The 143467-nt window shown below is 33.2% G+C and overlaps 3 protein-coding genes across 7 annotated transcripts; 1 reads left to right on the forward strand and 2 right to left on the reverse strand.

The window, feature by feature from the left end:
* Positions 1-45659: 45659 nt before the first annotated feature.
* Positions 45660-47475, reverse strand: LOC140434498 (transmembrane protein 256 homolog). Its single transcript, XM_072522807.1, has 4 exons — positions 47287-47475; positions 46707-46982; positions 45824-45958; positions 45660-45768 (listed from the first exon to the last, which is right to left on the reverse strand). Exons 1-4 carry the CDS (start codon positions 47359-47361, stop codon positions 45742-45744), a joined length of 513 nt encoding a protein of 170 aa, XP_072378908.1. The 5' UTR covers positions 47362-47475; the 3' UTR covers positions 45660-45741.
* Positions 47476-47586: 111 nt separating this feature from the next.
* On the forward strand, positions 47587-100853 carry LOC140434496 (uncharacterized). 5 transcript variants are annotated; one of them, XR_011950057.1, is made up of 9 exons: positions 47587-47955; positions 48139-48462; positions 51864-52023; positions 54320-54492; positions 61390-61848; positions 67043-67495; positions 78176-78655; positions 80744-81486; positions 100724-100853. XR_011950057.1 is itself a non-coding variant. In XM_072522805.1 (8 exons), exons 1-8 carry the CDS (start codon positions 47884-47886, stop codon positions 100745-100747), a joined length of 2145 nt encoding a protein of 714 aa, XP_072378906.1. In that variant the 5' UTR covers positions 47587-47883; the 3' UTR covers positions 100748-100771. The 5 variants fall into 5 exon arrangements, 4 of the variants coding, with proteins under 4 accessions (XP_072378906.1, XP_072378903.1, XP_072378905.1 ...); XM_072522805.1 differs by lacking the exon at positions 80744-81486 and having other exon boundaries at positions 100724-100771; XM_072522802.1 differs by lacking the exon at positions 100724-100853 and having other exon boundaries at positions 80744-87899.
* On the reverse strand, positions 90239-121243 carry phr6-4 ((6-4)-photolyase). Its single transcript, XM_072522806.1, has 8 exons — positions 121048-121243; positions 113594-113843; positions 112025-112235; positions 108797-109037; positions 105582-105964; positions 102515-102655; positions 101602-101753; positions 90239-97914 (listed from the first exon to the last, which is right to left on the reverse strand). The coding sequence occupies exons 2-8, from the start codon at positions 113782-113784 to the stop codon at positions 97644-97646; spliced, it is 1590 nt and encodes a 529-aa protein (XP_072378907.1). The 5' UTR covers positions 113785-113843; positions 121048-121243; the 3' UTR covers positions 90239-97643.
* Positions 121244-143467: the final 22224 nt, after the last annotated feature.

The raw sequence follows: 143467 nt of genomic DNA on the forward strand, positions 1-143467 counted from the left end.
ATACTTACAGAATAAGCCAATATAGCCACAACATAAAGATACAAAAAGCAAATATCAAACCACTTCGGATCGAGTGGAAATAAAAACCATAAATTTGTATTTATTAATTAATTACAATTTTTATTATAATCCAAATTCTAATATATACAAGTCAATAGAATCTTCAACAGTCCTAAAACAGATAAAATATTTAAGTCATTTATTCACAAAGTAAGAAGTTTCAATTTGTTAGTAAACATACAGTTAACATGGATAGAGCTCGGAAAATAAAACGTGTTAGGAGGTGAAATAGGATATATCTCATAAATAAGAGTTCAGAATGATATAATCTTTAATGGACAGGTAATCTGAAGACAATTCTCAGTGATTCAATATCAAAAATGCTTTCAGATAGCTTTAAAATTAAATAAAAGCAAAATAAAAGCAACTAATTCATGTTAAAATTGATGTATGTCAAATTTGTTAGTAAAAATTTTAATATTTAAATTATCATTTGTTGTAGAAATTATATGTCAAAAGAATGCTTAAATTCTCTAGTATTTGTTTCAATTCATTTCAAAAGTCAATATAGTTCTCAAGATTTAACAATTTATGAAAATTTAAAATATTTTTTATTTTAATCATAAATGTCAAAAATATACAAAAATCCTGTCAGATCTTAAAAAACATTGTCAAAATGCTTGGAGATCTGGTAAGCAATGAAAATAAAAGATAGAAAATCAATAGTTACGAAGGGGCAGAAAATTTTTGATTATTTTTCAGCAGTCACAATTTTTCAAAAGTATTTTAAAAAACCTTAAAAAAGTCCTGAATTATAACAAAGTATATTCAAATTACCTTGCCGATAAGAAACCATCGTTTCTGATTAAATTTTAGCAAAGCCTGCAGATTAACAGTATATTTTCCGATAAGGGAATTGTTAGCAGTCATCATAAAGAGGTCCACAGCTACCAGAAAGGTGAGTTTTTCCACTCATTTGAATTCTCGCTGAATAAAGAGACCGTTTGGTGTTTATTTTTGACTGAAGATCATTTAAAATTCATTTTGGGTACTTATAAATATTTCTCAACCATTGGAGAGATAATTCTGATAGTTTTGCGGCCCTAATCCATTAGAAGACGTCACTGAAAGATGCAATCTTTGTTATTGAAGATTCCCATAAAATTTTTAGAGAAGGGATTATCTGAAAGACGAAAGTGAACTTTAATAAAGTTAAACGCAAGTTTTGAAATTTCTTTAGAAATAATCTTACCTTTTTTTTTTTAAACAGCCTATATCATCCTAAATCATCTTTGTGTTAAAAAACAAAATAATTTGAAGTCAAGTTCACAAAAATTTTATTATCGCTTTTGTAATATTAACCAAATATAATTCACCGTTTCTTTTGCTTACTAAAATCATTAAACAAAACAGTTAAACTAAAAAATTTGAAGGATTATAAACCTTTGTTTTCGCTCTAAAAAGATAGTAAGTGAGGTTATAAATACTTTGACAAACAAACACGTATTAGATCTTAGATCAAGTATTTCTTGTTGCAACTTCACAAAACACTAATTTCATATACTTACTTCAATATTGTATTACGTCATAAATCTAAATCCATTCATATTAGTATTAAACGGTTAAGTATTGGCTTATTTATTGGAAGAATCTTAAATAATTTTTTTTATATATTATACAAGATATCGTTGTGTAATATTTAATTGATCACTTGTGAATAATTGCACAGTACATTAAAAATAAAACTTCTTGTGTGGTGATTTTTGCTTTATATAATTTTATATAGCTTTATCAAGCAGTACAGGTCACAGAACTCGCTTGAGTTAAGAGTCTGCATGTTCTAAGACAAATAAGTAAAAAAAAATTTTAAATTCAAAATACAGATTTAGAGAATACAAGGTGAGTAGAATAAATGTTTGTCAAATTTTTTTTTATTTTCAGGCGTTCAATAATTTTTATTAAAAGCATTTCTAAATTTAACAATATTACAAATTAATCAACTTAAAAAAAAATTTATTTTTATCTTCATAAAGCTAGCCGGTAAATAAGAGCAACTTGTAGTTTTCTTGCATCGAATTCACATATCATAACAATATATATATATATATATATATATATATATATATATATATATATATATATATATATATATATATATATATTGTTAAGATGTGTTTTTTGTTTGAATGATGAGCAATGAGTATTTTTAATAATATAGGGTTTTTATCGCGGTTCTCAAAGAATTAGTTTGTAAGTACTTTTTTAAATTATCTTTATTATAACTATTATGGAACACACATATATATCTAACCTAACCAATGTAAATTTAAAATAAACTATCTTTAAATTGATACTCTTATAAAACTAATTAAATTCTATAGACAATGTAAAATTTAAACAAACTATCTTCAAAATTGAAATTGTTATGACATTAACTAAATTATATTAACAAAATTTTGTACCTTTCTTTCACTGAATGCCTAAATGAACTGTTTTCCACTATATAGATTCTAATCACCACTGAATGTCTTCGTACTTCGGTTATCCTTGTTTTTGTGAAATTACTTTTTCCAATTATCAGCTTCTACCAATTTAATATATAGTTTTCTTCACCAGCATTTATACACCACCAGCAAACACCATTTATTTTTATTCTTCTTTTCAATATACCAATATCCAATTATTATAAGTTGATTTATACTAATCTCCAATCATAATATAATTTTAATTCCTTCCAATGTCCATCCAATATTCTTCTAATATACTTTTATAATCTTCAATAATTATTTGTGTATAATTATAAATGTGCATTAAATATATGCATAATTTTTAATCTTCATTTAACTCACAATATTAAACAATTGGACTATTTGTACTTGATTCACTGACTCCAACTAACTTTCATATTTCTTACTAAACTTTTCTGACTGACTTCTTGAAAATTCTGAACAATTTACTTCACTAACTAACTTTCATAATAAACTGGCCTGACTTCTGACTAAAAACTTCCTGACTGCTTGACTTCAGACTAAAAACTGCCTTCTTCAATCCAAATCACGGGTATTTATATCCTTTTGGATATTCCAGAACCATCTGGTAAGAGATCATGTTCCAATTTGTTCCATTACTTCCATATAGATGTTCTCGAAAAAAATATCTGTTCGATCCACCGCCATAATCATTATTTCGAGAATTTTCGACTGTAAACAATGGTCACACTCTACACTCTGGATAATTCGTTAATGTTCCATTGATAGTTTTGTTGACATTTAGGCTTTTCAGATCAGAATAAACATTCAAATTAGTAACTAACACTCTAATTTAATAAAATACACATTTCAAACAATATATTATTATAACCCCACTTTATATTCGTAAATATTCTTAAACGTCACTTCAGAGTATAAATATCTGTCTATCACTCACTGTATAGTTGGTTGCCTAGGCACATGGCTCACTTAAATCTATTTACAACATTAAAATTACTAAAATACAACTTTTTACAATTATTATATGCTAATTTATTAAAAATGCCCTCACATAAATATATTTTTATTAAATTCTCTAGTATATAACTTCTTAAAATAAACAAATACTTTTTTATATCTAATATTATGTAGTATATAACTTATAAATTATTTTCTATAAACCCCAATCGTCACAATACCCCAAAATAATATTTAAAATAAATAATTTACTTATTATTTTTTTAAATATTAATTTTCTCATACCTTATTAAATTTAATAAATCAAATTTTTTTTTTTTTTTTTATTTAAAATGTGTTAAATACATCCCTGTTCGCTGTCTATGTCAAAGCAGAGAACAACGGATCACAGTTCGGCTATTCTATGGTCAAACTGTCATGTCAAATGAAGCAATGGATGCTATATCAGAGAATAAAATATAACCTTAATTAAAAATATAATCTATATTGTGTTCTGTTTATTTATAGACAAAATCTAGGAATTATTTCCATTCAAAATAACTTTCATCAATATAAATTGGTAAGTTTTTTCACTTTATTATATTAGAAAGACATTTTTATAGCAATTATAGTATCAATTTTGTGTCTAACCCTAAATTATGATTTTTAGGGTACAAATTAATTTCCATATATACAAAATTCAACAAGTATGATGTCAAATTGATTCAAAATAATGAAATCTACCATCTACCATTTAACAAATCAAGTCTATTGAATAAAATGGATATATCAGTAAGTTATTAGTGTTATTATATTTGTGTTAAAGGTATAGAAATCATTATTCAATCTCTTCATGATATTGAAAAATGTCGTTGATATGAAATATGCCTCTTAGTCTGTTCTCTGCATCTATTAACACATAACTATTTAGTCCATTTGTTTTACAATTTTATTATTATTATCTTCTATTTTCTTTTCTAATTTTCTATAATTCTCTTCCAATTTCTGTTCCATTTTTTTCATGTGTTCTTTGACTTCTTTTGAATTCTCTTCCAATTTTTTATGTCTTCTTTGATTTCTTTTGAATTCTCTTCCATTTTCTGTTCCATTTTTTTCATGTCTTCTTTGATTTCTTTTGAATTCTCTTCCATTGTCTTGTTCATCTGCATCATTAATGACATCAAAGCTGCCATATTGACATTTTCCTCTCTTTCTGGATTCATTTCTGCAGTATCTTGTGGAACTTGAACTAAACTCTCCTCTTGTATAGGTTGTGTTTCTACTTCCACATCTTCTTCATTCTTTTTGCTTCTTGTACCTTTCTTTCCTTGAGACATTTTGAGACTTTACTTGTTCAAATATAATTAAAAATAAAATCTATAATTTTTCCTTTCTACTGATGATTAATTTAATTATATGAGAGCACTTATCTTCCCAAACTAATTCTTTTAAATAGAGAGCCACCGCGTTGGGTGCCAAATTGTTAAGATGTGTTTTTTGTTTGAATGATGAGCAATGAGTATTTTTAATAATATAGGGTTTTTATCGCGGTTCTCAAAGAATTAGTTTGTAAGTACTTTTTTAAATTATCTTTATTATAACTATTATGGAACACACATATATATCTAACCTAACCAATGTAAATTTAAAATAAACTATCTTTAAATTGATACTCTTATAAAACTAATTAAATTCTATAGACAATGTAAAATTTAAACAAACTATCTTCAAAATTGAAATTGTTATGACATTAACTAAATTATATTAACAAAATTTTGTACCTTTCTTTCACTGAATGCCTAAATGAACTGTTTTCCACTATATAGATTCTAATCACCACTGAATGTCTTCGTACTTCGGTTATCCTTGTTTTTGTGAAATTACTTTTTCCAATTATCAGCTTCTACCAATTTAATATATAGTTTTCTTCACCAGCATTTATACACCACCAGCAAACACCATTTATTTTTATTCTTCTTTTCAATATACCAATATCCAATTATTATAAGTTGATTTATACTAATCTCCAATCATAATATAATTTTAATTCCTTCCAATGTCCATCCAATATTCTTCTAATATACTTTTATAATCTTCAATAATTATTTGTGTATAATTATAAATGTGCATTAAATATATGCATAATTTTTAATCTTCATTTAACTCACAATATTAAACAATTGGACTATTTGTACTTGATTCACTGACTCCAACTAACTTTCATATTTCTTACTAAACTTTTCTGACTGACTTCTTGAAAATTCTGAACAATTTACTTCACTAACTAACTTTCATAATAAACTGGCCTGACTTCTGACTAAAAACTTCCTGACTGCTTGACTTCAGACTAAAAACTGCCTTCTTCAATCCAAATCACGGGTATTTATATCCTTTTGGATATTCCAGAACCATCTGATAAGAGATCATGTTCCAATTTGTTCCATTACTTCCATATAGATGTTCTCGAAAAAAATATCTGTTCGATCCACCGCCATAATCATTATTTCGAGAATTTTCGACTGTAAACAATGGTCACACTCTACACTCTGGATAATTCGTTAATGTTCCATTGATAGTTTTGTTGACATTTAGGCTTTTCAGATCAGAATAAACATTCAAATTAGTAACTAACACTCTAATTTAATAAAATACACATTTCAAACAATATATTATTATAACCCCACTTTATATTCGTAAATATTCTTAAACGTCACTTCAGAGTATAAATATCTGTCTATCACTCACTGTATAGTTGGTTGCCTAGGCACATGGCTCACTTAAATCTATTTACAACATTAAAATTACTAAAATACAACTTTTTACAATTATTATATGCTAATTTATTAAAAATGCCCTCACATAAATATATTTTTATTAAATTCTCTAGTATATAACTTCTTAAAATAAACAAATACTTTTTTATATCTAATATTATGTAGTATATAACTTATAAATTATTTTCTATAAACCCCAATCGTCACAATATATATATATATATATATATATATATATATATATATATATATATATATATATATATATATATAGATCTAGCGGTTAATGGGGGCTCCGTACTAAAACGGTATTATACTAACTCCAGGCGAATATACATCGTGTATATTATTATCTGGGTAGCGCTTTATGTGGACTCCGACCAACACGTCGGATTAAGTGGACTCCGTAATAGGTTAAAACACTTTTGGGATCCGTTTACATTTCTTTGCGTACACAACTAAACTCCTCCGATGTTGCCAATAATTTGATTAGTCGTAGATTTTTAAATTTTACAGCAGGTACGTTTTGGAACTTCAAATTTATTTAAATATCAATCAATTTAGTCATCGAGAAATTTCACAAATAGGTACTCGGTTAATGTAGTTAAATATTTTATGGTGGTTATTTATATTACTTGCTTTAATTATTTTCAAACTTAAAAAAGTATTTATTATAAGCTTGGAAATGGCTAGTTTTCGTTTTATTTATTATTATTTTTTGTTAAAATGAATATGCACTTAAACATTTAGTCTCTAAATGTACTAACATCGAGAAAAGTAGTCGTGTAACAGTTTAAGAAAGTAGAAGCCCTTCGGTAGGATTATAATAAACTACATAAAATTAAAAGAAACTCTGTAAACAGGAGATCTTTGTAATTTTTCAATTCCTGCAATTTATGACGTGCAATATTTGTTTCATAAAGTAGTTAAATTTAAACTATAATAATTTATGGAAAGCGTTTAAAGAAGTTATCGCTAACCTTAATTAGAATACGGCACAATAAGAAGATGAAACTTACTGTATTTTTACTTATTATATTCACAGAAAGAATATCCAAAGTAAAATTTAACACGTTTTAATGGAGTTGTAGTGAAATTTGACTTCTTATTACGATACCGGATCCTGTAAAATTGTAAATACATTAAATCTCCCATAAATTATTAAACTTATTCTTAGAATAAAATAATTAGTAATTAGGTACAATATACCGTTCACAATTATGTGATAATGTATAGGTGTCAAGATTGCACGGTCATGTGCCATAAGGTTTCATCTTTCATATAAACATCGATAGTTTTTAACTTTGGGTGTATTTGCTTCCACCGTGCTGTAACCGATCCAACTTGAAAAGTGTTATTTTACATAAAATTAGCACGTTGGCCCTAATAATGACCTATAAATATACATTGCTAAAAATTGTATACATTTATCAATTTAAAACATTCTTTGTCGTCTTCTGATCTTCATCTCCATTCGTTCCTAATTAAGCACATGTTATCCACAGGATACCTCTCTCATTTTTAAATCATTACTCTTTTTGCCTTTTGCCATGGATTTCTTTATTTTGTTTATTCATATCGTTTTTACTCATAACAAATATTGGGTAGATTATTGTACATTAAACTTTCTCCTTATATGTCCGTATCATATAAGTTGTCTAGTTATTTTAGCGTATATAATGTCGTATGTTAATTCCATTTTGTTTAACAATAAAACAACAAAACTTCTACAAAATTATTTCTATCTTATCACTACAGCTGTTTCGGAGAGTGCCTTTCTCAAGTCTCAAGTTTCTCGAATCCATCAATCATCCATTGTATTTCTTATACTTTCATTTTAATCCTCTCCAATCAAAGATTTTGAAGCAGATTTGCTCCATAGTTCATTTTTGTTGCTTTTTGTCACTGTTTCTCCTTTCTCTTTATCATTATCAATACGTAGCGCTACAACACTGGGTAGGTCTTCGCTGACTACAACTTATCTCCAAGTTGATTGATTTTCCACGAATCTGCAATCAAATGAAATGTTCATTTTTTGAGATATGATTGGATGTTTTCTCTCCATTGTATACTGACATGCCCAAGTGGCATTCTTCTGTGCTAACTTCCTTCCACACCAGTTCTACAAGTTTGACATCTTGGCGTCTATGCACGTGTCCGATATACCTTAAGAGATTTATTTTCCTGAACAATATCGTTATGCGAGCTTTTTTTATTCAGTATGCTTTCTTATTCTATACGGATTTGTAGCGATATGATAATGAGTTCTGAAGCTATTTTCTTGTGGCATTTTAAAGTAATTACTATTTAAATGGGAATAAGCCACAATTAAAGCTTAAAGTTAGTTTATTGACGTTTCAATTTCCACTTCGGAAATCGTTCTCAAAATACAAACATTAGTGAGAATGATTTCCGAAGTGGAAATTGAAACGTCAATAAACTAACTTTAACCTCTAATTGTGGCTTATTCCCATTTAAATAGTAGTTATGATAATGGGGTTAAATAAAAATTTCTGATTATTTTCCTTTCAAATATTCGGAGTGCTTCCTTATTTGTTTTAGTCATTCTTCATGACTTACATCCATGTATTAAAATAGGTCTGAAGTTTGAATTATGCTCTGTATTTCTTTAGTGGCATTATTACTAACAGTGATTAGTGATCTAAGATATTTAAAGTGTTACATACTTTCGAAATTGTAGTTGTTGACTTTAATGTTTTTTCTAAATTTATTGAATTGGTTGATTGGTTTTCTGTTGATTCGCTTGTATTTGGTTTTTATTTCGTTGATTTTAAGTCAAACATTTTTTGTGCTCTCTTCACTTTATTGAAGTTTGTGGACGAAAGAGTTTCTCATTAGGGTTATGAGTTCTATATCATTAGCATATGCTAGGAGTGCTTTGTCCCTTGGGCCGTTAATGGATTACATCTTAAATAGGCGTTATTTCTATTTTAGTAAGCTGTTCATTAATTTTTTGATTATTGGAATCGAGAATCTGTATTTTATTCGACTGTTTTATAACACAGAGTTTCTTGGAGCATATTTTTATCTTTGGTTTCCAGTATCATTATTACAAGGATTTTGCTGGATATGGACATAGTGAACCCGGTGGTATGTACATGATATTTTCATAACCAACGTTCAAAAATTTTTCTTACTGTAAATTTATGATTATTTTACTAGGAAATATAGTGTTGTTTAATAATAATAAAGTTCAAGCAACAATTCCTATATGCATTAACTCGGTAATGATAATTCTGCTCCCCGATACCAGGTAGCAGTACCGAAAACATTAAAACTGCTACACTCATGCTTCTCATTATCCAACAATTAGCCAGTCCAGAACTATACGCCTTATTATGGTATTGATATTGCTGCTGCTCCTCATAAGTGAATAGAATATGCAAGGAAGGTTTTGACAATTTAATAGGATTTTGTGTGTTAGAATATTATTTCTACGAGAAAGTGAAGAATATCTATTTGCTATCCGGATTTAATCCATAAATTAAATAATAGAATGCTCTAAAATAATGCTAGTAGCAGCAAAAAAAGCGGTCTAATGGTCATCATCATCATCATCAATCAGTCATGAGTTGTCCATTGTTGAACATAGGCCTCCTCTAGACTTTTCCATCTGCTTCTGTTTTGCACCTCTGGTATCCAATTGGTCACGATTCTTTTGAGGTCGTTGGTCCATCGCTTTGGGGGTCTTCCTCGGCTTCGCTTGTCAGCCCGTGGTCTCCACTCAAGCAATTTTTTGGTTCAACTGTTGTCTTTCATTCTTGCAACATGTCCTGCCCATCTCCATTTTTTTTGTAATATGTTCGATAATGTCTTCCACTCCGGTTCATCTACGAACTTCCTCGTTTCTTATTCTATTGCTTAAGTTTATTCCAAGCATTGATCTCTCCATCTTTCGTTGTGTCCTTCTCAATTTTTCGGCTGATATTTTTGTGAGAGTTAAGGTTTCTGCTCCGTATGTGAGAACTAGTAGAACGCACTGGTTAAAAGCTTTTCTTTTTAAATGGATCGGTATATTTGTTTTAAATACGTCTCTCATTTTTCCGAATGCAGCCCAACCCAGACTTATTCTTTTGAGTAGCTCGCATGTTTGGTTATCTCGCGTTAACCTTAGTTCGTGACCCAAATACACATATTTTTCTACAAGTTCTATGGGCGACTTTTTGATTTCTATTAGCTCATTGGGGACGAGATTGGTCATCATTTTTGTTTTTCCATAGTTTATTTTTAAACCGACTTTCTGGGTTACTTGCTGTAGTTGTTGTAGCATAACTCTGGCTTCTCCTAAGTTGTCTGTTATGAGAACAATATCATCGGCATATCTGAGATGATTGAATATCTTTCCATCGATTCTAATACCCTTTGATTCCCACTCTAGCCTTTTAAATGCGTACTCCATGACTGTTATAAATAGTTTTGGTGACAAGGTATCTCCCTGCCGCACCCCTCTGCCAATTTTTATCTTCTCAGTGCAATGGAGGTTAACGGTTGTTGTCGCATTTTCGTATATATTTCGAATAATATTTGCATACCTTTGATATATTCTGCATTCTGATAGTGCTTTTAAGATAGCAACTGTTTCGACTGTGTCAAATGCTTTGTGGAAGTCGACAAAGATAAGAGCAAGGGGTCTGTTATATTCGATAGACTTTTCAACTAGAGTTTTAAGGCATTGCAAATGGTCGTTTATTCCGTGTCCCGCTCGAAATCCTGCCTGTTCTTCTGATTGATAGAAATCGAGTTTTGCTTCTAATCTGTTTATCAGTATTCGAGTAAAGAGCTTGTATAGGTAGTTAAGCAAACTAATTGGCCTATAGTTTTCGAGATCTGCTTTATCCCCTTTTTTGTGGAGGATGATTGTAACCGAATTTTTCCATTTACTTGGAATGTTTTTACTATGCAGACATACATTAACAAGCGTTTGGATTCGGGACATCAAAAGTGGACCTCCTAGTTTAATTGTCTCAATGACTACACCATCTTCCCCCGGACCTTTATTATTTTTCATATTTTTGAGGGCATGTTGAATTTCCTCTCGTGATATATCTGGTATATCCTCCGATCCTACATTATGTACCTTTTGTATTGGTTGTTCGATGAGCTCTGGAATAAGTTGACTTTTATATAATGTTTCCATATTTGTCTTTAAGTTGGAAGATTTCTTTTTTGTCATTTTCTATTTTTCTCCTCAACGCTTTCATGCTTTTGTTGTCTTCTATAGTTTTTATAATTTTCTCGTTGTTGTATTTTCTAATATCCCGTCTGATGGCTTTAGAGATTTCTTTATTTATGTTGTTTATATCTTGTGAGTCAGCATTTCCTTGACTTCTCAGCATTCTACGATCTTCCATTTTTTGTTTCGTTTCTTTACTATTTTTTTGTTCTTTTCCATGTTTAGGGCCAAATTTTTCCTGATCTTGTGTTAATGTATCTACTATTTCTTCGTTTAGGTTATTTATGTCTTCTCTTGTTGTATTTCTGAGTAAGTTACTGGTGATATATTTTTCAAACTCAAGTTCATTCGTTGGACGCATCCAAGGTTTGAATTTTTTACTTTTTATCATGTTCAGTCTTTCGTGCTTAATATTGACTTCTACAGTTGCTCGGACCATTCTATGATCGCTTGCAACCGAAAATTGATTTAAGACTGTAACATCTTTGACTATATGTTTTTTGTCAGTGATGATGAAGTCGATCTCATTTTTTGTCTTACCATAGGGGCTCTTCCAAGTCCATCTTCTATGGATCTTCTTATAGAAGAAGCTATTCATTAAATATAGATTGTTTTCTAATAGGAAATTTAAGAGTATTTCCTCCCTTTCGTTTCTACATGGTGTGCCAAAATTTCCGAGTGCATTTTCAGCTGGGTCAGTGCTTATTCCTATTTTGTCATTAAAGTCGCCACATATTACCGTAAAATGTTCTTGGTCTTCTGAAACAGCTGTGTACAAGTCATCATAGAACTGTTCTATTTCTTCGTCAGCGTGACTCGATGTTGGTGCATAGCCTTGAATGATCTTTATGGAGTAACGGGTGTTTAGTTGTAATTTTGCAAGTATAACTCTTGTGGAAACTGCTTTTACTGATATGATATTCTCAGCTAGTTTTTTATTAATAAAGAGCCCAATGCCTCCATTCCCATAGTTTTCTCCGACATGATAGAAAATGTGACCGGATTTTAAAGTGGTTAGGCTTTCTTTAGTAGATGTTCTAGTAGATGTTCTTTAACATACATAAGAGAGGATCGAGGGTAGGGCATAACGGAACAATAAAGCCATATAATTTTGAAAGATTGCAGCGTCTTAGATGCCGTAGGTAATGTTGTTACATAAAAAATAAAAGGGAATATTTAGGTAGCTAACTGATGTTTATGTATATATAACCCTCTTTTTAATCCAGAAGTCTAATTCGAGTCTCTAAAATCAGGATATATAAAATAGTGATCAAACCAGTGCTAATGTGTGGATACGTGACGAGAACGTATTAATTAGACCAGGATTGCTAGAAAAGCCATCAGAGGTATTTTCCGACTTACAGAGGTCCGAGTACTAACCAATACCGAACAGAGCTAATTCCAAGATCAAACACATATATAAAGATAGCAACGTCGTACAAGAAACTAAATCTCAGTGCTAAAGTTGCGCTGGCTTTATCCAAAGACTATAATAACTGCATTGCCAAGTTAAATTGGGAGGATGCCCCAAGAGAAAAAATGCCTTTAAGACTTCCACAAATGAAGGAGGAGGTAACATAGGGTCAGATTTAGGAATAATGAGACTATCTACCGACCCATTATATTTATCAACACCTGCTATCCTACCTACAATCAATACTTATCTGTTGTGGAATATCAAATCAATTACATGTAATCAAACGAACTGGGCTTAAAAAAAATTATCCAAAAAAAGGCACTTCAGAAATATTGACATAAATTTTAAAAACGTCTTTTACCTGGCTGTATTTTCAATAGGAAAGGAAAGACAAAAAGAAGAAAAGGCAATAGAATCTTGTTCCGTTCTGACTATACGATGACGATGATCTTTATATAACATATAGGGAGAAAGAGAGAATAATGTTTATGTTTAATTTAGAATTCGCTGGTTTTCTCCCTTTTGAATTGGGTATGTATATGTATTACCATAGAAAATAAAAGCAAGAGAACTATAATTATAAAACGAAAATATTACGAAATGAAAAGATTATATAAATCCCTTATATTTACACAGACTGTTTTACAAAAGGTGACCGAATGAGCATAAACGGACAGCTGTTTTACAAACTTAATATTATTAGACGCATTTAGGATCAATTTCACTCAAAATATGATATGCTAAAAAATGATACGACACGAAAAAGGCAATGACTTTTACAGCTGATTGCCACATAAATATCAATGTAACCCAAGTATAATGATTTTTGCCACAGCAAATTTAAAATGTTCCATACTTTCAATTGTAGTTGTTGACTTTAATGTTTTTTCTAAATTTATTAAATTGGTCTCTTCTGTTGATTCGCTTGTATTTGGATTTCATTTCGTTGATTTTCAGTGAAACAGTTTTCGTGCACTTTGTTAAAGATGTTTGCGGACCGGAGAAAGTTTCTTATGAGATCCATATCATTAGCATATGCCAGGAGTGCTTTGTACCTTAGCCCGTTAATGGATTACATCTTAAATAGGCGTTATTTCTATTTTACTAAGCTGTTTATTGATTTTTTGACTATTTGAATCAAGAATCTGTAGTTTATTCGACTGTTGAATAAAACAGACTTTCTTGGTGCATATTGTTATCTCTGGATTTTTGTTTGCCGTCTCCTTATTACAACGATTTTGCTGGATATCGACATAGGGAACCTGGTGGTATGTACATGATGTTTCCATAACCAACGTTCGAAAATTTGTCTTACTGTAAAGTCATGATGATTTTACTAGAAAATATAGTGTTGTTTAATAATAATAAAGTTCAAGCAACAATTACTATATGCATTAACTTGGTACTGATATCTCTGCACTCCGCTAACAGATGGCAGTCCCGAAAACATTAAAACTCATGCTTCCCATTATCCAACGATTAGCCAGTCCAGTACTATACGCCTTATTATGGTACTGATATTGCTGCTGCCCCTCATAAGTGAATAGAATATGCAAGGAAGGTTTTGGCAATTTAATAGGATTTTGTGTGTTAGAATATTAATTTTCCGAGAAAGTGAAGAATATCAATTTGCTATCCGGATTTAATCCATAAATTATTAGAATACTATAAAATAATGATATTAACATATAAAAAGACCGTCTAATAGTCAGTAATAAAGTATATAAATGTTCTTTAACATACAAAAGAGATGACGTAGAGTAGGGCATAACGTAACAATAGACCCATATAATTTTAAAGGATTGCAACATTTTAGATATCGTAGATAACGTTGTAACATAAGAAATAAAAGGGAATATTCAGGTAGCTAACTGATGTATATATAACTCTTATAATACTTTTAAATTCAGAGGTCTAATACGACTTTCTTAAATCAGGATATATAAAACAGTGATTAAACCAGTGCTAATGTGTGGATATGTGGCCAGAACGCTAACAAAACAATGTACGTAAAACTCAGGTATTAATTAGATCAGGATTGCTAGAAAAGCCATCAGAAGTATTTTCCGACTTACAAAGGTCCGCGTACTAACCAATACCGAACGGAACTAATGCCAAGGCCAAACACATATATAAAGACAACAACGTCGTGTAAGAAGCTAAATCTCAATGTTAAAGTTGCGCTGGCTATATCCAAAGGCTCTATAATAACTACATTGCCAAGTTAAATTGGGAGGATGTCCCAAGAGAAAAAATGCCTTTAGGACTTCCACAAATGAAGGGGGAAGGTAACATGAGGTCAGATTTAGGAATAATGAGACTATCTACCGACCCATCATATTTATCAACACATGCCTGTTCAACTACCTGCTATCCTACCTATAGTCAATACTCAATACTCAATACTCTATAATAACTACATTGCCAAGTTAAATTGGGAGGATGCCCCAAGAGAAAAAATGCCTTTAGGGCTTCCACAAATGAAGGGGGAAGGTAACATGAGGTCAGATTTAGGAATAATGAGACTATCTACCGACCCATCATATTTATCAACACATGCCTGTTCAACTACCTGCTATCCTACCTATAGTCAATACCCATCTGTTGGGGACTATCAAATCAATTACATGTAATCAAACAAACCAGGCTTAAAAAAAGTTATCTCAGGAAAGGCCCTTTTAAAACGTTATTTACGGGACTTATTAAAATTTAAATTTTTAATGAAAAGTAAAAGATTAGCCATTTGTTATGGGGTTCAGAGAAGAACCTTCACGATGTTAATTTTTTGAGATATGATTGGATGTTTTCTCTTCATTGCATACTGAGACGCTCAAGTGGTATTCTTCTGTGCTAACTTCCTTCCATACCAGTTTTACAAGTTTGACATCTTGGCGTCTATGCATGTGTACGATCTACCTTAAGCAATTTATTTGCCTAAACAATATCGTTATATGAGCTTTCTTTATTAAGTATGTGTTCTTCTTCTATACAGATTTGTAGCGATATGATAATGAGGTTAAAACAATTTTCCTATTATTTTCCTTTTAAATATTCGTAGTTCTTCCTTATCCGTTTTAGTCATTGTCCATGATTAGCATCTATGTATTAAAGTAGGTAAAAAGTTTAAATTATGATCTGTATTTCTTTAGTGGCATTATTATTAACCGTGATTATTTATCTAAGATATTTAAAGTGTTCCATATTTACGAAATTGTAGTTGTTAACTTTAATATTTTATCAAGATCTATTAAATTGGTCTCTTCTGTTGATTCGCTTGTATTTCTTCTTAGCTTGACGAAGTCTTCTTTTTTCATTCTGTGAACTACTAGTGGGTTCTTTTTACGGAATTTTTTCGTCACGTTTAGGTAATCATCAACGGTATATAAACGTTGTTGAAATTTTAGGGCATTTTCAAAATCTCCAAAATCACTACCATTGGGTAAAAGCTATGACTAGGAAAGAAATAGCGTAATGTAATTTTTTCAATGGTAGGATGAGTTTCCAAAATCATTTTCAGAATCAAAACTATTTTAATGCTGCGGTTTTGGCCGCCACAAGAGTCTGACCACAAAATTACATGTTTTGAGAAGTAACATTTTCTTCAATGTGTTTCTTAAGACAAATGCCTACGTCCTGGGCTCCCCGACCAGCTTCACCTTCTATCCAAATATAACAATGACTTTTTTATCCTTGGCGCTATAGATACCAAGGTTGTAAATACATAATTGACGCTTATAATATACAATATTTATTAGAATTCTCGAAAGGGGAAGAGTTTTTCTTTAAATCAAAACAAAAGGTTTCCACTTCTGGTTGATCGTTGCTTATCTTCATGTCTAGCTTTCTTTCTTCTAAGTGCACATTTTTTCTTTTTTTAATGCTTAATTGTTCGTTATCTGCGCAATTTTTAATTTCTAATTCGAAACAATCACATCTACTATAAGTATCTTTTTTCAACTTTTTTCTTTGAAGATTAAATCGTGTTAAAAACATTTTTTTGTAAAACGAAAATTTAACAAGATCATTGTCTGCTTCTTCAATATACAATTCATACATTTTACTTAATGTTATGTCTGTTGTTAAGTATTCTCTTTCTGTGTTAGCTCTTCTGTAATGTGACTATTATAGAAAAATTTAAGCAATAACTGCCACTACTTCTTAACCTAAACGCCTCAACAAGTTGCCAACGTCACCATTGTTAACCACGTTTATGTACATATGTTGCCAAATATTCGATTTACAATCATTAAAACGCTCGCAAGAGGCGCTTGGTCCAAAACTAATACACAAAAATTAGTCGTTTGCTCTAGTTATGCAAAATTCAAAATCCAAAATAAAAAGAAAGGTACTTAATCTTTTTAAATATATCTGGTTATTCGTTACTAACAGGTTAATGGGATTTATTAATTAAAGATTTATGCATTTTTCTATCTTCTTCTTTAAGTTCCATCTTCTATCGAAGGTTGGAAATCATCATGGCTATACGGACTCTGTTGACTGCCGCTCTATAAAGTTCTGCACTACCGCATTCAAACCATTCCCTTAAGTTTTTAAGCCAGAATATTCTTCGTCTTCCCACATTTCGCTTTCCTCGGATTTTGCCTTGCATAATAAGTTGTAATAATGCGTATTTTTGCCCTCTCATCACATGTCCTAAGTACTCAAGTTTTCGTCTTTTGGTAGTTAATAATATTTCCGCCCCATTTCCTATCATTCTAGTTACTTCCACGTTTGACATTCTTTGAATCCATGATATTCGTAGGATTCTTCTGTAACACCAAAATTCAAATGCGGCCAACTTATTCAGATGGACTTGTTTTAGTGTTCACGCTTCCAAGCCATAAAGAAAAGTAGAGAACACGTAACATCGAAGCATTCTCAGGCTCTAACTTTATATCCCGAAAACAAACAAACTTTTAAAGTTTAAAAAATAATGCACGTGCTATTTCAATGCGTGTCCTAATTTCTTTTGTTTGGTCTACATCTGATGTTTTCCTGTTGTTCCTCTTTTCCACCAGAAAGCGCCATAATCCACAATTTAAGAAATTGGCGCTGGGTCTAGTGATGCATAACGCCGTTCATATAGCAATTTGTTGTCACATGTTTATAGTTTTTCAAAAAATGAACTTCGATTTAAAGATTAAAACTTAAAACAAAATATAAAAACCTATTGAACCTTATTCAGAAAATTTCAGAAAAGAATAACTTTTGTGAAAGATTGTGGGACACAGTCATATTTTAAGATAAAAACTTCAATTCAGAGAGTGGACATTCTTAATAAATGTATAATCTAATATGGAAGCATGTTTATGTTTTACAGACTGAGAAAGCACTGAGCACACAAGTATTTATTTTTTTATGTACTAGGTCGTAAAATAAGTATACTCAAAACAAATAAATATTATCTACCAAGTATTCTACTCCACTTTAATATCAATGCATCAGATATATTATAAAGATTTCGTCGTAGTTGTAAATTAATAGGAGATAAAGCCAAATGTAGAGCATATAGTGAAATCTGAATATCTTAGAATAACTATATCGAGCGGGAACATTATTGATGAGCAAAAGGGAGACCCATCGCTGAGAAAGTGACAAAGCAATTGGCAAAAGCAAAGGGTACTTTGTACTAAAGTACCCATACTCTAAAGCATAAGCAGGTCTTTTCGTACTCTTTTAGTAAGTGATAGATTCGACCGTTACTTGATGGAAATTCATTTTATCTAACAATTAAACAGGTATGCGTTTACACGTCATATTTTGTAACTGAATAAGTTGAGGAGGGGATAACTGTTTGTCTCAAGTTGGTCATTCAGAATTATGTCTGTATTTTTTAATTTGCTAATTTCCATAGATTCTAATATTCATGGAATCTACAGACAGCTTAAGGCCTTTATTATAAATACACTTTTTTAGTAATAAAAATATAAAAATAGAACCTAGAATACGCCTGTAAAAGTATGTAACCTTTGATCTCTGGGATAAACCCATCTCCTGAACAATGGTGCCGATATATGTAGGTAAAATTTTCTACACCTATTTTAACCTGTTTATTTCCTCATTATCAATATATATGAGTTGTAACCAATACCACAAACTCATTTACTTATAGAGACTATATATTGACTATAGTTATTACTATACAAATCTGACTCGAAATATCGTCTTAAAATAACAGTAACAGAAAAGTGAAAGATTAGTCATTTTTTATGAAGTTTAAAGTAGAAGCGTTCACGAAAATTGAAGTACTAATAAGACCACCGCAATCGGGCGTACCCTGGGTAATGAATAATTAAGTAATCGTTAATTCTTAAATCACCCGTTCAATATGTTTTTTGTCAAATTGGTCCTTTTTAGGACCAACTATTCTAATTATGTGTATAAATATTAAGAGTATATCTAGAGATAAAGACACTCCACTTTACATTTGCGCTTAACAAAATGCAGGAAGCACGTAGATGGCTAATCCTATGGTATTTGGTATTAAGCTAATCGCTGAAAATTACATATTAAATGCAGGCAAAGAAGCAAAGAAAAACTTATAATGAGAGAAAACAAAACCAGTCAGCTGAGAGAACCTTTCAACGATGTTGAGCTTGGATCCGCTATCCACGTATATAATGAACAATATTGCGGCTCCTGGCTGAGGATCTGAGCACAAAACTAACTATAAAATTGGAACTAAAAATACAACAATGGCTAATATTCAAAGTCTTTAGACAAGCAAAGCAAAGACAAAGTTGTTGCCTTGCTTAAACCTGGCAAAAACTCCAACGACCACAAAAGCTATCGGCCAATATATCTATTTATTTTGTCAGCTATACAGAATACTTCTGTACATGATCCTTAATATAAACCGATAATAGAAGAAAAACTCAAATTAAAAGACAAAAGTGGCTATTTATGACAGGTTAGATCATATATGTCACAAATACTAAATCTTGCCCAACACAGCGAAGAGAAGTACGAAAAATATCAGGTATGAGGAGTGGTATTTGTTAATCTAAATGCCGCTTATAAATAGTTATTTAAATAACTTATAAAATATTTAGTTATAAATTAGTCAGCCAGCCAAATTCAGGGAATATTAAGACTCACATCCATACATAAGCTCTACAATATCGTAGCTATCAATCCACCTAATATCCGAAGATAAGTAGCTAGAGAGCAAAAAAAATAAAGTCCAGATTCGTGACATCCACTCCACGAATACCAGCCCATTTTATGACTAGAATCAAGGAAAAACTGGCTATATCAACACATCTGCAAGATATACAAACAAAAATAAGCTGCTCCTCTCCATCTGATCCCTCGAACGGAACTTCCTTATGGTAGTTATCTTCCTTAAATCTGCCAGGAGGACTCTTGCCTGCAAACACCGGTTAACTTGTGTGCATGTGGGGTGGTACAAGACTTATCGCACTTTCTTAGTTAACTTTACCGTTCAAATCGCTCTTTTTGAAGGGACAAGGTTTATTTATGTGAACTGAACATGTAAAGTACAGTCAGTAAGCTATTACTTATAAAGATCATTGCAAATTTGACACTAACTCCACTTATATTGATTACATATTACTCCTAAATACGAGATAAAACATTCAGAAATATGTAATATTGGTGAAGTGGTATAATTCATTTTAGAAAAATTAAGCATTCTTCCCTTTTTTGTGCACTACTACCCATTTTAACAAAAAAATATCTATTTTAGCACTTAAATATTTATTTTGAGATAACCTTCTATCCAGAATTAAAAAATAGAATAATAAGAAATGGAATCCAGAAAAAAATAAAATAATAAAATAGAAGAATTAAAATAATAAAAAAGCTGTATATAAGATATCATGAAACAATGGATGAAATAAAAGAAGTTCTTATTAACCGGATTCTTAAATAAAACGTATAAAGACATACTCACGTTAACAAAATACATTAGGAAATTTTCGCATATGAAAAAACACATCCAACTTGGTAATGAAATCCTTTTGTATCTATAAATCTATTTTTAGAAAAGCACGTACCTACCAAAAACAGGTATTTGGTAGTACACATATCTGTTACATACTGTAATGCGTATGAATGATAACAACAGTAAGGAGTCTATATGAACCGTTTAGAATATACGCTGGAAATAAACGGCTTAATCCCATAGTTGCCAAACTATCAGAGCTTACTTAAACCGATATACGTATGGTTCCAATATACACGGAACAAGATCTGAACGACCCCTATAATATATACACGTGAACTAAGCGATATACATTCATGATACAGGGGTACTTAGGGGCTCCACAAAATTTTTAAAAATTGTGAAACTATACATGTTGACGAATCGACAGAGCCAATATTATGGAATGGTCAAGTGAGCTCCGTATATCGGTGGCCACTTGACCACGGAGCTCACTTGAACCTGAATTTTAACATGGGCGGAGTCCACTTTATGCCGTAGATATATATATATATATATATATATATATATATATATATATATATATATACATATATATACATATATAAATATATATATATATATACCTATATATACATATATATATATATAGAAAGAGAGAGAGAGAGAGAGAGAGAGAGAGAGAGTATATACCCTATACACCCTGTATATATACTACAAGAACTCACATGAATCTAAAATATTTATAAAAGTCGATGAATAAAATAACATAAGTTTACCGAACGACTGATTTTCTTTACTAAGAGGGTAATATAAATTCCTTTCTTTGGTGGCGTTATATAGGTCATAGTTAAAGCTGATGGCGTTATCGACCATTCTTGTGGTATGATTTCTGAATTATGAATGTTATTGAACAAATCTATAATACATGAACCTGCTCTTTTTAAATCAGTTTAATGATTTCGAGTTTACACCGTGCCGGTGTAGTTTCCAAGAAGGAGGGGTTCTGAATTGAGTAGGGGCTCTTCAGTACTTCTTGGAAAACACACTCGGATAAGGAACGACCTACAGATATGTGGAACAAGTGTGAATAAGGCTTTGCCAAATAAACCCCTGCGGATCAACTGAGAGCATGGCATAGGGCAGCAGCTATGTCATTACAGGATCGGAGCAGTAGAGAAAAATCTCTTTACCAATCTGATACTGAATAATCACAGGCGGTAATTATGATTTAACCCGTTGTGATACTGCGAAGTAACCAAACGATTGCCGGTAAAAGTAATCCCCCATTTGTTGGTCAACAGCTACGGGTGGAGGAACTGACATGTGGTAGGGTAGGTTCATTGCCCTGGAGCTGAGAAATTGACTCCAAAGGCGGAAGAGCTAAATAAGCCAACGGCATTGAGATGTGGAAAGCCACGTGATAACTAAAATATTAAAGATCCGGAAGGACACCACAATGGCTGAAAATCCAAAACAAACGGCCCTCAGCCGTTCCCACTTAAAGTAACCCTTAAGTGGGAAGAGGGTGCTAAGAATTCCCCGGTCAGCCAATAATGTGCCAAAAGTTAAAAGGATTGGTACGTGGAACATTTGAAGCATGTACTAAGCAGGCAAAGCAACAAATACCATTCAAGAAATGACATAGATATTTTAGGATGCAGTGAAGTTCGATGGCCAAATTCTGGAATAAGAATCATAGATGAACACCATATCTATTATTCTGGAGACGACACAACAAGAAACAGAAATAGCGTAGCGATAATAATAAAAAGGGAAATCGCTAAAGCAGTAATAGGATTTAAGCCAATATCAGACAGTGTTGTGCTATTGATAATTAACTCAATTCCCCCTACGGGCAAGTGCGATGAGAAAATAAAATATCAAGATGAGACTGGTGAATGTCCTTGTATTCTCAATATTTCTATACGGGACCATAAAGACTTGGACTCTTCACAGACGAGAGCACCAAAAAATTGATGCATTTAAATGCTGCGCATACCTTTGACAGCTCATATGACAAACGTTTTCATTCTAAACCAACTCAAAATTAAAAAAAGGCTGTTCACAATATATCTGTAACGTATTCTGCAATTTTTTAGTCACGTGGTTCGCAGAAGTGACGATAGTTTGGATAGATTAATTCGTTCTGGAAACGTTCCGGGGAGAAAATCAAGGGGACGATCGCTAACTAGATGGTCCGACCAAATTAAGAATTCAGCTGCAAACTCATTTTGCGAAGCTCTCAGGGCAGCTGAAGATAGAGACCAATGGAGGAAAATTGTTAGAAATATTGTAAGAAATCACGATGCGCAGTAATGGAAAAACGACAAGAGAGAGAGAGAGAGGGAGAGAGACAGAGAGAAAGTTGCTTCCGGATGTAATGACATTTTCTAGTGTTATAATTCCCATACTTGAGCCTCGTTGGTTTCTAGCAGGGTGTACTGGATAGTTCTAACTATTACTCCAGCAGGTGAGGTTGACATTTAGGTTGTTCTGCTTAACCATGTACACCTCCCTTTTATAAACGTTGATTGTTAATCTCCACTTTTTCCAAATAACTTTTATGTCATATAGGTATTGTATGATATGCAAAAATATCATGATCGTAGGTATAATGACAGGATCTTGGATATACTACACCTTTGACATATTTACCTTACCTAACTATAATTGTGTCTTACTATAATTGTGTGTAACTAGAGTTGCTTTCGTGTCAGGTGTTTTGTTCACACATTGTATTAGGGATGTATAGTTCTTAGTCTGCAAAGTAAACAGCAGCAAAAAACACCGCTACACGTCTTGTAGGCCCCTGGCTTCTAAACACTTGATTATTTCCTTCCATTTTTTTCGGTCCCTTGCTTTCTCTCTCCAATTTCTTACGCCTATTTCTGACAAGTTTTGCTTTACTATTTCCAACCACTTCTTCTTTATCCTCAATATTTCTTTATTCGTTCGTCTTCTCCAAATATTCTCAGCCGTCTTTATTCCTCCGAAGATTTTTCTGAGCACCTTTCTTTCCCAGATTTCTTCTTTCTTTAGCTGTTCTTGACACATTTTTTGCTTTCAGTAATGAATTTGGTGACCCCATCACACTGCTTCCCTTCATTAATCTTTTGTTTATCTCTTTTTCTTTTTTTCTCGTGTTCGTTATGGTTACTCCTAAGTATTCAAATTCTGACACTTTTTCAAAACTATAGACAGTCTCTGCTGCTTTAATTTTGATATATTTGTTATTATTTGTTATGTCTCCTCTCATTTCCATATATTGTGTTTTTGTTTGGTTTATTATTAATCCGTACCTTTTCGCTTCTTCTTCAAATTTCTGTAAAACTTTTTCTAAATGTTTTTTTGTTCTCGTTAGTATCACCACATCATCTGCGTACGCTATGCACTCTTCCTTGCTAGTGAAAATAGTCCTGTTTGTGTTTATATTTGATCTTTTTACGATTTGTTCTAAAACTAGGTTAAAAAAAATTCGTTGATAGAGGATCCCCTTGTTTTAAACCTCTTTTCACTGTTAACTGTTTTGAAAACCTTCTTTCCATTGTTACCCTATTCATCGTGTTCGTAAGCGTCATTCTCATTAGCCTTATAAGCTTTTCTGTTATTTCTAATGTTCTCATAGCGTCATATAGCATCGTTCGATTTAGGGAATCATATGCTTGTTTAAAATCGATAAATAGCATATGTAATCCTAAGTTTTGTTCGTAGCTACTATTTTGTATTAATTTTAACATACTTATTTGATCAGTAATTGTTTTTCTTGATCTAAAACCTCCTTGGTATTCCCCAATCACTTTGTTATCATATTTTATTAATCTTTTCCTAATAATTTTTGCAAGTATTTTATAAACTACAACTAAGTCACTTTTAGTGTTAAGTGAAATATCCTTTCCTTCAATCTTTCGCCACCTTCCTTAAAGATCTCAGCTGGGATACCACTTTCTCCTGCACTTTTGTTATCTTTTAGGTCTCTTATTATTTCTTTGACTTCGTATAGAGTTAGTTCCTCTCACGTCCCTTCTTCATCTTCTTGCCAATTCTCATTTTCCTCGAGTTCCTCTTATTGGTCTGTATTTAATAGATTTTCGAAATATTCCGCTCATCTGTTTAATTTATCTGTTGTGTCACTTAGAAGTAAGTCTTCTTTGTTTTTGCAATACTGTGGATTATTCTTTGTAGTTTCTCTGGATTTCTTAACTTTTTGGAAGAAATTCTTTACCTCTTTATTTATGTAGCCTTCTTCTATGTTTTTCAATTGCTTTTCTAGCTGTTCTCTTTACTTTCTTCTGCAAATTCTTTTCACTCCCCTTCTTCTTGCCACATAGTTTTCGATCGCATTTCGGGTATTTTCTTTATCTCTTTGTAGTTTTGCCCTGTTGTTTCTTGGCAAAACATTCCTACATTCTTCATCAAACCAGTCTTGCCGTCTTTTTATTTGATTTCTTCCTATACACTTTTCCGCTGATTCCGACATGGCTGTCTGTGTAGTCTACCATTCTTTATCTATATCTTGTTTGACTAAATTCTCTAGTTTTTTATTTATTTTTTCCTCCAGTCTGTTTACAACCTGCTTCTCTTAAAGGCGCTCTAATTGGTAATTTAATCTATCTCTAACAGATTTTGGTATTATTGGTAGTTCTTGTTATAGTTTTGGTATTATTAGTGTATGGTCACTTTTGGTATCTGCTCCTCTGTAACTCCTGCAATCTCGATTATTGCCTTATCATATTTGCTTTCAATTAGTGTGCTCTTTCCTATTTTTATTATTTCATTTCCCAGTTGGTTCGTTTCTTGCAGGGCAAGGATATCTATTGTATATTTTTCCATAATTTGGTCCAAGTTAATTAAAGCTCCCTTCTCATAAGTAACTCTCACATTCCAAGTCCCAATTTTTATTATATCCTTGGATTGTTGCCTTTCTTTTGTATTTCTTTTTCCATTTTCCATGGTCGTATTCCTTTGCCTTGCCGTTTTGGTATCATATCTCCTCGGTTGTTTTACTTCTAGTAGTACTAGTTTTTTGTCAATTTTTCTTTGGTATTTTCTTTTAGTTGTGTTTTTTCTTCATCTCATATCCATTCTTTCCCATTCACGAACAACTTCTTATAGTCTGTTTTTGTCTGTTTTCCTTTACTTTTTTCTTCCATTGCTATTTTAACTATTTCTTTCTGTATTTCTTTTTCTTTTGCTGACATATCATTATTTATGTAGAAGCAATCTTTATGACACTTCAACTTACTTTTCCTATTTAGTATCTCAATTTTATCCGTAAAAGTTTCTGTTTCTATAGGATAGACTGTTTCTCCTATTTTTGTTGCTTTCTTCAGTTTTATTTGTGCCTGCAGTTTGTGTGATATGAATGTTTCCATGCTTTCTTTTAGTTTCTTATCATCATTTGTATCTATTTTTAATCCTGATATAATCAAACTTTTCTTTTTACTTGTTTTCTGCAGTTGTTCCATTCTGTCTTATAATTGTTTCACGTCGTTTTTTAATTTTCTGTTTTCTTCCTTTCCCTCTTGTAGTTGTTTATTATTTTCTATTTGTTCTTTTCTTATTTGCTTAGTTTCATTCATTTCTTCATTTTCCATTAGTTGTTGTATTATTTTAATCATGACATCCTCTTTCTCTTCCTTTCTCTCCGTGTCACTTTTAGAAGGTAGTAATTTTAATTTTACTTCTTCTAAAATATTCATCCTGGTCTCTTCTTTTGCGTTTCGTTTCTTCATCTGTATCTATTTCGCTTCCTGTTTATTTGTCGCTTCTATTCATTTTCGTATATTAATTAAATTTTTTTATTACAATAAAAATTATTATTTATTATTTTAATTTAATTTAATTCTAATCCTAACTTTAATATAATTTATTTTAAGGCCGGATCTGGATTTTTGTAATAAACTTATGTGGCATTTGTTTTGATATTTAATTTCTTGTCGCCACTAATTACTTTTTTATCTGCCAAAAAAACAAAAAAAAACGCGTAGGAATGCCTAAACGGGTCGACCCCTCGGACTTCGCCAAACCAGTTTTTTAATCTTTCACACAATTATTTATTTACTCAAAAGTTGTTAAAATTATTAAAATAGAGTTCTATCTTACTTGTCTGATGGTATCATATATTCTTTATCTATGGATGGTATTTCCTTTATACTATCACCTGTATGTACTTAACTTCTTCTTATTTTTGAACTCTGTTGAATTTTCTAACTTATAATTCCCCAATTATTTGAAGTTTATTACGAAGCGAAATTCAGCGAACCTACTGTTGTCACTTGCAGGACCGTTCTCTCTCTCTCTATATATAGGTATATATATAGAAAAGAAATTTAATCTTTGCAGATAAGTTTAATAGTAAACTCTTAAATATTGGGGAAATCTGCAAGAAAGACTCTAATGAGTATCAATTGTTTCGCCGAACGTTTTCGCCAAAGAGAATTAATTTGGCTTCTTCAGGGCTAAAAGAGAATAAATTATAATTAGCTACCATATATTATCTATCTATCCTTTTAAATGTAGTTACATTCGGTTTTTCGATTAACCTTGGGTAAACCTTTACGTTTTAAGTTCAAAGCTACCATACATTTCAAACCTTAAAAAAAACTTTTTTTTTTGCACATAGTAACAAAAATACCACTATGTTACTAGCAAAGTTTTTTAATATTCTAACTCTAAAATTCTAAGTTACGGTAAGATCAATAATGTTTTTAATAGATAATATATGGTAGCTAATTATAATTTATTCTCTTTCAGCCCTGAAGAAGCCAAATTAATTCTCTTTGGCGAAAACGTTCGGCGAAACAATTGATACTCATTAGAGTCTTTCTTGCAGATTTCCCCAATATTTAAGAGTTTACTATATATATATATATATATATATATATATATATATATATATATATATATATAGGAATATAACAGATAGTGTCATGAGAAAGCTTTCTGTATAATTTCTTATTACCAAAGGATTAAGACAAGATTGCACAATGCCTTCAATCTTATTTAAACTTTTAAGTCAGCAGTACCACGATGGAGATAACCAAGTTATATTAGCTGAGCATCAGAATATTGTTAGATATATCTTTAGAAAAATGTATGAAGAATATAAGGCTTGGTTTAACGATTATTATTGAAAATACCAAACATATAATTATTGGAAAAGCAGATCCAATTAATCTAGTGCTAGTCCACTGTGAAATTAGAAATATTGAGTCATACAAGTACCTTGGAGTTAAAATTACTTAAGAAGGCTCTAATAAGATTGAAATAAAAAGGTTGTAATAGGAAACAAATTGGACAAGATCTGCAGGTGACAAAACTAATAAATTGCATGCTTTGGGACACACAAATTGGACGAGATACAAAAACCAAAATCTACAAGACCATAATCGAAAGCATCGCAACTTATGCAGCTAAGGTCTGGCAAATGGCAGAATGTTACAAAAAAGCTACTGTCAATGGAAATGGGGAGTCATTGCTTTATGCTAACACTAACACGACAAAATAAGAAAGGGCGAGTTTTTTTTGGCTTTAGGGTAAATACTCACACAGCCAGACACACATTTTTAAAAACAGATACAAGGATTACGCAGGGATTACACTCTTCTCGTCCAGGGGCCGATGGGCGAGAAGAGTGTAAAGGGCGAGTTATGGACAAGAATGTGTATTGAGATAACAATAATTGGCACCAAGGAAGCCAAGAGTTTAAGATGGTACGGAAATGTAAGCCGTATGATTGGATACAGGTAGCTAATGATAATGGTAGAATCAAACGTGCAGAGAAGAAGGAGGGGAGACAAGAGAACGACATGGCAGGAGGGCCTCAGACACGGTTTGGTTAAAAGGAATCTACGGGATGGTGATTGGTGAAATGGAAAGCTGTGAAAATTAGCATATAGATAATTTTTTATAGTTCTTGGCCTGATTGTACTTAAACATAATCTAGATCCACCTTAATATAAAGCTTCTTTAGATATTTCCAAATGAAATTAAGGGTTCTTTATCAGTTTGAAATCCCTAATATGGTTCTGACAATATAATTTTATTCAATCATCAAAACAAACGTATTATCAATTAAAATTGTGATTATACCCCAATAAATATACCAGAAAATGTTAAACCCATTACTCGTAAGTCAAAGATCCTATTTTTATGATCATATGCTGGTTTTACTGAAATTAGGATCGTAATGACTAGAATTTTTGCTCAGAATTAAATTATTAATTCTTTGTAGATATTAAACAGGAACATTTTTAGTTGAAGTTGAAACTTTCTTACAATTTTTTATAGAAAAATTATTAAGACAATTTCTCAAATATGCTGCACGACTCTGTTCATTAATAATGTATGATTATGATGAACCTATTTAAAAAATATATGCTTAGATGTAGAGGAGCATATTTTTCATGAAGTAAACAAAATAAACGAAAAAAGAAAAACTCACGAAATGAGCGAGTACGAGAAAGTAAGCAATTTATAGCGAGAAGCAGTTTTCCTTCATTAAATGAATATTCATGAACATTTCACACAGCAACTTTTCATTTGCCAGAGACCCCGGATACGCCGGAAATTATTGAAAATTTGCATGCATTTCAATTCCGGAAAATTCGGTCTTTTTTAAGTCCAAAGAAGGAACGTAAAATGGCAATTTAAAATCACTACTACGTACTTGTATCCCATAATTATTAAAAGAATATCCACCTACTGTTGTGTAATACTATGCTATTCTGGCATTGTTAATAAGAAAACTGCCTAGATAATCACATTCCAGAGGTAGAAATCCCAATAATCAAAACTCAAGGATAAGAAGAACTTCCGGATATAACCGAAGAGAAAATTGAAACAGAGTTAAAAATGCTGCTTATGAAAAATACCGGAAAAATTAAGAAGAAGAAATGAAGATAAAGCTAGGAGAATGCGTCATGACAGCCTTACAAGCTCTTTATTATGACTGCCTCTTTGAAGAAATTAAACCAGAAAAATAGAATAGTGCCATTATGATATTATTACATAAATAAAAATTTAAAATTATAGACGTATCAGCTTGTTATCTCATTTATATAAGCTCTTTACGAGAAGAATTACTAACACACTGACCCCTAAGCTAGAATTTCACGAACCACTAAAGCAAGCCGTATTGAGGAGATTCTTTGGAATGAGTGACCATATACAACTGATAAAGTCCTTGATAGAAAAAGTTATAAAATACAACAAGTCATTGATATTAATGTTTGTAGACTTTGAGAAAGCATTCGACTCAGTTCAGCATAGCTCCATATTAAGAGCTCTTACAGAGTACAATATTGATGCTAGGAACACAAATCTTCTTTGGAATATATATATATATATATATATATATATATATATATATATATATATATATATATATATATATATATATATATATATATATATGTCATCATCAATTAGCCTATATTTGTCCACTGCTGAACGTAGGCCTGCCGTAAAATTTTCCACCTATTTCTATCTTGAGCCTCTTGCATCCAGTTTATGGTGATGCGTTTGATAGATATCATCCGTCCATCTAGTCGGTGGTCGTCCTCTGCTTCGATATGCCTCTTGCCTTGGTCTAGAATCTTTCTGGTCCATCTATCATCCGTTAATCTGGAAATATGTCCGGCCAAAGCCCATTTAGCCATGGCTATTTTTTGAACTGCATCTATGACTCCTGTTCTTCTTCTTATTTTTAGGTTTGGTACTTTATCTCTGATGGTAATACCTAATATTGATCTTTCCATAGCGTGTGTAACTCTTATTTTATCTATTGTTCTTTTTGTCAGAGTCAGTGTTTCTGCACCATATGTAAGAACCGGTAAAACGCACTGGTTAAAAACCTTTCTTTTTAAACAAACTGGGATAATAGACTTGAAAATGTTATTCAATCTACCAAAGGCAGCCCATGTGAGACCTATCCTTCTTTGTATTTCAGTTGTCTGATTATCTCGACCTAAGCGAATCCCATGCCCTAGATATTTGTAAGCTATTACTTGGTCGATGCTATGGCTCTCAATCAGGATTTTACTATAAAATACTAGTAAAATGTACACACACAGAGCAGACAAAAATTTAATAAACCTGTTAAAAGCAACAAACAACCTATATTTTAGGTCAAAAACCGAAAAAACTGCATTACAAGTATATGAATATTAACTTAAAAGTTACCCTCAGCTACATGATGAAGAAACTACAAGAAGAATATACCAAGGCTGGCCTAGATATTAACCTCGCGAAAACAGAGTACCTATCTACAAGTGAAGAAGAATAGAAGATCTACAGATTGATGACAACGTAACAATCAAAGGAAAGGATAAATTCAAATACCTGGGGTTTATAATCACGAAAAAGGCAACAACAGAGGAAGAAATTATACAAAGATTAGGACAAACAAGAACAGCAATACGACAACTTAACTCAGTATGGTGGGATAGACACCTAAATATGAAGACAAAAACGCAGATTTATAAAACATTAGTGCTAAGTATTATGACATATGGGGCCGAAAATTGGATCATAAACAAGAAAAACAGCAGTAAGATAAAACAGAGATGGAATGCCTGCGAAGATGCTGCAGAGTAACAAGAATGGGTAGGAGAAGTAATGACGAAATAAAGCAAAGAACATCAATAGAAACAGACATACTAACATGTATAGAACAAAAAAGATTAAAGTGGTATGGACATGTAAGAAGAACTAGCGACAGCAGATGGATAAAGACAATAACCGAATGGAGCCCCATAGGAAGGAGGAAAAGAGGACGACCCCGAAAATCCTGGAGGAACGAAGTAGACGACGCCATGAGTAAGAGAGGCCTAAACGATGGAGAATGGAACAACAGAGAGAGATGGAAACGGTTGAGCGAGGGAAGGCAGTGAATACTGTAGAATCCCTAAATATATAACTTAAAAGCGTAACAAAAGTGGACGGGTGGGGTCTGTCAGAACATATTATCAAACATCTCAAAACCGAAAACTAAATTATTCCAAAATATCGTTATTAGTTGAAGTGGGCAATTATTGAAAGGTACTGAAAAGGTCATTTGTACAATATAAATAACAGTTAAATGGACCAATGGACCACACCCGTCCGCACCCTTAGTCGTAAGTTAATAGAATATGTAAATAAGTCTACTATTTTGACAAACGTGTTTGAAATGGACTCACACGTGCATCCAATTCATTATTTAAATAAAATGACGTTTGTCAAACGTCATTTTATTTTTATAATAAGTCTATGTATATTACTGTATACCGCAAGGTTATTGCACGCGTCTCGATTATTATTAATTCGGACCCGCGTAAAAACATCATACCGAGCCATAAGAAGTATGCACTTCAAAAACATAACCTACCGTGATCTTAGTAATTCAACCACTCACAATTCGCGTAGTGAATGACACCAACAATCACCAAAAAAATTTGTCCTTTCTAATTGGTTTAATTTGTGAGAGAAACAACGAATATAATATTTATTACAGGCACTTACTCTATTTATTTTTTAATCTGGGTGGACTAGATAGAAAAAATATACACACTATATTTCTTAGGAATTTAGTTAGCATTTACTATCCGTAAATGACGTGTTAATTATGTCATTACAATTCTTTCATCTCCATTGTACCTTTAGTGAGAAAAATATGCCATTTCAAAAGGTCCTCTATCGAGAGGCTTAACTGCATTAAAGCCAAACCGTCGTGATTCGACTAATACTCCGCAGTTCATCGATATCGGTATTTCCGGCATGTTCCTCGACCTCACTCTACAGTATTTAATCATCACCATGTAGGCGGGCACTTAAATAATGGGACAATCATTGGAAGCGTATTTCGGCATGAAGGAAGTCCCATTACCTTCGAGAGTCTCAATCTGTGCCAGCCGTCGCCATTGTTATGGATTTCCGAATCAATTTGAAATTTGCATTGATAATGACCGGAGTCTTCAACTGGCTATCTCGTCGGAAAACGAGGATGTTACATTTATTTCCATGGACAAGGGCAGCTTTGTTCTTTGTTTAAGGAAAGAGGATTTTACATATTTATTTTTTATATTTTTCTTATTCCTATAAGTTACCAATCAAATTATGCTGTCGACGACAGCCTAGATTAGAGTGTTGACGATTACTTCGGCAAATGTTTCTCTATTCTCTGCTGCTCTTTATTATTTTAAGGTCTTTATAATTTAAACCCATCCAATGTTCCATATTTCGGACCCAACAAAGTTTTGACTATTTTTGCGAGTTATGGGAGAAAGTATGTCTGATTCCTTAATAGGTGTTACCGCCTTATTTTAGACCGCCTAATAAAACCGCCTAATTTTAGCAAGACCAAGACGAAGACTGACCGTGTAAGATTTGAGCAAGAACAAGATTAAACCTGCGAGATTTGCGTTTTACAGTTAGGACTGAGTGTCGTTTTGGGAAGTATAATAGTTCGGGTATATGCTTAGAAAAATTTGGAAAATGAACTTTGTTCGCATTACAAACAATACCATAAACATACATAGTGAATCAAAATATTCATTAAAAGTAAGGAGATCCACGTAATAATTAATTGTTTTTTCTTATTTATAATTTAGTTACGAGGAATCTATACCACAAATCTTATCGGCCTAAGACTAAACATCGTTTCTGCTGAATGTGCGATGAGATCATTCGGTTAAACAAAATTTGCTAAAAGAGCGCGGCTAATATTCAAAAGTAACGAGACAAATTAAAATTAATAACAGATAATGCAGCTACCGTGTAAACAAAATACCGAAATATTTAAAGTAACGAAGTAACCATATATAATTCTCGGTTTGGTATTCGGTACTTAAGGTATTGGATAGTAACGAATATAAAGTAACGAGTAGTTACTTTTTCGACATCACTAAACTTCATTTCCCATTGAGATTTTCTTCTAGTTAATGTAATAATAATTGTTTTTCATCTAATCTTAAAATACAGACAAGTTCATGTTATTAATTTGTTTTTTTTTTGTGTTTTAACTATGTTTTAGCACATGTAAGCTTATTAAATGCAAACGATTATTAAGACACAGAGTGACTCCCGTGGGACATGGTAGATAGCTCAGTTAGTTAGAGCATAGGCACGGATCGCTTAGATCGTGGGTTCAAACTACACCCTGTGTCAGTTATTTAGATATTTATTTATTTGGTTGGTCTTTATTATTGCTAGGTTAATTTAAGCTTAAAATGTACCTACTCTGTTACGTTGTTCTAAGATCCAAAGTTATGTTTAATAAATAACAATAGGCTAATGCTAATGGGTAACTGCGAGACTTGCAATACTCTTGCTGCAAGACCAAGACCAGGAGCGCAATACCAATACCAAGACCAAGACGAGGTGTATTTGGCGCAATACCAAGACCAAGACTATCTAAGTCTAGTCTTGTTCTTCCATTTGGGCAACACTACCAACAGTGATAATTGCCATATCATCAGCAAACCTAGCTACAACATTTTGCTCTGAAACTAGCAGGTCTTTAGTGTTCAGGAGATATAGGACCGGTCCCAGTACACTTGCGTGTGGTACCCCTGTACTAATTTTCCTTAGTTCAGAATAAGCATATTCTTGGTTAATCTTGAAGTATCTCTGTGACAAATATGAAATTAAGATCTTTGAGTAGTGGACAGGAAGGGCCATTTTATCTTATGCTCCAATCCTTCGTGCCAGACCTTGTTGAAGGCCTGTGCTACATCCAGGATGAGTCGTCTTTCTTTGATAATAGGTTCGGCCTCTTGAGCAAGAGCTTTTCGAATAGTTTTGGCACAATCGGTAGCAAGGGTATTGGCCGATACGACGTCATTTCATGTGGCGGTTTGCTTGGTTTTGGGATCATGATGATCTCAGTTACTTTCCATAGTTGTGGAATATCATTTAAACAAAACGATGCGTTAATTAAATTAATAAGTTTAACAAGGGCCATAAGAAATGGAAATAAAGAGAGGAGTCAGGCAAGGCTGCATACTATCACCTCTATTATTTAACGCTTATTCTGAAGAGGTAATTCGAGAAACTCTGGAAGATGAAACAGTCGGCATAAGAGTAAATGGAGTCTTAGTTAACAACATCAGAAATGCAGATGATACAGTAATAATAGCCAATAGTGTACAAGACTGGAAAGACTCATAAGTAAAATAGTAATGTGTAGTAGGGAGTACGGACTCTCGCTCAATATCAAAAAGACGAAGTTTATGAAAATTTGTAAAAATATCCATAATACTAACAAAATGAACCTATAGAAGAATTATGAGGGTTTCCTGGATAGATAGAGTTACGAACAATGAAGTACTGAGAAGAATAGGTAAAGAGAAGGAAGTTGAACTTACAATTAAAGAAAGAAAGCTACAGTGTCTCAGACATGTGATGCGGGGCGAGAAGTATGGCATCCTGCGACTCATAATGCAAGGAAAGATAGATGGCAGAAGAAGCATCGGAAGAAGACGAATTTCATGGCTCAAGAACCTGAGAGAATGGTTTGGATGCAGCTCAAAACAACTTTTTAGATCTGCCTAATCTCTCTCTTTACTTGTAAGTCAAGTTGGTTTACTTTTGTTCTGTCTTGTGGTGCTCTGGTTAGTTGGCATTTTTTTCTTGCTCTTCTTTTCATAAACTAATTTCAAGATTTCCTTAGGGTAGTTTTTTCCTTTCAATCTTCTTAGTAGTTAAGGGGTATTTTCCCAGGCCGCTTGTTGAATATTTGATGAATTTTTCCACCTCAGTGTCCAAGATTTTTTTAGTTTGTAATGACACTGTCAAATCAATTCTTTTTCCTAGTGTAATTCTAAAGCTGTCCCAGTCCGTTTTAATGTTGACCAACACAGGGTTGTAAGGTTTTTGAATGATATTTTCACTAATAGTTAATATTCTAAGTTCTCTTCTATTTGTATATAGTTCTCGATACGTTCTTAGTGATGTAAAAATCTATTAAATCAGGAATTTTCATAGGGTTTGTGGACCAGTTTTCGGGCTTTCCCGTTAAAATTGCTTCACGCTTATTCTCATTTACCGCTTTGAGCAATTATTTACCCTTTGTTGTTATAAGTCTTGAACCCCATTGTCTGTGTGTGTTTCGCGTTAAAATCTCCTCCCATGATGAACCGATCACCCTCGAATTTAAAAACTATATATATATATATATATATATATATATATATATATATATATATATATATATATATATATATATATATCTTTCTATATCTATATGTATATCTTTCAGCTTTGATATTGTGTTTTGGGAGGCTATATAGACAAATAACTGCCGGGTCATTAACGAAATAGAATATTGAAAAGAGGATGAAGGAGTACAGAGAACAAGAGTACAAGTTTTAAACAAAAAAACGTAGGAAAGAAAATTCACACTACAAATAAAACAAAGGACGATTTCGAGCAAGTTTTGGAAGATGATTATATTAAGGAAGTAGCCACATATAAACAATTCTAGTTCATTTAATCAAAAAGAAAACGTAGGAAAAAACGTAAAAAATCATTCATTTAATTATTAGCCAAAATAAAAATGTTAAAATATGAATCGAAACCAATGTTACTGATTTTTAGCAAAACATTGATTTAGTAACTCAAAAATTAAACTTCTTTTAATAATACAACATTAGTAAATTAAACAAATGAGTCAGATAACATTAAATTATTAGAAGAATTTTTTACCAACTAACAAAACCAAATTTATCCTAATTTATTAATCTTGAGAACGATTTCCGAAGTAAAAAACCAAAACGTCAAATAAAATCATTTTAAAGTAAAATTATGGCTTATTCCCAATAAAAAAATAGTAAAAAGTGTAAAACCTATTACCAGATATAGCGTTTTATACCTTTTCCCATTATTTGTTACCGAAAGTTACAGAAATGACGATTTTTTGTTCTCTGTAGCTCTTGCAAAAGAGTAAAATTTCTAATAATTTTACCTATAAAAGTTTTCACTTCAAAAATAAAAAAAATAGCTCTATATCATTCAAAGTCTATTGTTTATACACTTAAATCCCTTTGGAATTACATATATGTACGCTTGAGAGCTTCACAGAATGCGTTGTACCTTGTTTGTTATCGAACGATTAGCATTCAATTGGTATGCATGTAAAGGCCCATTTGGTCAAGTCGGGGGAGTGGTAAAATGGGCCTTAAAAATTAGACCTATCTCGAGAATCTTAATTGGATCCGAAAATAAATTGGGGGGTCTCTTATCAGAAACAGTTAGAGATTTCGTGAAAAACTTATCGTTTCTAGGTCAGAAGAGCTCACATTTCTTCTTAATATATATTCAAATGTGAAATGTGAATAAAAGTACGAATATGGAGATCTAATATAACGAACCAACAATAATAAAGAAAGACAACAAATTTAAGATATAATTTTTAGAGGGGGCATATTTGTTATTTAAATAAGAGTTGCTGAATATAAATTTAACCTAATATAATGAAAAAAAAAGCAGTTCAGTAAAACTAAGAATAAAATAAAGTTTTCGACATAAACTAAACAATAAAGAAAACACTAAATTATAATTGGATAATATATTTTATGAGGAAATATGTTAAAAATATGTTTGAGAATGAGACATATGCGCGCATCACACAAAGAAAATTAAAATGATGGAAGCGCTAACACATTAATAATATGTGCAATAGAAGCTCAACAGAAAGGATACATGACTAGGAAGGAAAATACTCTTGTGGCGAAGAAACATACGACAATGGACAGAGCTAAATAATAGCTTATAAGAACAGCTGAAGACAGAGACGAGTTTGCAATTGTAGTTTACCATTGAGGAGAGCGCCCATTAAGAAGAAGAAGAAGGGTTCCGTGTGCTGCAGAGAATAACTCATTATCGACTGCCATTTCTAACCAGGCACATACCATAAAAAGGAACCTCTTTACTACTTTCATCGACTATACGAAAGCGTTTGAATTAGTGCCGCATGAATGGCTTATAGATATATTAAGAATACGTAAAGTTGATGGTAATGTAGAGTGACCTTTTTAAAGCAAATAATGTCAAATTGGAAGACACCTCCAAATTCCTGGTGAAAACTATCGAAACTGAAAATATTGCAATCAACCTGGGTCTATTCCAAGGAGACTCGTTAAGTCCACTGTAGTTCTCTCTATCCATGAACCCCCTACCTCAACTACTGAATTCAACTGGCACAGGTTTTAGCATCAAAATACAATAGCATAAACAATACTGTGGTGGCGAAGCTTAATCATCTGTTGTACATGGATCATTTGAAACTATTGAAACTAAAAACTGAAGAAACTTTCTCCAGCGATACTAGTATGCACTTCAGTCTAGATAAGTGCGGTGTCTTAAATATAGTCAAAGGAAAGGTTTAGCCCGGATGATTCGATATTTAAAATTTCCAGGACATTGAGGCCTGGAAATGTACAAATACCTCGGAGTAAAGCAAGCATTTAGAATTGACCATAGGCAAATGAAAACTGAGATACCTACAGAGTTTATACGAAGGATAAAACAGCTGCTTCGTTTGCACCTTAACAATTAAAATTTTTTTAAAGTACTAAACACATACGCATGTTCCACGCTTAGCTATTCATTTAGTATTGTTAAGCGGACAAAAACAGACATAGAAATTCTTCAACGAAAAGTACGAACACACCTCACAAAGGCACAAAAACACTATCCTCGAAGTGCAATTATAAGAAAGACATTACCACGGTATTTAGGAAGAAGAGGACTTGAATGAATATAAGTGAGCAATTAGAAAAACAGCTTGCTAATTTAAGAACTTATTTTCGGATGAAGGCTGAGATATCTACTTTACATCGCGCAATTTGAATGCGCATAAACTACCTGACTAAGGACGAAAAAATGCGCTCCAGGGATGGGTAAACCTCTGCACGGGTGACATCCCAATGAAGTCAGTCAAGACTATGTCGACAATACAGCGTAGAACTATTGGTTAAAATCAGGATTTCGGAAATCAAGATTTTCCCTGCAAAAGGAGGTTCCTTACTCACCGTTCAGGATCAGGTTATTCCAACCAAAAATTGTCTGAAATATATTGTCAAAGACCCTCAAGTCCAAAACGACAAATGCCGATATGGATGTCAAGCCCAAGAAACCATCCAACATCTTACCTTGTTGCAACAGAATATAAGAAACGGCATGACTCAGTAGGAAAGATCCTTCATCAAAAAATAGCTAATACACTGGGACTTCTCCAAACCAACTAAAAGTATGCCTGTAAATGACAACTACATGCTATGTTGGGATTGAGACCTCACTGTGCTCACTGACAAACAGTAGCACATGATAGACAATAGACCAAATCTCATATTAGTTAATAAACTATCGAAACAAATAATAATAATTGATGTGGCGATGCCTAACAACAATAATCTACGTGTTAAATACAACGAAAATATCGCTAAGTACAGACATCTGTAAATTCAAATACGAAGACAATAGAGAATGGAACTTACTCAGACAATACAGTCGGAAAAATGAAAGATTACCCATAAACGATCATATCAATCACTTATTTTGTATTTGCTGTCTTTTTCCATAAATAACAAATGTTGGTTATAGAAAAAGACAGCAAATACAAATTAAGTGATCGATATGATCGTTTATGGGTAATCTTTCATTTTTCCGACTGTACTTACTCACCGTTCAGGATCAGGTTATTCCAACCAAAAATTGTCTGAAATATATTTTCAAAGACCCTCAAGTCCAAAACGACAAATGCCGATATGGATGTCAAGCCCAAGAAACCATCCAACATCTTACCTTGTTGCAACAGAATATAAGAAACGGCATGACTCAGTAGGAAAGATCCTTCATCAAAAAATAGCTAATACACTGGGACTTCTCCAAACCAACTAAAAGTATGCCTGTAAATATATAAATATAATAAATATAAAATAAATATAAAATATGTAAATATGCCTGTAGTACTACAGGAACCTCCTATAACAAGTAAAAAAGGTGGATTTTAATGAGCATCTTTATAAGGCCATGCAAAAAGCTGTACCTACTACACTCAACGTCCAGATTTGTACGGAAATTTTTAGGAGATACTCCTGCATATCAAGTTACCTAGGGCTCGATAACACGGAAAGCACTCAATACTTGTGATACGGTAGGTATCTGGGATAAGTGAATTTTTTCCTTAGAGGGAGTGTCAGCCGTATAGCTAAATCTGGATAAAATTAAATCATTTAAAAAATCAAAAACTAAGTCGTCCCAAGCGATACATTATAGTGCCCCGTAGGTGGGGTAGATTAATACAAATTTCATTTTTTACCCAGTAGCATACATATTTTTTCAGCATTCAATAAAAGCGGTTACTTGGTTTCATATAACAATATTGATGAATGATGAGATGAGAAGCCGAGGTAGACCAAAGCTAAGGTATATAGACGGGATAACACAGGATGCTGAGATGATCGGTGTTGCCAACTGGAAAATCCAAGCAAGGGACAGAGCAGAATGGCGCAGAAAGCTTTAGAAGGTTGAGGCTCTTTAAAGGCTGTAGCACCGTGATTATGATCATAACAATATTGATGAATTTGACTATACACCAAACTTTATTACAAAATAAAAGGTGAAAATCCCAATGGTGGGCTGTATACCATACATTAAAAAAACTTACAGAGGTAAAGAGTTCTAGTGTATATTGGTATATTTTATGTTATTAAAAAATAATTAAAATTTACCCAAAATGATTTTAATTTCTCAAAAAAAAAAAAGGTTTTCGGTCCGGTCGGACCATCATCAGTGAAACATTTTAAAAGAAGTTGAAACTAACTATTGAAATAGGTTTTTAAACTAATCATTTTTATCGATAGGTCACTCTGATAAAAAAATATCGAATTTTTGCCAGTCATTTGATACAGATTTTATTTAAAAAATTGATTACAAGCGTAACTGACATTTAAAATCTACGGTCGCTTCAAGCGTTGTTTCCGATAGAACGGTTTATTTTACACAAAAAGTGCTAGACGGCGGAGTTTTAGGAGGCCTAACAAAAATAATCTACGTGTTAAATACAACGAAAAGATCGCCAAATACAGAGAATTCCGCTAAATCTGGAAATTCAAACACAATGAAGAATGGAAACTACTCAGACAATAAATGGGTCTAAATGAACATCCCTATGAGGCCATGCATAAAACTGTACTACTCTCAACCTCCAGATGTGTATGGAAATTTTTGGGAGATACTCCTTCATACCAAGTTACCTAAGGCTCGATAAAAGAAAATGAGCTCAATCCTTTTGATACCGAAGGTATCTGGGACGAGTAAATTTTTCCCTTAGAGGGAGTGAGAGCCGTATCTATAGCTAAATCTGGATAAAATTAAATCATTAAAAAATCAAAAACTAAATATATACTTAGTAAGAGATTATTCCTAGCATTAAAGTGTCCCAAACGATACAAATTAGTGCCCCGTACACGGGGTAGATTGATAAAATTATCATTTTTTACCCAGGTTCATATATATTTTTTAAGCTAAGGTAGATAGACGGGATAACACAGGATGCTGAAAAGATTGGTGTTGGCAACTGGCAAATCCACGCAAGGGATAGAGCAGAATGGCGCAGAAAGCTTGAGAAGGTCGGGGAAAATCACAATGGTTGGCTATATACCTTACTTTAAAAAAACTTACAGATAAGTAAAGAGTTCTAGTGTATATTGGTATATTTTATTTTATTAAAAAATAATTAAAATTTACCCAAAAGGATTTCAATTTTTCAAAAAAATGTTTTCGGTCCAGTTGTACCATCATTAGTGAAACATTTTAAAAGTAATTGAAACTAACTACTGAAATAGATTTTTAAACTAATTATTTTTATTGATAGGTCACTCCGATAAAAAAATATCGAATTTTGCCGTCTGGTTGATACAGATTTTATTTAAAAAATTGATTTCAAGCGCGTAACTGACATTTAAAATCGACGGTCGCTTCAAGAGTTGTTTGTGATCCTCCTCCTCAGTCCTAATCCCTTTTAGGATGTGATGACACCATAAGGCCTTTACAGTTTTTTCACGATTTTCTTCAATACTTTCCTGTCCTGGGCCAGTTGTTCGGCTTCATGTAACCCTTGGTTAATCAATATTTTTGTTTGGTCTATTTAACGGCTTGGAGATCTTCCCCTACTTCTATTCCTTCAACTCTACCCTCGACTATCAGTTTTTCCATCGTACCTACCTGTTCTTCTAGCAGTGTGTCCAAAATACTGCAAATATCTCTGTTGTATTTGTTTAAGCAATCTATCATTTACTTTAAGTTGTTCTAATATCGATACGTTAGTACGATGATCAATCCAGGATATTCTTAACATGCGGCGGTATTCCCACATTTCAAAAGCGTCTAGTTTATTTCTATCCGCTTTCTTTAAGTCCACGTTGCGGATGTATATGTGGCTTTGGGAAAAATGAGTGCCCTTACCAACCTTAGTTTTGTGTGTATTGTTATGCTAGAATTTTTCCAAATTTTTACCAGTTTCATCATAGCGGTTCTAGCAATAGTCAACCTTCTACGAATATCTCTGTCACACCCTCCGTCATTTGTTATTAGGGACCCCAGGTATATGAAACTATTTAATACTTCAAAGCCCCCAATTTCTTTAATGTGTTGAAGATTATTCCGAGCTCTGTCTACTCTAATGATCTTTGTCTTACTCCTATTTAGCTTTAGTCCATATGTTTTGCTTTTCTCGAGGATTGATTTGTTCGAAGGCGTATAAGTCTTAAAGGCTAATTCTTTGGAAAACAATAAAGCTAATTTTTTCAAAAATATGTTTTCCTTCTATTTGTGCAAAAATATTAGTGTATGCCTCGTCTATCTCTCCCTTATGGATATATTGGACTTATTTGCTTCGTATGTAAAGCTTTGTCTGCCATCCAACATTTTCTTTTAGTTCGCGTTTCATGACTAAGTTTTTCTTTTTTAGTTTCAATTATAAGTTCTTTAATTGCAGTCCATGTTATTTCAACATCATTGGCATCGGATCTTGTTAAGAATTTGTGTAACTTCTTTTCTGCTTTCCTGATTGTTTACTATATACATATACAACTTATCAACATTTCCTTTACTTTTCTAATATTATTTAGTTGTTTTACTTATGAATGTTATAAGATGTTTGCGATGGGATTAAATCTGCTCCATAATGTCTTCTCAGGATGAATTTTGTCTAGAAAAGTTTGTCAATCATCACGTAGTCTGTTTGATTTCCTATAATCTTTTCTGATATCTTCGCGTTGACTCTACACGTATTCAAAGGAGGTACACCAAAGAAAGTATTTCCAATGCCTAGGTTTTTTTTTTCTAAAAAACACTAGATTTGTTAACAAAGAGTAGTATCATTGCCCAATTGATCTCCCCATAGAGTAATTCTACTTTTTCGTTAAAGTCGATTCGGTTGTAGTTAGATTACTCTATCGGATATTGGAATAAAAGCTTTGAGAGTCTTTCAACTTTCTAGTTGAGATTAAGTTTCACAAACTTATTGTGATTTTTGTCGTCGTACCTGAATAAAACATCTGATGACCCTATCTTTGTACTTGATCTGAATTTGCCCATCGTAATTCACTAATTACTAAGATTTCGATGTTCAGCCTTTTGAGTTTTTTTTAGCATGCTAAGATCTTGGCTCCCTTATGACTGGCCTGAAGATTCTTAGGACCTTATAACCATCTAAGGTTTGCAAAAAAAAATTTACTTAAAAAAACAAACCAATTACATAAACAAAATTATGAACCATAAAAACACATACCTACCCTTACACCTAACACTCAAGCTCTTGTAACCATTCTCTTATAGAACCTTAATTGATTTTCTTTCAATAGCCTCGACCTAATAATGGCAAAACTACTTCCTTTGCTTGTTAGTTACCAGTGTCACAGATGGTTAAATCAATATATGATTGCCACTCGTGGCTATCTGAATAAAACTGTTATCGAATTGTAGTTCAACAACCTTAATACAATAAATATGTAGATTCTGCCTTGTTTCATATCTTCAGTTGATCCGAGAGTATTAATTTTGTTTAACAATAACCTTATTTCACTTGTCCTTTATGTCTGTATGAGTTTTCCATTTAGCCATTGAGATGCGCCATGTCATGGTGGAGAAATTCCTTGTCCAATTTGTGTTCTGTGAAATACTGAGGCATCTCCACCCTTTGAGAGTTCCTCTTCTGTCAACACGGGCCACTTTTATATGCACATGATAGTTTTGTGTCTAAAAACAACAATCAAGATGATCTAGTGAATGCTTTCGTATTAGATTCTATCCTCACATTGTATGTACAGACCTATATTTCTTCCACACCATTATCCTATATCATTCTCCCAGAATTAGAATTGTCCAAATCAATTAAAATAAAAAAAACGGAGGATTCAGTTTAGCCATACTTTGCTAATAAAATTACTTCCAAAAGGTGCAAACTAAGAAACAGTTCCCCATATATCGAGACAGAAAAAAACTGAGGAACAGGAAATATTTCTGAAATGCTTATCCAGATCTCAAAGAAGGAAGGTCAGAAAATATGATGTTGACATTAGAAAGGTCAGACAGACACTCTCAACTACTTCGTGGGAGGGAACTGATGCAACAAAGAATGTGTCACCATATAAACTCAGAAGTACAGAAATGTTTGTTAAAGTATGTAAAAAGTATGTCATACTTGATGACTTTAACTCTAAGGTGGCTATTTGAGTTATACTGCTGTTAATCTATCAATATTCCTGAAAAGAGATTTTAAAAGTAAAAAACTAAAACTTTCTATGGCTTTGTAGACTGATATCTTTAAATTTCTTTCAGTCTTTTAATCATTTTTAATTTATCCCCTACTTGGTTGATTACTCTAATTACACTATCTCTTACATTATCTCTGTTTAGTTATATTATTCTTCTTCGTTATCATATACAAAGCTTAGTATCTTAGTACCTTCATAAATACCTGACATCAGACAATATTTTGTGTCCAAAATTTGCAGAATGTTTAAGTATTTGGTTCTATGCCCATATACTCCAGTAACTTTTCCCATATATGTGTATTTGATGATATACATTAGAGAACCTTTTTGTCTTACACTATTTAATACTTTCATAACACTGTCATTTGTTTTGGAAGCCATCTGTTATAAACTACTCATACTTCAGCAAGTTAGCTTATTGTACATCTTCTGTTCATTCATGATACCCATTTCAGGATTCTGAAACCCTGTACTAAGTTGTACAGGCGTAGAGGATGGGTACCATATATTTTTGGACTCACTTGGTAGTATTCAAAAAGTGCCACCTGTGATCTGATGCCTCTCAGTTATTCAAGATATGGTTGACAATTTCAGGTATGCTGCCGCAGAACCTGCAGTTTAAGTCTCTATGAAATAGTTCCATTGTATGCAGGCCTTGACTTGCAAATGTCCAAGAAGAAAGCCTGTTATGACTCAAGTTGATTCCTGCTTATTTTCCACAGTACTTCAGCTCTGTTAGCATATTTCTGTCCAATATACATTTTGCCATGTGCTTGACTGCGTGGATTATTCCAGTAAAAGTTATGTTCTGATCGGATTCAGACTTTTTCCTAAACACAATATAGACAAAACTGTCATATAAAACATAATAACTAGTAGACTATTGAATATATTTTTGATCAGAGTATTTCATTTCTTAACCATTTCACTACTGCTCATGCTTATGAGTTTAGGATGATGACTTGCATAGGTGCTGCCATCAATTGTATTTTATTAACATTATTAGTTTGTGTGAGCTAGTTTGAACAAGATAATGCTTAGCTTATTTAATTGGGGAGTGCATCCGATGTGTTAAGTCAAGAAATATTTTTGAGAATAATGAGTTAATTATGCAGTGTTTCAATATAAACAAGCTGCTACTTCAAAAAAATGTTATTTTCTATTAACAGAAAACACTAACATAATATTGGACTTACAACTTTATTTGATTTCACTGATGGAAAATAATTACAACTAAAATTGAATTAAATAGTTTTGTACACATCACAGGATGCATGTCATCCATATAACCTAAAACAATTATAACACATTAATAGACCTTACTAAAAAATTATCCTTAAACAACCATAGATAGCCATCCTAATATTAACAAAGTTCCTCCAATTGGTGCAAGACCTGATAGTTTTTTATCTCCAGTAAAGGCGTGATAATACAATGTTCCTGAGAATAATGTTGTGCCTGTTACTATCAATCCTCCAACCTAGAATTATAAATAAATACCATTAAACCTATTAAATATAAACTAAAATATATGTTAGAATATTTTATAAATATAAAATAGTTATTTAAATTTTTGGACACTAGAAGCTAAAAGAACACTTAATATTCTATACAATTTCAGTTACAATTTACATTTTTCATATATATTTCTCAAAATATTTCAACACTATAAATCCCGCTGTGCATATATGTGCACAAATCAAAATGAATGTTGCAAGAAATGGTAGATTTTTTAATTAACATAAGTAAAACAATTTACAAGTGACATTTATACAGAAAATTTCAGTGGGTCCAATGGACCTGTTTATTGCAAAATACTTCTTTATAAAAATTGTGTATAAATATATTTTTATGTGTCACTTGATTATTGCTTTTCCTCCTATAGTTTAAACAACATATCATTGTCAATTTATTGTTTAACTTTAATATTGTACCAATTTTTTTCAATCCTTTTCGTAAAATTTTTGTTATAGTTTTTAAAGTAGTAATTTAGTTTAAAAATTAGTTAAAGGAAAGTAGTATAGAAAATACTATTCAAAATAAAATCAAAGATATACTTATGTAAAATAAGCCAATTGAATTAAATTTAAAAAAATGTTTATGTGCACCATATAAAACCTATAAGTAATCAAGCTATTAATGTATGTGAGAACCGATTTTTTCTTAGATAAATATTATCACTAATATTTAGATTTTCTATAATTAATATTACAAAGCAACATACTTACCACCATTGGATATCTGCACATGGGAACTCCCAAAATAGCTACACTGTGGATAAAATGAATTTTGTTTGCAGTCTCAAAAATTTTTTTTAGTTCATCAGCCTGATCTTTAGGATATGACCTATGGGCTCCATAAGCATTTAATGCTACAGCAGAGGCCCCCATAACCCCAGCGATTTTGATAAAAGGGCCATGTTCTGCAGCCAACTTCCATAAAGGAGTCTTCTCTGTGATAATGGTAACTGAAGGGGGAGTGGAAGCAGTTGAAAAATTTTTACCCTGAAATAAATCAGAATTATTGAGTAAATAGAAGGGGTATAATATCAAACTTAGACAATCAATATATAAATATTTACGCAGTCAAGAAAAAAGAGTCATAGATGAAATAGGCAAATATGACTTTAATTATTAAGGATAGACGACAGAAGCTATGTCATTTTTATTGAATTTTTACAAATTTAATACTTTGTGATTAAAGTATTCAATTAGAATAGTATAATACACCATAATATTTACCAGTATTTTTAAGCAAAAATGCAAAAATAGGATTTTAAAAAGAACTTAAATTTGATTTTAAACTTACCGATAAAAATGACATCGTAGATTTAGAAATTGGATTATCGTAAACAATATAATTTACCATATCATTGAAGCCCATTATGCTTAGTTGCCACAAATATAAATAAATGAAAAAAATTCTATTATATTTTAAATATTGTAAAATCCGGTCAATAATATAATGTCACACTGAATTTAGTAAATGTCATAAATCACAACAGGAGCTTCATTATGTTGCCTTTTCAACCACTCTGTCATGATTACTTTTTTAGGTTTTAGTTTTCTAGATTTAAACCAATATGATTTTTTTTCTGAAGTTATTTATATAAATTATTCATTTTATTTTTAAAAAGTAATAAATGCCATGGATTTGTTAAATATACGAGATAATTAATGTATAGTTCAAGTTCAAATAACAAAAAGAAGATAATTGCTAAGTTCTTAGACAAGGAAAGAGAGATAAGTTCTGTCATTACCATCGTTACTTCAACATAACCTAACATAATAATAAACAAAAATAATTTGAACTAAATGTTCAATCAATAAATGTTCCTAACTATATAAAATTTTAAATTAATGGTTAGGTGCTAACATAATTTGCCCCATAAAATTTATTATCAATATGTCTTTATGTGGAATTTGTGGGTCAAAACATGTCCCAGCAGACTGCGATTTAATACAAGTTACTTCTCATGTAAGTATAAGTTTATGGTATTGAAAACTAAAATTATCTTAAACCAATAGATACCATGTATTTTGATATGTTTGTGTTTCGTTTGGAGATAGTGTTATTTGTTCTCTATCTCCTTTATTTCACTAGTAAAATTCATTTTGTCCTAGCATACAGATTCATATTGTATTATCTAATATTTTTTAGATTCCTGATAGAATCATTCCTACCAGAGCGAGACTAACCATGCCAGAATCTCTAGAATTAAGAAATATGGCAGATGGTACTTATGATGTTGCTGCATTGTATCCTTTTGAAAAGGGAACACAATTTGGGCCTTTGGTTTCTAAAAAACTGTGTTCCTTACTTCCTGCTATTAATTTCCCATTGAGGGTATTTTGCGAAAGAGGATCAGAGGATCAAACCTTTTCAGAGTATTATTTGGATACTACTAATGAAGATGAATGCAATTGGATGATGTTTGTAAGTGCAGCAGCTGATTTTCGAGAGCAAAATATTATTTGCTATCAGGTAAGTGTGATGATTGTTTAAGTTATTGGAAAAGAAAGTTTAGAAACTTTAGCAAATAAGTAATGAATACTTTCTCAAAATAATTGTAATCTAACTTTTTTAAATATCGTCTAGCAATATCAGGAATAAACTACAAAAAGACCATGAACAATTTAAGTAAATGAAAGCATTCCAAAAATGTAATACCAGGTCTACTTTTATGAGGCAAAAAGTTTTGCGGTATTTTCCATTTATTTTTTCTCATGGTCCCAATCAGTAATTTTATCTACCAATAATTCTTTCACTAGTGGATACATTTAATACCAGTTATCATCACACACCAAGTTCCTTCAAAAAGAAATGTGAACAATTGCAATAGATGTATGTGGCATGTTATATGGACCTTTGAGTTACATACCTCAATAAACTTGAAAATTTGACACATAAATTATTTTTGTATCACACAATATAAAAATTTTTAGTCCATACTTGTACATACATACATGCATACATTTAGTACATAAGTGTATTTACTGTTAATATAATAGTTTGACAAATAGTTGACATTTTAAAAATTCCTCACTTACTAACTATACTGATGTTTTGGCAACGCTATGGGGTTCTGAAGTCGTAAATCTTGAATGAGGTGCAAGCATTTTTATGTGAAAAATGCTATATCATCAGTTGTTAAAAATTTGCCCACAGAGTAGTTGTTCTTGCAATTAGGCTACGTGTGGCTGCGCATTGTCTTGCATAAAAATAAAGTTTTTGCCTTAAAACTCTGCTACATGCTCGTCTAAAATTTCGGTAATGTATCGGTGTGCATTCAGCGCTCCTCTATCAATAAATACGAGATCAGTACGGCCCTCGAATAAAATGCCTGTCCAAAACATTACCGAACCTCCTCCAAAACCAACACGTCCTCTTCGAACACAAGCAGCATATCGTTCCCCACGTCTTCTGTATTTTTTGATGCGACCATCTGAGCCATAAAGAAACACCCTTTATTCATCACTAAACAAAACATTTTTCCAATCTTCTATCGTCCAATGTTTCTAACAAACTGTAGTCGGCGTTGGCGATGTGCTGCTGTTAACAAAGGCCCTGTTGCTGGACAGCGAGCCCTTAAACCAAATTCCCTCAACCTTCTTCCCACGGTAGAAGTGCTTAAAGTCCACCCGTGAGCATTTTGAAAACGGTTTAGGATTGATCTAGCCGTAAAGAACCGATTTTGCAAAGAATTGCGTTGTAAAGAACGGTCTTCTCTGGCCGTCGGGATTCTTCTCGGGCCTGATCCTGATCGTCGTTCGTGAGATCCAGTCTCTACGAATCGTTGGTAAATTTTTTGGACCATACAACGACTGACTCCAAGCTGTCTGGCCACTTCTCTTTGACTCATTCCATTACCAATCAAAGTAACAATTTGAATAGATCTAGCAAATTTCTCAGCCATAGTTTTTAATTTAAAAATTGCACAAGTTTACTCTTCGAACAACTGTACACTAGTGAAAGGTTTTTGAAAAACAGAATAGCCATATTCCAAAAAAAATTAGGTACAAACAATATGTGCATTATCCGAAGTTGTAAAACTGATATCAATTCTCGTTTTTCGGTGCCTAAAAGACGCTAAAAGTGTTTCTGCATTGTGGGAATTTAGTTACAATAGAATAAATTGTATAAACTTAAAGTTATTGAAAAATTCTTAAAAAATTCAAGGTGGTTTTTTTTTTCGTGATACGCAGTGTATATTAAAGCTATAGATACTGGCCTAAAGGGTGACTTAGACCAACTACAAAATTGGTGCAATCAGAACAAACTCTACTTAAATGTAAAAAAATGTTGTTTTATAAAGTTTATGTTTTTTGTTTCTTCTATTCGGGATTTGGGTGTTATTTTCGATGAGAAGCTTACTTTCTGTAACCACATAAACTCTATTTCAATAAAGGCATTTAAACTTTTTGGTTTCGTTACTAGGAATACAAGTATTTATCCATTGATTCAACAATATTAGTGTAGTGTTGCTTAGTTAAAACTATTTTGGAATACCGTTCAGTTATTTGGTCACCCTATTTTCAGAACAATATTGATACCATAGAAAGAGTCCAGCATACATTTTTGAGATATTGTGCTTAGCGTCACACTACTATTGAACATATGATTATTCCTGTATAGAACAATTATCTTTACCCTCACTCAAGAACTGTCGTGATATGTCAGTAGCTATATGTAGGAGATTTATTGATTGCCCAAACATGTTAAGCCAGATTATCTTTAATGTTCCTCATCAAGCTCTACGTTACCACAATGTTTTGAATATTTCTTTCCACAGAACAATTTTGTGTACATAGATACTAATGGTTCTATATATTCTGGCGCTAATTTTTAAATTAATGCAATTCTCCACATTTGGAATAAAACTTAAAATAATTATGCTGTTTAATGTGAAAAAAAAAATGGAAAAATTGTAGTTAGCCATTTGGAACCAAGCCATCGAAATGATAGCTGGAGGTACATAGCGCAGCTAACCTGTTAAATTACAAAAAGGATTTTGCTGCTTGATTTATTTATAAGTACAACTGTATATATTGTGTCTATTCACATAAATATCTTAGTCTCCCGTCCTTTTGAGTTAAAGTCATATTCAAATTAATAAGTAAAAGTCAAGTGATGTCCTAGATAAGAGAGTTTCTTATATTTAATAGTTGATAACAACGTATATACTGCATTTGCAATTATTAATGTTTTAACAAATTCCTTCTGCATATCCATATAAGAATAGAGATAAACTGACTGAAGTACATAAAATGTCATCTAACCATATTTTGTTAGGACTTATCTGCATCTGGGCCATAGTGGAGCCCAGTTAGTGATCCTACTGTACATATTATATTAATGTAATCTTCTCAGTATGTGTGGTTTGATAACGTTTTCCCATTTAATTCATTTTTAATTGCAGCATGTTTTCGTTGTTTTCTTTTCTACTTCCCCTATTACATTTGGGTGTTCCCATTTTGTTTTTCACTCATTTCAGAATGCTGTTTTCCACAAATACGCAACCACATGGCCACTTGTTATAGAAAATGACATCATCATCATCATCATCATCATCATATATATATATATATATATATATATATATATATATATATATATATATATATATATATTCATCAATATTTTAATTCCAATTAATATTAAGTTATTTCGGATTTTCAAATATTTCTTCTTTCTCCTTAGAGCACTCCTATTTCATTTGAATGATCCCCTCCTCCAAATCTTTCATTTATTCCTTTTCATTATTCATAGTAATTTCTCAACTTTAGTTTAGAAATATACAGATTAACGTTTTCATAAATAAAAATGAATATCATATTAATAAACTTATGAAAATGGATCAATTTAGATACAAAAATTTTTTATAGGATGGAGAAGACATTTATTATTTAACAGTTAAAGACATATGCGAAGGAGAAGCCTTAAAAGTTTGGTACTCACCGTATTATGCTGCAAAAATGCAAAAGGAGACCTGGAAACCTAGTAGCAATGACGAGAATCATAATGTTACAGAGAATTCTGTAGTTGGTAAGTATTAAAATAAAGATTTGCTAAAGCCTTTATTTTTTTAATCTTAATCTTTAAATTACTGGAATAAAAAGTGAAATTTGACTAAAAGAGATTTACATATGTTTTACCAATTATTCAGCTTTTACTGGTATATTCAGTTATGGTAGATCGGCACAGGGCCTATTTGTAGGCCCTTCATACACTTACACCTCTTAGAGCCGGTCCATTGTATCACTTATTCTAACATATGAGAAATAACTTTTTTTTAATGTTTTTTTTTTAATTCTGATCAACTGATCTTCTGATCTTAAAAATAAAATATATCAGTCATAAAAAAATTATGTAGTGGAATTAATGAGATATCAAATAGGAGTCAGTGGAGTAACATTCATTAGTAGTAAGATCTCCAGAAAGTCGGGGTCCAGTTTGCATTTAAACTTGTTCTGAAGACGAGTTAAACGATTTTTTAAGGAATATTAATTAGAAGCGGTATAGAGCTTATTTAAATCTAGTAGATGAGATCAGAGTATCTCACTTCAGTATAGAATAGCAGTATTTTATGATTGTTACCATAATCTTTACATAATATTGCGAACAGCGGGATTGCAGTGGACATGACTTGACAAAATTAGTTATTGTTATCACATCATTAACAACTAATAATGAAACTACAATTTGGCGCTTTCATTTTTATTCGTCATACTGCTTCTGCTATTCTACCTGCAATTGACTGCTACATCGTTACAAATTTCATTCCAATCGGGTTGGTTTTCTTCAAAATGTTAAAAATTTCTTATTCATTTGTGTTAGTAGCCAGCGATGAGTACATAACCATGTCTTCTTCGAGTAGATGTTCAAATGGATATCACATAATTACTAGCAAGATGACTAGTCCAGCAACATCAGTCAATTTATTCATTTGCAAGATGAATTTGCGATTTTGAAACCGTGCAACCAGTTCTTGTTTTACGTATCTTCAGAGATCTACAGTCCGGTGCGAAACTGTATCGTTTGAAAGATGCTGTGTATGTTTTTCGTCGAACAAACTTTTCACGATAGTGTGCACTTGTTCTGATACTCTGTACGTCATAGATTTTTGGCTTCTTAATAATTGTTTTTTTACGTACATTTTCTAAATGTTGGCGTATCTTAGCAGGTACCGTCGAACTAAGAGGAACAAGTTTGCTGCATAACATACAGAAAGTTGAGATATGGGAAACTACAAATCTGAGATTAATGTGTGATTCATCATTCGTTTGGTTTTTGCCATCTATCATTTGTTGTTTTACTTCTTGAGCTTAAATCTATAGAACTTTGACGCCGTCATATCTATTGGTTTGAATTTGACTCATCGGCCAAGCAAACCACTTCTGAAACCTCCGTGAACGATTTTATTTTTATTGCAGCACCTTTAAGTCAATGATCCTTTCTTCTTTAACAATAATTTGATTTGGCAAATTTTGTGACAAGTAGAATCTCTTCACGCACAAAGTACAAGACTTTAAAAAGGGTCAGGCCTGAGAATGTTATCTAGGACTAGAAGACCACAATAGATCTGAAAAGGTTGCAGTGGAATAGGCCAAAAGGCCACCTCTCTAAATCTATCTATCTATCTAAGTACAAGACTTAACAACCACTACGACCAACACAAGCTAACATAAAATACTGAGTGTTGAGGAAGTAAATTTTGGGTATGCTTGATTAATTAATTCTATGCCCCAAACGATCCTCCTTTTATATTATACAACCATCAGTTATCTCGAATTCCCCAGAAACTTCGCGCAGCCAGACGATTTGCTTCGAGCTATGCATAACGTCCTTGCTGCGCAACGTAGTGGTCATTCGATTGCTTATAGTCTGGGAGGGAATGGTGGCATATGTATTAGGCCGGACGCTTACTTAACAATATATTAAATTTATAAATTGGTAGTTTATTTTTATCTTAGATAACTTTATGTTTATAGGTTCCACTTTAATACAAGTATTTATTTCTTTAATGCATTCATCTGATTTAGACTAATGAACATCGTTCTTATGAAATGAAAAATATTATATTCGTTCGAGTTATCAACAGAATTAATTTTAATATTCGGTGTTGTAATGTCTAGTAGTTGTTTTATAATATACTGAACTAGTTTATTGAATACATTTGTGTTCACTTGTTAATAGTTTATTTATTTATATAAAGCACATAAAATACGATTTTTGAAATTCTCGTGGATTAAAGAACATAAACTGCATTTCTTTTATGAATTTTGGTGTAAATTATTAGAATCTTTTAGTATTTTTTCTTAACATTTTTTATTGTTTTTAGAACAGTTAGTTAAAAATAAAAAGAATATATCGGCAAGGGAAATATGGAGTTGTAAGTTTTGTGGTAAAACTGAGAAGTTGCTGTCAGAGTTTGCTTTACATCTTATCCAACATTATCGAATAAAAGCAGACACGTTTTGCCGTTTATGCAACTTTCCGTTTAACAGAGAAAAGGTAAGTAAGAATACATTTGGGATATTAAGAATTATATCAAGTATTCAGTCTCTATATTTCAAATACAGAATTTCTGTGTCAAGGAAGAGTAGTAATTGTTAATATATGAAATATAAACTCTGAAATTTCTTGTATTTAGATAAATGTTCATGAATATTAGGGAAATAAGTCGTCTACTCACAATATATCATAGGTTTTTTGGGCTACGGGTTTCGCTGTTTACAAACTTTTACAGCATCTTCGGGCCCTCAAGAAACGTAGGCTAAAATACATGTTGTTTACTAAACAAATGTATACATGACAAAACAAATAAAAAATTATTATTTGAGTAGTATAGAGTACTTACTAAATAGTCAGTCAATTATGACAAGTAGTATACAAAATACGAAGTGTTTAAATTCAAATATGGTTGTATAAATTAATCAATACATTTGTCCTCCCTGTATTCCTACGATCCCTATAAGTACCGCCATCGGGCTCGTGGAATGCGTCCCTTTGAAGGAGAAGAGCACCAGTCGTTGAAAAGAAAAGACGCAACCCGGCACGGGAACCCATGCACGCATATTAAATTGATTTCGTTCGTTGTTTTGTAGTGCAAACCCTGGTAATTAGACCCAGCGGTAAGTTTTTACCTAGTTTTACCTAAACCTATAAATTGTTTTTGATTGTTTATTGCAACCATTTAAATTTTAATAATTATTTGCACCAATGAGGAAAAGTCCATTTTCTCGCCAGAGTTACCGAAGGAATAGTTCTGTTAATTAAGTACTATTAATTTGTAATAGTACATTTGTTTGTTAATACCCCACATTGGCCTATCTAGCCGGATTTAAACTCATTTGTTGAAAAAATATTTTGTTTTATTTAAATTTTAATGGTTGGTTTCGTCGAATGTCGTATTTTTTATCGTTTTGAGGGTTCTTATCTTAAGTTTGCGTCTCTTGTCGTGGCTCGAGAATAATTTATGACCTTTTTGTAAAATCGACCATATGGGATTTTAAAAGGGGATTATCGTCGTTTTAATAAAGTATCAAATTACAAATCGGTAATTTCGGGTTTTAGACCACATTTTTGTACATTTTCGTTTGTATAAATATTATTGGAACTTGTTAAAAATTTAAAATGGAAAAACTTGAAGAAAAGAATAGGAAGCTCAAATTTTTAAGAAAAACTGCTTTAAATGATATTCAGTTAATTTTCGATTTAGGTTTTAAGGCCCGTTCAGACGTTTCTATTCGCCCTTTATTTAAAATTAGACTGGAAGAATTAGATTCGATTCGCGAAGAGTTCTTAAAACATCACACTAATATTATTAGTAATATTCTTTCTGTACCAGACGCGGATACGAGGGTTGAAGAAAATGTTCGGGAATTATTTTTGGAACAATTTTATAAAATAAAACTATTTAGTGCGGAATTATTTGAGCCACAATTTGAAACTCCAGAACCATTTAGATCGGTAGTAGTTCCACAATCTAATATTCGCTTGCCTAAAATAGAGCTGCCTAAATTTAAGGGTGATTTTAAGGAGTTTAGTTCGTTTTTAGACTTATATAATTCGGTTGTACATAATAACGCAGGCCTAGCAGACGTAGAAAAGTTTAAATATTTGAAAGGATGTTTAGAAGGGACTCCACTTAGTTTGATTCGTAATTTGTCAATAAATAGCGATAATTATCAAATTGCTTACGACCTAATTGTTAAACGCTACACAAATGTTCGTCGTTGTGCGACCGCGCATTGGGATGCGATCTTGGGCGTACAGAAAATATCGGTAGTTAATTCGAAAAATCTGGCTAAATTAGTAGACACGTTTTTAGAAAATTTAGCTGCATTGAAAACATTAGGTCTTCCGACAGAACATTGGGATTTTATTATGTTTAATTTACTTTTGTCGAAATTAGACGCGGATTCAGTAAAGTTATTTGAGTTAGAAAATAAATCGAATAAAATCCCGTCATTTCAAAAATTGGTAGAGTTTATTGAAACTCAGTACATTGCTTACGATAATTTGAATAGTAGCTTAAGTGAATCTAAGAAATCGTCGAGGGCTCCAACTTATACGGAGCCAAAGTGTAATTATAAACATTCCAATGAGTCAAGGCATAATAGTAGTTCATCCTTTGTTACAAATTCGTCGTCAATATGTTGTGCTTTATGTAAACAAAGTCATTTTCTTAACCATTGCTCGTTGTTTTTGAAAAAATCTCCAAAAGAAAGATACCAATTTTGTAAAGAATCTTCCTCGTGTTTTAGGTGTCTTAATCAGGCTAATCATTCTGTCAAGTCGTGTCCAAAGGCCTTTAAATGTAGTAAATGTAATAGTCACCTTCATAATAGTTTGTTGCACTTTGATAGAAATCGTTGCAATAGTCAGTCGTCCACAGAAAATACTAATAATTCAGGGGCATCGGGAGTCGAACACAATTCGCCTAAAATATCACATTGTGCTGCTAGTTTTGTAGGGAAGAAAAACGAAACAAAAAAGGAAATCTTGCTCGGTACCGTTTTAGTTCACGCGATTGATAGTAAGGGGTGTAAACAGCCCTTGAGATGTCTTCTAGATTCAGGTTCAATGAGTTCATTCATTAGTCGTAAAGCTGCCAGTAGATTAGGTTGGCCTAAAACTCCTTGTTCATTTGAAGTTAACGGACTCAATTCGATGCAAACGAAACTGAATCAAGGTCAAATAAGTTTTTCTATCCAACCTCGTCATCAGGAGTCACCGGTGTTTCATTTGGAGGCTATTATTACAGATCGGGTTTGCTCGGATTTGCCGAGCACCAAAATTGACATATCGACGTGGAATTATATTAAAAATTTGAAGTTAGCCGATCCCGAATTTAACTGTAGTCAATCTATAGATTTGTTAATTGGTTGTAGCATATTTTCGAAGGTGTTGTTAGAAGGTAAAGCGGGACAACCAGATGCCCTAAATACCGTTTTTGGTTATATTTTGTTAGGACCTACTAGCACACCTAACCTTTCGTCGACTTCGCTTGTTTGTCTTTCAAATATTGAAGACCCACTAGATTCTTCGTTATCGAAATTTTGGGAACTGGAAAACATACCGGAAAAGCCAGTTTCAGAACCAGAAGACGCTCTGTGCGAGAACATTTATCGGGAAACGCATAATCGGGACGTCTCAGGTAAATATGTTGTGTCTTTACCTTTTCGTGAATCGCCGCCTTGTTTGCAAGATAGCTATGATATTGCTTTAAATAGACTGCTATCATTAGAACGGCGCTTATCTCGTCAACCAAGTTTGAAAAAAGAATATTCTTTTCATATGCAGGAGTATCTTGATTTAGGTCATATGCAGTTAGTCCCTAATGCCGAAAAGAAAAGGGGAAAGTATTATATTCCACATCATTGCGTTGTGAAACCAGATAGTGTTTCAAGTAAAATTCGAGTTGTATATAATGCGTCTCAGAAAAGTCCCAGTAGTGGTAAATCTTTGAACGACTATTTACTGGTCGGTCCTAAGCTGCAACAGAACATAGTCTCGCTGTTGTTGAATTTTAGACTTAATCGTTTTGCGCTGTGTGCGGACATTCGTCAGATGTATCGTAATATTTTAGTCGCTCCTGAACACACGGATTATCAACGCGTGTTATGGAGATTTTCTAGAGCTGAGGAAATTCAGGAATATCGTTTATTAACCGTTACTTTTGGAATAGTATCTTCGCCGTATCTCGCTTTAAGAACTCTCCAACAATTAGCATTAGACGAAGGCTCTCGTTTTCCTAACGCCGTCTCGCTTATTCGTCATGCTTCGTATATTGATGATTTTGATTTTGGTGCTTCGACTCTCGAAGAAGCACAAACTTTAGTTGACGAATTAGTCGCTTTGTTAAAGTTAGGAGGCTTTGAATTAAGGAAATGGTGTTCGAATGAATCCAAATTGTTGTCGCAATTTCCTGAATCCCATATTAATCCTCACTCCATTAATTTTGATCCAGAAGCAAATGGTCCTTCATTAAAAATACTTGGTTTGAAGTGGATTGCACAGTCCGACGTCTTTCAATTTTCAGTCAAATTGCAAGACGTCCCTTGTACCAAAAGATCGTTTTTGTCCGAATTAGCTCGAATTTATGATCCTTGTGGTTACTTAACACCTATTACCTTTTTCATTAAACATTTAATCCAACAACTTTGGGCGACCGGTCTTAAATGGGAGGATCGTCCTCCTTCGGAAATAATTCGTGTATGGGAGCAATATAAGAGCGAACTATCTCTTATTTCACAGTTCAAAATTCCTCGTTTTTTGAATATTTCCTCATGTCCCATCTTAGAGCTTCATGGATTTGCCGATGCTACTGAAAAGGGATATGCTTGTGTCGTTTATATTCGTAGTATGGATACTCGTAACCTAGTTCAAGTTAATTTACTGTGTGCCAAATCGAAAGTAGCTCCTATAAAACAGATTACTATACCTCGATTAGAATTGTTAGCTGCTGTTCATTTGGTAAAACTTATGTCGTTTGTGTTAGAGTCGTGGAAGCATATAATATTTCAAAATGTGTATGCTTGGTTAGATTCTCAAATCGTGTTGCACTGGATTAAAAGCTCCCACTCGAGATTCAAAACTTTCGTCGCAAATCGCATTTCGTATATCCAGTCCCATAGTCAAAATTATTCTTGGCATTATATCGAATCTCGAAATAATGCAGCCGATGCGCCTTCGCGAGGCATGCTACCGGCCGCTTTTCTATCAAAATTAGACTGGTTAACAGGTCCTTCGTTTTTGTATAATATTCCATTAATTTTTCCAGAGGTTCCTCCCTCATTGCAGGAAAAATCCTCTTTGGAAGAGATAAAGAAAGCTTTAGTGTTTGTTTCCACTCGTGAGGAACATTTTCTGTCTTGTTTGCTGAAAAATAAATCGTCTTTTACCTCGATCCAAAGAATTTTGGCTTTTATGTTGCGATTCGCGCACAACTCTCGTTATAAAAGGTCGAAACGGTCAGGACCCTTGACTTTCGTAGAATTAGAAGACTCGTTGATTATTCTTGTCAGATTTACACAAGAAAAGTATTTTGAAGAACATCTTCAATCAAATTCTTTTCCAAAACCATTTCGTAAGTTGGGAGTATTTTTAGATGATAGTACTCAGTGTTTAAAAGTAGGTGGTCGTCTATCTCAGTCTTCGTTATCGTATGAAGCAAAACACCCGTTTTTGTTACCAAAAAAATCTCGTCTTACTACTCTTCTAGTTCGTCATTATCATGAGAAGTATTTACATGCTGGATTTAAGAGTACTCAGTTTTTGGTTAGTCAAAGGTTTTGGATAATGTCTTCTAAACAAGCCGTTAATTCGGTATTGTCCAAATGTATTAGATGTTGGAAACAATCTCCTAAAAACTTACAACCCCCTATGGGTAATTTGCCTAAATTTCGTCTCGGTGCCATTAAACCCTTTTCGATTTGTGGGTTAGATTATGGTGGACCGTTTTCGATAACCATGTCTCGTTACAGGGGAGTTAGAACTCAAAAGCCCTATTTGTGTCTATTTGTATGTTGCGCTACAAAGGCTTTAAATCTTGAATTAGCTAGTGATTTGACCGCGGAAGCTTTTTTGGCCGCTTTACAACGTTTTTATTAATTTTGTTTTGTTCGGCTTTTGTCAATATAACCGCGACGAAACCACCATTTTAATTTTAATTTTTTTTATTGTAGTTTAAGTTTTGAATATTTGTGTAAGATTTGTATAGGAATTGTTTGTATTAATTATCGTTTTAGTTGTTTAAGTAATGAGAGTATTTGGAATTCGTTTTGTTTTTTAAAGACCTTATGGCCTTTAAAGGGGGGAGAATGTTTAAATTCAAATATGGTTGTATAAATTAATCAATACATTTGTCCTCCCTGTATTCCTACGATCCCTATAAGTACCGCCATCGGGCTCGTGGAATGCGTCCCTTTGAAGGAGAAGAGCACCAGTCGTTGAAAAGAAAAGACGCAACCCGGCACGGGAACCCATGCACGCATATTAAATTGATTTCGTTCGTTGTTTTGTAGTGCAAACCCTGGTAATTAGACCCAGCGGTAAGTTTTTACCTAGTTTTACCTAAACCTATAAATTGTTTTTGATTGTTTATTGCAACCATTTAAATTTTAATAATTATTTGCACCAATGAGGAAAAGTCCATTTTCTCGCCAGAGTTACCGAAGGAATAGTTCTGTTAATTAAGTACTATTAATTTGTAATAGTACATTTGTTTGTTAATACCCCACACGAAGTATTCTTGTTTCTTAGTTTCTTGAGGGCCTGAAGATGCTGTAAACAGCGAATTACGACATATATATATATATATATATATATATATATATATATATATATATATATATATATAGATATATATATATATATATATATATATATATATATTCAGGGATTCTACAGTATTCACTGCCTTCCCTCGCTCAACCGTTTTCATCTCTCTCTGTTGTACCATTCTCCATCGTTTAGGGCTCTCTTACTCATGGCGTCGTCTACTTCGTTCTTCCAGGATTTTCGGGGTCGTCGTCTTTTCCTCTTTCCTATGGGGCTCCATTCAGTTATTTTCTTTATCCATCTGCTGCCGCTAGTTCTTCTTACATGTCCATACCACTTTAGTCTTTTTTGTTCTATATATATGTTAGTATGTCTGTTTCTATTGATGATCTTTGCTTTATTTTGTCATTACTTCTCCTATCCATTCTTGTTACTCTGCAGCATCTTCGCAGGCATTCCATCTCTGTTGCTACTATCTTACTGCTGTTTTTTTTGTTTATGATCCATCTCTTTTACCAACTTTAATAAAAAAACTATAACGGATTGTAAGTAGAAGACTTATTTCCCTATGTGCTCACACCAGCATCCTTTTCATCAAATATTCATGACTTTGTGATTTTTTAGGCGTACCAAGAACATATGAAACAGGTTCACAAGACTAACGCAGTATCATTACCTATAGAACAGCAATCAGCAGTGTTACAAACATCTGAAGAAAACATTCCTGATTCACTATCAAAAAACACTTCCATTGGTGGACCTCTAATGTTTAGCTCACTTCTTGGGGATAGTATGGACAACACAATGCTTATATTCACCAAGTCGGATAGTAATGGTATAGACCAGAGTCGAAGGGAGGGTCAAAACAATAATAATTTAGGTGTTGAAGTTTTAAGCTTAAATGTAGAATCTACCCCTTGTGATAATGTCAAAGTATTAGATAATTTTAATTTCGAGTTAGCATCAAATGGAAATGAACAACTTATCTGTGATATATGTTTAAGTGACTTCAATAGTTTTAAAGAGCTCATTACTCATATGAATATCCATTGGAAGGGGCCTGAATCGATGGCTTATGATAAGGTAAGATTTTGACCATATAGGTAGTATGTCATTAATTAATCATGTGAGCAATATTTGATAAACGCGCTACTATTACTGTAACGATACTTTCCCGGAGGAATGTTGGGGGTTTAAGAAAAAAGAGAATTGCATGTGCAAGTATTTTTACCTTGCAAACCGGCGCTTAGGTGTTTTGAAGGAAACAACGGTGTACTTTAGGACGTGGGTATTTAGAAAAAAAATTGGGAATTGAAACATACAACTGAAAATGACAGAATTGGGTACTAAAAGAAAAGGGAAAAATAAAGGGCGATACCTAGTCCTTTGTCGAGAGACGAGGAAAACTCGACACTTGACCTATGAGAAGATTGGTTTAAGGTTCCAAAAATGTCAGATAGGCTAAACCTCTAAAAAAAAAAAACAAAATGCATACATACTCAGAAAAAGAGAAAAGTAAACACACTTACCTTATATTTTCGCTCTACATTCCTGTCAGATTTAGCTTCTTATTAGTTACCAGATGAAATGAAGATTATGAGATAGTAATAAACAAATAATTGCTACAAATTAACAATTTTTATTTCTTTAAAAGTTCATCCGGGTAAAAGTTATTATAGAATGTCAACACATTAGCAAAGTAGACAAAAATCAAACAAGGCAAATAGCAAAAATCAAAAATTTACATTTAGACAAATCATGTTTTAAACAAATATTCCTAAAATTAGAGGGAATACCTTTATATCTGGGTAAAGATGAAATGTGAATTTAAATAGCAGAAATTAACAAAAATATTTTAACATTACCTCAGTTATAGCATAATTATCATGATATTTGTGATGTCGGATAGTATAATTCAGCCAGAGAAAAACAGGATTCGATCGTATAGGCATTTATTTCGAATTTACATATACAAATGAAAAAGTAATTATCGTTAAGTGCCTACTAAATACAATGTTCGAATACAAAGACGTACTGTTTATTTATTTCGATAGATGGGTGTGACGATATTCGATATGGTAAACCAAGATACGGCGATCGAGGAATTGAGGTCGTACTCGTACCTCAACGCAGTACGAGTACTTGGACAGGGATAAGGTTCTAGTTCAACGCACCAGAGTTCAACGCATCAGGGATCTAGTTCAACGCACCAGATAGAAAGAATACGCCAATATCGTTCAACACACCAGATTGACGCAGTCAGAGGAAGGGATTGTCAATCTCGCTCAACACGCCAGATCGACTGGGTTCGGAAGGATTTGGGACACGTTTAACGCACCTGTCCCCAAGCTCAGATATTCTCAACTCAACGCGTCGAGTTTCAACTTTTATACTATTCGAGACGGAACAAAAACATGTTTTGTTTAACACATAGGCGGACTCTAGACGATAAAATATATTATCGTCACATATTATAGGTATTATATTTTATCTAATGAAAAAATACCTACAAATTAGCTGAACAAAAAGGTGTTACTGAATATACAAACTTTTAGGTTTTACACACAAAGATTATTGGAATACAAAAAAAATTTAAGAGACATACCCTATACAAAAAAAAAACGAGGCACTGCAGTAATACGTATGTAATAAAAGTTAAATGAGATCAGGTATATTTCTTTGGTTTACCAGATCGAAAACATTCTGCGATTGTATCTCCAAACATTTTGAGAAGTTTTAAAATTAAATTGAACTTACATAGGGCTCCAGTAGGCACTGACTGATATCTTTAACTTAAATAATATTATTTTATTTTTGTTGAACTGCTTTCTGTCTCTCGAAATAAGACAATAATATGTACACATATATAAGTAGAACTGTACTGGAATATGGATTTTCCCATTTTTTACGGGCCATATACTCATCTGCGGCAAAAAAACAAGCAACTCTTCCGGGCTGATCTTCACATCTCATCTTGACGGTCGTCAACATGGAAGAAAAGTAATGACATAATTCATACTCCCGTGAGTGGGGATGGAAAAATTCTTAAGTTGCGTAACTCGCTGCTTTGAGAATCGGCATTTTACTTTAAACTCTATATTTATACTTCACGTCGAAGGAGTAGTTACTAACTATAAACAGACTCTAAAGCGCTTAGATTATGTATCTAGAAACGCAGAATTCTTTTTCTTTCGCAAAATGCTTTTGTTTTGTAACCAAAATTATTCTATGCATATTTATTTTGATGTTATAAATGAATATGAAAAATGCAAAATGAAACGTTTTAAGACGCACAAAGGAGTACACTACAAATAAGCTATAGTAAAGTGTTTGCCACTTAGCAACAAACAAAGGTCGGTCTAATAGTCGTCATCGTTTCTATAGATGTGGTAACAACTAAAAACTGATTGATTTTTTATATCTTAATATATTCGATATTTCCTTCCCCTTTCATTTGCTATGTCGCGTATTAGGATTCGATCAGTTGTTTATTTTCTACTTAGCCAGAAGCCTTCTTTAAGTCAATAAATCAAAATTTGTCTTTTAGTAAATTTATTTTTATCCATAGTGCCATATGATATCTCGTATGTTGCTATACATTTATTAATAATGAAAATACTCTGTAGTGCCCTTTTGGTAGTCGCCTTGTTTATTTTTTCTATATTTATATATTTGTTATAACCTCCTCTTTCATTTGCTATGTCCCATGTTAGGATTAGATCAGTTGTTTATTTTGTACTCAGTCAGAGGCCTTCTTCAGGTCAATAAAGCAAATTTACCTTAAAGTGTGTCTATTAATATCCATACTGTCATTTGATATCTCATTTGTCGCTCTACGTTCATAAATAACGAAGATAAGGTTTAGTGACTTTTTGCTAGTCGCCTTGTTCGTTTTTTCTATCTTAATAGTCTTTATCCCCTCTTCTTTTGATTTGACGTATCATAGGCTCCAATCGGACCAATAACAACGGAGATATGATGTAATGCGACGCTGGGGTTTTCGTTATGGACAGACCGATAGACAGAATAAGCAAATTATATATGTACATATATATATATATATATATATATATATATATATATATATATATATATATATATATATATATATGCCCTTTTGGTAATCGCTCCCTTTCATTTAACGCGTCACACGCTCCAATCGGGATACTGACATTGATACGTTCATTAATAATGAAGATAAGGTGTAGTGCCCTTTTACTAGTTGCTAGTCGACTTGTTTTTTTTTTCCATCTTATTATTATCCTTATTCCCTCCTCCTTCACTTCACGCATTACTCGCTGCAACCGGACGAATAATCTATTCTCCACATCTAGGATGTATCCTAGGTGGATCTAAGGTGCACATAATGCCGGCGCTGGGGTTTTCATTATGGATGGATGGACAGAATAAGCAAATATTATTATATATTGATACATAAAACGCTCATTTTTATTTTACAATCAATACATTTAAAACCCTATCTCTAAATGATCCTCAATTTTTTCATTATTTCATATATTTAATATTTATTTAAATATACTAATAGAAATAGTAAAAACATACACCTACCTTGGTACGAACGTCAATGAAAATTGCGACCATTCCCTAGAAATAAAATCTAGAATAGTGAAAACAAGATCTGCATTTCAAAAAATGGCTAAGCTATTGAAATGCCACGATTTATCAGTACCCATAAGAATCAGGTTACTACGATGTTATATATTTCCTATACTATTGTACGGAGTTGAGTCGTGAACTCTCACAGGCGCTACCTGTAAGAAAATTGAGGCTTTCGAAATGTGACTTTATCGTAGAATCCTGAAGATATTAAGAATGCAAAAAGGAAAAGAGTTGTTAACCACAATAAAAACAGCTAAAATTGAATACCTCGGTCACATCAAGAGGAACAGTGAGAGATATGGGTTGCTGCAATTAATTCTTCAGGGAAACGTAGAAGGAAAACGAGGACCAGGAAGGCGAAGAATTTCCTGGCTGAAAAATCTACATACCTGGTTCAACACAACAACCACAAATCTTTTCAGAGCCGCAGTTTAATACAGATTGCCATGATGGTCGCCAATATCCGAAACGGATAGGCACTACAAGAAGAATAAGAATTTAAATTTATATAGAAACACTAAAAATTTTATTGCAAAACTTTGTCCGTTAGTCAACCATTTTTTAGTAGGCACATTTTTTTTGTAAATAAACATATTAGGATAGGATAATAATATAAATACCAAATAAAGTCTAGTTATTGAAAAAAAAAATAAAGAAAAAAGTACCTCAATTAGCAAAGCAATTTTTTTAATCAATTATTATTATGATAGCTATTCGAAAAGGAACAACTAAGCGATGTCGTAAGGTAGTATGTAAAAGTGATACACTCTCTAAATCATTTAAAGAGAATACAAATTTTTTTATAAATTTTCCAAAGCCTGTATTTCTTTATAAAAGAACGTTATTTCTTTATTAAATAAAATAAATATTTCTTTATAATAAACCAGTGACATAGGACGTTTAATATATTATTTTATACGTCATTTATCTGAAAATTATATATTTTATAGTCAATACATTTAAAACCTTATCTCCAAATGAACCTCAATTTTTTCAGTATTTCAAATAATTAATATTTATTTAATTTTGTATAGAAACACTAACAATAATTATATTGCAAAAGACGTGGCTTAATATTGAACATTCTAATAATTGTGTATACAAGCAGCATACTTCTTAAGCTTCTTAAGAACAGTAATTATGTAACAATAAAGTATATTTACTTAATACTCCATAATAGACTTCTGTTGGTAATAGGTTAGAAGTAAAACGGTACAATAAAAATAATCTATAGTCTCGTGTTTGACACTTGTCTAATAGTCATCATCGTTTCTCCACGAGTGGTAACAACTAAAAACAAATCGTCACCTGCTACAGAGATAGTAGTAGTGTTTATGGATAGGTGGCGCTTTAAAAAAAATTAACACGTTAACCAACAACCAATATAGCAAATGTTTTTCTTTTTATTAATGATTAATTGTAAGATGTATTTTAACATAATCACAGAGTTAAACTTTAAAAATGTTCTCCTGAACACAACCAAAAATGTGACTTATCAAGTTATTTTCCTGTGGTCTTCATGTGTTATGGTTAGGAACGATAATAAAACTAAACTTTTCTTCTAAAGTAATTGTTTTATTTAAAAGAATTCCAAAATACAATACATTGTATCGTTTGTGTTATATTTCACTAAGAATGTATAAATTTTTGTTTGCAGGTATCAAAAAATACTAATAAAGCTGCTCATTTAAGACATACAGAAAACAATGAACTATTAAAACAACCATCAATTATACAAAAATCCATTCCAAGCCTTCCGGAGTTACAACCCAAAGATGCTTATTTTGGCGATCCTTTTCTACTCACTGGTTTACCCAGCGAAAATATTGATATAGATAACACAACTCTAATACTCGACTCGAACCAAATTGATCTAAGTGGGATACAAAACCAAAATGGTCTTTTCGAGAGTGAGAATATGAACTTGAATGTGGAAATGATACTTCCGGAAAACGTCAAGGAATTGGATAACTTTAACTTTGAGATTGCTCCCAACGAAAACGAACAACCTGTCTGTGATATTTGCCTCAAAACTTTTAAAAACTCAAAGGCGTTGATTCTTCACATGAATGTTCATGCGGGGAAATTCGTTTGCTTCGAATGTAATAAGGTTAGTAGTTTAGAATAAAATAATCATCATGTCTGCCATACGTCATGATTGAAATTACTTTGCTAACATCTCAACTTAACCCATTAATGCCCACCGTATTTTATGTAATACGCGAGACACTGCTACATATTTCGCCATCTACTAGTCAGAAAAAAAAGTATAAATTAGCTGTTTTCCCAATATAGGTTACAGAGTAGATGATAGAAGGTAACTGTTTATCATAAAATGAGAAATTTATAAGCGCTTGGCGGTGAAGAGTGATTAGTTTTGCGCCAAGTTTTCTTAGGTTATATTATAGTACACCGTTTTCATTTTAGTAGAGTTTGTATGACTTTCTTGGCTTATTTTGAAAAATCTTTTGTACTGTTCAACTAGAAAGGCTTCTAAATATCGAATAGTGATATAAATAGTATTGAAATTTATACTGGTGAGTATTTTGAAGATCTTTGATTCTTGCGTATGATATATAATACGCTGGGCACTTATGGTAACTAATCAATATTGTTTCTGTTTTAGAAAAAAATGACGAAAAAATATGATCCTAATAATCCCAAAGATGCAGACGAATTGTTGAAAATATATGAGAGTTTAGAAGATGACGATACTTTGGCTAAGGAAATTGACCAGTGTGATGAAGTTCAACTCACGTTGTATTATCCAAATGATGGAAATGATTCTGACAGAGACGATGCCGGAAGTGATGAGGAAGACCAGTTCAATTACACTTTTCAAAGTATTGGCCGAGGTACACTGTCTCAAAGCATGGATATTACAGCTGTTTCTCGAAAAAATACAGCAATTGAGAAAACAGTGATGTCAAATACAACTGTGGCTAAAACTCACGAATCAGGTAAGAAAAGAAAAAGGGAGGTTGCAGAAATTTCACAAAGTTCTGAAAACAGAAAAAAATCTATGAAAAGAATCGATCGTAAGTGGGAAGAAAAAGAACTAGAGAAAGGAGCCATAAATGATGTTTTCAAAAACAATATAGAACCCCATATACTAAATGAATGGAGACAACAAAATTTGAAGCCAATCGATGTGTTTAAATTATTCTTTGATAAAAAATGTATGGACTATCTTTGCAAAGAAACGGTAAAGTATGCTTCACAAAAATCCTGCCCTTTCTCTTTGTCCGTTGATGATTTATATAAATACTTCGGCATCCTTATTCTCTCTGGATACCATCCACTGCCTTCTAGAAGAATGTATTGGGAATGTCGAGGGGACTCTCACTCACATCTAGTAAGTAATACTATGAGTCGAAACAGATTTGAACAGTTTCATAGATTTTTACACTTTAACGATAATACGTTGTACCAACAAACCAATAAAGCATTCAAAGTTCAACCCCTAATTGACCATCTAAATGAACGTTTTCATCATTACCTCCAGCCCGTGAACGGAAGTTTCTCAGTGGACGAAGCGATGGAGCCGTATTATGAGCATCATTCAATGAAGCAGTTTATCCGAGGAAAACCCATCCGTTACGGATATAAATTCTGGTGTGTTGCGACCAGTAAAGGATAACTTGCAAAATTTCTTCCCTATACTGGAAGTGGAGGTAAATTACAGGGCAACTCATTAGGAAGTTCCGTAACCGAAAAGCTGTGTATAGGGTTTTTGTCACAAGAATCTGTTATCTATATTGATAATTTTTTTACATCTTTACCTTTACTGACAAGGTTGAGAGATGAAAAGATACACTGTATCGGCACAATTAGAAAAGACAGAATTGAAAAGCCCCACTCAAAGAAGTAAAAAAAGAAATTCGTGGAACTTCCCACGCTCTATATAGCGAAGAACATCAGCTCACTCTTGTTCGCTGGAATGACAATAATGAAGTTACTATGGCAACTAATATTTCAACTCCAGAAATATTTACTATAGGAAACTGTAACAGATGGTCCAGAAAAGACAGAAAAATTATAGCGGTCCCTCAACCAAACGTTGTGCAAATGTATAACAAGGGAATGGGTGGTGTAGACTTATTCGATAATCTAAGAGGTTAATATAGGATTCGAATTCGATCCAAAAAATGGTATTGGGCGATATTTAGATTTTGCTTGAATGGGGCAATAGTCAACATATGGCTTCTTTACCGCAACATTGAGGCAATTTCTTTATTAGAATTTTACAGACGAATTGTGGAGGTCCTGCTGACAGCTCCAGATATTCCAACACCACGTGGAGTACGTGCAAAATCTTCAAAACATGTTGCTGATGAAATTCGTTTGGATAATGTGGGTCATTTGGTGGACAAAATTGAAAAACAACGAAGGTGCGGCAAATGTGGCAAGTGTACCAAATATCGATGCATTAAATGTAATGTAGGACTTCATCCCGAGAAATGTTTTGTCAAATATCACACGTTGTAAATATTTTAAAATAAAACATATCTTATGAAATATTGTGTCCTTCATTGCCCAGCGTATGATATATCATACGTCAAAAAAAAAGACAGTTACAAAGAAAAAAAAACGTAAATTTTGCAAATTTCTATTAAAAACAACCTCTCTTTATTTCATTTTGAAGTTTTGATTCAATTTTGATAAAAATTTAATTTTGGGCATTAATGGGTTAAGACGAGATTATAGCCATAAATAATCATGGGCTACAATCTCATTCATTCCAATGTTGCTAAATGAATTATTATCTTTGTTTATATTAGTCAAATTTATTACTTTTTAAATTAATTATTACTTTATTTTATAGGCTAATCTATGCCTCTTAGGTACGGTACTTTTGCGACGTGTTGAAGATTTATTTCGTATCCTGCTATTATTGCCCATTTTGTCAATGTGGTCATTACAATATTTCCATTTCCTGTAGACAATCTTTTATTTTTTCAGCTTTGCATATTCTTATGTTTTCGTTTTAGATATTGTTAAGGTCTTAACATATCCCCAATAATCCCTCATCATTTTTGTTACAATTAATAATAAAACACAAAAATATATTCTATTTATTATCGATATATCTCAGCGCAAATAAAACGAGTTTTTTGTCCCGTTCGTTTTCCGTTGGGACTCCTGCTAAAACAGGTAGTTTATTTTTGTATCTAAACACGCTTCGATATTATTTTACCGCCAATCTTTTCAATATAAAAAGTTATCATTTTTATGACCACAACTGGTCATAAATGTTTTTTCCTCGTACCAACTGCTTCGCTAATTCCTTAAAAAAAAGTTTTTTGTCTACCTAGAACTGGGTCAATAATGTTTACTTGTTATCGGAACTCGTAAAAAGGCAATAAATCTTTTAGTTTTATTGTTTTATTATTATGCAGTTTTTTCGTAAATGTAGAGAAAAAGTGGCTTTTTAGAACCCACTGTTAAAGTCGGTTAGAAATTTGGCGGTTCTTTTTGCTATAAAATGTTGAATTGAAGCGGCATTCAGAGAGTTCGTTCTCGGCTCTCGTGCCAAACAGTAATTACATTCACGCTCACGAGACTTCCTTTTCAGTCCTTGTGCCGGACAGTCTCAGACTTTGTTCCCGGTTCTTGTACCGGATAGTAGTTACATACTAGACTTCGTTCTCATCCCGCGTGCCAAACAGTAGTTACATTCAAGACTTCTCTCTCGGTTTTCACGCGCACCGACTCTGTTCTTGGTGCTCGTACCTGACAGTAGGTACATCTCGACCTCTCAAGATTTGTGTAAAAATACACGCGCTCTACGAAAACTTTCGTTCACGTTTCAGGTACCATTTCGACTCCGAAAATTCGAAAATTGTTTCGACAAAGGATTATTTAATCCTAGTCTACATACTTAACAAGTTCCAACGTCTGGCCCGCTACTTGTGTTGTAGAAAGGAGACAATTCACAACAGATATGTTTATGATTAGGCGCTTCTTAACCCATTCAATCCCAACCGATTAATCCGTCGTACCATTGTAACGTTAATTGCATTGCATTTTATTTTTTGTGAAAAAATTTTTATTGCACCACTGGGTAATGTGCACACGGCATGAAACAAGTAAGATTTTAATTATTAAAATTAATTTTATTTTACATAAAACTACATATTGTAAGTTGCTTTTTACGTCGGAGAAAGTGCTTAGGAACCAGGTAGACTACATTATGATAAATGAAAAATTCTGTGATACTCTTAAAGCTGTGAAAACATATCCCGGCGCAGACATGGCCCTTGATTACAACTTATTTATCGCCAGGATTACACTCACACTTAAAAACATTAAAAGACATCAAACTTGACGTTTCGGCACTCATTTCGGAGCCATTATCAAGAGGTGATGATTCCATTCGAGTTCGGGGTCTCAATCTGCCTCCTCCCCTCACTCGTGAAGTACCAGTATCTTGTTCTCCATAAATACGAGAAACGTCAAACGGCACTGAGCTCCTAATGTGCCTATTCCTCAGTGCCGAGTGATGACCAGTCTTACCCTGTGTAGCTGCTTTTATACCCTCAGTATAAAAGGGGTCGCTGAAGCAGCGGTCGCTAAAGCAGCGGTCGTCATGTTGCCGACAGTCTTTTAGATTTAGCTGATTATTGAAAAAAAGGGTACTCTTCGCTTTGTTAATTCAGCTGCATACCCAATAATTCCTTTTTTAGTATCTAACTGATCAGCTGTCATCAAAATTATATATATTTACATGTATATATTTACATGTATATATTTACACTATATATATTTACACTATATATACATATATGTCCAAAAGTTTGGAATATTGGAATATTTCAGCTTTTTATTGATTTTTATATATAAAATCTTCTGAATAGTTAAACATTATTTTGTTTTAATTCTCAACAATACTAAATAAATCCCAAAACCAGATAAACGATGTGCAAAAAATTATTTATTCTATTGGAGTGAAAAACTTACAATGTACAACTTACATTTAGAAATAAATTAGTATAGAAAAAAATATTTTTTAATAAAACTAATAATTAGTATTTCCTCCATTGGCCTGTATGCATGCCTGTATGCGATTTGGCATGCTGCCCATTAACTGGTCGAGCTGGGCTTGCGGAATTCTCTCCCATTCTTCACGAGCAGCATCTTTTAGTTCTGGAAGTGTAATAGGGGGATTGTTTCGCTTCTTAATGCGTGTTTTGAGAATGTCCCAAGCATGTTCAATAACGTTCATGTCGGGGGAATTCAAAGGCCACTGTAATGTAGATATTCCTTCTTCTTCCAGAAAATTTTGTACTGCTGCTGTTCGATAATGAGGTGCGTTGTCATGCATAAAGACAAATTCATCACCTACTGCTTCTCGGAATAGACGTACGACAGGATTTAAAACTTCCTCGATGTACACAGTACCAGTGACTCTTCTCTCCAGAACCAGCAGTGGTGTCCGTGTACCACTCATAATACCACCCCAAACCATAATACTGCCACCTTCAAATGGGACACGCGGTTGGGCTGTTTCTAGTCGGGCTTGTCGTCCTGGCGCCCTCCAAACCAGTGGTCTTCGCGAACCAGTTAGGACCATTATGTACCATTTCTCTAGCCCATTGCAACGGTCTTCTACGATACAAATTTACCGCATTTAGTCTGCGTGTTATTGTTTGCCATGAAATATTCAGTCCTTGAAGCCTACAAATTTCTCTGGATATACCACTTGTAGATTCCAGACGATTTCTTCGAGCTATCAATGTTATTTGCCGGTCTTGTGCTGCTGTTGTACATCGACTTCTACCACTTCTGGGTCGATCCTTGACGTCATTTGTATATTGGAATTTTTTTTTAATTTTTGATACAGCACTCTGAGTAACATCAACAATATTCGCGATATAACTTTGACTAAAGCCCTGTTGTAACAAAGCAATTACTCTAGATCTGTCAAAATGAGATATCACGTTTCTAGGCATTTTTAAACGGCTCAATTCAAATTTAAACAAAGACTGAAATAATGTGTAAATACGCTAATCAGTTGAATGTGACCAAAATCATACAAAAACGATTCAAATTTTTTATCATTTTCATTTAAAAACGCCCTAGAATGATTATCAACAACAGGTTTAAAACCACCATAGGCGTAGATATATTATTTGTACGTATTCCAAACTTTTGGACATGTGTGTATATATATATAGTGTGGATATTAAGTTTTACCCCCCCTAGTGAACTCCGTTATTTAAGACAAAGATTAAAAACGCTCGGACCCGTCAATTTTTATTTTAATAGAGGTATTTAATAACATAAAAAAATTGTCACCCCTTTCATCCCCTTCACTTGATAGCTACCCCCTCAGATTTTTTAAATAGCAATGGGGGTCGTGCGATAGTTTGTTGGAAAGGGTTTGAAAAGAAGAATTCAAAAATGTATAAGTTTGAAATTTTGTATGGCATAATGGTTTTATTTAAAATAAAATATACAAAAAATAATGTATTAAATTACATCTTTATATTTAAAGGAACTAGCAAATTACCCTAAAGAAAACTTAAATTACTGCAAGAGATGCTCGAAATGTTCTCCATTTACTTCCTGGCAGAAGTAGATTCTTTGTTTCGTTGCCTCCCTAACCCTTTGTAGGGTCTGCATATCAATCCTATCACATTCTTCGATTATTCTTTGACGGAGTTAATCAACTGTCGTCAACTGGCTCCCATACAGTTTGGATTTAAGGTAACCCCATAGGTAAAAATTTAGAGGAGTAAGGTCTGGTGGTCTTGGTGGCCATTCAATGAATCCACGACGTCCAATCCATCTTCTCGGATACAAATTATTTAAAAAATTTCGAACGCCAGCATCGTAATGAGGCGGAGCTTCATCTTGCTGGAAAATAATATCTTGGGTGAATTCGCCTGGATTGTATCTAAGCACATCATGAATTGCAGGAATTATTTGTGTTTCTAATAGATTAAGATAGCTTTCCCCCGTTAAATTGCCTTCGATAAAAAAAGGGCCTATAATGTGATCCCCTAGTATACCTGCCCAAACATTTAATTTAGTGGGAAATTGAGTATGACACTCTTGAAACAATCGAGGGTTTTCGTCAGACCAATATCTTTCATTTTGTCGATGTACATGACCATTTAAATAGAATGTAGCTTTATCGGAAAAATAAATATGTCTTAAATAACTTGGATCTTGTGAAATATTATCCATAGTTTCACAATATTGCAGTCGTCGATCTGGATCATCCTCTGTCAAGTCGTGCACCATTTTCATCTTATATAGATGAAATTTTTGCTTTTTTAAAATGTTTAAGACAGTCCTGTGACTTACATTAGAACATTACTAAGTCCTGTGACTTAGAACATTTCTAGTTGAACTGGATGGATTTACTAAAATTGAGATAAAATATCTACTTGCTTTTCCTCAGAAGTCTTTTTTCTACCATCCCGTTTCTTGTTTTCGACAGAACCAGTTTCACAAAATTTGGTGACAAGTAGTCTATAGTAATGTCGATCAATTGGACGATTCGGAAAACGTTCGTTAAATATTCTCACAGCTTCATGGTAGTTACGGCCTGCTTCGATAAATATTAAAATTGCTTCACATTCGTCTATTAATCTACGAGGTGGTGCCATTTTGATTGTTTTGAATTTTGAATACTAAAAATTTACAGTTTACCACTAAAGCTCACCGAATCTCAAGTTCTTGTCAATATTCTTTACAATCAACAGTGCTAATTGCTTGGTTTTTATGACAGTTGTCAAAAACTATACACGCCAACTAGATTATTTAAAAAATTGTTCTAACCATGATATGTTTTAACGACACAAAAGTATTTATTCTGCAAAAAAATAATTCGGCATAAACGTTCAAGAATAAAAATTAAATAAATTTTGTTATACCGAATGTCCCATATTAAAGCAAAACCAGTGTACCTACTTTTGTATTGTTGTATCACAAAGTGTATCTCCAAACAATAAATCGTTATTAACAAACATATCCTTAAAGTTAAAGTAAAGTGTGATATATTTTAGAATTCTTCTTTCCAAACGCTTTCCAACGAACTATCGCACGACCCCCATTGCCATTAAAAAAATCTGAGGGGGTAGCTGTCAAGTGAAGGGGATGAAAGGGGTGACAATTTTATTTATGTTATAAAATACCTCTATTAAAATAAAAAGTGACGGGTCCGAGCGTTTTTCATCTTTGTCTTAAATAACGGAGTTCACTAGAGGGGGTAAGACTTAATATCCACACTGTATATATATATATATATATATATATATATATATATGTATATATATATATATATATATATATATATATATATATATATATATATATATATATAAAATAAAGTTTTATTTTGAGGTTGCAGTCATTAATAGGGCAGGAAAGTAAAACTCTTTGTTCTTTAATCAAGCTTTCGCAAAATTTATTTGCTTCTTCAGGATATGCTAAAATATGGTAACAGTAAATACAACGAAATTAGAACTAAATAGCATTGTATAAAACTAGTAAAAAAAAAAAAACTTACAACATGAGGTTAATCCATTAAATTTTCAAATTTGCAAAACATTAAAACTTAACTTATTTTAAAAATTATACAGTTATGTAAGTACAATATTCCAATTTAATTTAATTTTGTAAAAATTCATTTTGACATTGATTGTTTGATTTATGTCAGAAAGACACTCGTTTCTGTTTATTATATTTTTTGTTGTTGATAACTAGCTCTTGATTGTTATTATGGTTACGTACAAAGTGGCGCCAAATATGAATATTTAAATTTTTTGAAATTCTAATATTTATAGTCAGAAAATCTAATATTGGAAAATTATAGTATTAATTTTCTATCTTACGAATTTACTAGTTTTATACAATGCTATTTAGTTCTAATTTCGTTGTATTTACTGTTACCATATTTTAGCATATCCTGAAGAAGCAAATAAATTTTGCGAAAGCTTGATTAAAGAACAAAGAGTTTTACTTTCCTGCCCTATTAATGACTGCAACCTCAAAATAAAACTTTATTTTACATAACGTGTCAGTCAATAATACCTAACTACTTTATATATATATATATATATATATATATATATATATATATATATATATATATATATATATATATATATATATATATATATATATATATATGTATATGTATATATATATATGTATATATATATATGTATATATATATATATATGTATATATATATATATATATATATATATATATATATATATATGTATATATATGTATATATATGTTCACCATTCCTCTAAACGTTTCGCGTTTTCACTTCTCATCATTGAAATGAAATGTTTTTTATCTATATGGCCGGTATAATAACATAAAATGCCTTAGTACGCTAGTAGCGATCTCTATATGAAGTAAGAAGTCAGGAAACTTTTCTTCCATGATGAATTAGGTGAACTGCAAATCCAAGCTAAATGAAAGTTAAATTCATCATGCAATTTTTTGAAGATGTTCACCCTTTACCATTCTCGCAGATTATAGTTTTCCTTAGACAGTTCTATTTTTTCTTTAATGTTCATGTGTTTGTTAAATCCTCTGAGTTGAAGCAGTTTTTGTCCGGTCTTCGTTCTTATATCAAATTTAGTATTTTTTGCATCATCTAAGATTCGTTCATTCATTTTGGTCTACTTTGAGGATTAGAACATTTACTCTTAGGCATTTCCAGGCTTCATTCGGTTGGTCTGCTAGAATTGGGTTATTTTCTTGTGTTAATCTCTCAAGTTCGCTTTACATACTTTCTATAAAAAACTAACAGTCTGCAGCCGAAGTTAAAGTCAGCAGTAGCATTGTGGTATGGGTTAATGTCTGCTCTAGGATAAGCAGTAACACACTTTGTTAAGAAAAGTTCTACTACTGTAAGTTTAAATACGTCCGTGCCGGCCTGAGGCTGTGATTCTGAGCCCTCCAGTAGTCTTAGTAGGACATACTGGAGGTGGGGCCAATTCCAATTAGTAAATAAACTTCCATCACAGAAGTTCTCGTTTCAATGAGTAATAGGGCACGTTCTACGGATAATAAGGCAGGTGTGACTAAGGTATAACCAAATAAACATCCACGGATCTACTGAGAACATGACATAGAGGTTATAGATATGTGAGTAACTCTAGAGTTGTTGGTTGAACATGACACACATACACACGCATGCACAAATACCCGCTCACCAGACAGCCGAAACACAACTAGTCCATTAGACGCTGACATTTGCGCAGCGACTACTGCGTTCCTCAATTCCAAGATATAACACCGTCGCCCAGGGGATGCGTGGCACATGCATTTCGTTCCAACTCGTGGAAATAAAATGGACATAAGACAAAGAGAGATTATCCAGAAGAGCTGTGATTGTGGCGCTGCGAGACAGACGATCAAAACATAGCACAAGACGATCACACAGAGCATACATGTCTTCTAGTGCACTTCATTACTGGAGGTACTATATATATAGCGATCACTACACCAAAATGTTTTCTATTCTGCGCCACTCTTGGTAATTGTTGAACGTTCATGCCCGTCCAAGGTCTGATATTGCGAAGCCATGACATAGCCCTTCGGCCCTCTATTTTCTCTTCAATTATTATTTGGCACATAACGAGAAATGTATAATGTTTACTTATATAACTTTGTATAATGTTTATTCATTTAGATGAATGTTTAGATGTAAATTGAGTTACCTATACATTATTTGATATAAGGCATACGCTAAATAAATAAAAATAAATATATTTTTGTGTTGATTATGGAAATTAAATTATTTGTTTTATTATAGGTTTTCGCTCGCAAAGAAAATCTGATCTACCATAGTTGTACAACTTACTACAAGTTAAAATGTCCCTTATGCGAGAAGCTCTTCTCACAAGAAAAATTTCTTAATTTTCATATCAAAGCTCGCCATAGTATCAATTGCAAACGTTGTAAAACTATTTTTTCATCCGAAGAAGAACGAACAGTTCACAAGTGTCCTAAAAATTCTCCTCCGAAACAACATATTTGTACTGTATGTTCGAAGGTATTTAATTTTAAGAACAACCTTTTGACTCATATGAAAACTCATGAGTCAAATCCGGACAAACCGTATACTTGTCCTACGTGCAACAAGGTATTTAAGACCTGGAATATTTATTTGAAACATCGAAAGATTCACGAAGGATTGAGATATAAATGTGATATGTGTGATAAGGCATTTAACCGAAGCGACAGCTTAAAATGCCATAAAGATGATCAACATTCATTAGATGAAGCCAATAAGGTAAGTATTTTTCTATTAGTTAGTTAGTTAGTACATACCACTTCAACAATTCGAAAAGCTTTTAGTTTTAACGGGGCCATTCAAATAACTCATTACAAAATCAGATATCCCTAATTTCCTTAGAATTACATTAGAAGATACTGTCACAATATTAATGATTAAGATATAACGTTTAAGGCGTAATATGTGGTAATGGGAAAAATGCTTCTAATATATTCCAAATTTTTCCATTTTCCATTTTTTCTTTTTTCCGGCCTTTTTCGAGTATTTGTTGGGACCACGTTTTCCTTGGTCTTCCTTTCTTTCTGCTTCTTGTTCTTCTTGCTTCATATACCCTTTTGACCAGTCTAATATCTTCCGTTCTGCAAATCTGTCCGTACCAACCTAGCTAGTTATTCTTCATAGTATTTATTATGGGTTCCAGTTTTAATTTAGTTTTATTTCCTCATTTATAATTCTATCACTAACTTACTTAATTATTCGTTGCTTTACACAGCATATTCTGTTTACCACATCTCAATCGCCATTTCTTCTTGTCGTATATATTTTCTTCGGTGAGGTTTCTTTTTTCCATTGCTGTTTTATTTGTTAGTTCCACTGTTCTCTAATTTGTTCATTTTTCACTTGGTTCATTAGTGTTAATCTGCAGGTTCTTCTCCAAAACATCATTTTCACTGCATTTATTCTGTTTTTTATTCTTTTATTTCTCACTCCCGTCTCTGAGCCTTTTTCCACTATTGTCTATTAAATTGTAAAATTCTATCAAATTTCGTTATTTCTGTTATTCTTCTGAGGTATTTCATATTTGTAGCATTTACCTTACTGTCGTGCTTAGGTTGTCTTATCCATGTTTCACGTTATCATGTTATCCATGTTGGCAGTTGGTATTTTAACTGGTCATTGTCAACTAAGCAAACACCTCCACACACTGGGGCTAGCAGACACACCTCTATGTAGGAAGTGTGAACGAGAAGACGAAACTGTAGAGCATGTCCTATGTGAATGCTCAGAGTTATCGTTAATACGAGAGTACGCGTTCGGCGAGTCCTGGCCCACACCTGCCCACATAAGAGAGATGTCTCCTGGTGACTTGTCTACCTTCCTAGAAATGGCAGGATGGACAATGAGCTAAGGGTGACAGCTCCCTAGGAGGATGCACAATGGGTCAATTGTGACCTAAAGGCTGTGAAACTTAACTCGCCCTCCCTACTCTACAGATACAGATCCATGTTTCACTTGTGTATACTATTACTGATTTGGCTGTAGCTTATACACATGTAATTTCGTGTTTTTCCTTGGTATAGTTTTATTTATGGCATAATCTATTTTGTTCGCTTTCTTTGTTCTATTTGCTATCTTAACATCAATTTTTCGATCATTTTTTATCATTAACTCCTAGATATTTGAACGTTTATTTATTTAACAGCTTTATGGATACTGACTTCATTTGCGGCAAAATTCAAAAATTGCATACGAAAGTTTTACTCTTCACCTTTAAAACGCATTTTGATATTTGTCGGTAGGACACTCTCATCAAAAGATATCAAATTTTTACCGTTGTGTTAATACAAATTTTATTTAAAAAATTGATTACGCGCACGTAATACAGTCAAAATCACTGGTCGCTTCAAACGTTGTTTCTGGGAGAACGGTTCATCCTACAGAAAAAGTACTAATAAACATTATTGTTTAAAATGATCTCTCACTATGTTTGAAACAATTTTCCTCGACATACAGATTCTTGGTAAATCTATTTTTTCCTTTTCTCTCCTGCGAGGGGTGGTTTTAGGGGGAAGGCCCTAAAGGGTCTAGGAAGTAGGAGTGTAAACTTTTTGCAACTTTTTTGGGGTCTTAAAATTGACATTTCCAACAAAATTCAGCTTGTTTGTATGATTTTTAGAGGTTCAGTGAAATTTTCATTTTTGACGACTGGAGTAATAAAGATCTCAATAAAAATCTGGGATATTTTAATAGTTTCATTCTTTAGTTCTTATTAACTGAAATTGTAAATATTGGACTGTCAATAATAGGACTACTTTTTATTTTATGTTTTTTGTTTCACTAATTTTATTCGGCCTTTAATTTTAGGTAAGCTGTGAGACTTGCCAAAAGGATTTCAAGAACAAAAAGTTGCTCAAGATGCATCAAATAACACATCTGGGTAATTCCTACAACTGCCAGCATTGTTCATCTGTATTCACGACACAAAAATATCTCAAACGACATGTAAAAAACTTACATACGGGATACAAAGATATTCAGTCGCTTGTATCGGACATTGACAAGCAATATTCTTGTCCAAAATGCAACAAAAAGTTCAAACTTCGCAATTCCGTTGAACGACATATTAAAAACTTCCACCCTGAATATAGCTTGGAATACAAAAATAATAAAATGAAAGGACTGGAAACTAAGAGACAGGCTAATCTGTCGAAACAAGTGGAGGATTTAAAGAGGACCATTGAAAACATGAACTTCACTACAGACGAAATCAACCAGGATAATACTATGGAGATTTTATTTAATAACTCAGATATATTTACTAGCGACAGTAACGATAGATTGATGGAGAGTTTGATTAATACAGCAGTTAGCGAGAATAATCTGGAAGATAAAGACCATCAACAGGATCCGATGTTATCTATGCCAGATTTGGATCTTGATCACATTGGTTTGAGGACTAATGTTAAGGCATAAGTTACTAAATTGTGTAAAATGAAATATCTGTAATGATATGCAAAAGTTGACATATCTAAATTTGTCAAAAATGTATTTATTTATTCGATTTGTCATTTTTACAATCATTCAACATGAAGGCGTGAAGACCTAGGGTAATTAAGATGTATTAAAAAGATATTTTTGCACATTTATTTCTCTGTCCTTGTACTAGAAACTTTTTTTCATCAAGCTGCGGACCTTGTGAGCAAACCTAATTCAAAGGCGCTAAATTCAACCGGTTTTAAAAGTTAGCTCGCCTTTTCGAGTAATTTTCATTTATAGACTCATAGAATCTCAATGTTTTCAGAAGATTGGTCATGGAAGATAGTCGATGATTTCAGAAGCTTCTGGAACTTACTGGAATTGTCTGAAAATATGGTCAATGGGTATATAAGTTATTTCTGGATCTTTCGATAACTTAGAACATCCACAGAACACACCCAAGGTGTGAAGTTCCAAAAAAAAAAGATAACCTTGACGATGTTGTGTAGTTCATAGCTTAAATAAAAACATGCGAAATAAAAATATAATATCCTAATTATCACAATAGGGTTGTCGTTTATTTATGAACATGAACTCTTTTTCGGAAACTAGCTTTCCAAACCTGGGATCTGTATTCGATAAGCAAACAATGGCGTCATTTTCGAGTTTTAAACGATTTCTCACTTTTGTTTTAATAGCAGTCATTGATGAGAAACTCAACTCGTATAAATAAGATGTTGCAAATAAAACCAAACATTTGAGAACTTCACTCGCCAGTTCGGAGAATTCTTTAATCCTTCTGGTCCAAAACTGATCAGGGCTTTGGGAACAAAGTCTGGTTTTAACATTCCATCACTTGATATTTTTTGTTTGATGAAGTTTTTCTTTCATTTTTGTTGAATTGTCAGCTGGTTGAAACTAATTGTCCAAAAAAAGAATTTCATACCTATCTGTACTTGTCATAGCTGGTTTGAATTTCTTTGGGGAAATATTCACAGGACTATTTTTTTATATTGTCCAAAATAGCTCTCATATTTGTTAAAACTTGGTCAAAATTTATCCTATTAACCCTAGAATACTAACGTTCCTTTAACATACGTAAATGCTATCTACACGTACATTTTACGTACTCACTGAGTTAGCTCTAAAATTCTTTTTATTTCAAATCTTATTAAAACAAAATGGTTGAATTTCAAGAAAAGTTTATTTAGGCACGATACAAAGAAACAAACATTGAAATATTAATAATCTTAACATAAACAACATAAAATAGATACTTTTGGCACAGAACAAAATCTTGTATAACCATTACAAATACAGAAACGATAACCTTCTATTGATGTACACATTCCATACAAATTTTTATTTGATGCTCGCCACACAAGGCACTCCCGCACTTGTAACATTTGGTAGTTGTCATTCGTTTATTTGCTCTAGAGCATAAACTACATAAGTCCGTTTTCATATGGAGACCTCGGTGGTCTTCAGCAACAGGTGTTAAATTCAAAAGCATGGAAGGATTCTCCTTGGGACTTCTTTATAAAGTTGGTACTTTTTGGGAGTCTTATTTGTTGCCGTAGCTTTGTTAATTGTTCATGAAGTTTCAGCATAGCATAAAATTTAATCTAGATAATGGCTACTGTTTCTAGTTATACTATGATGGTAGATTATAAAAGCGTTTACTCTTGCAATATTCATCATATTGTAAAGTATGCATAGCGGCCACATTCTAGTCTTCCTATTACAGCAAATGTTCTTGAGACATTTGGTCAAACTTATCTACAGCCCCTTTAGTTTAATTATGTGTATGGATTATTTCGGGTTTTGTTGTTTCATGATTAACGTTTCCAGAAAAATGCATAGTTGAAAGTAGAAGAACTGTCTTATTTTGCTTAGGTTTGTAAGATAATAAAGTCATGTTTTCATCGAACACAAACATACTTGAACCGCACTTCCAAGTTTGTTATCAAACAATTCAGGAGGTATTTCTCCTTTATTTTTCCGGAGTGTTCCGACCACTGTCAAATTGTAAGAAGGAGATAATAATTTATGTTAGGATATAATATTTACATGTTAGGATGTTTCGAAAGAAAAATACTAAGGCGCATCTATGGAGCGGTAAATGAAAATGGTGTCTGGAGAAGACGATACAACTTCGAACTCTATAGGATATACCAGGAACCAGATATCGTAAAACACATAAAGATAGGACGTCTGAGGTGGGTAGGCCATGTTATGCGGATGGAGCAAACCGACCCAGCTAGAAAAACGCTCCTTGATAGACCTATTGGTCAAAGAAGAAGAGGAAGACCCAGAACAAGATTCCTAGATAACATCGATGAAGACATGAGAAATATGGAAATACGTGCTTGGCGGAGGAAGGCGATGGATAGGGACGACTGGAGAAAAATTCTTGGGGAGGCTAGGACCCACACAGGGTTGTAAAGCCAAAATGATGATGATGATAATAATTTATTCGCAAGAGGGATGCTAGAAAACCCTCATAGTCACATTACGTCTACTTCCATATGTAAAGGTCTCGTCAGGCTTGTGACAAAATGTTCTGCTAGAGGAATGCCGTTGGTTACAGTAGATTTACCCAGATATGGTGTTGCATTTATTACATATTTCGTAGCCACATCGCAAACCATAAGTATTTTTATGCCGTATTTACTAGGTGGCATATACATGCGAAATGGATACCTGCAATTTTTTCGTTTGTACGTAGCAAAACTTTGTCCAGAATCTGATCAGTGTAAAATAAATTAAAAGCATCTTTAGATTCTATAGCAACTTAGGCTAATGGCTAATTTGGTTGGACCTGGACGGATATAAACAATATTTCTGGATGCGACTTTACGCCCTCCTTCATTTGTTGTCAAATTACTCCACTTATAATGGTTTTTACCTATTAAAGACTGTTTATCCCATATTATAACAGACGATTTTGGTTCAATACGGTTATCAGTATATGTTGATTCTGATGACGGCGGCTGCGTAACTTTAATTCTTTTAGGAGAGCACGTATTTCTTGCTTCTTGCAGAGCTCAGGTGTTAGCTAGTTTTGTGAAGACACTTTCTCCGTCCTGTGCAGAATCATGTCTCTATCTTCAATGCTATCGTCGCTGTCAAATGGATTTTCTAACTCATTTAGATCATCTTCTGTATCACTTAAATCACTGAAGTCACTTTTATTTATAATTTTCTCCATTCTTTTTCAGTAAGAGGACGCTTTAAATTAACATTTGATTTTGCAGACATCTAATTTATACGTTAATAATAACAACACGTCACATTACGTACAAAACTTTTTACGCAGATAGTAACCACACGTGTCTGTTACGTACAGAGTGTTATAAATACTACCGACAAAGCGTAACCCAAACTAAAATATCAAAGCGAGTATTCATTTGTTTTATTGACCATGAAGTGAGGATAGCATATTTACACCATACTACACCACGTTTAGTTTTCTTTCAGTAGATATCAGAATGAAATCGGTTCGAAAAATTTACGTACATTAGCACTCTAGAGTTAATAAACTTATCTAATTTTTCTATGAGTTCTGAAACGCACTGAAATGAATCAAATTTCCTTTTTTGATTCATTTTAAAATCTGCCATAATTCAATTTTTTTATAAATCCGTAAACTTTATCCATGTGGGTGATTATATGAGGGTTTTCTTTTTAGTTTTCGGTTTATTTTCCGGTTCATAGAAGTAAATCCAATATTCATCGCCACTAGCAATACTTGAACCGTTCCAATGTTTTTGACACCATTTGACGCAAACCACTTTTTGCTCTTCTGTGAGCAAATGAGGGATCCAACGGGAAACCAACTTCGTAACACCCAGTTCTTCATGTAGGATCTTTGTAGATCTCTATGTCCCGATATGTTACACAGCGGTGACGAACAGCATCAATGTTTTACTGTGTGACTGCTGTTTTGGGTGGACCTGGCCTGGATTCGTCGCTGAGAATGGAGCGACCACGTTGAAATTCGCAATACCAGCTGGAAATAGTTGACTGGTGTTCCGCTTCATTCCCAAACACAGAAACCATTTCAGCAAGCTGTTAGGATAATGCTGTCCGAAAATTGTAAAAAATTATTGTTCGAAAATGTTCCCGGCTAAGATCCATTTTTCAATCAACTTGCCAATTTTAAAAATTCTTAATATCTACATAACTTGTTGTATCGCAATGAAACTCTCGATTTATGTCAACAAAAGATTGAGGTTACATTTGTGTTGGACGGTTTTATTGGTGGCGCCCTCTAAACGGCTATATGCAAAACTAAAAATTTTGATGAGGATGTTAATTTTAGGACCCCAAAAATGTGCAAAAATGTTCACCACTCCTATCCCCCAGCTTCACCCTAAACCCCCCTTGTAGGAACGGAAAAAACGTTATAACAAAAATCTGTATGCCGTAGAAAAAGATGTTTTAAATAAAAAATGTAACTGAGATAATTTTGAATAAAAATGTTTATTAGCACTTTCTGTGTAGAATGAACCGTTCTCTCAGAAAAAACGCTTGAAGCGACCGGCGATTTTGAATGTCAGTTACACGCGCGGAATCAATTTTAAATAAAACTTGTATCAACTCGACGGTAAAAATTCGGTATCTTTTGATCAGAGTGTCCTATCGATAAAAATCAAAATGCACTTTAAAGGTGAAAAGTGCAGCATTCGTATAAATTTTGTACTTTGCCGCAAATGAAGTCAGTTTCTATAAAATTGTTAAATAAATAAACGTTTCGTGATTTGTACCATTTTTTAGGGTTCTTATGAGATCAATAAAATGTATCACTTTCATTAACCGGTTACTATGGAATTTCCATTGTTAGAGCCTAATCTTCAAAAGCTATAGCATGAAATTTTGATTTTGAGTTTTGGCAACAAATTTGAGGTATTTGAAATATGCCTAAAAAACACTGAATTTAAACATACGAATATTACAAACGATCTAAAACGTTATAAATAATTTTAGTTGCTTTGTGGAGGCATTTTCCATGACGTGCGATCGATTGTAATGTAAAAGTTTGACTTCTGCGTTTTTGTGCATATTTTAAATAAATCATATTTGTTGCCAAAACTTAATATTGAAATTTCCTGTTAGAGGTTTTGAAGATTAGGCTGGAACAATGGAAATTTTATTACGACCGCTTAATGAAAGTGATAAATTTTATTTATCTTATGAGAATCGTGGAAACAGACTTCTGTCGATAGGACACTCTGATCAAAAGATATCGAATAATGACCGTCAACTTGATACCAATATTATTTAAAGTTGATTTCGCGCGTAACACAATCAAAATCATCGGTCGCTTCAAGCGTTGTTTCTGAGTGAACGGTTCATTGTACACAAAAAGTGCCAATATTAATTTTTGATCAAACTTTTATTTAATTTTTTTCTACGGAATACAGATTTTTCGTAAATCGATTGTTTAGGTCACTTTCTGAATATTGATCTGTTTAGCGTCTTATATGTTTGATAAGTTTAGCGACCAGATCTGCAGCTTGACGTATTTTATGACTTATTGATTTTATTTTAAATTATCGCTGCTTCTACTCTATTTTTATACTATATTTCTCCTTTCTTATCTGTTGTCAGATTTTTTTTCAATTCCTAGTTTCTACTGTCATTAATTTTTTGCTTGCCCTGTGCATTACATGTGATATACAGTGATTATTTTTGAAACGTTTGTGCATCATATGTGATGCTCAGTGAATAGTATTTTTATAATTAAATTTCTTCAAAGCGCATGAAATATATTTCTTCGGCACTGCTAATCCTGTCAGTTTGAAGTATATTTACGACCTTGCATATTACATTAGCTGTACTTTTTAAGTATCAGAGAGGAAACTTTGTCTCCATGTTACCTAATGAAAACAAAATTATTTATAATTTGTGCTGCTATTTCGTACTACTATTGAAATAAAAGGTAAAATATGATGTCTAGATTATTTATTGGTTAATAAAATGTATATAAGTCCAAATTTTGAAACACAAAAATTTTTCTGTGATTAAAAAATAAAAAGCAATAATTTAAATTATTTTTCGTGATTTCCATTGAAACATGGTAGGCAGAATGGTTTCTAGCAAATCTTACACTCCGTAGATATTTGTTTTGCTTCTTTCAGGGCTCTTTTACGATTGTGTTCTAGACTTATTTTTTTATAACATCTATTACACCGCTTGCGATGAATTTTGCCATTTTCTTTCTGTGCAATGTTTGTTAGCTCATGAAATTTTCGAATGGGTTTTTCTATTTTCTGCTTGATATCGATTTCAAGTAAAGATTCTGCCAAACATGTGGTAAATGGAGCTAGTGGCATTGTTTTATTATAAAATTTTTATATAAGACCCTAAATATTAATAACTGCAATACTAATACATTCAAAAAGGACTTTTTGATGGAGTGTACCAGAAGAAGAAGAAGAAGATCCAACCATCTTATGGTTTTTTAAACTAGAGATTGCAAATTCTACTTCTGTCTCCTATATTCTCCTATACTGGTGGTCCCGTTAATTCTATCTATATCATTGGCATTTACGTTACGATTTTCAGAGAAAAGATCTAGTATGTATGTTTGCCATATTTCACTTAGTTCCTTTAGGTCCAATTCTTCTTCTCATGGCGCCATCTCCTTTCGAAGGTTGGCGATCCGAATGGCAATTGTAGTTTTCGAAACTGCTGCGCGAAAGATTTCTGCGGATAAGCGGTCGAACCATCTCCTCAGGTCTTTCAGCCATGAGTTCTGGCGTCTTCCTACTGATCTTTTGCCTTGTACTTTTTCTTCCAGTATAACTTGAAGTAATTCATATCTTTCGCCTCTCAACACATGACCCAAGTATTGCATTTTCCTCTCTTTGATTATTCTTAGTAATTCTTTTTGTTTGCACATGCGACGAAGTACCTCAACATTAGTAACTCTTTGTACCCATGGAATTCTCAACATTCGTCTGTATATATACATCTCAAAGGCATCTATTCTTTTTTCTACTTCAGAGTCTATTGTCCAACTTTCACAGCCATACAGTAAGACAGAGAAAACGTAACATCTGATCATTCGGATTCTAAGCTGTAGACTAAGGTCTGATCTTGTAAAAAATTTTGAATAAAATCCTTTATAAAAAGGTATATAAAAAAACCAGTTGGGCTATGTTGAATTGACAAAACGTGTTCGGAATAAGTATTCCATCATCAGTGTCTAGTTAATACATGGATGTAGCCACTAAATATGTGGGTAAAAACCCTTTAAAAATTATTAAATAAAATTTAGTTTACATTATGTCTAATTTACAGTTGAGATGTTAAAGTTACCGTTGGATTGGTAACATGGCGACATATGACTCTACATTAAGTACATAAGGACTTGCAACTTAATGTAGAGTCATATGTCGCCATGTTACCAATCCAACGGTAACTTTAACATCTCAACTGTAAATTAGACATAATGTAAACTAAATTTTATTTAATAATTTTTAAAGGGTTTTTACCCACATATTTAGTGGCTACATCCATGTATTAACTAGACACTGATGATGGAATACTTATTCCGAAAACGTTTTGTCAATTCAACATAGCCCAACTGGGTTTTTTATATACCTTTTTATAAAGGATTTTATTCAAAATTTTTTAATATATGGTATACAGCCAAATGCAAGAACTTTGTTTCCTTGTGGACTTGTAAAAAATGTTTTCATGCTCATGAATGTTTTCCTTTCTTGTTCGATTCTTGATAGGATTTATTTTTTTTTGGATTACAGTGACTATTGATATTTGCCCCCAAATATTTTATGGAATTTACCCGTTCTATTATTTGACCCTTGGCATACACCTGTACGTTTATTGGTGTCTTTGAAAATACTATAGTTTTAGTTTTGGAAACGTTTAGATGTTAACCGAACATTTCGCTGTGGTGAACTACCGCATTTATTATATTTTGTAGTTCTTGTGCGTTGCTTGCTATTAAGACGGTATCATCAGCATATCTGATGTTGTCTATGCTGATTCCGTTAATCTTAATTCCTCCTTGGACCTCGTGGTTAGGTCCAATACAATGCTTTTTTTTTGGTTTTCATGAAAGAATTAGTTATTTCTTTATTTTTTTTTTATGAATGTTGTAGGATTCATGTTTTCATACTAGCAGTTCTGATTCTTCGCAGTTTTTAACTATGAGTGCATTTGTCTCTTTTATTTTCATTTTAGTTCTCATATTAATTATTTTGTATTCTTCTTTATTCCATTTGACATTTCTTGTTTCTTCTATTATGTCTAGAATTTCCTCTGTGATCCAAATTTTCTTTGCTTGTCTCCCTTTTTGCCCTAGAACATTTTGTGAAGCCTTAAAATAGAGTTTACTTGTTTGTAGCTTCTTTCTCGTTTCATTGTTTTCTAAAGCAGTGATATTCTATCCCACATGTTTGGGTAGTTTAGAAATCATTTTGCCTCTAAACCTGAATTCCCGATTAGTGGGTAGTGGTATGAGTTAACGTCTGCTCCAGGGTAAGCGACCACTCTTTTAAAGCTGTTCTGGAATCGTTTGTTTACTAGGATGGAATCAGTTTAGATTCTAACTATATATTTATAACACACATTTACCAAGTCACAAACAGTTGCGATGGGTGCCAAAGCTGCTTTTCTAAATAATTGTATCACTGTATAACATTCATTGTTTTCATTTTTAACCACACTCACCCCAAACGCTTCAAAAGACTGTCGTGGACCTACGTAAAAGAAAACAATCATACTGGTCGTATTTCTATCTTTAGGCGAGATTTGCTTAGTATTTAAACAGGTAATAAAAATTAAACATATTTCTTCAATAAATAGTTTATTATATGACACACAAGAATAAATTTTAATACCTACAGACTTATATCCAAATAGAATATCAATAAGAAAATAAATATATTATAAAACCTTCACAACAATAATACGTTTATTTATTTGGTTCGAAGTAAAAACCTCTTAATATATACTTTGTAAGAATATATACATATATACTTTTTTGTCTAAGAATGATTTACATTCTGCAGAAAATCCAATCAGTATCGTCAATACCAAGAGATATATAAACACATTAAAATGTTACCGAATTTGTAAGTACAGTGGATTAAATTCAAAAGATTAAACAGATTTTTCAATTATACATATCGAACAATGAACTAATATCCTTATTAGTTTTAATTGATCTGCAGCGGGATGAAACCCCATAGTAATTTACAAGAGGAATGGTATAATTTTCTATATGTTCCAGACATATTAAAAATTTACAAATTCTTATGCATCTTCATTATATTTCATTCTTGTTTGCTATTATCCTATTAACTGCTCACTACGCTTTTGGAATATATATTTCAAAGGGCAAAACTGACCAATAAGGAAAAACATAAATGAAGAAAAGCTTAGCCACCTGAGGTTTGCAGATGATATTGTGCTAATAGCTGATAGGATAGATGAGGCCATAGAACTTTTAAGTCAGCTCTACCTTTCCTCGCTAGAAAAGGGATTGAAAATAAATATATTTAAAACCCATATGATGAAAAATATTGTAGTCAGCGAAGATATATGAGTAGGGACAAGATCCATAGACCAGATAATCGCCTATAAATACTTAGGTCACCAGGTTCACATTAAAAAGATAACCAAACCGTTGAGCCAACTGACAAGGAGAACAGTGCAGAAGATCCGTTTGGCTCAAAGAGCGATGGAGGGCGTGACAAGATCGCCAGCTACAATGAATATTAGTAGTGGTTGATGCTGTAGAGAGAATAGCAACACTGAAGTGGAGTTGAGCAGGTCACGTGGTTCGCATGACAGATAACAGATGGACAAATTCTCCATCTGTTATCGATATCCATGGTTTGTAACATCAAAAATTAGAATATGAAAATATATTGATTTTTTAACATTAGGTACTTAATAAATTTATAGGCGGGGCGTTTTTACAATATGTTTAAAAAAAGGATTGAGATCTAATACATACCTTTGGGTGCTGATGCAATTAAATAAACAGCTTGATATCGAACAGCTGCCATGACTTAATCAAAATTGCTCTTAATCGCTCTATCTCCCTCTCTCTCTCTCCCTTTCGCTCTCCCTTTGTCTATCTCCTCCGCTCTCTCTTAATTATTGAGTAATATTGACTATTATATATTATTATATTGAATGTTCTTGACCAATAAATTTAACTAAGTAAATTGTAGTCTTCTATGACTCGCACTCTAGGATATCGCACCAAGCCTAAATGATATTGTCATTTAATATTAAACTGCGATTGTAAGTAAGGTCAAGGGCCCATGGTGCAACTGTTTTAAAATAACGGTTGAAAACTATGGAAAATTAGTCCCAGGCGGATTGCTTAACAATGACAATGTAAAAGTAACAACTCAACTAATACAAAATTTAACCGAGTTTGTAGAATTGTTAATGTTTGTAATACTTAGCCCTCAATAGACATTACATTATAGTAGCATTGCCAGACAGAAAATTAATACTTTCTACTTAGAAACTCTACATATAATGTGTAACAGAAATACAAATAATTACCTGTTCAAAATCATATTATGCACTTTGTCAATAATCGGCTGTCGTTGTAGTTTTTGACATCTTTTATGTGCAGTATCTTAAACACTTTTACGGTCACGTGTCAGCTCAGCAGCTTAATTCGTCATGGTACAAATTGTGAAGATGAATCATATACATTTACAAGTTAGAAATAAAAAATAACATTGAAGACAATGTTAAAAAATGGGGAACGATCAAAAATATCTTGTTACGAAAAACTAGGGATACATTAGGGTTGAGACAAACAAAAATGAAAAAATAATGGATATTTGACGAGATACTGGAGCTGATGGAAAAACGAAGAACATATAAAACCATTGATAAAATTACGTACAATAATATTCACGATGAGATAAGAAGATAAATAAAGAAGAATAAAGAACAATGGTGTGAGGCGTGTGGTGTGAAGTATGCCGAGGTCAGTTGTTATTAAAAAATGAAACTTTTAATCTGCATAAGAAATTAAGGGACCTAAATGGAACGAATAAGATAAATAGGGGCAACATGTTACTAGATAAAAATGGAAGACTGATTTTAGATACCAGGGAAAAATTTAAAAGATGGAGAGTACATCCAGGAACTTTTTGAAGACGAAAGACCAGCAGAAATAATCTAACTGATTAACGAGGAGCATATAGAAATACTAGAAGATTTGTATAACTCCATGTACAATAAAGGAACTATTCCTAAAGAAACCTTTCTTATTGTATTTTTCTGTATTGTATATAGAAGTCTACTTTCATCGCATTACCCAAAAAAAACATGCAAAAGAATACTCTAAGCATTAACCGATTAGCCTGATGAGTCGCACCCTCAAAATATTCTTAAAAATTATTCATAACAGATTCTTTTGATGTTCAATCAAATCAAATCATCAAAAGCGTTAACAAAGGAAAAGGATACAGAATGGGAAACAAAGAAATCAAAGTACTCTGTTACGCAGACGACGCAATATTGATAGCCCAAGATGAAGATAGTCTGCAAAGACTGGTCCACAGATTTAACATAAGAGCAAAAGAATTTAATATGAAAATCTCATCTCAGAAAACTAAATCAATAGTAGTCAGCAAAGGACCAACCAAATGTAAAATAGAAATTAATGGCATCAGTATTGAACGAGTAATGGACATAAAATAACTGGGGATTACACTGTCTAGCTATGGAGACCTGACAAAGAATAGAGAGATCAAGTACAAAAAGCAAATAGACTGACAGGATGCCTTAATAACACTATATGGCGAAACAGACACATTAACACTGAGATGAAATCAAGAATTTATAAAGCCAGTGTAAGACCAATAATGACATATGCCTCAGAAACAAGACCCGACACAGCCATAACGCAGTGGTTACTGGAATCGGCAGAGATGAGAGCGCTGAGAAGAATTACAGGAAATACGCTAAGAGATCGAAAGAGAAGTGAAGACATTAGAGGAAAATGTAACATACAGTGTATAAATGAATGGACACAAAATAAAAAAAAGAATGGAATAACCACATAAGCAGAATGGAGGAGACCCGTGTCGTCAAAATAGCAAGAGATAAGTCACCAATCGGCAGAAGTGTCGGATGACCACGCAAAAGATGGAGTGATAAGCTTACATAGAGGTATTAATCCGTCAATGAACAAGCAGAATTGCTTATAAAGAGGAAGAAGAAGAACATTCTTTTGAAGGCTGCAATAATATATATGCGAGGCACAATTTGGCTTCAGGACTGCTCTTGGAATAAGAGAAGCCTTATTTGCCATGACTGTGTTGGTCCAAAGGTGCAAGGATATAAATCGTCCACTGTACGTCTACTTTTTAGACTACAATAAAGCATACGATAAAATCAGCCACAGCGGTCTCATAAAACTACTCCGATGAAAGAATTTAGATACAAAGGACATTAGAATTATTACCGAACTTTACTATAATCAAACAGCTATAATGAAGAAATGGAAAGAGCTTTTGGATGAATTCGAAATAAGGAGGGTTGTTAGACAAGGATGCACATTATCACCTATCATATTTAAACTAAAAACCTATTAACATTTTAAGATACACTTGTAATAAGAACTGATAATGTCTCGATGATCTACAGCAACTAGTAAATCGAGTTGTGGTCAAGAAAGAGGTCGAACTCTGAATATGAAAAAAACTTTATGGTAATCGCTAAATCACAACAAACACAAAAGAGAGCCTAATGATTCACGGAGACAAATAATACAAGTCTAAAAATACAAATATTTAGAATCAAATTAATAAGAACAACGACTTTATTGAGGAAATAAAATCTAGAAGTTGACAAGCAAGATATGCATTTAGCAAAATGAATAATGTTTTGTGTAACAGAGATTTGTCGATCGTACCTATTAAGAGTTGGACTTTTGAGGTGTTGCGTGTTCTCTGTGCTGCTGTATGGAGTGGAGACTTGGACGCTAAAAGAACAGATCGCCTATAGATTGGAGGCTTTTAAAATGTGGGCTTACAGAAAAATACTTAGAATAAGTACACGTAGTATTGGAAAGAATGGCAAAACAAAAAGACGTCCTAATTAAAATTAGCAAGTTGCAATATTTGGGCCATGTTATGAGAGTTGAGTGCTATGAACTACTGCAGGTGAACATGCAGGGGAAAATACAAGGGCCAAAAAGCTGAGATAGAAGACGCGTTTCCTGGCTAAACAATCTAAGAGCATGGTTCAGACTGGCGGCTTCGAAGATTTGGATCGGTATGATGGTTGCCAACCTTCTGAGGGGAAACGACACGTAAAGAAGAAGATACCTAGTCGTATTTAAAATATGTACACATTAATACTTTTGTATATAGAGTAATGTATACTTTTTCAAGAAATAAACTTAAACTTTAAACTAAAAGTTTAAAATATATGTGGATTAGAACCAAGTGCCCAATTTTGATAGTTACTTAACAGCGGCTTGTCTTTTTTAGGAAGTTAAATTTCTGGATAAAAATAGATAACTATTATTATAAATACCCATTAAATTTGATAATATTTTGTTTTATTTACTCTCTTGTCGATTCTATTACAAGAAAAACGTAATCTTATAACATAACATGAGGTTATTAATAATTAATATCAATAATAAATAAATAAAAAATAAACAAAATTTAAATATAATTTGAACGCAAGTGTCAATACTGCATATGTCTATAAAAAAATCGTTTTCATCGTTCTTGGCGTGTGCGTGTAAAAACGTCGGAGCAAAATGTAATGTATGTCAAACGAAATAATAGTTATAAAAGAAAATTATAAATTATTTTTCATTAAATTTCTAATAACGGAATATACGTATAAATTGCGAAGAAGTATTTTTCTAGTTTGCAGTACAATAGGACAGGATATAACGAAAAGTACATTTTAAAAGGATTTTGAAATATACCCAAAAAAGTGTTAATTATTTAACCCACTTTAATTAAAAAATGATACAGATTTTTTAAGTTTTAAGCACTGTAGCGAATTCTGAACTGTTACAACGTACTGACTTTGATTAATTAGCTAATCAGTCAGCGTCATCACTGGAACTGTCTTCATCATTGGAATCTTCCGCCAAATCGATGATAATCCTACTTTCATTTTCATCATATGTGACCATTTTTGCCCAGTCGTCCTGAATTAATTTTTCAGTATGGTTAACACAACTCGCCCACACTGCAGGTGTTGTCTCAGCTAATGCATCGCCCCAAACTTTTTTTACTGTTTCATCTCCACGTCCATGTTCTCCAATATGACGATCATAGTATTGTTTAGAAATGCCCCAGACCAACTCAATCGGATTATATTGACAGTGATATGGAGGCAATCTCAAAACCTGATGCCCATGTTCTTGGAGTAGCTCGTCTATAACGTACCTGGTATTTTATGGTTTATTCTAGCGACAAAGATTCAATAGCTCTGTCTTGCCCGAATCGCCGTCAAAAATTATTTTTTTCGCTTGTAACCATTCTTGTAAGTCCGATTATTTCCAACTGGCATTCGGTAACTTTTTTATTAAAGAGCTATGGTATGAGGCATTATCCATAATAATTAGAGATGGTTCCTCCAACATTGGTATCAGCTTTTCGGAGACCCACTTTTTAAAAGACTCTTTATCCATAGAATCATGATAGTCTGCACTCTTCGATTTCGTAGAAAACAGTAATCCAGCATCTTTAACAAATCCTTGCCTACTTCCGGCATGTAAAACAACAAAGTGTTTACTTGTATTTTCGTGTCCTTTTCTGATGCTTTTCACACAGTCATCTTGCCAAGTACGTTTATATGCCCCTTTTAGGAATATCCATGTTTCATCTAAAAAAACGAACTGAAGGCTTGGACTTAAAAAATTTCTCATATAATGCCTGAAAAAATACATTCGTTTGGAGACAATACATGGTTTTTCACATAGCACTCGTCTACTATTTTCTAGTTTGTATGAAAACCCACAATTTTTCATAAGACGCCACAAACTTGTATCAAACCGTCATAGAGATGCTTGTTTCTTAATTGTGTATTTAGAACTTTAATTGTAACGTGCTCTTCTTTTGCTTTCATGCCATACAGTACATTTCTAATCTCTCCTTTTATAGTATCGCTGACATCATTAGTCTTTTTTTTTGTACATTACGTGACTCTCCTGGTGTAGTAAGAGCTGCCCCTGTCTTGTATTCACTCTTTATTCTTGTCACTGTGCGAAGACTGATTTTCAAAGCGTCCGCTACTCGTTCATGTACCGATGAATACCGATGATAACGAAAGCAAAGTTGTTTTCTTTTTCTTTTTTAAAATACTCCAATAAATGAACTACACATTGTCGCATTTCTCCTGTTATCGTTTTTCCCGGCATTTTTTTTATTAAATAGAACAATTAGTTATTCACAACAAAAAATAATAAGTAAAACTGTTCGGAACAAATTCCAACAATGACTGACTAAAATCGACTAAAACAACATAAAATATCAATGGTAATTGCTACAATTATAAACCTATTAGCCAGCTCATTCAAGAACAATGCCACAAGTCATTATTGCAATGGGTATCGGAAGAGAAAGAGTTAATTTATAATAAACTGGAATTTTTAAGGTGTCGAGAGTATTATTTTATGTAATGGAATTCCACACAGTAAGAGCTCAAACTATTAATTAATTAAAAACTGTTTACTTATAAAAACTATTTCATCAGCTACTTCAAACCTGCACAGATCAGGGTAACATGTTAGAAAAAACACGTCACTTCCAGCTATCTGTATTCGTAAAGAGGCCGAACTTATCACCGACACCGTATCGGCCAAACGCATCGGTGTTATTGCTACAATACTGGGAGACGTGAGTGGTCTCTGCATTCCCTTCTCATCGCACTTTACTATGACGAACGTGACTCGCACAATTGAATTACGCATCTGTGTATCAGAGAGAGACGAATATTAAAAATTCCGTAGTAGCTTATTTCAGGCACACGCCAAGAACGATGAAAACGAGTATACCTCTCTTACGAATGACTTCTTAACAACAAGCACTCCTATTTAAAATAAAAGGCCTTATATAATTTTGATCTACTTCTAGTGTATTGTACTTTGTGTATTGTATCTGCAAAGGATTTATTTAAGATATTTATACAATTTTTATAGAAAGTGAAATAAATTGCCATTCAGAAGACATAATATGTAAGGTACTGTAACATTATTAACAACCCTCATTTTTATTTACAGATACTAAATACGCTTTCCGAAATTTCAAACAGCACTATCTATAATAGAATTTTCTCTAATCTGTTGTTCTTTGACTTCAAACCTCGCGTTCTCAACCATTTTGTAATTGGCCAGCTGTTGGTACACCTGTCTCATTCTTTGAATGTTTATTCTACTGGCGACTCCGTGGTTAACCATTGGTAAAGGGTAATCTTTCCCTATGATACATTTCGAAGCTTGTTGAATTTTCTCGGAAGCCAACCAAGGCTCGTGGATGTATTGAGTTGGCATGTTTTTTAATACTGGAAGATACTTTCTATAAAAAAGAGTATCAGTTACTGATAATATAATAATAAGGTTTACTGCTTATCAGCATAAAATATTGTTTTGTTTATTGAATTAATTATATACCATACAGGGTAAGTCATTAGGTACTGTACATACTGCTACCTCGTATGGAGGCCCCTATGGGAAATAACAAATGATCATTAAAAAGTGTCTGCTTCCATTGTTTAATAATATATAGGGTAAGTTGTCAATTTTGACTGAAATTTTTATTCGTTACAACTTTTGAACGATAAGTTCGATGTGTCTCATACTTAAGTAAAACTTTACACTACTACCACCTAATTAACTGATTTATTCAAACTAGAAAAAAAATCATCCTGGTTTGAAAAAGTTAGTACGTTTTGTTCATAAAACAAATTTCTCTCCGTATAGTTACGGTTCTTAAAAACCCTAATAATAATTTTACAAATAAGACAAATAGTCAATTAAAATGGTATATTTATTTTTTCCCTAAACGAAAGTTTAACTTCAGCGTCTTATAGGCATATTTCAAATGACTCACATTTGTTGCCACAATTCAAAACCGAAATGTTATACTATAGGTTTTAAAGATTAGGCTCTATCAATAGAAATTTCGCCGTTCGCTTCAAGCATTGTTTCTGAGAGAACAGATCGTTCTACATAATAAGTGCTTTTTCTACATAAAAAGAAAAAAGACGTCATATTTTGAAAGAAATTTGTGATAGCAGAATGCCAAATTTTGCTGCTGCGCAAAAAAGCTAAATTAATTGATGTGTTTATTTTATTTTAAATAGTGGCGATTTTAAAAATGACGATCAAAGTGTCAGGGAGGCTAGAGGCTTCAAATGTCTTTTAAAAGATGACAAATTTTGTTTTTTGCTGAAAACATTTAAATTAATTTTTGAACCAACAGATGTGGTTTTTTCAATTCTTAAATTTGGCAATTGTTTTCAAAAATTAGATTTGGTAATTTACAAAGTCTAAACTATTTTGATTTATTATTTGAATAATTTCCATTATATTCAAAAGATTTCCACCAGAAACTATATAATGATTTATTAACTCAATATCCATTTTTTGATACTATTTAATTAGAAACTGAGTTAATTGTATTGTACAGTGACCCTCAAATGTTTGAAAATTGTAAGTCTCCTTCTGATTTATTAAATTTTATGTTTAAAAATGATTTATATGAATGCATGCTAGAGTTGTACAAATTTATATCTATGGTTATAACCATTCCTATAGCATCGGCTTCAGCGGAAAGAAATTTTTCAACGCTAAAAAGAATTATATGTCGCTATTCGATGAGCCAAAATAGATTGAGTAATAGATCTCTACTTTCAGTCGAAAACGAGTATATTAGAGGTAATAATCAATTCAAAATCAAAATTTTATGACCTTGTCATTTTGCAAACTCAAAAAATAGAAGAAATTAGCATATTCGTATAAAACAGAATAGGTGGCATTAAATGTTTTCCTAAAAAATACATTTAGGTACATGTACATATTAGTTTATTTTTAATATAACAACCTTACTTCACGACCGAGTTTTTACCAGTGTTATGTTGTATTTTGAAATTTTGCTTCTTCTTCTTCACGTGCCATCTCCGCGACGGAGGTTGGCAATCATCATGGCTATTCTGATCTTAGATGCTGCTGCTCTGAATAGTTCAATTGATGTGCATCCGTACCATTCCCTTAAGTTACGCAACCATGAGATTCTTCTTCTTCCTACACTTCTCTTGCCCTGGATTTTCCCTTGTATAATCAATTGAAGTAGGTTGTATCTCTCATTACGCATAACATGCCCCAGGTATTGCAGCTTTCGTGTCTTGATGGTTTCCAATACTTCCATTCTTTTGTTGATTGTTCTCATGACTTCGTTGTTTGTTACATGCTCGGTCCATGATATCTTCAGGATTCTTCTATACACCCACATTTCAAATGCTTCCAACTTTTTAGCAGTCGACGCGTTAAGTGTCCATGCTTCTATTCCATAAAGCAGAGTCGAGAAAATATAGCACCTTGCCAGCCTAACTCTCAAGTCCAATTTTAGTTCTCTTGCACAAAGTACCTTTCTCATTTTATTGAAGTTTGTACGTGCTTTCTCTATTCGAACTTTGATTTCTTTGGAGTAATCGTTTGTGTGATTAATTATTGTGCCAAGATAGTGGTAGTTTTCAACTTGTTTTAAAGCACTACCGTTCATTGTCAGGCTTTCACCATTATTTTGGGTTTTTGATATCCTCATAAATTTGGTTTTCTTGGTGTTTATTGATAATCCATATTCCTCTCCATACTCAACTATCTTGTTCATTAGCTTTTGGAGGTCTCGGAGGTTGTCTGTTATTATGATAGTATCGTCCGCATATCTAATGTTGTTAATTGGTGTTCCATTGACCTTGATTCCTGCTGTTTCTCCCTCAAGAGCTCTTTTCATAATTTCTTCAGAGTATGCATTGAATAGTAGTGGTGACAATACACACCCCTGTCGCACTCCTCTTTTAACTTCAAACTCTTCTGATGTGTGTTCATTAATGCGTACGTGTGCCTGCTGTTTATAATATAGATTTGTTATAATTCGAAGGTCATTTTGCTACAGAAATATTTTTAGTTTAATTTTTATTTTGTTATTTATTACAATAAACGTTATGTTCAAATAAGTTTCCATAACCAAAATTGTTACGAAAGGGAGTTATTTTTTAATTTAACTTTGACTTTGTTACTGTTTTAAACTGAGCGTTATGTTCAAACAAATGTTTAAGGTTTTTGGTTAAGAAAGTGTTTTTACCTTTTATATTCTCTTTTTCTAGTTGAATGGAACTGGATGTCAATAGTGACAGAAAATACGGAAGTAGGGGAAAATGAAATTAGGTGTAAAATATTTTAATTGATGATATGATTCCTTGTTAATTGTTGTGTTGTTGTTCAATTAATATTCCGACAAATTTCAAATGCAATAATGAAAGGGCTCTCATTTAAAATAAAAAGAAATAAATAAAAATAAGAGCGAGGACATGCTTGCATTTTTTGCTGAATTTTAAACTGTGGTATTTACTTATGGTAATTTTAGATTTAACTCTGTTTTATAAAGTTCTTTTAGTCTCAATAATTCTAACAGTAACAACAGTAATTACAAAAGTTATTCTACATCAGTCATCAATGGAAGTATGCAGTAAGAGGGAGGGTCCCTGTAAGGTGAAATGTAAGTAAACAATGGTCAAAAACAAATGAAGCTTTAAATTAGATTTTTGGCGCATTTTTTTACTAGTGGTTTTAACTGGTTCTTAAATCTTTATTAATTAAATGCGAAGCTACAATTTTAGGATGTAATTTATTCATCAAAATCAGCTTAAACCCAAAAACAATTTTAGTATGTTTGAATTATTATGTTCAATGCCTTTCAAACGAAACATCACTTGGGATAAGGTTCCATTTAAAATTATTGGTCACAGTGGCTGTGTTACGTCATCTACCACTAGTAGGCCACCTGTTATGACTAGTTGAGAAGCCTACGTATGTTTATTTCCCCCTCCGAATTTCACTATTATAAGTATAACCGTTCAAAAGATGAAAGAGGGGGAGTGGACTTTTGGCTAGCACTGTACATTGTTTATGTTAAGAACTGGGTAAAATTGTAAAATGTAATTAGTGGACCAAATAAGGATTTGTGTTTTCTCTGATCCCGTACCTTATATAATCACCATTGGGATCAGCTTTCCTTCCAAATTTTACGGGACAGTAACAATGAAAAAATTGTTGAAAGAAACTGGAACACGATAGCCACATCCAGGAACCAGCATTAACAGACCAATCGGCATCTAACAGAAGTTCTTCAAATACCTTTAAAAAAACAATCATATAAGTTATTTCACTTACTATATCGATGGTGAAGAATGGAAACCTCCTAGGTAGGGTTGGGTGGGGTAGTTTGGTACATTTTTATCGGGATCTTGTCTTTTGGCACTGTTTATTAGGAAATCCAGCAAAAATGGGACTAGTTAGTATAATGTTTCACGATATTATTTTTTGTGAACTAGGTATAAATTTATAAATAGTTTATGAAAAAAAAATTACATGCATCATTTTTCCAATGTGCCCATGGTGGAGTAGTTTGAACTCGTGTAGGGACACTTTAGAACAAATAGTCTCAAGCCACCCCAATGGTGAGAAACATTAAACTAACAACAAAATTGATCTTGTTGATAAAGTTACTATTTAAATGGGAATAAGTCACAATTAAAGGTTAAATTACGTTTATTGGCGTTTCAATTTCGCTTCGGAAATCCGAAGTGGAAATTGAAGTTAACTTCAATTTAAAGTGATAGTTAACTGATTATAACGCAACAAAAAACATAATTTCAGTAAAAATTGATATATGGGGTTTCCATTTTTCACCATCGATATTTGAGTATACTAAAAATTATAGTTAATGTTTAAAAATAGCAGTCTCTAACAGCCTTAAGTGCCCGAAATGTACTTGAACTTTATTACATCACATTTACCTATTATTCTGTTTGTATATACCTACTTACTAAGAGACAAAGTGGTTTTCCTAAAATATCGGTGCTAACAAAATATTATAAAGATGTTTGTGAACTTACTTTCATTCCTTCTTCCCATGATATCCAAAGATCTCCTCTCGTTAAGAAGCAAGCGACTGCATGTCTTGCAATATGGTGGATCCATCCTTCTTGGCGCAGCTGCGTCATTATGGCATCTATCCATGGAAATCCTGTCTGACCCTATAAAAACAAAGTATATGATAAACAGTCTGCTCTTACTATACTTTAACTAAGATAGTAGCATATTTGCACCAAAAGTGATTACACGCACCAAAAGTGACACATTACATGAACGAATAAAAAGATGTTAGTTATTTGAATGAAATTAATATATTCGAGAGATGTTGATATGAAAATAGTATATCAAATTGTCCACGCACTTTTTTTCAAGGCATCACATCTAACAGATAAACTAAGCTTTGTGAACTACTGCAAGAGTTATAGGGAATATCACAGCAATCATTGAAAAGTAACCTGTAAGTTGGTAGTAAAAAAGGCTATGTGTCACTCAGCGGCAAGTAGTCACAATATGCAAGAAATATACGCATCATAGAGTTCTTAAGAGAACATAATAAACATTAAATATGCCACAAATACAAATAATATAAAAATCGATTACCGAAAGCATAGAAGTAGGTAGATCTTTTTAAGAAATATTACCAGAAACAATTTAAACTTTTAATAAAAGTTTATATTTTTCGATAAAGATTTCGATAGTTATATAATTCGGTTCGATTCGATTTCGATAAGGATTTTTTATGTTTAAAAGGGAAGTTCCCAGTGGGTGGCTGTATGCCATTGTTTTAATAAACTTACTGAAGTAAAAACTTCTTTTGTAAAATAGAAATAGATCCACAGAGTGGCAACAACCAACCAAAAATTGTATACCAATTTACAAAGTTTTTACTTCATAGTAAGAGATTTTTTATACGATGAATCCATCATCTGCAGAAATTTTAAATAATACGCGAGTCACAAAACAGTATATTATAAAAGAAATTCTTATCAGAAAACTAAGTAAAGTATTCAGAAGTTATGACAGATCTATCCTTTCTATCTAAGCATTAATGCTCCGGTCACATTTCGTCACTGTTACTGGTTAGTTGAAGATAAATAGAAAGGCAGTGCTCTTATTTGTTATCCATTATCAACCCCATTCACTCCACGAGTTGGAGTCCCCCAAGGCTCATTACTGGCCCCTTGTTGTATATAATATACAACACCAACATTTCTAATCTTAACATCCCAGTACTCACTATACAAGCTCTATTAAACGGCAACGAAAAATGGTGCAATAAATATAGAGTTAAACGTAATGCCGCTAAAATACAAACCATTGTGTTTTGCAGCCCAAAAACATCACTAAAAGTCACTGTTCGTGATGACGACTAATTCCACCTGAATTTGATGGAAGAAAGGCTCAATATCCGCCATACAGCTTTCTGTTTGTGTGTTCTTTTTACTAGGACACCCAACTGGGAATCTGATCTAAAGGCAACTTAGATAGGGTTAGAAATCGAGCCCGCGTCCTCAAACCACTTACAGGAAGAATCGGACCAACACACACAAAAACTCTCATACATACTTAGAAAACCTTCATTCGACCCGGTATAGAGTATAAGCCTAACTTATATTTCCTCCTGAAAAACTATCAGGAACATAAACTGCTCACAGCCGAACCCAGAATTTTGCGTATTGTTAACAACAAACCCTGGAGATTCTCATCTCGTGAAATTCATATTCTCAACTGTTGCAACAATTATCGAGAGAATAAACACTCTCAACAGAAACTTTACTCTCAAAATCATCAACGGCCCTCATTCAAACACCCAAGAAACCATAAAAAGTTCCTGCTCTTACTTAGATCACATACGAACACGGAAGCCAACACAAAAGACTTTATATTCCGTCCATTTTAATGCAGGCTTGCATTGAGGAACTCTTGAGCGAGTACGTTGATATACTCGAAGTTACTTCGCTAGCTTGCCGAACCCTTCTATAACCAAATTCTTTTCCTTACCCAGAACAGAGGGAGATTGATTTTTTGCGGTTTCGCAATCTTACTACTCAATGATACCTGTCCGTCCACCGAGAAAATAGCCGCAACTATTTTCTCACCCGACTTGGCAACGATTGAGACTATCTGTCGAACTCCGACAAGGCCTGGTCATTAACACAAGCTATCGGTAACACGAATTTTAGTGCAATACACTAGTTCTGAAGTTGGTCTTAGAAGTATAAACGGCTTGCAGGAACAATGGTTACCAGAGAACACAGTTTTCGTTTTTCTCAAGTCAGCAAACACACATTCACAATCAAAGACATATCTCACACTGTCATGACAGTAAAAGGGGTCCTGTTTCTTGCTATCAAAGTAACCTTGCCGTCAGCCGACGACAGAATTCTCGTGCATGACACAAATTCTAGAGTCGGCTGAAGACGTTTAAACGGCTGGTAAACGAAAGTAACAGCAAAATGGTAGCGTTCATCACTGTCATGTCATCTCACACACTCACATTGAGCTATTTGTAGCAAAACTGCCTCTCTGAAATAGAAACCAATATGTGTCTCTGAACTATGTGTTGACCACTAAATTTAAAACACATCTAATCTTCCAGAGATAAACTTTCGCAATTTTATTTATAGATAGCGACGTTAACTATAATTCAAGTAAAAGATAGTTGAATCTAAAGAAAGCATGAAGCAAACGTAGAAAGTTAAAGTAAAAGTAATATTTATGTACACTTCTGGCTAAGGTCTAGTGTTTCAGGTCGCGCAAGCGCTCCTAGCATGAATTAAAGAGATGGTGGCTCAGTAAAATTAGAAATTGAAAAATTCCTGGCGCTCAGATTGTTAATACAGTAATATAGTCGCTGAGCTATAGCCGCTATATTAGAAAGGTAAGGTAAAGGGAAGCATGAACAATTTAAAATAATATTAGATAAAAAAAAACAAAATGGTCACGCCTTCAAAAAATTTAAGAGAAACGAGAAATTATCAAGTGATGCATCTAACGTTAGGTTCGTATGTAAGTATTATAACTAAATATAATATATAGAATCTAGGTAAGTGAAGTAGACAAAGAAAATAATAATAATGTACTTACGTTTGCCCATTTTGCCAAAGCCGCTGCATTTTTGTCCCACGGAATTTGTACACAAATGGGATTACCGAACATTTTATCAAAATTCGAATTCTTGGTAGCAGCGCAGTAAAAGAACTCCCTCCATAGCAGCTGTCCGTGTAGCGATAACGGTGGAAACGCTTTTTTGATTTTTTTATAGAGGTCTGTTAACTGGTAGTAAAAAAGTCTTGTGGACAAACAGCCGAATCTTAGGTAAGGAGAAAGGCCAGTTTGCGAGGGAAGTAGTGATTGGGGAGTCATCTTAGGGCGGCCGAATGATGCAACCCAAGCTTTTCTCTCCAAGTGACGTTCTAGACGAGATAAGGATTCGCTTTCGCCACCCTGCCAAACTGGAGGATTGAGTCCTAAAACATATATATTGTAGTACAGTAGAACCTCGATTAACCGAGGTAATTGGGACCGAGAGTACCTCGGATACGGCAAAACTCGGATAATACGGAACGTAATCTAAATATAGTACAATATAAAGACGATTGTTAGGTTAACATAAAAATTAGGACAAACACACATTGTTTTGGTATAAAACGCATTTAATAATACATAACCTTAAAACAGTTGAATCTCAAATACACTACATGTGAATCAATTATCATTTTTAACAAGGAAGTCTTTGATTGTTTTTTGAGCAAGGTTATTGCTTCTTCTGCTGGCTGCCTTGTTACGCCAGCGCCGCAGCCATAATAAATCATTAGTTATAGCATCATCTTGCTGCTCAATACAGGCCAGTGCTGCCTCGATAGAGCGTAGGCCATCTGTGTGAGAGATCCGATCACTGGGCTCATCACATTCCTCACTGTAAAAATAATTTAGCTTTTCGTGCGTTCAGCAGTTTATCAAGTGTATAAAATAAGTTTTGGTTTGTGAATTTAAAGTTTAAGGAAATGTAAAATGTGTACAATAACTCTGTAAAAAATATTCGACAGGTTAAACAATATCTTTCAGTGTGATGAGTTTTAGAGCATTAGTGACACTTGGACCTTCCTCTAATTTCTCCAGTATCATTTTTGGCAGTATCTTTTTGTAATTTCGTTTAACAGTTTGAAGTACACCTTGATCAAGCGGCTGGATAACGGAAGTAACATTAGGTGGTAAAAATATGGCTCTAATACCATTGCTCACTAGTTCATCATCATCTGGATGAGATCGAGCGTTGTCAAGAACAAGAATGGCCTTTTGAGGAAGATTTTTTTCTTCAGGAAAGCTTCAACAATCGGAACAAAATCATCAAAAAACCAATTTTTCAAAATATGCGAGTCCAACCATGCGTTTTTCTGATTCCTATATATGCTGGGGAAGGTGTCCACATTAGTGTTTTTGAAAGCACGTGGCTTTTTAGGCTTACCAATTACGACTGGTTTTAATTTCAAACTTCCTGCAAAATTAGCACATGCTAGAACTGTAACTCGATCTTTACATTTCTTATAACCAGGAGCCGATGTTTTCTGCCGACTAGCTAAGGTTTTACTCAGCAACATTCTGAAATTCAGGCCTGTTTCGTCACAGTTACAGTCTTGATCTGATGTAAGGCCCTCATTCAAAATCAATTTAGAAATTTTTTCTTAAAAAATAGGCACTTCAGTTACATTTGCTGAAAGTTTTTCCTTAGATATATTAAGTTGTCGAATTCCACATCGGTTCTTCCATCGCATTAATCACCCAGAACTAGCAGTAAAGGGTTCATCACCATCGCCAAACCTTTTTTGAAAAAGGTTTGGCCTACCGCTTTTGCCTGTAAAATAGGTCCACTCAGTGAACTGCCCTTACTTCTCATTTCCGAAAACCATATGAATAATGCCTCACAAGTTTTTTCATCTTCACACTTCTTTAAAGTTTTTCGCTCTGGATTGCAATCACTATTTAGGCTCTGAGCTCCCCATTTTTCTAACTCTGCCCTTTTCCTCCTCCAGTCACCTACGGTAACCTCACCAACACCCAAATCAGTAGCTACACTTTTAATTGATTCGCCCTTGTCAAGACGACGAATCGCGTTTAGTTTTATGTCTAAGGACACAACGACACGCTTGCGCTTAGCACACATTGTACTTATTACACACACGCTATTAACAGTAGTAAAACAGATCACTGATCTACAAAAACGCTTTTGAAAGAGTAAACAAAGCACTGCCACTGCTACGTACAGTAAAACAAGATGGCGTCTTGTGGGAGACCGACTCTCGGACGGTTCCGTACAGTCGGCTAAACACGAACTCCCACGTATCCACTCCAGCGCACGTATTGCGGTTGCGGTAAGTTAAGGAGCTTTACATCGCTTGTTTATTTGGAAGTGATACTTTCTCATTAAAATTTATAAAATGGGATGGCCTCGGTTAACTCGGAATCTCGGTTAACCGGAAATCGGTTAACCGAGGTTCTACTGTACTTTAAACATAGTGTGGTTAGGATATGGAATCATTTTGTAAACAAAACACAAAATATATTTTTAAATTTACACAAAATCTGTATTATTATAAATATTCATGACATGTGTTTTGGCAGTACCAGTTTCAGTAGTTTGCCAGAGAATGCTCCATCTAACAAACATAGCTATTAGATCACCAAGACATTAAGCAAGTATTACGCTTTATTTGGTATCAAAATAATAACAATAAAAATGTTTTTTTATTCTCCGTCACTATAGGTACAGATATTGTAAGGAATCGTCTCCCCGAAGAGAAACTTTATCTAAGACCACTCAAATACGCATCTTTTTTCAGAGGAAGTCCACACTACAAGATAAGAGTGGTGTCGAGAATATCAAGGTTGGAATGAAAATAACTGTGTACTTGTACTTTTATTTACCGATATATCCAGATTTGGATTTTATCTAGATTCATGTCGAGGAACACTACGAAGGCGATCGAAAAATGTAGTACGTTTGAGACATTTTCAGGAAATCTTCATAACTGTACAGAGAAGGCACAATAGTGGCATGTACAGATGTACTCGTACATTCGTGTGACATTAGAAAACCATAGCATATTGGGTTGTGTCCTCCAAGCTATGCAAAATCTTGCTTGCATTTTGTTTTTTCTGCTGTGATTTTTATATTCTTCTTCCTCTAAGTATCTGTATCGAAAACTTACACTTCATGGATATAAGCGGGAGTCTCCGGTCCCTAACCAAAAAATATCTGTGAAATAAACTAAATGAAATGTATACTTAGTATATTGACTCACCTTCAGTGTCGAAACCAAGCTCCTCAAGCGTTGGAACTCCATATTTTTCGTCGTGATCATCACTGAGCGGTGTGCATGCTCCATTTAGAACAGAAGCATTTACTGGTAGTTCTGGTTTAGGAGGTGGACCCATCGAAGCTATTATCGCCAAAAATTGATTATATGTCAATGGCGCTTTTCCTCCATTTCTGTCTATTATATGTTGAAGATGGTAAAGGGTGTGCGATACGTGCTGTACTACCTGAAAATATGGATGTATGTTATGATACTTGCTGAGAAGCTTTATGATATATAACTTGTTGAAGAGGCAAAGCTAAGACTTTGTACACATCATGACTTCCGATATTCTGATATGTTTAAATTTACATCACCTTTAATATTTTAAAAAATTCAGACTTCAGATTGTTTCATATTAAAGATGATATTCAAAATTTTTACAAGGAAATTTTACACTATAAATTAATTTCTACAGGTTTTCAGTGGTATTGTTAAGAAATTAGAGTTTTTATCACATTTTTTTACATATTTGCTATTTTTAGAAAAGATTTATAATTCAAAAAGAACTTTTATCCATAAATACAATTATGCAGCTCCAGGATGAAGGAATGGAACGAGAAAGCTATCACAAAATTTTAAAATGTATAAGGCGGTGGCCTTCAATAAACCCTATACGTAGCGTCTGTATATTTGTACAGCAGTTGCACGCTGAAGATCGCATCCATTATTTATTATTTATAGCATACAGACGCGACGTAGGCCATTACGCTATACGCGGCGTATGGAGTTTATTAGATTCCACCGCCTTAGGCAGTACACTAGTTGCACGATATGTTTAGGGTACAATAGGATACCGCATCCATTATTTATTATTAAGGCGGTGGTCTCGAATAAACGCCGTACGCTGCGTATAGCGTTACATCCTACGTCGCGTACGTATGCTTGTACAGCAGTTGCACGCTGCGTTCTGCGTACAATATCTAGTTATTATCGTGTTTCTGCCTCTTTGAAAAACTTGCACTTCATTAAACAATTTTTTATGTAATTTTCGAAAATATGCACTGAAAGATGAAACTTTTGTTCATCATATGAATAGCAGAGAGAATGAAATTTTTCTTGTCATGTCATTGGAACTAGCTGACGACGTGACGTCATGTTATAAAATATTTGCTGTAATTTTTCGTTTAGCTTCTTTTCTATAATTTCTCTTACAAGCAGAAATTATTCCTTCATCCATCGGTTGAATAAGTGAAGTTGTATTGGCCGTCAAGAAGTGGAGGTCCTTGCTGTTTTGGAATCTCTTGAATAGGCTATTTCAGATTTTTACGCTTACCTTAAAATTAGCATACATTTGTTTCGTTGCCCGGATTAAACTCACATTTATATTTGTTTTCTCCAACGCTCCCATAGTTTATTTTGTGGGATACTATCATATGCCTTTCTCAAGTCTACATACAATAAATGTATAGCATTACGTCGTACGTTGCCAGTCAATGCCAACTTTCTTTTTAATAATCTGTGTAAGGCAGAATAAATGGTCAACAGTTGATCTACTTGCCTGAATGCCGCTTGTTCTTGGGCTTCCATATCTTTTATTCATTTTCCATTCTACCTTTAATTTAGAAAATTAAAAAATAGAAAATCACCAAGAGAGGACAGAATACCGAACGAACTCCTAAAGTACGTAGGACCAGATCTGACCAAATAACTAGAACTAATCCAAAAAATAATAAAATAAAACAGAAGTCCTCAAGAATTGATATAAGCATCCTAATAGAATTCTTCTTCTCATCAAAAGGGGAGACAAATTGGAACCAGAAAATTACAGAGGAATTAATTTATTAAACACCACACTAAAATTTGCAACCAGAGTGGTAGCAAATAAACTGAATGAAATTATAATACTAGCAGAAGAACAACAAGGTTTTAGGTCGGGAAGATCATGCACTGACGCTATGTTTATAATGAATTAAGTGCAAGAGAAATCATTAGAGTACAACAAACCGGCATATCTACGTTTCTTGGACCTTGAGAAGGAATTTGACCGGGTCAAATTAAAGGACGTTATCCACTTATTTTACACAAGAGAGATACATCTATGAATAATCAAGATGATCGAAAATATCTACCAAAACAACCTAATAAAAGTACAAGTAGAAGAAGACCTAACCGACTCTATTGAAGCTGGCAATGGGATAAGGCAGGGAGATTCACTAAGTCCTCTATTGTTCAACCTGATTATGGATGAAATAATAAAAAAGGTAAGAGCTAAAAAAGGATACCCAATGGGAGAAAAACAAATTAAAATAATCTGCTATGCAGATGACGCAATACTAGAATTTCAAAGTGAAGATGATTTACAACGTATGCTGCACCAATTTTATATAACTGCCAGAAAATTTAACATGTTAATTTCCCCAAAAAAGACAAAATGCATAGTTAACAAACAGCAAATTTACTAAGATATAAATTGGAGTTGGAAGGTCAGATAATAAAACAAGTAATGGAGTTTAAATATCTAGACATCACATTTATCTAGCTACGGAAAGCTCGTAACTTCAGTCGAAAATCAAGTGAATAGAGCAAACAGAGCCGCAAGAGACGGTTCTCCAATAGGAAGACGATCAGTAGGAAGACCACGAACAAGATGGAACGACAACTTACTGGAGGCACATTTAAAAAGAGACAGTAATGTCTACATAAAAAGAAGAAGAAAAAGACCATTACTTACTTTTCCGTATATTTTACCACCGATTTTACTGAGTTTGTCACAGCCACAGCGATGCCTCTATAATAAAGTTGTCACTGTCATCCCTTCTGCTTTTCTTGTTATCTTTTTAATTATTTGTACCGAAAAACTGGTTAAAAATACTCATTTAATAAAAAGGAAGATAATAAAATTTAAATAATGTGTAAGTTAAATATTGTACTAAGTTCTTCTTTTATTGTTGCTATTTGTCTTTATTTATCATTTATCAACAAAACAGGCAGTAGTGCCATAATTTTATGCAGGAGTATATTATAAAAAATTAATTATTAATATTTTTAAAAAATAACCACGTTTTACTTGCTTACAACTTCCTTATTTTAGTATGAAAGAAACTATTTTATTATGAAAGAACTCGAGATATTATATACAGTTACTTTGCAATATCATAAAACACTTTTTTAATTAGGTAGAATGTATCATATTCAAAATTTTTATATATAAATTTAAACTATTAAATTTACCGTTATTCCTAGTTCGTTACATAACGCCGTAATGTTGTGATCTCTGACTCTTCCAAACGGTTCAGGGTCTTCTTCGAACGTGAGAGCCGTCGTTCCCCATTCTTTGAATAATTTCGGCAAAGCGTCCGCCGGCTGACCACGGATTACAAATAATCTCGAGTTAAGTTTTCTCAAATTACGGTCCAAGTCTTCCAAACATTGAAGTAGAAACCTAAAATTAAAATTTAATAATTATGTATGTCCGTAAAATGAATGGATAAGTATATTCTAGTTCATTAATTGTTTTTTATGTGACTTCAGAGGAAAAGGCGTTCAAAAAATAAAAAAAAATTTGTTACATGTACATATCATTCAATATGGCAAACAAGATCTTTTTCAAATGCTGACTCTGTTTTAATATTGAAATTTGTGCGTATTTGGAGTCTTTGGAGGCGTTGAATCTGATTCAACGCTGCGATTTCAACGCCTATTATGGCCATTAGTTTTCCTAAATTATTTATTTTTTTAAAGATATTTAAATCTAGTGTTCGTAGTTTTAGATTAATGTGCTGCTTTCTATTTTGTTTTAAGTTTCTCTGGTAATCCACTCTTTCTTGACGTATTCCTTTAGGCGGAAAATGTTTTCACTTGTTTCCACAAGGGCATTGCTAACCATTTTCCTATTTTTGTCCTTTGCTTCTCATACGAATTATATTTTCGTCTCGTTGTTTTGAAGTTTCTCGACATTAAACTGTTTTCCATAAGGTCTGTTCGATTCTTTCCTATTCTTATCTATCTTAAAACTAATTTTGACCACAATTAAGTAGTAATCACTGGCTGTATCTGTTCCTCCCCATGATCTGACACCTAAGAAACATGTTCTCCACAGATTATTTATTGCGATATGGTGGATTTGACGGTAAGTACTGTGGTGTGGCGATTTCCATGACACTTTTTGGATTGTTTTATGTGGAAACAAAGTTCCTCCAATAATTATCCTCCAAAATAATGACCAAATAATTAGGTCATGGTTGCCACACAGTTCAATGAAGCGATCGCCGTTGATATTTCTTTGACCAGTGCCATGCTTTCCCATAATGTGTCGTAGGTTAGTGTTGTCGGTGCCAACCTTGGGTCTCCCACCACTACTTTTATATCGTATCTTTTAATTTGTTCTAATGTGACTTCAAGGCATTCGTAGAAAGCCTCTTTTTCTTCTTATTTATTTACTTGTTCTGTTGGTGCATAGCAATGAATCAGTGGTACCTGTTTTAATTTGTTCCTATTTCTTGGAGTGATTATTAGTTCTGAAATTTGTTTCCATTTCATGAGAGAGTTTTTGTGGCTTTACTAAACATGATTCCTACTATATTTTTATCTTTTCCTTCATCTCTTTACTAGCGTATATCAGCAGGTCGACATCCACGTTGACGTGTTCGTTCTTCTCATTCCACTATGTCGTACCAAGACCTAGTATATCAACTTTTTATTTTTTAATTTCTTTACAAATTTGGGCAAGACGTGACGCTTGTATAATAGTATAATACGAATAGACTAATATACAGGTCAATAATACACATAAATACTTACCTCCATTTATTAATACCAACACTGGAAGAACCAGCGAACCAAGGGTCTAGGACGAAAACACACCGAAACGTTTTGGCTCCTTTCAGTCCTTCTTTTAACGAGGGATTATCGTGCAATCTTAAGCCTTTACGGAACCAATGTACTGTGTGTTTCTCCTTTCCGGTGGATGTGTGGCACACACTCCCACTCATCTACTTGATGTCAAAACCCATGATTGTTTTTGGAATTAAACGACACATGGAATTAAAATCTGAAAAGAAATTTCATTTAACAATAGGAGACAATAGTTAATATAGTTTTAAAAATATAACTAAAGGTTTCTACAAAAATATGCTTGTATACTACAGATAATATATGTTTTGGAATATTTTAGAGCTATTCTCTATCAAACTCATATTCATATTTCTTGGTTACTTTCTACGTATTTACTATTTAAATGGGAATAAGCCACAATTAAAGGTTAAAGTAAGTTTATTGACGTTTCAACTTCCACTTCAGAAATCGTTCCAAAAATACAAACATTAGTAAATTAAACAAATTTTGTTTTTTTTTTCAAAAAAAAAACAATATTTCTACGTATATTCAAAATTATCAAAATGATACGATATCAAAATAAAAAGAATAAAAATAGATCTACTGGGAATCAGCGAATTGAGATGGCCAGAGTCAGAAACATGTAAAAAGAAAAAAGAACGGTAGTGTATTATATTATTCCGGTAATAGCACAGAAGATCCGCAACACAAAAATGGTCTAAGTATATTAGTATCATCGGAACTTAGTAAATATGTGACCAACTTCGTACCAGTCTCGGAATAATAATATTACTCCAAATAAATACTTCTTCTTCTTCGTCTAGCCATTCACGTCCACATCTGAACATAAGCCTCTTCAAGTCTTCCTTTCCATTGTTTTTTATTCTACGCTACTTGTAGCCAATTTTTCGCGGCAGTCCTTTTCAGATCATCTGTCCATCTCATAGGAGGTCTGCCTCTGGATCTTTTGTGTTGGTATGGTCTCCAGGTTAAAATTGATCTGTGCCATTTGTTTAGATCGCTCCTAGCTACATGTCCAGCGTATTCCCATTTCAACTTTAATGATTTTTGCACCACATCGGTGACTTTGGTTTTCTGTCTTATCCATGTGTTTGTTTTCTTGTCCTTAAGTGATATACCTAGTATTGCTCTTTCCATCGCGTGTTGAGTGACTCTAAGTATATTCATATTGTTTTTTGTGACTATCCATGTTTGTGCCGCATAAGTTAATATCGAAATAATGCATGCATCAAAAACTTTAGATCTAAGATGTAATTGAATTAGTTGATTTCTGAGTATATAGTTCAGTTTACCGAATGCTGCCCAAGCTAACTTTCTTCTTCTTTTTATTTCTTCAGTTTGAATTTCCCTATTTAGTATTATTTTTTGTCCTAAGTATATATATTCTTCAACTTTTTCTATAACTTTATCGTTTATTATTGTCACGGTGTCTTCGGAGTGCATGACTTTTGTTTTGTTTAAATTCGTTTTCAGTCCTATTTTAGAAGATTCGGTATGTAGTTTTAAAAGCATGGTTTGCATTTCTTGTAGGTCAGTAGCTATCAGGATTATGTCATCTGCAAATCGTAGATTACTGAGGTAGCGGCCATTGATGTTTATTCCCTTATATTTCCAATTTAGGTTTTTAAAAACGTCCTCCAAAACTAAGGTGAACAGTTTGGGTGATAAAGTATCTCCCTGTTTGACTCCCCTGTTTAATGGTACAGGGTTCGTGTATTCATTTTCATTTAGGTAGTATGTAGCTGTAGCTTGGTTCATAGTTTCTTTTATTAAGTTAATATATCTGCTGTCTATTCTACAATTTTGCATTGCGTTTATTACGCAATGCAAAACCCCCGACTGCAAATAGGAAATACCTTGCATAAGCTTAATAAACAAGAAATTTTGTATATTATAGGCGACTTCAATGCAAAAATTAGGGAAGATCGACGAGGTCAAACTGTAGGTCCTTATGGTCTTAGATAACCTAACGATCGAGGATAGAGGTTGTATGAATTCTGTAAAGATAACGACATGTCCATTGCAAACACTTGGTATAAACTACCCAAGCGACGACTAGATACTTGGAAAGCCCCATTTGATGATGGCAGCAACCATGGGTCTTCAAGAAATGAAATAGATTATATACTTGCAAGTGAGCCTTCCGAAATGCCGGCAAAAAGTCACTACATTTCCAGGAATAGATATTGGATCCGTCACTAACCCCTTGTGGCAGATATTAAACTAAGGTTAAAACGAAGTCAAAAACCAAAAACCGTTATATGGAATAACGTCGACTTATAAAATCGGATAAAACAGAATATAGACATATACAGAGAAGAATTAAAGCGATAAAAGATAAAATTAGCCAAAGAAAAATGGATGAGAGAAAGGTGCGAGAAAATTGAGGATATCTAAGCACGACCTTTTTGTTACAATGTGCACAAAAAAGTAAAAAAAAAACACGCAACATATTTAAAAAACGAGTTCCCTCGATACCAGTTGACAATAACAACAAAATTATTGTAAATGAGAGCAAAATAAGAAGAGAATGAAAGCTGTATATATCTGAGTTGTTTGAAGATGGCAGAAATAATATTACCAAATCCTACCAAAATTGTTAAACGAGGAGTCCGACAAGGCGATATAATTGCACCTAAACTGTTTACCTTGACCTTCGAAGATATAAAATCAACAGATTGGGAAAACAAAGGAATATGTATTAACGGAAAGTATCTAAATCACCTTAGATATGCGGATGATATACTCCTGATCTCCTCGGAACGACAAGAACTAAAATTAATGCTCAATGAACTTCATGAAAAATCACTGCAAAAAGACCTAAAAATTAACTTCAACAAAACAAAAGTAATGAGAGACACGGAAGACCAAGAGGCAATAAAAATACAAACAGAAAAAATAGAACAGGTAAATGAGTATATCTATCTAGGATAAGCAATCTGAGCTAACAGAGAAAATCAAACAGCCGAAATATCGAGACGAGTAAGAATGGGATGGGCAGCGTTTGGCAAACTTTCTTACGTTCTAAACAATCAAACAATCCCTCTATACTTACGAAGCAAGGTATATAACTCCTGTATAATACCGGTGCTCAGACATGGACATTTACACAGACCAATTTGGATAGGATAAGGAAGGCACAAAGAGCGATGGAGAGACAAATGTTGGGTATATCACTTAGAGATGGAAAACGTAACCAGTGGATCAGAACCAAAACAAAGACAGTGGACGCGATAGAACAAGCAGCAAAACTGAAATGGAAATGAGCTGGACACAGTGAACGTCTCCAAGACGGACGATGGAACAATGCCATCGGAAAGTGGCGTCCATACAATGCAAAGAGATCAAGAGGCAGACCACAGATGAGGTGGAAAGATGACATCAAGAAACAAGGAGGTCCCACATGGCAGAGAACAGCTCAAAATAGGGAAAGATGGAGAGAACTGGAGGAGACCTACATCCAACAATGGAAGGATAGAGAATAGGTTCAAAAAAAAAAACCAAAATTGTACTGACGGCCCAGAACTTATGAAATCAGAGGTAGAACACGCTTTAAAAAATGCTAAAATTAGGAAAGCTTGTGGTCCAGATGATACACCAACTGATATGCTAAAGCTAATAGATGAAGATAACATAAAAACACTAGTAAAACTTTTTATTGCAATATATAAAACTGGATTGATTCTTGCAGACTGGTTCAAGTCCATCTTTATTACAATACCTAAAAAACACAATCCTAGAAAATATTTAGAATATCGATTAATTAGCCTAATCAGCCACAAGTATTTTCTAAGAATACTCTCCAACAGAATTAGACTCAAATGCGAAGAAGATCTCAAAGATACCCAATTTGGTTTCAAAAATGCTATGAGAACTAGGGGAGCACTTATTGCGCTAAATATCCTATTACAAAAATGACGTGATCAAAGAAAAAATGTATTTGCATGCTTGGTGGACTTAGAAAAGGCATTCGATAAAGTACATCATGTAAAATTAATGCAGATGCTAAAAAATATAGAAATAGATGACAAAGATATTCGTGTCATTAAAAATCTGTACTGAAATCAAACTACTATCGTAAAAATTGGGGACAATTACACTGACTTAATCTCCATACAACGAGGAGTCAGACAAAGTTGCATTTTGTCCCCAATATTGTTCAATGTGTACTCAGACCAGCTATTTAAAAAGTAGTTGAGAGACAGCCATATGGAATCAAAATCAACGGGGAACTACTTAATGTTATTATATACGCGGACGATACAGTAATTCTATCAAAAAATATTGAAGGTTCCCAAAGTCTGCTTGATCGTATTCACGAAATAGGAGAAGAAACGGGCATTAAAATAAACTCAAACAAAACCAAATTTTTAATTTTTAGTCGTAAATGGAGTCCAAGTGGAAAAAGTTCACAAAATTATATATTTGAGAACTATCATAACAGACCTACTAGATCCAAACATAGAAATAAAACGAGGACTAAGACAAAGAATGGTTATGTTATAAGTGCTATATTTGGTCTGTACTTTTGTATGGAGCAGAAATGTGGACACTAAAAGTATAAAATATGAACAGAATTGAAGCATAGGAAATATGGATGGAAATATGGAAGAGAAGACCGTAGAGGTGTAGAAAGAAAACAGGTTTCTTGGTTAAAAAACATTCGTGAATGGAGTTAGATATCAAATTATTATTCCATGAGGCAGAAGATCGAGAAGCCTTCGCAATGGTAATCGCCAACGTCGGATAATTCTGATATGACAAGTGATGAAGAAGAGAATAGCAAATAAACGTCAAGACTATTTTATCTTTGTATCAACAACCAAATTCATAACTCAGATCTTCAGATGGCGCAAATCTGGAAAGAATGTCTTTAAAACATCTTTATTACACGAAACAATTCTACATTTAATGCTTCCTTCCTTCCTGAGAGATCAATTTATGTTACACACGTAGAATTTTTCTGTAGACCCATATTTTGAAAGCTTTGATCTTACTTCTATCTATTACAAAAAATGGGAAATGGGAGAAATAAGGGTATTAACCAACTTGAGCTTTGGATACGCAATTCTTGCCGTTCGACTTTGTTTGCTGCTAATAAATATAAGAGTGTCATCTTCTGTATGCTGTTTTTCCATACATCGATTCTAAAAGAGACAGACTTCGACTGTAGTGGGTGGGTGCTCTAGACTTAGTGTTTCTGAACACAGGTTTGGAACCTACGTTTGTTAGGAGAGGTACAGGTACGTACATCGACGTGACCATGGCGACACAAGATATAGCGGCGAAAGCAAGAGGCTGGAAGGTTTTGCCAGACTACACTGGAACTGAACATCAGTACATTGAGTTCTCGATAACTTAAACGGGGACCACTAACACGGTCCGTGCATCCGGAACGTCTGTGGGCAGATGCGGCAATGGGAATGACTGGAAAGTATACGAGGAGCTATTTAATTGGAGAGTGAGCATAATGCAGGATCAATCACCGACAGTGGAAAGCCTGGAGAGAGTCATTAAAGAAGCGATGGAAGGAAGCAAGATTGGTCGCCAAGATGTCAACAGGATGCCATATTGGGGGAATGCGGACATCGAGGCACTAAGAAATGTATGTATAGGAATGAGAAGAAGGTTAACAAGAGCAAGAGGTAGAGCTGGAATCAACCCTGAGGTAATCGAGGAGATAGAAGAAGAGTACTGCGCAAGAAAGAGGGAACTGTACAGGAAAATCCGTGCAGAAAAAAGAAGACACTGGAAAGAGTTGTGTGAAAAGCTTGATGAGGACATCAGGGGTCAGGGATACAAGATCGTCATGAAGAAGTTCCATGCGTATTCTCCTTACGAAATGCCTATGGACAAGAAGTTTGAGGTAACAAGAGAGCTCTTTCCGGACGGCAGATGCTCTTTCCGGACGGCAGATGTCATGGTGCATGGAGGGATGAAGGAGCTGAGCGGGCTGTACCCTTTACCATGGATGAACTTATCGAGGCATTGGGTTCACTGAAGACTCGTAGGTCCCCCGGACTAGATCAGATACCACCTGAGGCGGTGAAGGGTCTAGGACGGGTGGAACCTGCGTGGCTTCTTGAACACATGAATGCACTGCTGGAAGCACAAACCTTTCCTGAGCCTTGGAGGACATCGAGGTTAATACTGCTTCCCAAAGCTAGGGAAAAGTATCGCCCCATCTGTCTTCTGCCATGCATCAGTAAGCTGTATGAAAGGATGCTGCGAGTACGCATAGACGACATGATTGAGAGGTCAGGTGGTTTATCTCGAAGGAAATTTAGTTTTTGACTACTACTGAACTAGTAGTGAACTAGTGAGTGAACTAGAAGTGACTAGTGAGTGTAGTAGTGTCTAGGTTCTCGGGAGACTGAGACCTCGAAAGCCCTGAACAAAACATCAGAATGGATATCGACGCGGTTCAACTCGGAAAACTGGTGAGTTTAATATTAATTTTTATAATAGTATTAATCTTAGCTCTATGTTTAATTGTACTAACCGTGGAAATCTTTCCGAACATATATATATATATATATATATATATATATATATATATATATATATATATATATATATATATATATATATATATATATATATTTATATATATATATATATATTTATATATATATATATATATATATATATATATATATATATATATACAAACGAATCAGTTTTCTTATTGGTCCGGATGGACTATCAATGGAGAAAGATGTAAAATGAAAAATGTAAACGACATTCAAGAATTAACTGTGAAACAGGCAATGTTTATCTGTACTTTTATTCCAAAAGCAGTTCTTTTATACTTTTTCATAGTTTAGGTAATAACATGGATTAATAATCTATGATGATTTTATAACAATCCAATTTTTTTGCGTACTGTTCCCAAATGGGCACATACTCTTTTTGTTAAAAGAATGTAGTGTATTTTTATGAAATATTTTGTTTACTAATTATATGAACAGTTATTAACTAAATAATAATATTACATCGGTTAAGTTAGCGATAAAAAAACTCATACAATAGAGGGTTAAAAAATTTTAGACTTAAAATAAAGAGCGATATTATATTAAAAGTTTATTTTTATATTATTTTTTATTGGTTAAAATATATCTTGGTGTTCTGTGTTATATAAAATTTTTAAAGCTTCTCGTCAAAATTTTCTCGAATTACTGCTGCATTGCTTGAAGGGCAAAAATTAAATATTACGTAAAATTTAAGTAGCATAATAAACTATTGAAAAAATTTACTTCAAAATGTTTAAAATCTTTTATGAGATATTGCTAATGTACTTTGAGCTTTTTAATTTTCCCACACGCTAATAGATTTAAATCCATTGGTTTCATAATAACATTAAGGTTATTTTTGTTTATAACTCGACTAGGTTTACTTACCGATATAATGAAAGATCTAATACTGCTGTTTAAAACACTTTTAGCACCATAAAAGACGAAAAATTAATGACCGACCACCAAAAATTTTATTAGATGGATTTCACTAACCCGCTCTCTTCACAACGTTCGTCGAAAACTTAAAATTTTCCTATCGTCCACGACAATTGCAACGTGACCTGTAATTGAGAAAGCTACCGATTGGTTTTCTGGGTCATGTGACCGATCAAGTCACGTTGCACCTAGTGTGTAACTTAATAAAATGCATGGTATACGAGGTATATGAGTAATTTAAATCGAAATACAATAAACCTTTAGAATTTATAAGCTTACTAATCTGTTATCAACAGTGTACCCGTAATATTTCATATTCTGCAACGAGTTATTTTGGTCTCTCATTAATTTCTGTAATCTGTAATTTCATTAATGGGATTGCAAAAATAGAAGTAGTAATTTACATTTTTTTTTTATTTGCAAACATGTTTTTATACAGAATAATAATAATTTTTATATAAAATATATGATGGAATATGCGTTATCAAAAATAGTTTTTACGACATAATAGCTGAATTATATTGGCTAACCGGAAATATCGCAAAAATTTTTATATCGCGTTGAAAATTATCTTCTTTTGGTGCACTTCATAACTAGAGGTTTAAAATCTTCTCTATTCTGTGCCGCTCTTAGTAACTGTTCAATGTTCATGCCCGACCAAGCTCTGACATTGCGAGGCCATGACATTGTTCTTCTACCTACTCCACTTTCGCCTTCTATCTTCCCGTCGTTCGTAGCAGGATATTTGTTCTAATTCTCTGCTTATGATCTTTAATACTGTTTGATTAGTTATGTGTTATGTCCATGGTATTCTAAGAATTCTGATAAATATTTTAAAGGCTTCTAGCCGCCTCATGGTATTTAATTTTAATGTCTAGGCTACAACTCCATACAGAAGGACTGATCAGTTGTAGCATTTAATAACACTAAGTCGGATGTCTAAGCTTAGTTTAAGGTTATAGATAATTTGCTTCGATTTATTATACACGTTCCTTTCCTGTTCTATTCGTGTTTTTATTTCTTTATCTGGATCCCTCGTATCATTTAGTACTACTCCTCTCCTTCTTCTTATAATGACGCTATAACCCTTTGTAGGTCTTGGCCTATTTAACAACGTTCTTCTATTTTGTTCTGTTTGATACTTTCTTTCGCTACTGCCTGATGGTTTTAAGATCTTCCTCTACATCGTCTATCCATCCATTACGGGGCCTTCCTCTTGTCCTATTTCCTTGGGGTTTCCATCTCTGGATTAATTTTACAGTCCAATTATCTGACATTCTTTTTAAGTGACCAACCGGGTTTAGTCTTTGTGACTTTACAAATCGAACAATATCTGCGCTCTGCATTAATTCGTTCAGCTCATAGTTCATTTTTATTTTCCACGAACCATCGCTACCATGGGTTGGTCCAAATATATTTCTTAATATTTTGTGCTCAAATATTCTCAATTGATTTTCATCAGTGGCTGAAAGGGTCTACGTTTCACAGCCATATGTGAGCACGGGTCTAATAAGTGTTTTGTAGATTCTAAGCTTAGACTTACGATTCAGTAACCTACTTTTAATTAAGTCTTTGTATGCGTAGAAGCAGCTAAAAATTCATGCTTGTATTTCTTGACTGACGATATTACTGTCATTTATTTATTGAGCCTAAAGGCGGGTTTTCATTAGTAGAGTAAGTGGTGTAGTAGAATGGGCGAGTACCAAGTATCCTGTCAACTATGCTGATGTAAACATAAATGGTAAAGTAGAGTACTTGATTACGGTAGAGTAGGGTGGGATAGCACGGTGGTATAGTTACTTGCCTTCTCCTACCACTGCTTTCTCCTCTACTCTATTTCCACTAAACTAATGAAAACAGTCTTGTGCTAGAAAAGTAGTCGAACATGAACAAAACTCCGTGACTCCAAAACTCCCTGTATTGATTACAGAAATAAAAGCAAACGCACCACTGCATACGAAGCTATAGTAACAGAAATGGGTAAAGAACACTTTGGTGTTACAGAATTGAAATAAAAAATTTAAAAATCTGCGATGTATGTACCTACACACAATCAGAAACGGTTAAAAATCAAAAAATCTAAAATCTGGAGCTGACGTGAAAGATATATATGTACCTACAGTAAAATGGTTTGCTATCTTGAAAAATTTTATACAAAATGTAGAATGGAGCAGTGAAATTGAGGACAGTTTGGATAAAACAAATTCTCAGTTAAATATTTAAAGTAGTTTTTATTTGCAACTATAAACTATAATTAAACGAACTGTAAGTGAGCATACAAATGAAAAATAAAGAAATAAATTGGTACACTGAATATATTAAGTTATATAGCTACACAGGGCGTTTCACGACTTATTATTATTATAGCTGAAAGGGAAATATTTTCAAGAAAAAAATCCAAAACAGAAACGCGGATAATATGCAAAATTGTCATCTGTAAAAAATAATCTGAAATGTACAGGGATATGCAAAAGAAAAGTACTCATCAAAGTTACTGTTTTTTTTTTAGATGTACCACCTTATAACTTTTTGCAATTTTGAACTCTTTACGATGAACTAATTTGCCTATAATGCCAAAGAACAGCGCCTTTGTTGTTAAAGTAATCTTTTAGGTCTGCTATCTTAGACCTCCACCGACACGGAATAACGTTCAGTTTCAATGTCTTCAACATTAATACAACCAGGTTGCATGTATGTAGTGGGAGATGTTATATGCAATCAATTGTGTCAAGCACATGCAGCAAACACGAGTTTGTTTACGGTTTTTATTTTTAAGGAATTTTTTTTATCAAATACACGAAATCTGCTGACGAAAATGCCAAATGCGTTTTCCACAACTCTTCTCGCACGGCTGAGGCGGTAATTAAATTTTTTTAGTAACACTCTTCCTAAAATGTTTGTAAGGTTTTAAGAGATAAGGATTTAATGGAAATGCATTATCAGCCAAAAAGTAACATCTATCAGGCAGAATTCCATTCTAAAGGTGTACCTATATTAATGTATGTAATGAAGACATACCTATATTAATACATATTTTTGGAAGTAATCACTTCCAGAATGTGGCTGACCAATAATTGAAATATGTTTGCCATCAATAGCCCCGTATCAGTTGGGGAAATTCCAGTATTTTTTCAAAACCATTACAATGTGTCTTTCACTCTTCTTTGACAATGGAAACTAAAACAAATGTAATATTATTAGTATTTTTTACAGGTTTCTTAAACCGAAGAAAATAGCAACGGTGAAGAGAGTCCACAGTCTTCACCAGTTACAGATTTAAGTTTACAATTACAATTACAATTACAAACAAACAATTACAGGACACTCAATCAACATCACAGTCGATGGTAACTAAGTGCACACAGCCGTTAAAGAAAGCAAATTCTTCCAAAAGACAAAATATCAACAGCTACGTGAAACCGTTACAGAACTCTGTAATGTTTAAGAATATTTACGTAACGATGCTCCAGAAGTGGACCGTAACCATAATGACAATGTTAGATTTGGTACATATGTAGATTCTTCAATGACTAAATTACCATTGCAACAGTTGATAATGGCGCAAAGCGAAATACAAGGTATTGTAACTAAGTATCGTCTACAGGCGTGTACAAAAGCCTCTACTTCATCTCGGTTTCTGCCTTCGCCTTCACCTTTGTCGCAGTCCACGTACACACGTTTGCTGTCAACTAACGAATACCTTTATAAACATGGCGGTACATCATCCAATTCATCACGGTAAAAAAATCGTCCAGATTCTATACAATTACATTTCAGGCGTCAGTCACATAATCTGTAGTCTTTCTTCACCAAGTTCTTTCAACAGAACCGCAAAAGCTCCATGCCTATCCCTTTTGTAACCAATATCTACACCATTTTATCTTGATTCTATTGTCCTCCTCGTCAATAGCTACTTCTGCAAGCACATTCTCATCAGCATGTAACACAACGAATGCAGATTGAATACAGGAATGAGATACGAAGATCTAAGAAAGAAAGGTGGAGTATCCTGCTTCAGGATCTCGAAAGGGATATCTGGGGGCAGGGCTTCAAGATTGTCTGTACCGAATTGAAGGGGAAAAAGACACCCTACCCCCTGCCTGAGGAGGGGAAACTCTGTTTAATACGGGAACTCTTTCCTCAGGTGGAGGATAGGCGTGAAAGGGTTATTGGTTTCGTAGATGTGAAACCGTTTACTGAGTTGGAACTCGGCGAGGCTGTTGGACGGATGAAGATCCGAAAGGCACCTGGCATAGATGGAGTCATGCCGGAGACAGTAAGAAAGACTCGCTGCACTAAGATACCCGCAGGTTTTCCTGAGATTACTAAACAAACTGCTTGAACAACAGCTGTTTCCAACAATGTTAAAAGAAGCTAGGGTTGTCCTTATCCTTAAAGGTAGAGGTGAGAGGAAGAGGTACGATTTTACGATTTCGGCCAATTTGCCTTTTTATTTCGATAGCTAAATTGTACGAACAGCTTGTAAAAGGCCGCCTTGAACAAGAGCTAGAAGAAAAGCATGCGCTGAGCGACCGCCAATATGATTTTAGGGCCAAAAGGTCTACCATAGATGCGGTCACAGAAGTAACCTCTTTAGTTACGCAGGATACAAAGAGATGGGTAGCTCTCATTCTGCTTGACGTGGATGAAAAAATCATGTCCAGGCTGAGAGAATTGGGCGTTAGTGAGTACCTGGTCAATGTAATTGACAGATATTTTACTGACAGGTCCATAAGAGAAAAAGATAGCGACTCAGAAAACTGAGGTGTTAGTTCTCAAAGGGAGCCGGGAAAAATCCTCTCTTCCCTTTATAGTGGAAGGTGTGCAGGTTGCACCAGTTAAATCGATTAAGTATCTGGGAGTCTGGTTGTCGGAAGGACTGAGGTTCGGAGTACACATCCAAAAGACGGCAGAGAAGGCGAACCGTAATCTAGAGGCGTTGATACGGCTCATGTTAAACATTGGAGGCTTAGGTAACACCAAAAGGAAGGTGTTAAATGGAGTTTTCCAGTCGGTGGTAACCTACGCTGCCCTCTGCGGTGTAGCATACTAAACATTGCTAAATACGCTAAGCTGATGGAAACTTCGCAAAGGCGAATGCTCCTCAGGGTATCTAGCGCATATAGGACAGTTTCAAATGAGGCTCTATATGTCATTAGAGCGGTGATACCGATCGTTTTGTTGTACAAAGAGCGAGCGAGAGTATATGCAAGGAGGATGGATGTAAATATAGATGATAATAAGAGAGAAAGAACGATAGTAGAGTTGCAGAGAGAATGAACGAATGATAGCGGAAAGGCAAGGTGGACGAAGGAGCTTATTCCCGATCTGAGGCCGTGGTGGGAATGTAAGTTCAGGAAACTAGACTACTTCCTGACACAGTTTCTGACCGGACATGGTAGTTTTGGACCCCTCACAAATAGAATAGGCAAATCTGCCTCGACAGACTGTACTGTTTGAGGGTTCCGGACGCTCCCGCCCACATTTTTAACTGCCAGAGATGGGCAAATGAGAGGGGAGATTTCGAGAGGCGAATGGGTTTCGGGCTGGATAAAAGAAACGTTGTAAACATAATGTTGAGAGGAGAGAAGTACACTGTCTGATTTCTGGGGTGAAGAAGAAAAAGGAGCAGGAGAACAGAGAAGGAAATTGAGCCAGGAATCTGAAATTTATGGTTAATATTATTTATTAGTTTATGGCCTAACGTCTGAAACATTTTCTGATTTACGGTAATAGGTATGGTTATTTTTAAATTTTTAGTTTTTTATTTTAATTGTTCCTCTCTGGAACGGTGGTTAAGGTTTTAGCCGGACCCCGGTTAATCCAGGACTACCCTGGTGTCTTCTGTCCTAATATCTTACTCGGCCGAAAGATGCTAGGGTGTTTTGTTCCGTGACGTAGATGTCCAAAAAAGATTTCCCCCACCGTTGCCTGTCAGAATTCAATGGATACCTTCTTAAGCTCCTGGCAATACGGCAATTAAAAAAACACAACGTTTCGAAAAGCCTTTTTTAAGGCGAATGCCAATACTATTTACGTGAAAACGACTACACTACCGTATAGTCGAGTTAGCTCGACTAGAAAATATGCTAGTGACTCTATCACTTACCCTACTAATGAAAACCCGCCTTAAGTAAGGAAAGGTGAAGGCATGTTCGTAGGTATAGTTGTCTACCTTCAGATTCTCATGTCAATTCGATTTTGTGCACTGCATATATTTTGTTTTCCTTTTATTTATATTTAGACCAAATGTAGCGGCTTCCCGTTTTAAATCTACAGCTTTTTCGCTTAATACCCTTCTATTGCGGCTTGTTATGGCAACAGCATCTGCGTATGCGCATATTTGAGTGGATCTTATATTAATACAGCCATTCATATCTAGTTTTCTGATAGTAGTTTCCAAAGTTAGATTAAAAAGTGTTGTTGATAAGACATCACCAGGCTCAAAGCCTGTTCAGATTTGCAAATAAATATAGTTAATAAGGCAAGTGAAGCAATGAGACGATTCAGAAAAAATCGATGAAAACTGCCGGATTGACCTAATAACACCCATTTATAACAAGTTCACAAATTTAGAGGCCTAGGGCTAAAATACAATTAATACAATCTTGTATCAGCTGGGGTGGCTTCTTGTCCAATCATGCTCCTTGCCTACCAAATTGGCTTACTACTCTCCTTTATTCATCCCTGTTTGTTGCTCTTTCTTCTAAACCACCAATACCTTCTTTTCTGTAATCTTACTGTACGCCATCAAACCATCTTTTTTTGGGTCGTACTTTTCTTCTTTTCCTGATTAGGCCCCGTTTTAGAATTATCTTTGGCATTCTTTTCCTTTCTATTGTCATTACGTGCCCCATCCATTTCACTCTTTGTGCTTTTATGAAGCGACTGTTGTCTGATTCGTCATATAGTTCCTCTAGCTCCGTGTTTGTTCATTGCGCACAACTTTCCACCGTGTTTTTGCCTCCATATATAGCTCTGAGCATTTTCCTTTCCCATCTTTTTAATTTCTCGGTTTTTGCTTTTTTCGTTGTCCATACTTCACTATCATACGGCACTGTTGGCCTTATTTCTGTTTTATATATCCTTAACTTTGTTTTTCGCAGTCTTAATCTCAGGAGTGGTCTTAGGCTTCCCATCTTTTTATATACCATTGCCAATATGGCATTCAGTTCCCATTCTTTCTGATCTTTTTCTTTTATAATAACCCCCCAAATTCAAAATTATATTATTTTGATGCATTAGATATGAAAGTAAACTACTCCTCTTCTTTTCATTCTGCATTTCCGAGTATCATGTACTTTGTCTTTTACTGGTTTATTTCTAGGTCAAAATATTTTGTCTCCTTTTTTAATCTTTTTGTAATATTTTGTAATTCTTTTCTTATTTTCGCCAGGATAGTAAGACCATCAGCGAAGGCCAGACATTGATGTATATTGTTGAAGATGGATCCAGTGATTTTAACTTAGCTATTTCTGATCATTGTTTCCAATACCAAATTAAAAAGAACCGTGGATCTTCTTGCCTAAGACCTCTATTCACTTTTAACTTATCCGATGAAAATCCTCTCCATACTACATGATTTCTTATACTATTCAGAGTCATTCTTCTTCACCTAACTAGTTTTGTGGGTATGTCCAAGGAATTCATTATTTCATACATTTTATTCCTTTTTATCCTATCCTATTCTTGTTTAAAGTCTATGAACAATGCATGAAAGGTTACCTTGTACTCATAGCAGGTAGTCTGGATTTCATTTATTGTAAAAATCTGATCTGTTACTGATCCATTAACTCTAAAACCGGCCTGATACGCACCTAGTTTATCATCAACAAATCTGTTGAGTCCCTCTCTTAGCATCCTCGCTAATATCTTGTAAGTATCCAATAGAGCAAAACCTTTGTAATGTTCATATGCCAATCTATCCTTTTTTGTATATGGGGCATAATAAAGCTTTGGTCCAATCTTTGGTCAGATTTTTCTCTTCCCATATTCTTTTGATAAGACTTTACATCCCTTTTTATTTATTTATTTATTTATTTATTTATTAAAACTTACAAACACCACCTAGGTAGTAATTACATGTAAGAGTGCTCATTACTTGGTATAAAAATATACACTCAAAAAATATAATATACTACAATATACACACAAGTACAAAATAAAAACACAGAAAGTAAAACACATTAAAAAAAAGACACAAGTTAATAATATTTTAATAATATTTAATATTTTATAATTTAATAATAATATTTTATAGTTTTCCCCTTCATTCTCTAGCATTTCCGCAGCTATTTCGTTTTCTCCTGGTCTTTGGTTATTTTTGAATCAATTGATTATATTTTTAATCTCTTCTTCACTAGGCAGTTCTATTATTATGCCATCATCACATACATTTTCATGTATGAATTTTAATTCTGGAATTCCCTTGCATTATTAACCAAGTCTAGTATATTTTGTAAGTCTTCTATTCTTTCTGCTATCAGAAAGTTATATTAAGAATACAATTTTAAGTTTAACGAATAAGTAATATTTAAACTTACAGTCTTATGGTTGGTATGGTATCTATATGTTCATATATTTTATTAGTAGGTACATATCAAGTTAAAATTTAAAAACTAAAATATAATTATCACAACATATAAAATACCGTATTACTTAATGATAGCTTCGTTCTTCGTATTCATGAAAAGAGTACAGTCTTCAACATAATATATTTGTACAGCATTAAAATAACTGTCAGCGTGATCGCTTACTGTAATTATTCTACAAAGAAGGGCATGTACACAAAAAGAGGGTGGGTGAGGAGTTGTAACAGTAGACAGTGAAGGAAGTATGCATGAGGATACACACAAATTACTTTTGATCAATAAGTGACTGTCAGAATCGCTGACCGGTTGGAATGACGTGATTTTTCTTGGAGATTAATGTAGTTCAATTTCTAGGAAGTTCAATTTGGAAGCAAACTAATGCAGATTATAATTATCGAGAGCAAAAAAAAATTGAAAATATTGTACCTGACATAATATATTAAAATTTGTATTTAATTCACATATAACAGTAACCTGGATGAATATTTTCGGAATATATCGTTTATTAAAACACTGTTTGTTGATTTTGGATATATTCAGCATTAAAACTATACAAAACATTGAAAAGAGCAACATTATTAACTCTAACAATATTTCTTTTCCAACAATTTTATAGCGTCTGGCACTGCATACTTGGTCGTCTATTGCAATCCGTACCCCATTTTCTCTTGTGTTGCCTTGAATTGTCTTCCATGTATTTTCTATTCACAGTTTCAGTATTACCGTTATATATTTGAGTTCTTCAAGTATCTGCAGCGCAGTGAAAATATCAGAGAGCATAGTAATGTGCTTTTTTTTTGACGAAGTACTACGTAGCTTGTAGTTATTGTAGGGGTAAGTATTTTGCATAAACATAAATAAAACACCCTATGTTCAATTTTTCACATGCGAAAAACCGCTTATATTTTTATATTTTTAGCTGTATTAATTCCTATAATTGTCAACCTCAATATTAAAAATCATTACCTTAATCCAACCCTTAGTAAGAATTCTTACTCCCACTCTAACCCCACCCTCAAGAAATACAGACATACCTTAGAAAATGAAAAAAACTCTCTCTAAACTGTTGATCTCCGGAAGCAACAGAAGCTTTTCTCTCTGCTCTGCGTGTGTCTGTCAAAAACGCATGTTTTGACACATCTCTCCGATTGTTGTTCCGGTAGCAACGAGACGAAAATACCGCGAATTTTCCTCTGCTGATCTTAGTTTTCATGCCGAATAGATGTGATATTTCAAAGGCTCTCTTGGCTAGTTAACAAAAAACGGTAATGAGACATAGTGAATAAAATCCGCTAAAGACAGCTTCCTTTGTATGAGAAACAACCGGGTATGAATATCGCGAATGGAAGCCTACGTATTTAAATACCGCGAGTGTGTGTAATAGAAATATTTGTAAGACTTTATGAACTATTATATATAGTAGTTAATATGTCATGAATTCTTTTTTCGTTAAAGTAATGATTGCCCAATCAAATCATCAATAGCTCCTCACAGTGGCGAGATATAAGGCGATTATTGAAAAATTTCGAAAACGACAGGATTAAATATCTTCTTTATTAAGAATTTTTTTTTTTAATTTTATTAGAACTTTTGATAGAAATATTATGGAAGCATTCAGTGGCGTACAAATTTTTTTTAGGGGGTCTCACTAAATAAATATAATACCAACTAATGTTTTTTATATAGGACACCCTTTATATTTTGACATTTTTCGTTTACATATTTAATTCTCTTTCACCTGATACGTGAAACATGTTATATACCTATTTTCAGTTTTTGAAGCTACTATGAAGATAATATGTTTGTAGTTGACGTTATGTTATAGGCACTTTATGTTATAGGCACTATATAGGATTAATCATTTGACCGTCCAAGTGTATAGACGTATTCAGAGCTCCGCTATCTAACCAGTGGTAATTGAGTAGTAATTAAGATATCATTAGTCGTGAGTGGTATCAATGGCCATGGCTGTAAGCTATCACGATAAATTCAAGTAGACTTAGGTAAGCCAAATATTTGAATATTTATAACGTTTCCTATTCTTACCGAAACAGACGCACTACTAGTCCAACAAAATAGTGCGATGTTCGCAGAGAATACACAACGTTCACAAAATGAGCAGTCGCTTTATAATGCATGGTGTCAGTCAGAAGAAAATGTTAAGAGACTTAATATGGATAATCAACGGTTGAGTAAAATAATCGCCGATATGGAAAAGAGATTAACGGCTGGAAAAAGCCGAACAACATACAGGGTTAACCACAAGTGCTGATGAATCACAAAAGAAATTAAAAGCAGATAAACTTGAATACTGCACCGATGAAGAAAATTTAGCGTATGAAACGGGCTGGATAAGAACCAAAAACAGGAATACTAACAAAAAACGTAAAATGGATACCTCACATCTCCTCCCTCTCCGCAAAAATTAAGTGCAGAAACACAAATTAAAAAACCAATCCAAAAGGTACCTTACCAATAGGTATTACCTTCACTATGAAAATCATAAACAGTGAAGTTATAAAAATTAATAAAGCCAATAACGATCATTACAGAGCTTTAATAGAGAAATTAAATACGAGTAACCTTTCGTACCACACTTATGAAAATAAGAAAGATAGGCCAATTAGAGTTGTTGTTAAGAAATTACATTACACATGGCCACCAGAGGAAATAGTAAAAGACCTACAAAAACGACAATAAAAAGCCATTAAAGCTGACAAGAAATTCAACCCTAGACGCGAAGCTACGCTGGAAGGTCCACGTCAAAAAGAAAAGAGGGGAGCTTGATATTAGATATAAGAAATTGTATTGGTTGATTGGAAAAAATTCAACAATATCCATTCATAATAAATTATCCATTTACAAGCAAGTACTGAGGCCAGTATAGTTATATGGGTGCCAAATCTGGGGCAGTACCAAAGCTAGTAATCTACATATTATCCAGAGATTTCAAAACAAAGTACTGAGAAACATTGTTGATGCTCCTTGGTATATTCGTAACAGCAACCTCCACCAGGACCTGGGTATGGAAACTGTGATCGAAATAATCAAGAGAACAGCAGCAAGTCACGAAACATGACTATGCAGAAACTGCATAGTCATGTAAATGTCAAGGCAACCCAGCTTCTTGACTGGACTACAGAGTCACTGTAGTCCAGTGAACACTGGACTAAAGAGAGAAGACTCATAAGGACAAAACCATTTGAGTTAGTGTAAATGTTTAAGAGTTTAGTGTAAAAAGCAGAGTATAGTGCTGTGAGGTTATTGCATGTTAGTTGTAGTTCATTAGTTGATAGATAAAATAAGAGTAAACCATAGGGTAAGCCCTTTGATTTAAGTATTTACTATTTATTAAATTAGGTCAGAAAATAACTGATAATTGGTCATTTGTGACCAGATAGCAATATACAAACACCGCACAGGTGTTATACAGAAAAAAAATGTTATGGGCACTTAAAAATAAAATACTCGCAACAATAATAACTCATTTTAACATTTTATTATGAGGATATTAATCCCTTGACAGTTTTATTTAGCAAAAATAAAATCAGTACCTACCTAACTTGAAAGTAGAGTAAATACTTACTGCTAATTGTTGCTTCAAAGTAAATTATTATTTTTGAAGTATTGTTTTTATATTTTATAAATAAAATTGTCAGGAAATAGAACACACTATATTTTATTACATTTTTCATTTCTATTTTTATAATTTTTTATCTGACATAATATTATTGTCTTCTATTTTTTTATTATTGTTTTAAAGCTATTTTCTTGTGGCGTTTAATACAATTTACTAGTTTTATTGGGAATACGCCACAATTTTACTTTAAAATAAGTTTATTTTGACGTTTAGATTTCCATAAATTGCATTATTTGTTTTTATCTAAAATAACAGTAATAGTGAAGGTAATATTTAGCGATGAAGCTTGCATATCCAGTGCAGGAATATTTAACTGACACAATGAACTATATTCGAATTACTCAAATCCTCACTTTGTTCAGAGTATCAGGAACTAAGAGACATTCGGTTTTAACGTTAGTGTTTTGTTAAGCATGATAAATTAGTTTATCTTGTACATATTTGCTAATAAACTAACTGCCGGATATATAATGCTGAATTCGCTGGAAATTATTTAAATGAAAAATTTCATAATCGGGGATTGGAACTTATGGTTCTTGTTCACCAGAACTAAATCCTCCTAATGTTTTAATTGGCGTTTAAAAAAAAACAGTATTTATTAAACTGGCTTTAATACTAAGGAAGAATAATTACAAAGCATTTAGAAAAATAAAGCCAATGCATTATACTCAATTGAGTGTAAGATCTGTAAGAAAAAGGTTTCAATTATTATTATAACAAAACGGGGGCATTTTGAATATTTATTATAATTTTTCAATTTTTGTAAAATGAATTCTAGTTGTTCCTTTGTGTATTATTGTGGTTTTTATGTTTATTATAATGTTAACATTTTCGTAAAATTAATTCTGATTGTTAAGTAGTTTTTTGTTGCTGGTAGATGTGTTATTTCCATTTTTTAAGTTGATTGATCTTATTTCCGGTAAATTAAGCTGTAAAGGAATATTATCCCCATAATAAAATGTTAAAATATGTTACTGAGTGTTTTGTTTCTAAGTGTCTATAACGTGATGTCAAATAAATAATTTATTTGCAGAGTAGCTCCAACGACTGAAAATAGATATATAGTACGTCATATCAGGTGAAAGAGAAATAAAAATGCAAACAAAAAATGTCAAAATATAAAAGGTGTCCCATATAAAAAACATAAGTTGGTACTTTATTTCCTTAGTGAGAGCCCCTAAACAAATTCTCGTGTGCCACTAAACGATTCCATAATATATCTATCAAAAGTTAATAAAGTTTTCTAAAAATTTTCTTAATAAACAAGATAGTTAACCCTATCGTTTTCGATATTTTTGAATAATCGCTATGAATAATCGCTAATGTGGGGAGCGATTGATGATTTGATTAGGCAATCGTTACTTTAACGACAAAAGAAGTCATGATATCTTAACTACTTTTTTTATACCTTTTCTAGTTTTTGTTATACCTTGTAAAACATACCAATTTGGAACACTCTGTACAGACCTTTTTGTACACCCTACTTGGTTCTTATTTTTAGAACCATCTGTGCAAACTGCAGTGTAATTTAATTCTTTGATATACATAAGAATATTGCAAAGAATAGGTAGTAAATGCAGTTTATTATTTAACAATCAATATACGAATTATTTAACGTCTTGATTTAAGACGGGAAGTTGTGCAACTATACGGTTTTGTATATCAGAATAATTTGTGCTGGTTGACCAAGCTATTTATGCTTCAGAGATCCATCGACAAATTACAGGCCAATGTTATTTACTAAGTCATCGAACAGAAAAATATGATTCTACTGTGACAATAAATCATCTGCTTGATTTAATTCACTAATAATACTAATTCAATTTATAAAAGCATATTGTTTTTTATATTGCAACTATGATTTCTGTTTTTCTAACAATTTGATATGCCTTATCTCATTTCAAACATAATATCCTAATATGAAATGACCATCGTTTTTTGCCCTTTTCTCAAAACTTACATCTTTGGACTTGAACTTTTCACGCGTTTTACTTTTTAGCACATCATACACTCGTATTACATGATATACCCTATTACTAGATTGGAAATAGCACAAACTCCTTTTATAGTACTAGATCTTGCTTGATATATTTATGGTATTTAAAATTTAAAATTGCACAATTTGTACATACTTTATTTGAGTGGCTCAGAACCAGAGGTGCCTATCCAACATAGTTGTAATTTTTAAGTTCAGTTCACCTCTGTAAATTATATTTTTTTCTAAACAAGAGCCACAAGCCACACATGCCTATACTTCAGATAATTTTACAACCCGTGTTGCCATCTATTAAAAATATTGCAAAACACTAGTGTCACTTTCGTTAAATGCCAGACGTGCCTATACAGCATTTAAGATGGCCGAGCTGTTGAGTGGATTCTTTTTCCTTTTTTCATGAAGAAGAAGAGGAGGATTAGCCTAGTGAAAGTAATAGTGAGACAACAAGTATGTACTTTATATTATTATTCGCGATAACATAAAATGATTTTTTAATAATATTTCTTTAAAAAAACTTTATTATAATATGTTGTTGTATAGGTTATTCTGACTTTATGTTATCATGAATTTGTTAAAGAAATTATATGATTTTCGATAGGCTTTATTTTAATTATTAAAGTTAATGTTTGTATTACATTTTTTTATTTTATTTTATTTCAGATCATGACAATGACCATGTGACATCTGAAATGGCGTCCAACATTCGAAAATGGAAGTCAAAAACTAAGTTGACCAAAAAGTTTGTAAGAAAGCAAAAAGTTATGAAGGGGGAACAAAACGTTTCAGATAAAGGTAAGACTGTTCGTCCAAAAGTATGCAAACGAGGAAGTTACTCATATAAAATAAGTGAATATCGTCAAGAGCAAATATTTCTATATTTTTATTCGCTAGATTAGATATCTACAGATACTTTTCTTTCTGGTCAATTTACTGCTAAACCTGCAAAAAGAAAATATGCAAAGAAGGAAACATCAAGAAAACAGAAGACGATGAGTTACAGATTACAAGATGAAAATGGAAATGACCACAAAGTATGTAAAGAATTTTTTAAAAACGTCTTAGATGTTAGCGATGGCAAAATAACAAATGCTCTTTGCATACAAACAGAAAAGCATATACGGGAACTCTAATTTCGGATAAACGCAGTAAATATGCACATAAAAGAGAAATAGAGATGATGCAGAGTATATAATGGAGTTTATTAACAAATTTCCAGTATATGAATCACATTATTGTAGGCATCATACAAGTAAAAAATATTTGCCTCCAGATTTAAACATGGCCTAAATGTATAATGAATATCAAAAATCTTGTGAAGTTGTGGAAAAGAAGCCATTGTCTCTTTTTGTCTTTAGAGATACTTTTAATTCTTCTTTTAATCTGTCGTTTCACGGGCCACAAAAGGACACACGTCAAAAATGCGACTATTTTAAAACTCTGCTCAAAACATTAAATGAATGGGAAGAGAAAACTAAGATTGAAATGGAAAGGAGCCTACACTAAAAAAAACAGAAGCTTTGAAGCAATTAGAGAAGAAACAAACTGAAGCAGTAAAGAAAAAGAAGAAAAACATGTTGCAGTTTTTGATCTACAGAGAACCTTGCCACTGCCAGTTCTGTCTACATCTGTAGCTTATTACAAACGACAGATGTAGTTTTTCAATTTGTGTGTACATAATGAAGTTGAAAACATTGGGCATATGTTTATATGGAACGAAACTATTGCTTCGCGTGGTGCTCAAAGTGTCATGTTTAATCAAGTATATTTCGTGTTTGCCTGAAACAACATCCATCCTAAATTTATATTCTGATGGTTTTGGAGGACATCAATAGGAATCTAAAAGTCACCTTATGACAGTGAAATCAACAATAGGAATCTAAAAGTCTTTTATGGCTTCTTAATGAAATGCAAAGAAGCAATGTAAATGGAATAAATCTAAAATTTTTTATGTCTGGACACAGTTTTTCAACTTGTGATCAAAATTTTGGTGTCATTGACAAGGAAAAAAAAATATAGCGAAAACATATTTGTGCCAGACGACTGGATAAACGTAATAAAAATCTCAAAGAAAAAGGAGCCTAAATTTTTTACTCATAAAATTGAAAAAAAAAATTTTTTTCAGTACATACATGAAATTAGATTTTTTCCTGAAGGAAACGGGAAAACAGAAGAGAAAAAGAAAGCTCTAATCTCATATCCACCACGACTATTTTAAAACTCCCAAGTTCACCAATCAGATGGATACAGGACTAGCACAGATTCAAGAGGAAGAGAAACAGACGGAGTAATACTTTTTTTCGGTTCAAAATATTTTTCAGTTTTGTTAGTGCGAAAAACGTCTATACAACATTTTTTCCTTTTTTCATTAAAAATAAATCTGATTTTGAATTTTTTTTGCTTTATTTTACCTGAATTATTTTAGTTTCTCCTATGCAGAATCCCCAAAATGTAGTTATGTTGCATTATTTAGAAATTTATATAACCGATTAACTTTGGCCTTAATTATCTCAAAATAGTGAATTTGTTGTATAGTCACCTCTGGTTCTGAGCCACTCATTTGACTTCTGCTCCTTAAAAAAAATTAAAATATTTTGTCCTTGTTACGTTGGAAATAAAATTATTCTAATATCGGTAAATTAATTTTTGTTATTCGTGTCATATATAATGACTATCGGGTCATTAAATACATCTAAAAGTAAAAACAATAAGTTTTGTTAATACACTGGAGTGCAAAATTAACCGAACACATAGATTTTTCCTAAAAACTGACATTTAAAAAAGTTTTGATATTTCTCATTAAGTATTTAATAAATAAACAAAATTTAATAGTAAAATTTATTGCAAATCAAGAATTTAACAAAGAAAAAGAAAATAAAATCAAAAAATTTATAAATTTGAAAAGAAACAAAATTTTTTTTAATTTTGAACATTTTTTAATAAAAAACAATATTTAGTAGGGTGTATTAGCTCCACGTCCCCTAATTACTGCGCTCATTCGATAAAGCATAATTCGAATAAGCCAGCAAATTCTTCCTGAGAAGTTTGCTCCCATTCGTCACAAACTACTTGCTCCAAGTCACTCATGTTTTGAAACTGAAGATGGTTACGTCGAATAGGTCGTCACAAAATATTCTATGCATGCTCTATTCGATTTAGGTCTGGACTCCTTGGGAGCCGTGGTTATAAAGGAATCTTAATTTCACCCAAGTAATCTCGTGTTATTCTTGCAATGTTTAGATGAGCAAAATCTTGCACCAGACGAAATTTTTCTATAACAAATGGGGCAATTGACACTACATAATATTACAAACATTGTTTAATATACCTTTCAGCGTTTAAATTGCCCGCTAGAATTGTAACAATGTTTGTATGAGCCGCTAGAGAAATATCTGTGCATAGCATTGTACCATCTTCACCAAATTGAACTCTGGCAGTAAAACTACATTGGTGATAACGTTCATAAGCTCTCCAAATCCTAGGCCACCCATCTGATAAGTATCTGTTAAATCTTGATTCATCCGTGAACTACAAGGCACGTCATTCTTCAACACTTCAATTAAGATGTTTGCGAGCGAAGTGTAACGTTGCCTCCGATGTTCTGCTGTGAATAGCAGAAGTTATTTACAGAAGAATGCTATAGACAGCTATTCTGGATCTTAATCCATATTCAGTTAAGCGTCTTCGAACGGTATAAATGAAAACTGGGTTTCTATGGACATCATTTAATTATTGCATAAGTACTGGTCGTGATAGTGTGCGATAGCGTAACGTTTACAATCTAAAAAAGTGACCTTCAAATTGACCTGCTATTATTGCAATTTTTGAAAAGGAGAAAACAAAAAAAACTATAGGAAAACTTGTAAACACTTATATATTAAAATAAACTTAAAATAATTCTGTTAAATTTAACTACACTATTTCACATTTAACAAAAAGTTTGTGTAGAACGGTTGTTGTTCGTAAAAATCATCTAAACGAGTCTAAAAAAGAAGAAAACGTTATCACTAATAAAGCATAAAATAAAACTTAAAAAAATTAAATAATTTTTTTTTTAAATCGAAAAAATACATAAAAATCTGAGTGTCCGGTATATTTTGTACCCCAGTCTAAAGTGCAGATATTTTAAATTTAGATCTAGACAATAATGAACTGTTAAATTATTTGTATGTTATGGCAATACATACAAAAATCAAGTCATAAAGTATTTTCCACCTAAGAAGACCGCTTTGCAATTAAATGCTGGTAACTTTATTACTAGCGGACCAGAAAAGCGGCGATATATTTTACACTACCTTTATAAATAACATTTTACTGCTCTGTTGTTTCAATCAGCACTGCTTAACGAGTTATCGTTTATTGGTTTTAATATTTTATTGTAGGTTTACCCAATAATCAAAGTTATGCCTTTACAAGAACATATTATTTGAAAAATAAGGAGTACCATGTGTCATAATAATTGTAATCTCCTTTATACACACTTTGAAAATTTGTTTAGTAATTTATTTCTTAAATCAACACAAAGTAGATCAAATTCAAACTTGTCATCATATAATAGCGACTTCCCACGATCGGCGATTCTACAGATCATCGCGCATAGCCGATGAGCACGGACGGCAACGGCACCGCAGACAGTCTGTGTAGGTCCGTGACAGTAGTGTTTGATTTAACTTCTTTCTTATGTCTTTAATCGAAATAGTACTATTCTTCAATTGATTTTTTATTCGGCTCCATTCATCGTATATATCGTTTCGGTTCTTATGCTCTGGCGCCGTAGAATTCCATAAATTTGGTTCATTTTAATACAAATGTAAAAAATCAAAAATAACTTCGTTGGTCAATTCCATTTTTTTGCAAAACAACTTTGACAACACTACAGATAACTACTCGTGTCAACGAATGAACAACTTCTGACAAGTGCAACAACAAGTTGCACTTGTCGACTGTTAAAATACGGACGCGCTTGGATCGCGTCGCACGGGCATGTATCGCACCTTTAATGTTACCGACTCTCGATGGATACGACGCACCAGCACAGACGTGTCTGTGCTAACACGGACGAGACATTTCCCACGGTGCGTGGGTGCGAGCTGGTCCGCGTCGGTCCGCAATATCGCCAATCGTGGGAAGCCGCTTTTACACTTCTGTTTATCGTTAAAAACTAATTGATGGTCGTGGGTTGTATTGATGTTACTTAATAATAAATCGATTTTCGACATCCAAAAACTTTAGATTTGCGTAAGTCAATTAAACTTGCAATTAAAAATATTATATATAATATGTATAACGCCAAAGAATATGTAACAATTAGTGCTAAAAAAATAAAAGACAAGGAACTGTGTGATATTAGTTTAACAAGTTTGTGGGGAGTGCTGAAACATGTAGGTTTTCGATATTAAAAGACAAATAATAACAAGTATTGAATATTTAAGTGTGACTTCTCTAATGTTGTTTCAAAACGGTGGCATTTTTTGAGAAAATACATGAACAATAAAACGTCTGATAGTCGAGGCAAGTTGTATTTTTAGATAAAACTTGGATTTTCGCTCAAGGAAATATGTCAAAATCATCCTGGCAAGATGGCACCACGAAATGTTATTCTTCTAGTCGTTCCGATAATGGTAAACGCTACATTATACTTCATGCTTGAAATGATGAGGGTTTTATTTCTGAAGCTAGTTTAATTTTTTCGTCCACAAAGAATACAGGTGATTACCATGGAAATATGGATACAAATATTTTTGAAGAATGCTTTGAAGAAAATTTGTTAAAAAAATTGGAGCGACTATCTATAATAGTGTTTAATAATGCATCCTACCACTCATGAGTAGAACAGAGATTTCTTTCAAGCAGCTGTACAAAAGAAGAAATAAAGTTGTGGTTGACAGAGAAGAAAATTGATCACAGTGACATATTTTTAAAAGTCGATTTACTTCAAAGGTGTGGAGAGCACAAAATTCAAAAGAAATTTGTTACTGACCAAATGGCTCTTAAATATGGCTAAGAATTTCTTCGACTTCCACCCTACCATTGCCACTATCATGCAATTGAGTCAGTTTGGGGTATAGCCAAAAATTTTTATGATAAACATGCATCCAAAACAACAGATGACGCTAGCGTTCTTAGTTTATGGAAAGAATCGCTAGAACAAATAAAGCAGAACAATGGCAAAATTCTATTAGACATACGGAAGACATAATCGTTTAGTCTTTTCTAACCGAGCGAGTTCTAGATGAGGTCCGGCCTCTAATTCTTCGGATAGACAATTCAGATAGTGACGATTCTGATAGTGAAATATCAGACAGTGAATAACACAAATCGTTTGCTAAAAAGAAGTAACAAAAAAGTATTTCGGGAATTCAATTCAGACTTTGTAGTGTGTTTTAGTTAAACGATAAAGTGCCTTCGGTCAAATTACTGGACTGATACTCTCAATAGCTTTGGTATTAATTACTGGACTACACGTGTTTAAATCCTTTATTTTGCTGAACACTCGGAAGTGATTGCCAATTTGTTTCAAGGTTATATTTAATATGGTGTCTGCAGAAAGTAAAGTCTTGGATGTATTTTATTCAAGTTTGGACATACCTACCAGCAACTTGGCAAGTATTTTCCAATTTTACTGCATGCAAAACCATTCGTATAAATTTTCACTCTACCCAAAATAGAAACTTATAGGGACCTTGATGAACATTTGATGTCGACAAATAATTTCGAGTATTCGAAATATTCCGTCCCACTTCTTTTAACACGCCCTGTATATACATATTATATTTATTTGTCTTTGATACAGTAAAATCCAATATTATTACTGAACATGAAATACAGGAAATTAAATATTTTTACTTTTCAAACGATCGGAATTAAATATTAACGCCCCACTGTTTGAGGCCCACTGATCATATCTTAATTGCATATCGGCCGTAACAGGGTAAAAGGACTTTAACAGTAAATTGTATTAATTATTGAAATAGATGCATTACATTCCAGTATTATGATGCAGGAATAATAGAAAAAATTGAACTATCCAAAACATTAAATCGACCAGATTAATACCACACCCAATTTTTCTTTTTTTATTTATTAATTTTTTGTTCAAAATTTCGTAAGAGAATTATTTAATAAATTAACCTTCTAAATTTGATAAGGAAGTAGTATATTTACTTTAATTCAAATCTCTTTTCAAATGCTACAATAATTTATTAGTGAAATTTGTCTAAACAATCTTATTAGGTTCATTGGTTTTATAATTACATACAGTTTATCACTAATATGTACATAATAATATGAATAATATTCAGCTTTCTTAAATGCTGTCATGCAAAAATATTCTCAAATACAGGATGTTTCAATTTTTTAGCCTACTATATATAATATATATATATATATATATATATATATATATATATATATATATATATATATATATATATTGGGCCAAAAAAACACTTTGTACACGATTATTTATTTTGATCAAAATTATTTCTTTGTAAGTCTTATTAAAAAATATATATGTAATTAAGTTTTTACCTCGTTATCTTTTCTTTAACTGAAGTTTTTTTCTTTTTTTTTTTCAAAAACAAAAAAAGATAATAAAGTTTATGTCTGTGTATTTAACTTTAATGTATTTGTAATTTTTAGTCATTTTGTAATTGTTTTTAATTTACCCAAAAAAGTTACTTACTTACTTTCCGTGTCCGGAACACCAACAGCTTTAAATTTTGTGTTTCCAATGGTTGGCCACATATATGGCCCTGTCATTCGCTAAGAATAGGTCTTCTTCTGTGCAGGTCTCTCTCATCTCTGTGCATGATAGTAGATGGTGACTATTCTGAACCGCGCCACAGTCGCAGGTATCGTCCTCCTGGTATCCCCATTTCTTCAGGTTACTAGCACAACGTGAAACGCCAGTTCTTAGTCTGTTTAGCGCTTTGCATGGGGGATACGCGTGGATTTCCGTGTGGATAACCAAAAAAGTTAAAATGCTAAGAATTTTCGGTAGTCGGTAATTTAGTCATTTAAGCGATTTCGAAAAAGGCCGCATTATTGGCATGAAAGAGGCCAGTTTTGGTTAACGGAAAATTTCACGAAGAGTTGAAGGTAATTCATCAACGGTGCTAAGAATTTTGAGGAGTTGGTCCAATG

This window comes from Diabrotica undecimpunctata, chromosome 2, assembly GCF_040954645.1.
Source record: "Diabrotica undecimpunctata isolate CICGRU chromosome 2, icDiaUnde3, whole genome shotgun sequence".
Taxonomy (NCBI): domain Eukaryota; kingdom Metazoa; phylum Arthropoda; class Insecta; order Coleoptera; family Chrysomelidae; genus Diabrotica; species Diabrotica undecimpunctata.

What these genes read in the sequence shown, in the direction of transcription:
- LOC140434496 (XM_072522802.1), top strand. Translation starts at nt 47,884, where the DNA reads ATGTCTTTATGTGGAATTTGTGGGTCAAAACATGTCCCAGCAGACTGC. An exon ending in AAAATATTATTTGCTATCAG is followed by an intron (nt 48,463 to 51,863) that starts GTAAGTGTGATG and finishes AATTTTTTATAG; the next exon opens with GATGGAGAAGACATTTATTA. An exon ending in AATCGATGGCTTATGATAAG is followed by an intron (nt 61,849 to 67,042) that starts GTAAGATTTTGA and finishes TTTTGTTTGCAG; the next exon opens with GTATCAAAAAATACTAATAA.
- phr6-4 (XM_072522806.1), bottom strand. Translation starts at nt 113,784, where the DNA reads ATGAGTGGGAGTGTGTGCCACACATCCACCGGAAAGGAGAAACACACA. An exon ending in CTTTGGCAAAATGGGCAAAC is followed by an intron (nt 102,656 to 105,581) that starts GTAAGTACATTA and finishes TTGTTTTTATAG; the next exon opens with GGTCAGACAGGATTTCCATG. An exon ending in CCCAATGGTGATTATATAAG is followed by an intron (nt 97,915 to 101,601) that starts GTACGGGATCAG and finishes TCTTTTTTATAG; the next exon opens with AAAGTATCTTCCAGTATTAA.
- LOC140434498 (XM_072522807.1), bottom strand. Translation starts at nt 47,361, where the DNA reads ATGGGCTTCAATGATATGGTAAATTATATTGTTTACGATAATCCAATT. An exon ending in CTACGATGTCATTTTTATCG is followed by an intron (nt 46,983 to 47,286) that starts GTAAGTTTAAAA and finishes GATTTATTTCAG; the next exon opens with GGTAAAAATTTTTCAACTGC. An exon ending in TATTAGGATGGCTATCTATG is followed by an intron (nt 45,769 to 45,823) that starts GTTGTTTAAGGA and finishes TAATTGTTTTAG; the next exon opens with GTTATATGGATGACATGCAT.